General features: G+C 44.5%; 23 pseudogenes; all 23 read right to left on the reverse strand.

Annotated features, from left to right (window-relative positions):
- Positions 1 to 35,796: 35,796 nt before the first annotated feature.
- Positions 35,797 to 38,674, reverse strand: LOC138071598 (mortality factor 4-like protein 1; annotated as a pseudogene).
- LOC138071599 (mortality factor 4-like protein 1) lies at positions 38,674 to 40,681 on the reverse strand (annotated as a pseudogene).
- A 305-nt stretch (positions 40,682 to 40,986) lies between these two features.
- Positions 40,987 to 42,689, reverse strand: LOC138071601 (mortality factor 4-like protein 1; annotated as a pseudogene).
- A 305-nt stretch (positions 42,690 to 42,994) lies between these two features.
- LOC138071602 (mortality factor 4-like protein 1) lies at positions 42,995 to 44,697 on the reverse strand (annotated as a pseudogene).
- Positions 44,698 to 45,002: 305 nt separating this feature from the next.
- On the reverse strand, positions 45,003 to 46,703 carry LOC138071603 (mortality factor 4-like protein 1; annotated as a pseudogene).
- Positions 46,704 to 47,008: 305 nt separating this feature from the next.
- Positions 47,009 to 48,711, reverse strand: LOC138071604 (mortality factor 4-like protein 1; annotated as a pseudogene).
- A 305-nt stretch (positions 48,712 to 49,016) lies between these two features.
- LOC138071605 (mortality factor 4-like protein 1) lies at positions 49,017 to 50,717 on the reverse strand (annotated as a pseudogene).
- A 305-nt stretch (positions 50,718 to 51,022) lies between these two features.
- LOC138071606 (mortality factor 4-like protein 1) lies at positions 51,023 to 52,723 on the reverse strand (annotated as a pseudogene).
- Positions 52,724 to 53,028: 305 nt separating this feature from the next.
- Positions 53,029 to 54,729, reverse strand: LOC138071607 (mortality factor 4-like protein 1; annotated as a pseudogene).
- Positions 54,730 to 55,034: 305 nt separating this feature from the next.
- Positions 55,035 to 56,737, reverse strand: LOC138071608 (mortality factor 4-like protein 1; annotated as a pseudogene).
- A 305-nt stretch (positions 56,738 to 57,042) lies between these two features.
- On the reverse strand, positions 57,043 to 58,745 carry LOC138071609 (mortality factor 4-like protein 1; annotated as a pseudogene).
- Positions 58,746 to 59,050: 305 nt separating this feature from the next.
- Positions 59,051 to 60,753, reverse strand: LOC138071610 (mortality factor 4-like protein 1; annotated as a pseudogene).
- Positions 60,754 to 61,058: 305 nt separating this feature from the next.
- On the reverse strand, positions 61,059 to 62,761 carry LOC138071612 (mortality factor 4-like protein 1; annotated as a pseudogene).
- A 305-nt stretch (positions 62,762 to 63,066) lies between these two features.
- Positions 63,067 to 64,769, reverse strand: LOC138071613 (mortality factor 4-like protein 1; annotated as a pseudogene).
- Positions 64,770 to 65,074: 305 nt separating this feature from the next.
- LOC138071614 (mortality factor 4-like protein 1) lies at positions 65,075 to 66,777 on the reverse strand (annotated as a pseudogene).
- Positions 66,778 to 67,082: 305 nt separating this feature from the next.
- LOC138071615 (mortality factor 4-like protein 1) lies at positions 67,083 to 68,785 on the reverse strand (annotated as a pseudogene).
- Positions 68,786 to 69,090: 305 nt separating this feature from the next.
- On the reverse strand, positions 69,091 to 70,793 carry LOC138071616 (mortality factor 4-like protein 1; annotated as a pseudogene).
- A 305-nt stretch (positions 70,794 to 71,098) lies between these two features.
- LOC138071617 (mortality factor 4-like protein 1) lies at positions 71,099 to 72,801 on the reverse strand (annotated as a pseudogene).
- A 305-nt stretch (positions 72,802 to 73,106) lies between these two features.
- LOC138071618 (mortality factor 4-like protein 1) lies at positions 73,107 to 74,809 on the reverse strand (annotated as a pseudogene).
- A 305-nt stretch (positions 74,810 to 75,114) lies between these two features.
- Positions 75,115 to 76,817, reverse strand: LOC138071619 (mortality factor 4-like protein 1; annotated as a pseudogene).
- Positions 76,818 to 77,122: 305 nt separating this feature from the next.
- Positions 77,123 to 78,825, reverse strand: LOC138071620 (mortality factor 4-like protein 1; annotated as a pseudogene).
- A 305-nt stretch (positions 78,826 to 79,130) lies between these two features.
- On the reverse strand, positions 79,131 to 81,550 carry LOC138071621 (mortality factor 4-like protein 1; annotated as a pseudogene).
- Positions 81,551 to 86,795: 5,245 nt separating this feature from the next.
- On the reverse strand, positions 86,796 to 89,582 carry LOC138071623 (mortality factor 4-like protein 1; annotated as a pseudogene).
- Between the last annotated feature and the right edge of the window lie 54,597 nt (positions 89,583 to 144,179).

Here is a 144,179-nt window from a genome sequence, read left to right on the forward strand (position 1 = left end):
TATTAAAGCCTCCCACTCTTATTGTGTTACTGTTAATTTCCCCTTTCATACTTGTTAGCATTTGCTTTACATATTGTGGTGCTCCTATGTTGGGTGCATATATATTTATAATTATTATATCTTCTTGGATTGATCCTTTGATCATTATGCAGTGTCCTTCTTTGTCTCTTTTCACAGCCTTTATTTTAAAGTCTGTTTTATCTGATATGAGAATTGCTACTCCTGCCTTCTTTTGGTCTCCTTTTGTGTGGAATATCTTTTTCCAGCCCTTCACTTTCAGTCTGTATGTGTCCCTTGTTTTGAGGTGGGTCTCTTGTAGACAACATTTATAGGGGTCTTGTTTTTGCATCCATTCAGCCAGTCTTTGTCTTTTGGTTGGGGCATTCAACCCATTTACATTTAAGGTAATTATTGATAAGTATGATCCCATTGCCATTTACTTTGTTTTGGGTTTGAGTTTATAAACCTTTTCTGTGTTTCCTGTCTAGAAAAGATCCTTTAGCATTTGTTGGAGAGCTGGTTTGGTGGTGCTGAATTCTCTCAGCTTTAGCTTGTCTGAAAAGCTTTTGATTTCTCCTTCATATTTGAATGAGATCCTTGCTGAGAACAGTAATCTGGATTGTAGGTTTTTCTCTTTCATCACTTTAAGTATGTCTTGCCATTTCCTTCTGGCCTGAAGAGTTTCTATTGAAAGATAAGCTGTTATCCTTGTGGGGATTCCCTTGTGTGTTATTTGTCGCTTTTCCCTTGCTGCTTTTAATATTTGCTCTTCGTGTTTGATCTTTGTTATTTTGATTAATATATATCTTGGGGTGTTTCACCTTGCATTTATCCTGTTTGGGACTCTCTGGATTTCTTGGATTTGGGTGGCTATTCCCTTCCGCATTTTAGGGAAGTTTTCAACTATTATCTCCTCAAGTATTTTCTTACGGTCTTTTTGTGTTCTTCTGGGACTCCTATGGTTTGAATGTTGGGGCATTTAAGATTGTCCCTGAAGTCTCTGAGGTTGTCCTCATTTCTTTTGATTCTTTTTTCCTCTCTGCTTCATTTATATTCACCATTCTATCTTCCATCTCATTTATCCTATCTTCTGCCTCATTTATTCTACTGTTGGTTCAATCCAGAGTGCTTTTGATCTCAGTTATTGCATTATTCATTATTGATTTACTTTTTTATTTCTTCCAGGTCGTTGTTAAACATTTCTTGCATCTTCTCAGTCTTTTGTCTTTAGTCTATTTATCTGTAACTCCATTTTGTTTTCAAGATTTCGTATCATCTTTACTATCATTATTCTGAATTCTTTTTCAGGTAAACTTCCTATCTTATCCTCTTTTGTTTGGTTTGGTGGGCATTTATCATGTTCCTTTACCTGCTGAATATTTCTCTGCCTTTTCATTTTGTTTAGATTGCTGTTTGAGGTTCCCTTTCTGCAGGCTGGAAGTTTGTGATTCCTCTTTATTGTGGAGGTTGCTTCCTGTGGGTGGGGTTGGACTAGTGGCTTGTCAAGGTTTCCTGGTTAGGGAAGCTTGCGTCTGTGTTCTGGTGGTTGAAGCTGGATCTCTTCTCTCTGGAGTGCAGTGAAGTGTCCACTAGTGTGTTTTGGGGTGTCTGTGGGTTTGGCATGACTTTGGACCACCAGTATTTTAATGCTCAGGGCTGTGATCCTGCGTTGCAGGAGAATTAACGTGATATGTGTTGCTCTGGAACTTGTTGGCTCTTGGGTGGAGCTTGGTTTCAGTGTAGGTATGGAGGCTTTTGGATGAGCTCTTATTGATTAATGTTCCCTGGAATCAGGTGTTTTCTGGTGTTCTCAAGTTTTGGATTTAGGCCTCCTGCCTCTGGGTTTCAGTCTTATTCTTACACTAGCCTCAAGATTGCTCCATCCATACAGCATAGATGAGAAAACATCTAGGTTAATGGTGAAAAGATTCTCCACAGTGAGCAACACCCAGAGAGGTTCACAGAGATACATGGAGAAGAGAAGAGGGAGGAGGTAGATAGAGGAGACCAGCGGAGAAGTGGGGGTCAAAATGGAGAGCCGAATCTATCCAGTAATCAGTTCACTAAGTGTTCTCCACAGCTGGGAACACCCAGGGAGATTCACAGAGTTTAGTAGAGAAGAAAAGGGGGAGGGAGGAGATAGAAGTGACCTGGGGGAGAAAAGGGAGAGTCAAAAGAGAGAGCAGTCAAGCCAGTAATAACACCCCTAAGTGAAAATGGATACTGAAGATTAGATTCTTATAAGTACAAAATTGGTAACAAATACAACGAAGCAAAGATTAAAAATCTAGGGTAGAGGTTAGACTCTCAAAAAATAAATTAGATTAAAATAGAGAATATTATATAAATATAAATATTAAAAATATAGATCAAAATCAATAACAAAAATTATAAAAAATATATGTATGAAATTTGAATTAAAAATGCAGTCTTTTTTTGCAAGGTAATAGTATGTTATAAAAAAGAAATTAAAGGAGTAATAAAGAACTTAGAGTTAAAAAATAGACAATGATAATAGTAAAAATATATCTAGGAATTTGTCTGGAGCTGTTGTGGGCAATGTGGGGGTCAGTTCAGTTTCAGATAGTTCCTTGTTCCAGCTTGTACTTTTTCTCAATTTCTATAGGCCCCTTCCAATGCTTCAGTTCAGTTCAGTTCAGTCACAGTCATATCCGACTCTTTGCAACCCCATGGACTGCAGCACACCAAGCCTTCCTGTCCATCACCAACTCCTGGAGTTATTAAAATTCATGTCCATTGAGTCAGTGACACCATCTAACCATCTCATCCTCTATCATCCCCTTCTCTTCCCACTTTCAATCTTTCCCAGCATCAGAGTCTATTCAAATGAGTCAGTTTCTGGCATCAGGTGGCCAGAGTGTTGGAGTTTCAGCTTCAGCATCAGTCCTTCCAATTAATGTTCAGGACTGATTTCCTTTAGGATGGAATGGTTGGATTTCCTTGCAGTCCAAGGGGCTCTGAGGAGTCCTCTCTAACACCACTGTGCAAAAGCATCAATTCTTCAGCCTTCAGCTTTCTTTATAGTCCAACTCTGAAATCCATACAGAACTACTGGAAAAACCATAGCTTTGACTAGACAGACCTTTGTTGGCAAAGTAATGTCTCTGCTTTTTAATATGCTGCCTAGGTTGGCAATAGCTTTTCTTCCAAGGAGCAAGCGTCTTTTAAGTTCCTGGCTGCAGTCCCCATCTGTAGTGATTTTGGAGCTCAAAAATTAAGTCTGTCAGTTTTTCCACCGTTTCCCCATCTATTTGCCATGACGTGATGGGACCAGATGCCATGATGTTAGTTTTCTGAATGTTGAGTTTTAAGCCAACTTTTTCATTCTCCTCTTTCATTAAGAGGCTCTCGAGTTCTTTGCTTTCTGCCATAAGGGTCATGTCATCTACATATCTGAGGTTATTAATATTTCTCCCGGCAATCTTGATTTCAGCTTGTGCTTCTTCCAGCCCAACGTTTCTCATGATATACTCTGCATATAAGTTAAATAAGCAGGGTGACAATATACAGCCTTGACGTACTCCTTTTCTTATTTGGAACCAGTCTGTTCCAGTGCTTAGTCAGTAGTAACTACAGGGTTTTAATCCGTTGCACCTGTCACTTCTAGCGAGGTTCCCTCTTCTTTGTTTATTTTGGCTTCCTCTGTTTGCAAGTCTTTTCAGTGTCTGATTTCTGCCCTGATTCAAGGGGGTGAAGGTGGTCACTTATTTAGGTTCACTTGTTCAGTTGTGTTGTGGGGAGGGAGGAAAACTGCTAACAAATATTGGTGGCATGTGTGAAGAGTGCTTGCAGTGTATGGGCCACATTGGGTTTGCTCCAGCTCATGGCGGCTTGTGCTTTCCCAGTTTACACTGCTCAGGCTCCAGGTTGCTTTGCAGGGGTACTGTCAAAAGTGGGCCCTGCATTTTATGCACTTCCCAGGTCTGAGCTTCTCAGGTTCAGGTTCTCAGGCATTCCACAAAGGCACAGACTCGGTTGGGTGTCCGTTTTGTCCCCTTCCCAGGTTCGAGCAGCTCAGGTGATCAGTTGTTTGGCAAGCACACTGTCCCAGGTGTGCCGTGTGTCTTAATCACTTCCCCAGTCCCCACCACTCGGTTTCCCTGGTGTGCCATGAGAGCACCGTCTCAGGTGTGCTGTGTGTCTCCTCTGGGGAGGGGATCTCAGGCTTTGACCCTCCTGGCAGTTGTCAATCGTTCAGAATCCCAGGAAGACCTAGCAACTGGGAGCCTGTCACAGTTTGGTGGAGGATGCCAGTCTCTGGGGCTGAGATTTCCCCTTGCCTTCTGGTTCTGTCTCTCGTGTGTCTTCCTGCCTCTCTGCCTCTGGTGGCTGGTGGGGTGGGAGGGGGTGGCTGTATGCAGCAGGCTAGCTCTCCTTTGGTATTTGCTCAATCCTTTGTTCTGTGAGCAGGCCAGGCTGCGGGAAAGTTCTCTCTCTCTCTCTTTTTTTTTTTTTTTTCCTCTCTGGTTATCCCACAGTTTGGGTTGCTATCTCACATTAGTACCCTCAGATTGTTCTTGGGGCATTCAGGCCTGGTCGTTACCCTGAGCATGCAGCCCGCACCTCCTGGTCCAGCCTCCGATTGCTGGTGTCGGATGCAAGTGTTTGGGCTACTTCTCCGCTGGGAGTTGTGATTAGGTGGCTATTCTGTTTGTTTTTTTTTTTCCCTCCTGGTTATGTTACCCTCTGAGATTCCAAAACTCCCCACAGACCGGCCTGTGAGAGGATTTCCTGCTGTTTGGCAACTTCTCATCCTTCACGACTCCCTCCCCAGGATGGGTCTCAGTCCCTAATTATTTTGTCTCTTTTATATTTTGTCCTACACCCTTTCAAAAGAATGGGCTGCCTTTCTGGGTGCCTGGTGTCCTCGGCCAGTGTTCAGAAATTGTTTTGTGGAAGTTGCTCAGCATTCAAGTTATCTTTTGATGAATTTGCGGGGGAGAAAGTGGTCTTCCCGTCCTATTCCTCAGGCATCTTGGGCCCGCCCCCCTACGTTTACTTTTAAGTATTATTTTAATTGAAACATAGTTGATTTGAAATATTAGTTTCAGATGTAAAAATAGTGATTCAGTTTTTTATACATTATACTCCATTTAAAGTTGTTATAAAATAATGGCTGTATTCCCCTGAGCTGTACAAATATGTTCTTGTTCCTTACTTTTTATACACAGTAGTTTGTGTCTCTTAATCCAATACACCTGCTTTGTGCCTCTCACTTCCCTCACACTACACTTAACCATTAGTTTCTATATCTGTGAGTCTGTTTCTGTTTTAGTACATACATTGTGTGTACAACTGTGGTAGTGTGTGTGTTTCTAGGAATTTGTATATTTCATTTATTTTTTAAATTGTTGGCTTACATATGTCGCTATCATTCTCTTACAGTCCTTTTTTTTTGTAAGTTCAATAGTAGTGACCTCGTACATTTCTTTTTTAAAAACTGAAGTATATTTGATTTATAATGTGTTAATTTCTGCTGTACAGGAAAGTGATTGTTACATATATTCTTAATTTTTTCCCATTATGGTTTATCATAGGAGTTTGAATATAGTTTCTATGCTGTACACTAGCACCTTGCTGTTTATCCATTCTATGTATAATACTTTGCATTTGCTAATCCCAGGCTTCCAATCTGTCATTTCCTACTCAGTCTCCCCCTTGGCAACCACACGTCTGCTCTCCCTGTGATTCTGTTTTGATTTCGTGGATAGATTCATTTCTGTCTTATTTTAGATTCCCCATATAAGTGACATCATATGGTATTTATCATTCTCTTTCTGACTTACTTCATTAGTATGATGATTTTAGTCATTTGAGGCTTCTCTCTTTTTGGAGTCAGTCTCGCTAAATATCTTAAAAATTAATTTATGTTTTAAAAACTCTTGGTTTTATTGATTTTTCTCTATTGTTTTCCTGTTCCCTATTTATTTATCTAACTATAATTTAAATTATTTCCTTCCTTCTGCTAGCTGTGGATTTGTTTGCCCTTCATTTTCTAGTTCCTTAAGGTATAAAGTTAGGTTATTGATTTGAGATTTTTCTTCCTTTTTAATGTAGGCCTTTATAGCTAAAAGTTTTATTATCAGCATTGATTTTGATGCATCCCATAATTTTTAGTGTGTCGTGGTTTTGTTATTTTCTTTACAAAGTGCTTTATAATTTGTCTTGTGTTCACTTCTTTGACCAGTTGGTTATTTGTGGTATATTTGTAGACTTTCCAGCTTTCTTCCTTTAATTCTTTCTAGTGTTATTAAACTGTTCAGTTCAGTCGCTCAGTCGTGTCCAACTCTGCAACCCCATGAACTGCAGTACGCCAGGCCTCCCTGTCCATCACCAACTCCCAGAGTTCACTCAAACTTAGGTCCATCGAGTTGGTGATGCCATCCAGCCATCTCATCCTCGGTCGTCCCCTTCTCCTCCTGTCCCCAATCCCTCCCAGCATCAGAGTCTTTTCCAATGAGTCAACTCTTTGCATGAGGTGGCCAAAGAGCTGGAGTTTCAGCTTTAGCATCATTCCTTCCAAAGAAATCCCAGGGCTGATCTCCTTCAGAATGGACTGGTTGGATCTCCTTGCAGTCCAAGGGACTCTCAAGAGTCTTCTCCAACACCACACTTCAAAAGCAGTAATTCTTTGGCACTCAGCTTTCTTCACAGTCCAACTCTCACATCCATACATGACTACTGGAAAAACCATAGCCTTGAATAGACAGACCTTTGTTGGCAAAGTAATGTCTCTGGCTTTTTTTTTTTTTTTAATTTATTTTTTTTTGTAATATTTTTTTTTTCCTTTATTTTAATTTACAATACTGTATTGGTTTTGCTATACATTGACATGAATCAACCACGGGTGTACATGCGTTCCCAAACATGAACCCCCCTCCCACCTCCCTCCCCATAACGTCTCTCTGGGTCATCACTGTGCACCAGCCCCAAGCATGCTGTATCCTGCGTCAGACATAGACTGGCGATTCGATTCTTACATGATAGTATACATGTTAGAATGCCATTCTCCCAAATCATCCCACCCTCTCCCTCTCCCTCTGAGTCCAAAAGTCCGTTATACACATCTGTGTCTTTTTTGCTGTCTTGCATACAGGGTTGTCATTGCCATCTCTCTAAATTCCATATATATGTGTTAGTATACTGTATTGGTGTTTTTCTTTCTGGCTTACTTCACTCTGTATAATCGGCTCCAGTTTCATCCATCTCATCAGAACTGATTCAAATGTATTTTTTTTAACAGCTGAGTAATACTCCATTGTGTATATGTACCACAGCTTTCTACCTTATGACCCAGCAATCCCACTGCTGGGCATATACACCGAGGAAACCAGAACTGAAAGAGACACATGTACCCCAATGTTCATCGCAGCACTGTTTATAATAGCCAGGACATGGAAAACAACCTAGATGTCCATCAGCAGATGAATGGATAAGAAAGCTGTGGTACATATACACAATGTCTCTGGCTTTTGAATATGCTGTCTAGGTTGGTCATAACTTTCCTTCCAAGGAGTAAGCATCTTTTAATTTCATGGCTGCAATCACCATCTGCAGTGATTTTGGAACCCAAAAAAATAAAGTCTGACACTGTTTCCACTGTTTGCCCATCTATTTCCCATGAAGTGATGGGACCAGATGCCATGATCTTCGTTTTCTGAATGTTGAGCTTTAAGCCAACTTTTTCACTCTCCTCTTTCACTTTCATCAAGAGGCTTTTTAGTTCCTCTTCACTTTCTGCCATAAGGGTGGTGTCATCTGCATATCTGAGGTCAGAGAAATTTTTTTTGCTTCACTATTTTTAATCTTGTTGATACTTGTTTTGAGTTTTAATTTATGGTCTACCCTGAAGAAAGGTCAGTGTACACTATTGAAGAATATATATTCTGCTGTTTGAAGATACAGGGAGTGCATGTATATATATATTTCTGTTAAGTCTAGTTCATATATAAGATTGGTCAAGTCCTCTACTTACCTAGTGATACTCTGTCTAGTTCTTATGTCCATTACTGAAAGTGGGTATTGAATTCTCCAACAAAACTTCTATTTCTCCATTCAGGTGTCAGTTTAACTTCATATATATTGAGGCTTTGTTGTTAAATTTATATAGCTTATGCTTGTTATGTGATTTTGAAGGATAAACTCATCAATATATAATGTCTTATTTTTGTCTCATAAAAATTTTTTATCTCAATGTCTATTTTCAGTTTTGTCTGGTACTAGTAAAGACACAGAGAAGGCAATGGCACCCCACTCCAGTACTCTTGCCTTGAAAATCCCATGAACGGAGGAGCCTGGTGGGCTGCAGTCCATGGGGTCGCTAAGAGTTGGACACGACTGAGCGACTTCACTTTCACTTTTCACTTTCATGCACTGGAGAAGGAAATAGCAACCCACTCCAGTGTTCTTGCCTGGAGAATCCCAGGGACGTGGGAGCCTGGTGGGCTGCCGTCTATGGGGTCACACAGAGTCAGACACGACTGAAGTGACTTAACAGTAACAGTAACAATAAAGACACCACAGCTCTCTTAGTTACTGTTTTTATTAGGTATCTTTTTCAATTCTTTAATTTCAGTCTATTTGTGCCTTTATAGTTAAAGTGAAAGTCTTATAGACTAGGATATTGTTTATTTACCAACCACTGGCTTTCAAAGGATGTTTACAATCCATTCACTTAAAATAACTGCTGATAAGGAAGGACTACTTCTGCCATTTTGCTATTTTCTATTTACCTTGTATATTTTTCTGTTCATTAATTGCTCCATTTTTGCCCTCTTTTGTGTTCTGTTGATATTTCAAGTGTATTGTTTTGACTCTTTTTGCATTTAATCCTGTGTATGTTGTAAGTATATAGTGATTACTCTTGGGATCACATTTAACATTTTTAATTTATAACAATCCAATTTGTATTAATGGCAGTTTAGCCTCAGTAGTATACAAAACCTCTGCTTCTACACAGCTTCTTTTGCTTCATGTTGTCACTGCCATAAATTACATCTTTATACATTGTATTCCTATTAACAAAGATTTATAATATTGTTTGATGGGTTTGCATTTTAAATAATACAGGAAAAGAAAATGGTGTTACAGACCAAAAACATAATAATACTGACTTTTATATTTACCTGTGATTTTACCATTAATAGAGTTCTTATTTCTTTATATGCCTTTGAGTTAAAGTCTGGTCTCCTTTCACATAAGCCTGATGAATTCTCTTTAGGATTTCTTACAGTACAGAGGTACCTCAAAAAACTTCAGCTTTCATTTATATGGAAATGTCATAATTTTCCTTAATTTTTAAAGTATACTTTTTCCATATCTAGAATTCTTGGCTGGCAGGTTTGCTGTTTTTATTTTCAGCACTTTAAAAATGTCATCCTTCTTCTTTCTAGCCCTCATGTTTTTGATGAGAAATTGGCTGTTAATCTTATTCAGGATTCTTATACATAACAAATTTATTCTTTCTTGCTAATTTTGAACTTCTCTCCTTTGTTTTTTTTCTTTCACCAGATTGATTATAATGTGTCTCAGTGTGGATCTCTTTGTGTTTATCCTTTAGAGCTTTTGAGCTTTTTGGATGTATAGATTTGACCATAGATTCATGTGGGAAGCTTTTAGCCATTATTTCTTTAAATAATTCTTCTAACCTTTTCTCTCCCCTTTCTTTTTCTGCAACTCCCATTACGTGCATGTTGGTATGCTCAGAGGTATTCCACAGATATCTTTAGGCTCTGTTTTATTTTCATTATTCTTTTTTGCTCCTCAGACTAAATCTCATTTGATCTTTCTTCAAGTTCACTGATTCTTTCTTCTGCCTGATCAGATGTCTGTTGGCACCCTGTAGTGAACTTCTTTATTTTACTTATTGTACACTTCATCTCCAGAATCTCTGTTTGGCTCTTCTTTATAATTAGTATATCTTTACTGATATTGTCTCTTTGCTGATACATGCTTTTCACAATTCCTTTTAGTTCTTCGAATATATTTGTAATAGCTGATTAAATTATTTATCTATTAAGTGGCTGGACTTCCTCAGGTATAGTTTCTGTTAATTTTTTACACATATGTGAATGAGAAACACTTTCTTTTCTTTGAGTGCCTCATTATTTTTTGCTGAAAATGTACTTGATAACTTTGTAAATCAAATTCTTTCTGCACTCTGAGGTTTGTTATGTTGCTTTTTGTACATTATATGTATATCTATTAACACTTGTTCTAAACTACTTTTGTCAAAACAGTGAGTTCGGTTTCTAAATAACCATATTATATGTACATATTTTATTGTAAATTTTAAAAATTCATATTTTCCTTCTGCCTCAACATCTCCACAGATATACTGCCTACATGACCCAGTATACCAGTGTAAGAAGGCTGGCCCTTGCCACAAATTCCCTTTCTTGTCTTCCCCTGATTGTGATCTAGTGTTACACAGATGTTATTCTGTGAATTACAATTTCTTCTCTCCTTTTCTCAATGATATGTTAGTCCTTTGCTCGAGTTTCCCCTCTCTCAGCCAAAGTCAAATAAATGCCCTGAGGCAGAAAATCAGGATGATAGAAAGGCTCATCTCATTTGTCTTGATTTTCTCATGGTTCAAATGCCTGAAAAATACTTGCTGCTTATATTTTTGTCAGTTTACTAGTATAATTATTTATGTATAAGTTATTGATGATCTCAAGTAGAAGTACCTGATTAAATAATCATGGAAGATTATTTAAAATTACTTTCATTTGAAATAACAGTTTTAAAGCAAATAGAATGTAGATGCCTTCATTTATATCAAGGTAGGTCCGTCTAGTCAAGGCTATCATTTTTCCAGTAGTCATGTATGAATGTGAGAGTTGAACTATAAAAGAAGCTGAGTGGCAAAGAATTGATGCTTCTGAACTGTGGTGTTGGAGAAGACTCTTGAGAGACCCTTGGACTGCAAGGAGATCCAACCATCAATCCTAAAGGAAATCAGTCCTGAATGTTCATTTGAAGGACTGATGTTGAAGCTGAAACTCCAATACTTTGGCCACCTGATGCAAAGAGCTGACTCATTTGAAAAGACCCTGGTGCTGGGAAAGATTGAAGGTGAGAGGAGAAGGGGACGACAGAAGATGAGATGGCTGGATGGCATCCCAGACTAAACGGACATGAGTTTGAGTGAATTCCGGGAGTTGGTGATGGACAGGGAGGCCTGGTGTGCTGCAGTCCGTGGGGTCGCAAAGAGTCGGACATGACTGAGTGGCTGAACTGAACTGATCTGCTATCAGAACATAGTGTTTTTACATATAAATGGCAAGTTATATCAAAGGACATAAAAAGGTCACAGTTTGACAGCAAACAAAGCTATAATAATGTACATATACAGTTACAACCCAAAATTCCAACTTCATCTGCAGAGATTTACCTCCATGGTAGGATACTTACAAGTTTGAACTTTGAGAAAAGCATTAAGTATTATTATATAACATGAAAAATTGGCTTCATTCTCTTGGATTGCCTCTGAAAGTTTTAATTATTCAACAATTTCTTAAAAAAACCAAAAAACTGCCTTTGAAAGTTATGTTTTGCCCTGCAGTTCAAAATAGGTGATTAAAGTAATATCTATTAGTGTTACTGCTTCATAAACCCAAAAGTAAAAATGAAAATCACTCACTTGTGTCTGACTCTCTGCAACCCTATGGACTATGTAGTCCATGGAATTCTCCAGGCGAGAATACTGGAGTGGGTAACCACCCAAATGTTGATGTAATTCATATGATGCTGGTTTATTTAGTTTAAATTATTCTAAATCATAATTATTATAAAGTGCCAGTATGAGTGGCCCAGAAGCAGGCAAATTGGTGTTCATGATGTTTTATTACTCATACTGTAGTTTGTCAGTGCCATTAAAAATATGTTTTAATTATCACAGGTATCAGATAGGTATTCTGAAAATTAATAAAAGGCATATCAGAAGATACTTTAAGATTTTTAAAGTATATCTTAACTTTCACGGACTATCTCCTCTCCTTCATTTTTCAGTCATGCAACATTTATTTAATGAGTGCAAACTATGAGTCAGACATTTTTCTCGGTTTTGAGGATATAACAGTGAAGAACGACTATCCTTTGCATGCATACAGCTTACATTTTAGTGGGAAACAGATGATATACAAATTATACATTATGAAAGTGTTAACTGCTAAGATGGAAATAAAGCAGAGTAATAGAGTAATATGACTATATGTATAGACTATATGTATATTATAGTACAAGTGTGGGTCATGTTGGCAGTTCAGTTTTCAACAAAAAATTCATTTGCTTCAATTGATTTCTTCTTATCTATTTAATACAGTTGTTGTTGCCTGTTAGTAGGACATGTGCTTGGATTTCATAAATATGTGCAGACTGTATGGCTACATTTTTTCAGTCTTCCTTAATATGTCTTATAAAAATACTTCTCTCAGAATCACAAAAATATTTACACAGTGAATAATTTTTGTCTGCCATAGATTGCAAGTTGGAACTTTACTAATAAATTTGCACATAACTTGTTCCCTCTATAAACACATTCAGTCTTCGCTTTAAGGCAGAGTTATCAAATTGCTAAGAAAAACCTTGAAAAATGAGAAGAAGAGAGAGAGACAGGTGGGGGGGAAGTATTGTATTTTTCCCCTTTCCATTCCTAAAAGTTTTATTTTCTTAAGAGAGGGATGGAAGGGAGAAGGAGGGAAGAGAACAGGAATGTGGAGGAGAGTGAAGGAGAAGACCATAGGAGGGTTTGTGTGTATGACAGAGACAGAGATAATTTATAAAGTATTTTTAAACCTAGGAATTCCACATATAAGAAAGAATACAAAGCACTATGAAACAGGAAATTTGACCAAAAGAATGACTACTATGTGAAACTGGTCAGAGATAGGAACCATCATCCTTCAAGTTTCAGACAGGGTATCCAGGAGCATGTAGGTCCCATAAATGTCAGTTTTTGCCCTGAAAGTCAGAGCAGGGGTAGACAAAAGCAAAAGGAGTTAGACAAGGCCGGTTAGAGCAAATCATAAGGAATATCTGAAAAAAAATTACATTATATAATAATATACACACACATACAAATTTATCTTTAAAGGGTGATTAGGATTTGAAAAGATGGAGAGAAGGGGAGATTATTCTATTTATTTATTTGGCTGTGTTGGGTCTTAGTTGTGGCATGCAGGATCTTTCTTGCTTTATGTGGGATCTTTCCTTGCAGTGCAGAGATTCTCTACTTGTGGCACATGGCCCATAGTATCTGCTTCTCATTTATGGAAAAGATATGGACTTGGTATTTTGAAAGGGATTCCACTGATCTAAAGATTATTCTGTTGAGTGGTAGCACTGTGCTAATAATATTAATTCTTCCAAGCAATGAACATAAGGTGGCTTTCTATTTATTTATCTTCTTTAGTTTATTTCAGTAATGTTTTGTTGTTTTGAATATATATGTCTTCAATGTCCTGAGGAGTCTGGCTCCTGCCCAGTAGCCTTTGTGTGAGTTTTGATGACCAACCATAGTAATTACATAGGTTTTACTGGGCAGGTTTTATGGGGGGAATGCTGCCCTCCCCACACCAGACTTCATACACAGCCAGTGAATTAATCTGAGGGAAATTGCAGTCAAAGACTCAAGTCCATCTGGCCTGTGACAGTGGTCTTCACATATTTACATTCCCTGGCAAGTGTCCTCATTCTTAGGTGTATCTTCATCTGATGCCACTAGCTGAGGTTTCTATATGTATCTCTGTCAAGATCTCCTTATCAGGGAAAGAGTAGAAAACCTTAAAGACACTTCTCCTTATTCTAACTCAGTACTCAGAATGTTTTTACTGCTACCCATCCTTCTCTCCCTTCCCATGGCCATTGGTTCCATAAAACTGAAGGACCTTTTTGTGCCATGCTCCCTCAAGAATGGGATCACATCTTTGTCTTTGCTGGGCCACCTGAGCCTTGATGAGTGTGCCATTCCATGGGGAAGAAAGAGTCAGGGGAAATTCACTGTTTTCTTAGACTAGGTTCTTGTTTCATCACAACATGAGATTTCACTGTTACTTTCATTTTGGCTATTGCTTTATATGGCTACTCTGAAAACTGTCAGATCAACTCTTTCCAGCTCAGCTGAGCTCCTAACACCTCCTAGTTTAAAAGTATTCAAGTATTTTATTATTTTCAATGCTATTGTAAATGGATTTGTCTCCTTAACTTTACATTTGAATTATTCACTGCTCTTCTACAGAAATACAACTCATATTTAGAAGTGGATTCTGTGCCATGCAAATTTGCTGAACGAGTTTATTAGCCCTCCTAATTTTTGTATGGGTTTTTAGGATTTTCTATATATAAGATCATTGCATCTGTGAATAGAGGTACATTTAGTCCTTTCTTTTAGCCTATGTATATTTCATTTCTTCCATAGCTTTTATGGTTAGACTTCTAGTATATTGTTAAAGTGGCGAGAACAGGCGTCCATGTCTTATGCTGCTGCTGCTGCTGCTGCTAAGTTGCTTCAGTCGTGTCTGACTCTGTGCGACCCCACAGACGGCAGCCCACCAGACTCCCCCATCCCTGGGATTCTCTAGGCAAGAATACTGGAGTGGGTTACCATTTCCTTCTCCAATGCATGAAAGTGAAAAGTCAAAGTGAAGTCGCTAAGTCGTGTCCAACTCTTAGCGACCCCGTGGACTTCAGTCTACCAGGCTCCTCCGTCCATGGGGTTTTCCAGGCAAGAATATTGGAATGGGGTGCCATTGCCTTCTCCAGTAGTAGCTTTTAGGGTCACTTAGTAAGTTAGAAAAACACTCAAATAAGGATTTTCTCCTCCAAAATCCAAAGAGGTCCATTAGGCATTGCACCTCATTTTTGGTTGTAGGAGAGTCAGATATAACAACTTATCTTTCTTGACATGCTCCACATCACCGGATTCCTAGAAATTTTACTGAGGTATAAAGACTGAATTTTGTGGGATTAAACCTTACCTTCTGACACACAAATGTTTCAACAGTAAGATTAGAATAGTTCTTCTTGGTTGCTCATTGGGTCCCATCAGCATAATGTCATTGATGTAATGGACCAATGTAACATCTTGGGGAAAGGAAAGGCAATCAAGATCCCTGTGAACTAAATTATGACATATGGCTGGATAGTTGATATACCCCTGCATTAGGACAAAGAAGATATATCTCTGGCCTTGCGTGTTGTATGCAAACTACTTGTGCTGATCTTTATTGACAGGGATGGAGAAAAATGCATTTGCCAGATCAGTAGCTGCATACAAGGTACCAGGGGATATGATAAATTGCTCAAACAATGAAACTACATCTGGTACAGAGGCTGCAGTTGGAGTCACCACCCAGTTAAGCTTACAATAATCTGTTGTCATTTTCTAAGATCCACTGTCTTCTGCACAGTATAAATAAGCAAGTATAATGGGAATGTGGTAGGAATCAGCACTTCTTATCTTTCAAGTCCTTGATTGTAGCACAAACTTTTTCAGTCCTTTCAGGAGTGCAGCATTGCTTTTCATTATTATTTTGCTGCATATAGGCAGTTCTAATGGCTTCCATTGGCCCTTTTCCACTATAACATCCCTCACTGCACAGGTCAGGGAACCAGTGTGGGAATTATTCCAGCTACTGAAGTTTTCTATTCCAATTCTGCATTCCAGAACAGGATGAGTTCAGGGATCACTGAGCCCACCAAGAGATGAAATGAGATAAAATTATTTTACCTCTATAAACCCCTACTCTTTGGTGGACCATAGTGACATTTCTGGTCTCCTGAAGTTAGGACTCTCTTTTATGATTTAAGTTAGACTTTTGCTTACTTGATCTAGAACTTTTATGACTATAAGATCAAGTAATAACTTAGTAGCCTTCCTAGCAGGTCTACAAAAGTCATGATCAACTAGCCAGTGTCATAGGTCTGTGAAAATCAGATGATTGTTTGCTGCTTTGACTCAACTGTCCAGTATGGTAAACACACCATCTTGCCTTTAGTGGTTAAATGTCACCACATGACACTGTCACCCTGGGATCTTACTACTCCCATTGTACTTAGGTTTCCCAATTCACTGATTGTGTTTCCCACTGAAAGGTCTGGCCTACAGAGAAGACCACAGGACTTTTCAAGGATACTGGGCTTCCCTCACAAGTTTCTTTCTTAGTCATGGTGAAAGGCATGCCTTTTAGACCCTCCCAGTGTGGATGAGTATTTCTTATATGACAAATCCGTTCTAGCATTTCAATATTCCTATGCTTTTGAATTGCCTCCTCTACATTAAGGTAAGTCATGTCTAGCATTTCAAACTCAAACATGGTGGAGCATCTTTTGATCCATGAATTAGCCAAACAGAGCCCTTTCTAATTCTTGATACTGCACCATTAAATGCAGAATCTCTGCTTTGTGATTCTGCTTACATATATAATTTTAGTCTGTACAACTTCATGTTCCTCCCACCATTATTCTACTTCCGTAGTATCCATTACTACACAAATTTGAAAATTCAAGCAGTTCTGTTGGAGTATAGCACAAATTCTTATGGGTCCTCCTTTGTATTGATACCTTACCTTCAGGAGCCTGCTGGAACTTGAGTCTAGTTACAGATCTAGATGCAGAGAGGAGTGGTGGGGGTGTCTTGGGAAGATTCAGCATTGTTTTATAGAATAACTGACTACGCTAGAGGTGCTCCCATTGGCAAAGAAGATTCATTAGGATTTAGGACTCCATGTCCCCAGCTCCATCAGTGTTCTCCAACTTTTAAGGCCTTAGTCCTTCCCCATCAATTCTCTCACTTTAACCATAGTCATCCTATGAGGCTGGGAGTTTAAATTGTGTTATAATACAGCCAGATGCAGATAAGATTCTGGGGTTGGTTTTCAGCAACTACAGGATGTATCTCCTTCAGAGATACAAGATTTAAGATTCAGAGATACAAACAATAGAATTATATGGCATTTGAACTCAGAATTCAAATCCTTGAGCTCATTCTTTTTTTCCCCAAATTGTTCAGAGACATTAAGAGTAAGCAGCCAGTCTCCCTATATTAATTTGTCAAAACTGTTCAAAATATCATATACACACTCACCTAGTTCCTTGCTTTTAAGTAGTTGATTAGGATCAACCAGTTCTAATGTTCTGCATTGCTAGATCATAGACTGTCAGTGCTCTGTTTACTACCAGAAATAGTCATTAGAATCTATAAAGCTACTGAGGTTAGGAATCCAATTCCAGAAACTCTCAAGTCAAAGAACTCAATTTTCCATTCTTGAACAACTCAGTACCAAAAACAGTACCAGTCAGAGTTGTCCATAAAAACACTGCCTTGAGACAGAGAGAGAGAGAGAGAGAGAGAGAGAGAGAGAGAGAGAGAGAGAGTGTGTGTAGAGAGACAAACAGACAATATACTAAGCAATATGCTAAGATCTACTAACCAATATGCTAAGACTTGGGAAGTACAGACTAAGCCTGGGAAGATGTAAGGAGCTATCCGTTTAACAACTCTTGAGGAATTGAATCCTGCCAAGAACTATGTAAGTGGACTTGTAAGTGGATCTTTGCTCAATCACATCTTCAAATAAAAACGCAGCCCCTGCTGACACCTTGATTGCAGCCTTGTAAGACATTCTGAAATAGAGTACTCACCTACAGGGTACCTGGATTCCTGAACCATGAATACTCTGAGATAAAGAATGCGTGGTTTTTTAAGCCACTAAGTTTTAGGGAGATTTGTTTTGCAGCAAGAGATAATTAATTCAAGGCCATATGCCAGTATGCAGTCTTGAATTAACATTTATTTTGTCTGAGAGAACTTAAATAGAGAATTTATTCTAAAGAAGTCCAAGTTTGATACTGCCCCCATGGAACTGGTAAAAACAGGCAAATTTCATCTAGAGGAACACAGCTTCAACATAGGGCTCAAAAAGACTTACAGATGAAGATATAAGAAACATGAGCTTATAGATAGAGCAGAAAATCTTGAAACAAGCACTAAGAATTAGATTAATTAGAAAAAATCAGAATAACACTTTTACCAGTAGTTCAGAGAAGGTCTTAGATACTGTAATTTTTTACAAGAATAAAAAAAAAATCATAGAACTGACAAATTGTGGAAACAAAACAACAGAAGCTGGTCCAATATTGGGTTAGACATACCTGAAAATATAATCAGCAAAATGAAAAGTAGAATTACTTAAAATGAAAAGCAGAATCAATGAGCTTAAAAATAAGAAGGAATATTTAAAAGATGTAGATAAATGAATTAAAAGGTCAGTATATATTTGAAAAATTAGCTCCTTTTAATTTCCAAACTCCTTACTACAGAAAAATTGAAATAAATGACTGAAGAAAATTTTAGTTTTAAGGTTTTGAGGAAAAAGACCTACTCAACAACAGTTTTGTATGCAATTAAACAATAATTAAGGTCATAAAAACATTTTATAGACAATATAAAATTATGATTCATAAGCTATCATTAAAAGAACTATTAGACATATTTCAGGTGGATAAAAATTGAACCAAATCTATTAGGATGCAAGAAAAAGTGATATACAAATAATAAATATATTGAGTAGATTTGTTATATGCCTTGCCTATAAAAAGTAAGTAATGATAAGACTTAAGTATAAGTAGTTAATGGAAAAAGTAAAATTCAATGCTATAAACTACATTATTTTTGCATACACCTGAACAGTAGATAGTGGTAATTTCTATATGTCATGCTGTAGTAAATCATCAAGGTTTCTCATAAACTGAGGTGATTGGCTTGGGAATTCTTAATGTTTCTGGCTTCCCTGAGTACCTATGGTATTGATCTCTCAACACATTTGTATAGATTTCTTAACCATACCATTTTGCCAAGCACAACATTTGGGAATCTCTGATCTAGACAAGTATAACCAACAAGATGGAGGTAGAACATGCTTGGAGTTAAATCCTATTGTATTTCTATTGTAAAAGGGATGGTAGATATAGTGAAAAGAATTAAAGTATCCTTTTCAAAACATTGAAATAATGATAAAAAATTAAAATATAATGTAGAATACTTAAATAGATAAAGCTGTTTGGCTGAGGTTAACATATAAACACTACTCTGTATAAAATAAATGACCACCAAGGACCTACTGTATACCATAGGGGAACTAGACTCCATATTATGTAATAATCTATAAGGGAAAAGAATATGATAAATATATACAGCTGAAATACTGTGCTGCATATCTGAAGCATACATGACATTATAAATCAACTACACTTCAAAAAAATTTAAAAAAAGAACTTCAGTTAAAAATTAGATAATGGGAGAGGATAAATTATATGGTAACAAATCAGTATCTCAAACTCAACAAATATCAAACTGAGTTTTAAAATCCCTGGAGGAAGAAATGACAACCTGCTCCAGTATTCTTGCTGGGATAATCCCATGGAAAGAGAAACCTGGTGGGCTACAGTCCATGGGGTCACAAAGAGTCAGACACAAGTGAAGTGACTGAGCACACATATTATTTAAAATACATATACTTAAACTATGAGATCATAGAAATGTGAAAGAAACTATATAAAAACACATACCAGATAATTACAAATAACAAGAAATGGGGTCCTGATGTTAATATCAGATAAAGTAAACATGAATGAAAAGCATTATTCAGAATGTGATTATAAATTAGTGCTAACAAGCTATTAAAACTATGAACTTGTTTATATTCAGTGATATATATAGGCTTAAAATATATAAAGATAAAATTGATTGTGAACATGAAGTTATACATCTACAAATATTATATGAAGATTTAATGTGAATTTCAAAATGATTTATTCATTGTGCAGTTTAAAATGGCAAGATTTATGGAAAATACAAATAATACGTAATTTTGTTAATACAGAAACTGCAACTGCCATTTACAGAATTAGAATTTATAGAACACTTCCATTAGTAGCCACAGAGCAAACTCAAACCAGATTTGTTACTATATGGACAAAAACACATTAAATTAGAACCTGATAACAAAGTGTAGCCATATTTTCCAAAATCAAAACATGTAAAACACTTACATAAATGACTCATGGAATGAAAAATAATAAGGAAAATTTGAGTATCCAAAAGAAAGTATAATTAAAACACTGTATATAAAATCTGAACTAGAAGAAAATTACCTATGAAATTACCAAGGGCATTTTTTACAGAACTAGAACAAAGAAAAAAATCTTAAAATCTATATGGAGGCATAGAGACCCCAAATAGCCAAAGTAATACTGAGGGAAAAAAAAAAAATGGAGTTGGAGGAATCAGGCTCCCTGACTTTAGACTAGACTATAAAGCTATAGCCATCAAAATAGTATGTTACCAGCACAAAAACAGAAATATAAATCAGTGCAACAGGATAGAAAGCTCATAAATAAACCCAGGCACCTATGATCGATTAATCAGTGACAAAGGGAGCATGACTACACAGTGATGGAAAGACAATCTTTTTTCAACAAATCATGCTGGGAAAACTACATGTAAAAAAAAATGATCTTCTTTACCATCATACACAAAAAATAAGCTCAAAATTCATTAAAGACAGAAATGTGAGATTCAATACTGTAAAACTCCTAGAGGAAAACATAGGCAGAACACTCTGAAATAAATCATAGCAATATATTTTTTGATCCATCTCCAAGAATAATGGAAGTAAAAACAAAGATAAACAAATGGAACCTACTGAAAAGCTTTTGCAAAGCAAAGGAAACAGTAAACAAAATGAAAAAGCAACCCGCAAATTGTGAGAAAATATTTTCAAGTGATGTGGCTAACAAGAGATTAGTCTCCAAAGGTTACAAACGTGGATTAACATCGTCAAAACAAATAACCCAGTCAAAAAATTGGCAGAAGGGCTTCCCTGGTAGTCCAGTAATTAAAATCAGCCTTGCGATGCAGGGGGCACTGATTTGATCTCTGATCTAGGAAGATCCCATGTGCCACAGAGCAGCAAAGCTCACGTGCCACAACTACTGAAGCCCTTGTGCCTAAAGCCTGTGCTCTGCAATAAGAATCCCACACACCACAACCAGAGAGTAGTCCCCATTTGCCACAACTAGAGAAAAGTCCATGCATAGCAACGAAGACTCAACACAGCCATAAATAAATAAATATTTTTTTTAAAAATGGGAAGAAAACCTAAATAGACACTTCTCGAAGACATTCAAATGATCATAAGCATATGAAAACATCATAAGCACATGTTCAACATCACTAATTTTTATTTTATTTTTTAAATATAAATTTATTTTAATTGGAGGTTAATTACTTTACAATATTGTATTGGTTTTGCCATACATCAACATGAATCCGCCACAGGTATACACGTGTTCCCCATCCTGTACCCCACTGCCTCCTCCCTCTTCCCTCCCCGTACCATCCCTCTGGGTCATCTCAGTGCACCAGAAAATGGAAATAAAAACTACAATGAGGTAATTACCTCACACCAGTCAAAATAGCTATTCTCTAAAAATCCACAAACAATAAATGCTGGAGAGTGTGTGGAGAGAAGGGAATCCTTGTACACTATGGTGAAAATGTAAATTGGTACAGCCACTATGGAGAACAGTTTCAGTTCAGTAGCTCAGTTGTGTTCAACTCTTTGCATTCCCATGGACTGCAGCACGGCAAACCTTCCCTGTCCATTGCCAATTCCTGAAGATTACTGAAAATCATGTCCATCAAGTTGGTGATGCCATCCAACCATCTCATACTCTGTAGTCCCCTTCTCCTCCAGCCTTCAATCTTTCCCAGCATGTGTGTCTTTTCCAATGAATCAGTTCTTTGCATCAGGTGGCCAAAGTATTGGAGTTTCAGCTTCAGCATCAGTTCTTCCAATGAATATTCAGGACTGATTTTCTTTAGGATGGACTGCTTTGTTCTCTTTGCTGTCCACGGGACTCTCAAGAGTCTTCACCAACACCACAGTTAAAATGCATCAATTCTTCAGTACTCAACTTTCTTTATAGTCCAACTCTCACATCCATACATGACTACTGGAAAAACCATAGCTTTGACTAGACCTTTGACTAGACTGAGGATGTTTGTTGGCAAACTAATATCTCTGCTTTTTAATATGCTGTCTAGGTTTAATATGCTGTCTAGGTTTAATATGCTGTCTAGGAGTACAGTATTGTGACTCCTTAAAAAACTGAAAAATGGAGGTACCATATGGTCCTGTAACCCCAGTTCTGGGCACATATCCAGAGAAAAAACATGATCTGAAAGGATATGGAAACCTTTGCGGAAACCAGTGTTCACTGCAGCACTGTTTACAATAGCCAAGACATGAAAGCAAACTAAATGTCCATTGACAACAGAATGAATAAAGAAGATGTGGGACATATATATACAATGGAATATTACTCAGCCCTTAAAAAGACTGAAATAATGCCATTTGCGAACAACATGGATCGACCTAGAATGTGTCATACTGAGTGAAGCCAGAGAAAGAGAAATATGATATGTCCCTTATATGTGGAATCTAAAAAGTAATGATACAAATGAACTTACTTACAAAACAGAAACAGACTTAGAGAACAATGGTTACCAGGGAGGAAAGGTGGGGTTGGGAAGGGGTAGTTAGGGAGCTGGAGGTCGACAAGTATACACTGCTATGTTTAAAATGGATAACCAACAAGGACCTACTGTATTGCACAGGGAACTCTGCTCAATGTTATGTGGCAGCCTGATGGGAGGGGAGTTTGGGGGAGAACTGATACATTTGTATAGCTGAGTTGCTCTGATGTCCACCTGAGACTACCACAGTGTTGTTAATTGGCTATATTGCAATATAAAAAATTTAAAAATAAACTTAAAAATAGAAACTGATGCAGAAAAAAACAAAAATAAATTAAAATACAAAAATTGACAGAAAAAATAACATCTTAATACATTGAAGTTGGATAAATCAGTAGAGTAGCTATAAATTCACAATATTTTTTTATTTATGAAGATTAAAACTATAGACTTTTTTGAAGAAAACAGATGAAATAATATATAAGATAGTATAATATGATATTACTATAGCTATATCTTAGATTTTTAAAACTCAGAACACTGAATAACTGTACATGAATATCTTGAATGATGCATTTATAACTGAATATAACCTAGAAAAATGTAATTTAATAAAACTGAACAAAACCACTTGAATATATGACTTGGTAAGTTTCTACCAGAATTATCTTTCTTTAGTTAACAGCTTTATACTATGAACAAAATAATAGAAGTCTGGACACTGGCGAATAAATAGGCAAGAAGATTCTGAACAAAACTTCATATTTGAATGAAAATAAGGGGGTTGCCATCATGATGTAATAGAGACTGGATTCACCATCTTTCTGGAAATAACAATGGATGAAATTCATGAAATAATTTTAAGACACTAGATATTATGCATTTAAGGGCCTCATCTTCTTAAGGTGAGCTATATATTTGTACCAGCTTATGGGAGAAGATTTCCAGAAAACTGAGGAAAAGAGATGTCAGGGAAGTCCAATGAACCTTCTGCACTGAATATATGAAACAGGCTATGCGATGGGACACAAAAGGCCTAGAGTTTGCAGAACACAATTCAAGAGTGAAGAGAGTAACACAGAAAAGCAAATCCAGATCTCTGCAGAAGGTCTCACTCAATTATTAAACTCAGTCAACTCATGAACATAGGCTTCTGAGGAAGTGACCCAAGACCAGTAGTGAACCATACAAAAGGATTAGAGGAAACAGCATTCAGAACTCATATAGGGACAGGAATAATGCCTGTTTCTTTCAGCCAAACTGGAAATCTTCATGAAGATTCATGGCTCACTGGTAGAGTACAGAGGATGGGTCTTACCTCCATAGGAGAGAAAATACTTACCCAAGACTGACCACTGTCCTGGTTTTACCTAATAAATCTTAGAAAGTCCTGAAAGATTAAATTGTTTTCAGGTAATTTAGCTGTATACCCAGAAGGAAGGTGGAGATTTTTTTGGAATTAAAGAAAAGTTTCTAGAACTCAACAAGGTTAAATCCACAATGGCTGGCTTGAAGTATGGATTTTCTTAGGGATGGTTTCTTCATATTTTGCACAGCATTAAGTGTTATTTTAGATTGGGAATTTGACACTTACATTGTGGTAACCCTGGAATTCATATCCAATTCTCCAGGATTTTCTGTGGTATTTTTTAAATCACTTAAAGTGTGGTATTAACATTTGAGACTTTGCTAGACCATTTTTACAAAGGCTATTTCTTACTGTATGTAATCACTGAAGTCTCTATTTTCATAACTTATATTTAGGGAATATTTTAGTAGAAATTTCCTTTAATGCAACAAGCTATAACAGAACAAACAAACCAAAAAAAAAAAAAAAAAGCAAAAGAAACAGACCTCTCCTAGTCTTTGCAAATTGCCTGTTTTCTGTACTCCAATGTGAAAGCTTGATGTCTACTCAAGTCCTTTTTGAGCGTGTATCTCAGCTTTCCGAGTTTTCCCATATATATAGCTGGTATTGAACATCCTAATTCCACAAAAAGCCTCACTCTAGTTCCTTAGGTGGTCTGTTGTATGTCTCTGCCCATAATATCTTGCTTCAGGTGTCTGTGGATTTATTGTCCTCTTGCAGCTTTTATGAGAAGTGGCTGCTACTTATCCCACCTGTGACCTGAGTTGGGAGAAGCAGAAATGAGTGCTTTGCTTCAGGTATCCCCTAAACATGTTAGAACAGATGTATGCAATAATCTGCAAATAAGATCAGCCAGTTCTCTCTGGTTTAAGAGAAGGAACTGGGAACTAGCGTGCTCCCACTGCAAGACCAAGACTGACTCCATGCCAGAAGAATGTGGGGAAAAGTAAACATACAAATAAAATTTTCTGTCATTTTGGAGGATGTTTTTGATTGAGTGTTCACTTGGTTTCTATAAATCTTTGACTGTTCTGCAAAAATCTGACAAAGATGTTTCAGAGAGCCCTGCTTGTTTTGTGTTTTTCCAGAGGGAGAATAAGGTCTTGGGAATTTGTAATACCCCATTTTTCTGACTACCCATACTTTTAATATATCCCCGATCTGTAGTGAAAATCTACATTCACTCAAGTGTTGGTCTTTCTTTTAAGGATTTGTGAAGTGAAAGTGAAAGTGACTCAGTCATGTCTGACTCTTTGGGATCCCATGGACTATACAGTCCATGGAATTCTCCAGGCCAGAATACTGGAGTGGATAGCCTTTCCCTTCTCCAGGGGATCTCCCCAACCCAAAGATTGAACAGGTCTTCTGCATTGCATGTGGATTCTTTACAATTTATTAAACTTTTCAAAAACATTTTTTTCAATGTAAAACATTTTTGTATTGTTTCCTATTTCTTTTTTTGGCTGTGCTCTACAGACAGCATGTAGGATCTTAGTTCCCTGACCAGAGATGGAACCCATGTCCCCTACATTTAGCACAGTCTTAATCACTGGACTGACAGGGAAGTCCCTTTTTGATTTCTGATTGTAGTTTGTCATCCCCTTCCATCTCCTTACTTTAGATTTCTGAACAACTATTTTTATAGCTTCTTAAGTTGGAGACTTAGATCATTTATTCTAGATATTTATTTTCCTGAATGTTCATTTCTTTTGTAATTACTCATTTAAATAACTTACCTAATTTTGCTGTGATTACTGATTTTATCTATGGGTTGTTTAGAAGTATGTTCCTTAGTTTTTAAAGTTTGTCTATTTTCTGAATTTTTTCCCCTAGTAGGAGATTAAATTCCATTGCAATCAGACTGTATACTCATAATAAATTTCTAACTTATGGCCATTTATGATGTCATATAAATGGAATCATATCACATATAGTCTTTCAGATCTGGCTTCTTTTATCAAAGTACATTTAAAATTTATCTAAGTTGAGTGAATTACTAGTTCCTTATTTTTATTGCTAAGGAACACTCCATTCCATGTATGTAACAAGGTTTATCTATCCATTCACCTTTTGAAAGGCATCTAAGTTCTTTCAGTTTGGGGAAATTCTTGAATAAAACTTCTATATGTATATGTACAAGCTTTTATATGAACATAATTTACATTTCTCTTGGATAAATCCTTAGGATTTGGATTGCTAGACATATGTTACGTGGTTATTTAACTTCATAAGAATCTGCCAAACTGTTTCCTAAAATGATTATAACAGTTTACATTCTTACCAGCAGTGTGTAACATTTCAGTTTTTCTGCATTCTCTCCAAAACTTTGTATTTTAAGTTCTTGTTTATAGTTTTATCCATTTTAATAGGTGTGCAGTGATATCTAATTGCTTTTGGTTCCATTTTTCCCAAATGGTGATCAGCATTGTTCTTCATTAGGGGAAAGCAAATAAAAACAAAATGAGGTATCTTTATAGTCATACCAAAATAGCTAAAATTAAGAAGGCTGACAATTCCAAACTTGGTTAAGATGTAAAAAAACTGGAACTCTCATATGTTGTTTTGGTTGTTGGAGATAGTACAAACACTTTGGGAGGGAAACCTATCTTGGCACTAGATACTGAAGCTAACAATTTTCCTATTTATGCTGCAATACAGCAATCCCACTCCTAGAGAAAGGAGTGCTTATGTGCCTGTACTCTGGAATGCAAGTACAAGAAATTCATAGCAAAGTAGTTTATAATATACCCAAACTGGAAATAACCACATGCTCATCAAGAATAGAATTAAATAAATTCTGGTCTATGAACACATCAATTACAAAGGATAAAATTCCTGCTATACATACTACTATCAGTGAACATCATAGATATTTACTTGACAGAAACCAAACACAAACTTTGTACAAATTAGTATATACTCTGATTTCTTTTTAGATAATATTTAAAAAGAGGCAAAATAAATTTATAGTGACAGAAATAAGAATAGTGGTTGGCTCTATAGTGGGTGAATGATTTAAAAGGAGCATAAGAGGGAATTCCCTGGCAGTCCAGTGGTTAAGACTTCACACTCTCACTGCTGAGGTCCTGGATTTGATCCATAGTGGGGGAACTAAGATCCTGCAAGCTGTGAGGCACAGCCGAAAATAAAACAAACAAACAAGTAAATGGGACATAAGAAAAGTGCATGGAATAATAAATTGAAAAGGGTAATAATTATGAGGTTATAGGCAGATATAAAATTTTAATCTATATAATTAAGATTATACACTGGAATATTCAGTTGAGTTCAGTTCAGTCGCTCAGTCGTGTCTGACTCTTTGCGACCCCATGAATTGCAGCACGCCAGGCCTCCCTGTCCATCACCAACTCCCGGAGTTCACTCAGACTCACGTCCATCGAGTCAGTGATGTCATCCAGCCATCTCATCCTCTGTCATCCCCTTCTCCTCCTGCCCCCAATCCCTCCGAGCATCAGAGTCTTTTCCAATGAGTCAACTCTTCGCATGAGGTGGCCAAAGTACTGGAGTTTCAGCTTTAGCATCATTCCTTCCAAAGAAATCCCAGGGCTGATCTCTTTCAGAATGGACTGGTTGGATCTCCTTGCAGTCCAAGGGACGCCTTAAATAAGTGAAAATATGCAATAATATGAATGGACCTGAAGGGTATTATGCTTAGTGAAATAAGTCAGACAGAGAAAGATAAATACTTTATATTATCATTTAATGTGGAATCTAAAAAATGAAATAAATGAAAAAAATAGAAGCAGAATCACAGATATAGAGAAAAGTCTAGTAGTTAACAGTGGGGCAAGACAGGGATATGAGATTGAAGAATACAAACTACTATGTATAAAACAAATAAGCTACAAAGATATTGTACAGTGCATGGGATTTAGCCAATATTTTATAACAACAGTAAATGGAATATAATCTATAAAAATATTGAATGTTATATATGTGAAACTAATATAAAATCAACTGTACTTATAAAAATCATGAAACCTCAAAAAATAAAAAATATATGACAGATTAATACATCTTACTGAATGCATTTATATGTCTTGTTGTTATTGTTACCTGACTTGTTTGCTTTAATTAGACTTGTTTATTAACCTAAAAACAGCTTTTAAAGTAATGAATCTGAGGGCTTAAATTAATCGGAGGTGTTATATATAAATTTACCTATAAAACAAAATGCAAAATCATTTTCTGGAAAATATATTTTCACTTATTAGATGAATGAAATAGTTATGAAATCAGGGCCTTGAGAAAGAAGAAAGTCTTATTTTCTTACAATATAATTCTCTTCCTTGTAGTAGCTGAGATTTGCAAATTCTGAAAAATATAAGGCTGAGAATTGTTGGTGTCCAAATCACGTTGGAGAGGCCTCAGGTAAATATGAAGAAGTTATGTCTACAGTTAGAACTAGGAATGATAGTGATTGAAAGCAGGTGAGTAAAGTATCAATGTAACTTGGAAGTGTCTCACTTTTGATGTATTTGGTTTAAGCTAGAATTTTAAGATTATTGTTGAAAAAGCTTAAATTTAACTAACATCTTATGGAAAAAACCCAAATGAACTTTTTGTCTAACCCAATATTAATAAAGAATTATTGAGTAATGTCAACATCATGGCATCATGAAATGCTCCCTTTTTCTCTCCTCTTCAGTCTATAACCATTAAAACAGCTATAACTCAACAAAGATGCCTCTGCCCAGGACTCTGGACAGTTCTACACATCTGTACACCTAAAGGTAGGTGGAGTGGACACATAGAAGAGGTAGAGCAAGGGGAGCAGTTGAGATAGTGCCTATGATCCTGGACCCCCAGCTGCAGTGGCTGAGCCTGCAGCCCCAGAGAACCCAGTAGCATCAGGGAAGGCAACACACAGACAACCAGCCTTTCAGCTGCAGTGATGTCCACAGCCACAGGGAACTAACTGAACATAGGGGCAGTAAAACCTGTGACCCTGTTCCATCATCCATAGAGGCACCTATGACTCTGGCCCTGCAATACCACCTACAGTGGTGGCACCCATGAACCCAACAACCCTAGTCAAGGCAGAGACACCTTTGACCTTGGTTCCCCACCCCTCCTCATGATGGGAGAGTATACAACTCAGGATACTGGATCCAGTACAGGTGCCCACCATCCTGGTGCCACAGGCAGCAGTGCCAGTTACACCAGTAGCAGCAAGGCATCTGTGACTCCAGAGGCACAATCAGCAACACTGAAGGGAGATAACTCTAAGAGTCCTTGTAGGGTGGAAAGCTTCAATTCTCAGGTATACCCAGAGATATACTAACCTGTTGAATTCTTAGAATCAAGGAAGAGAGAAGAAAAAAGAGGAGAGGAAGAGAAGGAAGAAAGGTGTTTATTACTACAAATGCACCAGCAGAGGAACAACATCAAGTAAGATGAAAAACCACACTAATATAATATCACAAGAAGAAAATGACAGTTCCCAAGAAGCCATGTAAATGGAATTTTGCCATGTAACTGATACAGAATTCAAAGTAACTGTCATGAAGAAACTAAGTGCTATACAAGAAAACCTAGAAGGAAAACCTAGAAAGGCAGTTCAGTCAGCTCATGAATAAAATTAACAGAAGGAGAAACTGAAACTCTTATTAAACAGTACGTGTGCTCAGTTGTCCATCTAGTCCAGGCTATGGTTTTTCCAGTGGTCATGTTTGGATGTGAGAGTTGGACTGTGAAGAAAGCTGAGCGCTGAAGAATTGATGCTTTTGAACTGTGGTGTTGGAGAAGACTCTTGAGAGTCCCTTGGACTGCAAGGAGATCCAACCAGTCCATCCTAAAAGGGATCAGTCCTGGATGTTCACTGGAAGGACTGATGCTGAAGCTTAAACTCCAATATTTTGGCCACCTCATGAGAAGAGTTGACTCATTGGAAAAGACCCTGATGTTGGGAGGGATTGGGGGCAGGAGAAGGGGACGACAAAATATGAGATGGCTGGATGGCATCACCGACTCGATGGACACGAGTTTGGGTAAACTCTGAGAGTTGATGATGGACAGGGAGGCCTAGCATGCTACAGTTCATGGGGTTGCAAAGAGTCGGACACAACTGAGCAACTGAACTGAACTGTGCTCAGTTGTGTCCAACTCTGCGATCCCATAGACTGCATCCCACAAGTCTTCTCTGTCCATGGGATTTCCCAGGCAAGGATACTGGAGTGGGTTTCTATTCCCTACTCTAGGGGATCTTCCCGACCCAGGGATTGAACCTGCATCTTCTGTGTCTCCTGCATTGGCAGGTGGATTCTTTACCACTGAGCTACCTGTGAATATCTTAAAAAAAAAAAAAAGAAGTACCACCAAATTATTAAGTTGAAGAATCCCCCAAAATGAGATGAATAATGCATAGAAAGCATTGTACATAGAAAAGACCATGTGGAAGATAGAATCAGTGAGTTCAAAGGTAGAACTCTAGTAATGACACATGTAAAAGAAGACACAGAAATAAAATCTAAAAAAAATGAAATTCTATGAGAACTATCCAACTCTATTAAAAAGGGAAAAATTAAGATAATGGGTATCCCAGAAGGAAAAGGGTAGAAGGTAGTATAACAGCATTCATTTAAAGAAAAAATAGATGAGAACTTCCCAAATATGGTGAAGGAACAGGATATAGAATTTCATGAAACCAAGAGAATACCTAATTACCTCAATGCAAAAAGACCTTCCTCAAGATGTATTATATTAAAACTATCAAAAATCAATGACAAAGGCAGAATTTTAAAGTCAGCCAGGGGAAAAAAATGGTAACCTACAAAGAAACTCCCATTAGGCTATCAGCAGATTTCTCTATTGTCAAGGAGAGAGTGGAATGATGTACTCAAAATACTAAAAGATAAAAACTGTCAACCAACAATACACTATTTAGCAAGATGCCATTAAGCTATGAAGGAGAAATAAAAGCCTTTCCCAGAAAACCAGAAGCTGAGGGAGTTTGTCAACCCTAGACCTGCTTTACAAGACATGTTGAAAGCAGCTCTTCTATCTGAAACAAAAAGGCAAAAGCTTTGAGTAAGGTGATAGAATCAGACATTTTCAACTCCATATTAGAATGGGCTGTTAAGCAGTTAATTATAGCATGAAGGTTAAAGAGAAAAGACAGTAAAAAATAATTACACCTACTGCAATTTGATAAAATCAAAACATAAAAAGAGATAGATAATGTGAGATAAGAGCATAAAAGGGGGAAGAGAAAAAGGATGAAAATCAGGCAAATAAAGATAAGATGCTATCAGCAGAAAAAGGGCTATTTTGTCTATGAGACATCTTAAAAATACCTCATGGCAACCACAAAACATACATCTATAACACATACACACAAAAAAAGAGGAAGCTGAGAAAAACATAGAAAATCACTAACATAAAATGGTAGAAAACAAAAATAAACGAGTTATAGAGCAATCAGAAAACAAGAAGTAAGACTTCTACCTCATGCCATACACAAAATAAAGTGGACTAAAGTCTTGAATATGGCATGTGCAACCATAAACTCCTAGCAGAAAGCATAAAGAGTACATTCTTTAACATCAGTTTAGCAGTACCTTTCTGGATGTCTCCTCATGCAAGGGAAGCAAAACCACAAATAAATAAGTGGAACTACAGCAAATTAAATGGTTTCTGCGTAGCTCAGGAAATCAAAACATAATTAAAAGACAACCTACTAAAAGGAACTATTTGCAAATCATAAATTTGGTAAGAGTTAATGGCCAAAATCACTTCATGGGAAATAGATGGGGAAACAGTGGAAACAGTGTCAGACTTTATATTTTGGTGCTCCAATATCACTGCAGATGGTGACTGCAGCCATGAAATTAAAAGACGCTTACTCCTTGGAAGGAAGGTTATGACCAACCTAGATAGCATATTGAAAAGTAGAGACATTACTTCGCCAACAAAGGTCCGTCTAGGCTATGGTTTTCCCAGTGGTCATGTATGGATGTGAGAGTTGGACTGTGAAGAAAGCTGAGCATTGAAGAATTGATGCTTTTGAACTGTGGTGTTGGAGAAGACTCTTGAGAGTCCCTTGGACTGCAAGGAGATCCAACCAGTCCATCCTAAAGGAGATCAGTCCTGAGTGTTCACTGGAAAGACTGATGCTGAAGCTGAAACTCCAATACTTTGGCCACCTCATATGAAGAGTTGACTCATTGAAAAGACCCTCATGCTGGGAGGGATTGGGGGTAGGAAGAGAAGGGGACGACAGAGGATGAGATGGCTGGATGGCATCACCAACTAGATGGACGTGAGTTTGAGTGAACTCTGGGTGTTGGTGATGGACAGGGAGGCCTGGTGTGCTGCAATTCATGGGGTTGCAAGGAGTCGGACATGACTGAGCGACTGAACTGAACTGAATGGCCAAAATATATAAAGAACACATACAAGTCAATAACAACAACAACAACAAAATCCCAATTTTTAAAAATGGACAAAGGAGCTGAATGAACATTTTTCCAAAGACGACATATGATAGTTCAATAGGCAAATGAAAGGATGTTCAACATCCTTAATTCTTAGAGAAATGCAAATCAAAACCACAATGAGCTATTGCCTCACAACTGTTGAAATGCTATTATCAAAAAGGTAGGAAATAACAAGTGCTGGAGAGGATGTGGAGAAAAGAATTCTGTCATTTTGTGCTTACTGCAAGTCAAATGGCTCTGCCAGTTGGGACTACAATTTATCAAGCTGGCAGAGTGACAACTTTCATTGTTGTAGAAAATTTTATCATATATTCAGTTCTGAACAGTTCATATGGAAGAGAGGTGTGAGCAGGCAGAACTTACCAATAAGTTCTTGATAACTTGAACTTAGCAATACTGTAATGACACTGGCCCAGGAGACAGAGATCATTTGTGTCCCTGGAACCTGAAGCATATCTCCCTGAAAGATTTATCTGCCTCAGCTGCCACCAAGGGTCCTTGAGTTTCAGGATCAGATATAATACAACAAAGCTGGATCTCCTTATGAAAAAATAAAAATAATTTTTGTCACAGTTGCTTCAGAATGGACACAAAGCAAAGAAAATAGGATGCTGAAGAATTAATTCTTAAAATTATATATTAATAGCTTTAACATCCTGCTAATTCTGCCTCATAAGCAAGATGTTAAGACAGTGACCAGTTTATGGTAGAATAGTGATATATCCGCAAGTGACTTCTGAACTAAAGTTGTTTAATATGCATGTTTGTTGATGCAGTATTGTCACCCAGAAAATCACTCTTCCAGTAGTAGCTTCCAGTAGATATAGCCTTGGTCCTGAGACACTGGTCGCCAGCTTCAGTGTACCAATATTGGGAAAAGTAGTCAAATATTAGAAATATTTGTGCAAAGAATTAATTGATGAACAAAGCATAATTAGAGGGAAACCCAAAACATCATATGACTAATATTAAAACATAATTTTTAGAAACATTTGTAGTAATAACTTTATATTAACAAATACGTGGTGGTCTGTGAAGAATACATTAGTTTATTAATCATGCAGAGAAGGTCAGATGAGAACAGAATACTGGATGGATTGCGTTACTCTTTATCATCCCTAAACTTTATGTGTGAGTTTAGATGACTAAAATATATATATATGTTTTGAAATTTAAAGAAAAAAATTTATTGAAGATCTGAAAAAAATTTCTAGGGTCTTTTTTTTGGCAAGGTAATAGTAGGTTATAAAATGAAAATTAATGGAGTAATAAGGCACTTAAAATATATATTTTTTAATTTAAAAAATGATAATGGTAAAAATATATTCTAGGACTTTCTCTGGAGCTGTTGTGGACTGTGTGGGGTCAGTTCATTTTCATATAGTTCCTTGGTCTGGCTTGTACTTCTCAAGGTCTATAGGCCCCTTCCTATGTAGTCGGTGCTAACTACAGGGTTTTAATCTATTGCACCTGTCACTTCCAAAGCGGCTCCCTCTGTTTATTTTAGCTTCTGTTTGCTGGTCTCTTGAGTGTCTAATTTCTGCCCTGACACAACGGGGGCAGTGGTGGTCACTTTTTTTAGGCTCACTTGTTCAGTAGTGCTGTGGGGAGGGAGGAAAACTGCAAACAAATATCATTGGCGTGTGATCACAGTGTTTGAGCTGCATTGGGTTTGCACACACTCATGGCGTGTGTGCTTTCCCAGTCTACACTGCTCAGGATCTAGCTTGTTCTGCCAGGAACTGTCTGATGTGGGCCCTGGTTTGCATGCACTTCCCAGGTCTAAGCCGCTCAGGTTCTCGGGTACTCCACAAAGGGGCAGACTTGGTTGGGCCTGCGTTTTGTGCCTGTCCGAGGTCTGAGCAGCTCAGGTGACCAGGTGCTTGGCTAGCACAGTCGCCCTCAGTTGAAGGCTGTGACTTATAGCCTCCCCAGTCCCAGCCCCTTGGTTTTCTGGGTGTACAACAAGCACACCTTCTCAGGTGTGCCATGTGTCTCTTCTGGGGAGCTGATCTCTGGCTGTGACCCTCCTGGCGGGTGTTGACCATCCAGAGTCCCAAGAAGTCTTGGTTAGCAATGAAGTCTGCTTGCAGTTTGGTATAGGATGCCTCTCTGGGGCCACCTTCTGGCTCTGGCTGCCCTCACCTGCCTGTCTCCAGTGTGGGATGGGCTGGTCTGTAGCTGGCTAGCTCTGCTCAGTCCTTTGTTCTGTGAGTGAGCCTGGCGGTGTCTTAGGTTAAGCCTTTTCGTGGGATAGCTATCCCACAGTCTGGGTTGCTATCTCAGGCTAGTTCCCTCAGATTGCCCTCAGGGTATTCAGGCCCAGTCCTTACCTAAAACACTGCAGCCCGTGCCTCCTTGTCCAGCCCTCACTTGATAGTGGGGGAGGTGAGCATCTGGGCTGCTGCTCCACTGGGAGTTGCTGTTAGGCACATAATCTGTGGGTTTTAATTATTTATTTTTCCTCCCAATTATTTGCCCTCTGAGATTCCAAAGCTCGCCACAGACCCACCAGAGAAGAGTGTTTCCTGGTGTTTGGAAACCTCTCTTTTTTAAGTCTCCCTTCCCTGGACGGATCTCCATCCCTACCTCTTTTGCCTCTCTTTTTTTCTTTTATATTTGGTCCTACCTCCTTTCGAAGACAATGGGCTGCCTTTCTGGTTGCCTGATGTCCTCTACCAGCATTCAGAAGTTGTTTTGTGGAGTTTGCTCAGCATTCAAATGTTCTTTCAATAAATTTGTGGGGGATAAAGTGGTCTCCCCATCCTATTCCTCTGCCATCTTAGGACCACCTGAGAAAACAATTTCTAAAAGATTAACTTTTCCAGAAAACTGTAGCTGCACAATGTACTGAGTCTATCACGTTAAAACATCCATTAGGCACAAATACATAAACTATGAAACAAGCCACCATTCTTCAACAATCTGAGCAAAGATAAAATGCCTAACAAACAACATGGATGGATGACTCACAAAGGATGGGCTCTTTTTACTTTAAGCACCATAAAAAATGGGAGCAGAAATAGATGAGTGTGTTCAGTTATATACACTGAATTGAACGATTGGCACTAGTAGATTATTAAGTCATACAGCATTAGCACATATTATAAAAGTGCATAGTGTCAAAGGAATAGAAACTATCAGCGTTCAAAAGCAGCTTTCTCAACTAAGCAATAAAACACTTGACAGTTTGCCTCTTTGTTGTTTACCACTGAATACACTGGTGGAAACTTTGAAATGAGAAAAGGAGCTGTAACTCCTTTTATTTTCTCTATTTAAAATCAAACAGAAAAAAAAACATCAATTTTGTTGTACATGAATATTTACAAAGTACATTGTTTGTACAGGGGAAGGACTAAGAATAAAAATGTGTTTACAGAGATAATAAGTGAGTGGGTGCAAACACCTCACACAGCTTTCCAATGGTACTCAGAGTGCAACTTCATAATTGCTGGCAATAAACAAAGTTGTAGAGTTCTTTGCTTGGTATTTTAGGAAATCATGAAGATAATTCATTCAGTAATGAAGCAAGGCTCTTCTCATCCAGAGGTGTATAGGCCAACATTGCTCCAATTCTTACAAACAATCTCAGGAGATGTGAGGCCCCATATACCTGGGACATAGATGCATCAGGGTGGTCAACAAGGATCTCAGCGTATGTGGCCTCTCAAATTTGTAGAGCACTTGAGTGCCCAGCATCACAATGAAGTACCCCTTTATCCTGGCCAAACCTCATTGATTGCATATTCCTTATTATCTATGCTTCTTCAAGATTTCTTGTACTTTCTATAATGCTCTAAAATGGAAGGCTTCGCTGGTGGCTTAGCAGTAAAGAATCTGCCTTTGAGCAGGGGCTGCAGGAGACACAGGTTCAATCCACGGGTCAGAAAGATCTCCTGGAGAAGAGTATGGTAATCTACTCTAGAGTTCTTATGGGAAGAATCCCACGAACAGAGGAGCATGGTGACTTATGTTCCAAGTGGTGGCAAAGAGTTGAAACTACTGAAGCAACATACAATGTGTGAACTAAAATGTAATTAACATTCTTCTCGGCAGGAAGATGAAAAGCTTGTCTTGGCTGGGAACTTTACCCCAGTCACCATCAAGCCACCGTTTGAATTTTTCAGGAATAGTAACTTGGACTTCAGCTCTGCTCATGATATTTCCTCGCTTTCAAGCATAGGATCTACTCGAGGGCTTCTCTGGCATGGAGGCTGTGGTGTCTGACTGGGGCTGCTGCCATCTCCAATCTTGTGTCAGTTTTTCTTCGTTTTCACTTCAGCATTTATCTGCTGCATCCCACCAGGCTTCTTGTCATGGGCAGCAACTCCCCTGATTCTTCCCCTCTGCATACCACTCCTGACTGGTTCTTTGAAGTTTTTCTTGCTTCTGCAGGGTGACAGACATGGGCTTGTGATGGTAAATAATCTTTCTCAGAGCAGGAGTGACTGGAGACACACGTTCAATCCCTGTGTCAGGAAGGTTCCCTGGAGAAGGCCATGGTAAGCCCCTCCTTATTCTTGCCTGGAGAATCCCATGGAGATGGTCCTGGTGGGCTACGGTCCTGGTGGGCTTTGGTCCACGGGGATGCAACGAGTCAGACAAGACTCAAGTGGCAAACCACAATCACACTAGAATAGAATCCACGTCCTAATTGGCAGATAGATGAAAGAGCTTGCATTGTCCGGATACTTACCTCCCAGTCATGAACAAGATTTGAGTTTTCTAGGAATACTGACTTTGACTTCAGCTCTGCTCATGAATGTTTCCTGGCTTTAAAGCATAGGATCAACTTGAGCCTTTTTCTGGTGAGGAGGCTGCGATAAATCAGTGGGGCTGACGAAATCTCCAGTCTTCTGACAGTTCTTTGTGGTTTTCACCTCAGTGTTTATCTGCTGCATCGCACCAGGCTTCTTGCTGGAGGCAGCCACTCGCCTGCACCTTCCTGTCTGCATACCACTCCTGACTGGCTCTTTGAAGTTTGCCTTGCTTCTGCAGATTGAGAGCCATGGGCTTGAGGACCCCACTTTCTGGAAACTATTCAAACACTGTACCATGTGCAGTATGTCGCTTCAATGTCTTTTTTGGCAACCTGTAGCAACTTCATTTAAGAAAGAAGAGGCCCAAGCAAACACTGCCATCTGTCACCCTCCTGGGAGTTAAGGGTCCAGGTCCTGAATCTGCAATGTTGATAAGAAATTCAATCCTCCTCCAACCAGCCTTGACTATTGACCGTTTTACACTCCCCATCCAATCTGAGGGTCAGACGCCCCCTCAGGCATCACAGGCTCTACATTTGGTGCCTGATTTGATGGTGCCTTAGAACACCTGGTACCGGACCTGTGATATTTGTTGAGGATCTCAATATTTCGTCAGAAGGAGGAAGATGACCAAGACCATAAACATGGTCTAGCAAGACTCAGACTGTTTAAAATGATTCTCAGTGCAGGAGCGACAGGAGACACAGGATCGATCCCTGGGTCAGGAAGTTCCCCTGAAGAAGGCTATGATATCCCCTACTATAATTCTCGCCTGGAGAATTGCATGGACATAGGGTCCAGGTGGGCTACCGTCCACAGACATGCAACGAGTCAGACGTGATTTAAGCTCTGAACCACACTCACACTAGAATGGAATCCACATTCTTCTTGGCAGAATGATGAATAAGCTTGTTTTGGCAGGGTATTTATGCCGCAGTCATCAACAAGCCACAGGATGATGTTTCAGGAATTGTGACTTTGACGTCAGCTCTGCTGAGGAATGATTTCACACCTTCAATCTTAGGATCTACTCGAGCCATAATCTGGCATGGAGGCTGCGGTGTATCCGAGAGCTGCCACCATTGACAGTCTCCTGTCGGTTCTCCATCGTTTTTACCTCAACGTTTATCTGCTGCATGGCACCAGGATTCTCGCTGGAGGCAGGCACTCATCTGTACCTTTCCCTCTGCATACAACTGCTGACTGGCTCTTTGAAGATTTCCCTGCGTCTGCAGGTTGCTAGTCATGGGCTTGTGGACTCTGCTTTCTGGAACCCATCGCAGCCACCGCAATGTGTGAATCATGTCACTTTGTTCTCTTTAATGGCTGCTTGAACCTACTTCCTTTCATATGGAAGACAGCCACGCAAAACAAAGCACTCTCTCACCTTACTGGGAGTTTCGGCTCTGCGTCCTACTTCTGCACTTTGATAAAAGATTAACTGCTGCTCACTCCTCCCACCAGCACTGATCACTGCCCTCAAATCTCCCCCACCGAGCTGTCGGTGAGATGCGCCATCAGGCATCACGGATCTACATCTTGGGCCTGATTTGCCAGCGTCCACATTCCACCAAACACCCGGACCTGTTGAGGACCGCAATATTTCATCAGAAGGAGGATAATGACTGAGCCAATAAACTTGGTCTTCCAAGACTGAGACGGTAAATAATCTTTCTTAGAGCAGGTGCAACTGGAGTCACAGGTTGGATCCCTCTGTCAGGAAGTTCACTTGGAAAAGGCCATGGTAAGTCCCTCCATTATTCTTCTTGTAGAATCCCATGGAGAGGGTCCTGTTGGGCTGTGGTCCACAGGGAGGTAACGAGAGAGACGGGACTCAAGTGACGAACCACACTCGCGCTAGAATGGAATCCACGTCCTTCTTGCCAGATAGATGAAAGAGCATGCATTGGCCAGAGACTTAGGCCCCAGTCATGAACAAGCAAACATTTGAGTTTTCCAGGAATCCTGACTTTGACTTCAGCTCTGCTCATGAATGTTTCCTGGCTTTAAAGCCTAGTATCTACTTGAGCCCTTTTCTGGAGAGGAGGCTACGATATGTCAGTAGGGTTGCTGAAATTTCCAGTCTTCTGACAGTTCTTTCTCGTTTTGACTTCAACGTTTATCTGGTGCATTGCACCAGGCTGCTTCCTAGGGGTAGACCCTCGCCTCCACCTTCCCCTCTGCGTACCACTCGTGAGTGGCTCTTTGAAGTTTTCCCTGCTTCTGCAGATTGAGAGCCATGGGCTTGAGGACCCCACTTTCTGGAACCTATTCCAACCACTGTACCGTGCGCAGTAGGCCACTCGGTTGTCTTTTTGGCAACTTTTAGCGACTTCATTTAAGAAAGAAAGGCCCACACAAGCACTGCCATCTGTCACCCTCCTGCAAATTTAGGCTCCGGGTCCTGCTACCACCATGTTGAAAAGAGATTTGCTCCTCTTCGAGCCAGCCTTGACCTCAGCCCCTTCAACTCTCCCCCTGTAATCTGAGCTCAGAGGCCCCGTCCGGCATCGCAAGCTCTATATGTTGTGCCCGATTTGAGGGTGCCCTAAAAGCCGTAGTACTGGACCTCCGATATTTTGTTGAGGCTCTCAACATTTTGTCAGAAGGAGGAAGATGACCGAGACCGCAAGCATAGTCTAGCAAGACTCAGACTGTTTAAAATCATTCTCAGCACAGGAGCGACGGGAGACACAGGTTTGATCCCTGAGTCAGGAAGGTCCCCTGGAGAAGGCCATGGTATCCCCCTCTATGATTCTTGCCTGGAGAATCCCATGGACATTGGGTCCTGGTGGGCTTCCGGCCACGGGGATGCAACGAGTCAGATGCATTTTGAGCTCTGAACCACACTCGCGCTGGAATGGAATCCACATTCTTCTTGGCAGAATGATGAATAAGCTTGTTTTGGCCAGGTATTTACGCCCTAGTCATCAACAAGCCACCGGTTGAGTGTTCCAGGACTTGTGACTTTGACGTCCATTCTGCCCAGGAATGACTTCAGGCCTTCAGTCGTAGGATCTACTCGAGCCCTTCTCTGGCATGGAGGCTGCGGTGTCTCCGAGGAGCTGCCACCATCTGCAGTCTTCTGTGGGTTCTTCGTCGTTTTCACCCCAACGTTTTTCTGCTGCATGGCGCGGGACTTCTCGCTGGAGGCAGCCACTCGCCTGTACCTTCCCCTCTGCATACCACTCCTGACTGGCTCTTTGAAGTTCTCCTTGCTTCTGCAGGTTGCTAGTCATGGGCTTGTGGACTCTGCTTTCTGGAACCCATCGCAGCCACTGCAATGTGTGGATCATGTCACTTTGTTCTCTTTTATGGCTGCTTGAACCCACTTCCTTTCATATGGAAGACGGCCATGCCATCAAAGCACTCTCTCACATTCCTGGAGATTCGGCTCCCGGTCCTGCTGCTGTCCCGTTGATAAGAGATTAACTGCCGCTCACTCCTCCCACCAGCCCTGATCGCTGCCCTCAACTCTCTGCCCAGCCCAGCTGTTGGTGAGACGAGCCGTCAACCATCGCCAGTTCTCCATCTTGGGCCTGATTTGCCTGCGTTCGCAGCCCACCGAACACCCGGACCTGCAATATTTTGTTGTGGACTTCAGTATTTCGTCAGAAGGAGGATAATGACTGAGCCAATAAACTTGGTCTTTGAAGACTGAGACGGTAAATAATCTTCTTCAGAGCAGGTGCGACAGGAGACACAGGTTCGATCCCTGTGTCACGAAGTTCCCCTGGAGAAGGCCATGGTGAGTCCACCCATTATTCTTCCTGTAGAATCCCATGGAGAGTGTCTTGGTGGGCTATGTTATCGGGGAGGCAACGAGTGAGACAGGACTCAAGTGACGAACCACACTCGCGCTAGAATGGAATCCACGTCCTTCTTGCCAGATAGATGAAAGAGCGTGCATTGGCCAGAGACTTAGGCCCCAGTCATGAACAAGCAAACATTTGAGTTTTCCAGGAATCCTGAGTTTGACCTCAGCTCTGCTCATGAATGTTTCCTGGCTTTAAAAAAGCCTAGATTCTACTTGACCCCCCTTCTCTGGAGAGGAGGCTGTGATATGTCAGTAGGGTTGCTGAAATTTCCAGTCTTCTGACAGTTCTTTCTCGTTTTGACTTCAACGTTTATCTGGTGCATTGCACCAGGCTGCTTCCTAGGGGTAGACCCTCGCCTCCACCTTCCCCTCTGCATACCACTCGTGAGTGGCTCTTTGAAGTTTTCCCTGCTTCTGCAGATTGAGAGCCATGGGCTTGAGGACCCCACTTTCTGGAACCTATTCCAACCACTGTACCGTGCGCAGTAGGCCACTCGGTTGTCTTTTTGGCAACTTTTAGCGACTTCATTTAAGAAAGAAAGGCCCACGCAAGCACTGCCATCTGTCACCCTCCTGCAAATTTAGGCTCCGGGTCCTGCTACCACCATGTTGAAAAGAGATTTGCTCCTCTTCGAGCCAGCCTTGACCTCAGCCCCTTCAACTCTCCCCCTGTAATCTGAGCTCAGAGGCCCCGTCCGGCATCGCAAGCTCTATATGTTGTGCCCGATTTGAGGGTGCCCTAAAAGCCGTAGTACTGGACCTCCGATATTTTGTTGAGGCTCTCAACATTTTGTCAGAAGGAGGAAGATGACCGAGACCGCAAGCATAGTCTAGCAAGACTCAGACTGTTTAAAATCATTCTCAGCACAGGAGCGACGGGAGACACAGGTTTGATCCCTGAGTCAGGAAGGGCCCCTGGAGAAGGCCATGGTATCCCCCTCTATGATTCTTGCCTGGAGAATCCCATGGACATTGGGTCCTGGTGGGCTTCCGGCCACGGGGATGCAACGAGTCAGATGCATTTTGAGCTCTGAACCACACTCGCGCTGGAATGGAATCCACGTTCTTCTTGGCAGAATGATGAATAAGCTTGTTTTGGCCAGGTATTTACGCCCTAGTCATCAACAAGCCACCGGTTGAGTGTTCCAGGACTTGTGACTTTGACGTCCATTCTGCCCAGGAATGACTTCAGGCCTTCAGTCGTAGGATCTACTCGAGCCCTTCTCTGGCATGGAGGCTGCGGTGTCTCCGAGGAGCTGCCACCATCTGCAGTCTTCTGTGGGTTCTTCGTCGTTTTCACCCCAACGTTTTTCTGCTGCATGGCGCGGGACTTCTCGCTGGAGGCAGCCACTCGCCTGTACCTTCCCCTCTGCATACCACTCCTGACTGGCTCTTTGAAGTTCTCCTTGCTTCTGCAGGTTGCTAGTCATGGGCTTGTGGACTCTGCTTTCTGGAACCCATCGCAGCCACTGCAATGTGTGGATCATGTCACTTTGTTCTCTTTTATGGCTGCTTGAACCCACTTCCTTTCATATGGAAGACGGCCATGCCATCAAAGCACTCTCTCACATTCCTGGAGATTCGGCTCCCGGTCCTGCTGCTGCCCCGTTGATAAGAGATTAACTGCCGCTCACTCCTCCCACCAGCCCTGATCGCTGCCCTCAACTCTCTGCCCAGCCCAGCTGTTGGTGAGACGAGCCGTCAACCATCGCCAGTTCTCCATCTTGGGCCTGATTTGCCTGCGTTCGCAGCCCACCGAACACCCGGACCTGCAATATTTTGTGGTGGACTTCAGTATTTCGTCAGAAGGAGGATAATGACTGAGCCAATAAACTTGGTCTTTGAAGACTGAGACGGTAAATAATCTTCTTCAGAGCAGGTGCGACAGGAGACACAGGTTCGATCCCTGTGTCACGAAGTTCCCCTGGAGAAGGCCATGGTGAGTCCACCCATTATTCTTCCTGTAGAATCCCATGGAGAGTGTCTTGGTGGGCTATGTTATCGGGGAGGCAACGAGTGAGACAGGACTCAAGTGACGAACCACACTCGCGCTAGAATGGAATCCACGTCCTTCTTGCCAGATAGATGAAAGAGCGTGCATTGGCCAGAGACTTAGGCCCCAGTCATGAACAAGCAAACATTTGAGTTTTCCAGGAATCCTGAGTTTGACCTCAGCTCTGCTCATGAATGTTTCCTGGCTTTAAAAAAGCCTAGATTCTACTTGACCCCCCTTCTCTGGAGAGGAGGCTGCGATATGTCAGTAGGGTTACTGAAATTTCCAGTCTTCTGACAGTTCTTTCTCGTTTTGACTTCAACGTTTATCTGGTGCATTGCACCAGGCTGCTTCCTAGGGGTAGACCCTCGCCTCCACCTTCCCCTCTGCATACCACTCGTGAGTGGCTCTTTGAAGTTTTCCCTGCTTCTGCAGATTGAGAGCCATGGGCTTGAGGACCCCACTTTCTGGAACCTATTCCAACCACTGTACCGTGCGCAGTAGGCCACTCGGTTGTCTTTTTGGCAACTTTTAGCGACTTCATTTAAGAAAGAAAGGCCCACGCAAGCACTGCCATCTGTCACCCTCCTGCAAATTTAGGCTCCGGGTCCTGCTACCACCATGTTGAAAAGAGATTTGCTCCTCTTCGAGCCAGCCTTGACCTCAGCCCCTTCAACTCTCCCCCTGTAATCTGAGCTCAGAGGCCCCGTCCGGCATCGCAAGCTCTATATGTTGTGCCCGATTTGAGGGTGCCCTAAAAGCCGTAGTACTGGACCTCCGATATTTTGTTGAGGCTCTCAACATTTTGTCAGAAGGAGGAAGATGACCGAGACCGCAAGCATAGTCTAGCAAGACTCAGACTGTTTAAAATCATTCTCAGCACAGGAGCGACGGGAGACACAGGTTTGATCCCTGAGTCAGGAAGGTCCCCTGGAGAAGGCCATGGTATCCCCCTCTAAGATTCTTGCCTGGAGAATCCCATGGACATTGGGTCCTGGTGGGCTTCCGGCCACGGGGATGCAACGAGTCAGATGCATTTTGAGCTCTGAACCACCCTCGCGCTGGAATGGAATCCACGTTCTTCTTGGCAGAATGATGAATAAGCTTGTTTTGGCCAGGTATTTACGCCCTAGTCATCAACAAGCCACCGGTTGAGTGTTCCAGGACTTGTGACTTTGACGTCCATTCTGCCCAGGAATGACTTCAGGCCTTCAGTCGTAGGATCTACTCGAGCCCTTCTCTGGCATGGAGGCTGCGGTGTCTCCGAGGAGCTGCCACCATCTGCAGTCTTCTGTGGGTTCTTCGTCGTTTTCACCCCAACGTTTTTCTGCTGCATGGCGCGGGACTTCTCGCTGGAGGCAGCCACTCGCCTGTACCTTCCCCTCTGCATACCACTCCTGACTGGCTCTTTGAAGTTCTCCTTGCTTCTGCAGGTTGCTAGTCATGGGCTTGTGGACTCTGCTTTCTGGAACCCATCGCAGCCACTGCAATGTGTGGATCATGTCACTTTGTTCTCTTTTATGGCTGCTTGAACCCACTTCCTTTCATATGGAAGACGGCCATGCCATCAAAGCACTCTCTCACATTCCTGGAGATTCGGCTCCCGGTCCTGCTGCTGCCCCGTTGATAAGAGATTAACTGCCGCTCACTCCTCCCACCAGCCCTGATCGCTGCCCTCAACTCTCTGCCCAGCCCAGCTGTTGGTGAGACGAGCCGTCAACCATCGCCAGTTCTCCATCTTGGGCCTGATTTGCCTGCGTTCGCAGCCCACCGAACACCCGGACCTGCAATATTTTGTGGTGGACTTCAGTATTTCGTCAGAAGGAGGATAATGACTGAGCCAATAAACTTGGTCTTTGAAGACTGAGACGGTAAATAATCTTCTTCAGAGCAGGTGCGACAGGAGACACAGGTTCGATCCCTGTGTCACGAAGTTCCCCTGGAGAAGGCCATGGTGAGTCCACCCATTATTCTTCCTGTAGAATCCCATGGAGAGTGTCTTGGTGGGCTATGTTATCGGGGAGGCAACGAGTGAGACAGGACTCAAGTGACGAACCACACTCGCGCTAGAATGGAATCCACGTCCTTCTTGCCAGATAGATGAAAGAGCGTGCATTGGCCAGAGACTTAGGCCCCAGTCATGAACAAGCAAACATTTGAGTTTTCCAGGAATCCTGACTTTGACTTCAGCTCTGCTCATGAATGTTTCCTGGCTTTAAAGCCTCGATTCTACTTGACCCCCCCTTCTCTGGAGAGGAGGCTGCGATATGTCAGTAGGGTTGCTGAAATTTCCAGTCTTCTGACAGTTCTTTCTCGTTTTGACTTCAACGTTTATCTGGTGCATTGCACCAGGCTGCTTCCTAGGGGTAGACCCTCGCCTCCACCTTCCCCTCTGCATACCACTCGTGAGTGGCTCTTTGAAGTTTTCCCTGCTTCTGCAGATTGAGAGCCATGGGCTTGAGGACCCCACTTTCTGGAACCTATTCCAACCACTGTACCGTGCGCAGTAGGCCACTCGGTTGTCTTTTTGGCAACTTTTAGCGACTTCATTTAAGAAAGAAAGGCCCACACAAGCACTGCCATCTGTCACCCTCCTGCAAATTTAGGCTCCGGGTCCTGCTACCACCATGTTGAAAAGAGATTTGCTCCTCTTCGAGCCAGCCTTGACCTCAGCCCCTTCAACTCTCCCCCTGTAATCTGAGCTCAGAGGCCCCGTCCGGCATCGCAAGCTCTATATGTTGTGCCCGATTTGAGGGTGCCCTAAAAGCCGTAGTACTGGACCTCCGATATTTTGTTGAGGCTCTCAACATTTTGTCAGAAGGAGGAAGATGACCGAGACCGCAAGCATAGTCTAGCAAGACTCAGACTGTTTAAAATCATTCTCAGCACAGGAGCGACGGGAGACACAGGTTTGATCCCTGAGTCAGGAAGGTCCCCTGGAGAAGGCCATGGTATCCCCCTCTATGATTCTTGCCTGGAGAATCCCATGGACATTGGGTCCTGGTGGGCTTCCGGCCACGGGGATGCAACGAGTCAGATGCATTTTGAGCTCTGAACCACACTCGCGCTGGAATGGAATCCACATTCTTCTTGGCAGAATGATGAATAAGCTTGTTTTGGCCAGGTATTTACACCCTAGTCATCAACAAGCCACCGGTTGAGTGTTCCAGGACTTGTGACTTTGACGTCCATTCTGCCCAGGAATGACTTCAGGCCTTCAGTCGTAGGATCTACTCGAGCCCTTCTCTGGCATGGAGGCTGCGGTGTCTCCGAGGAGCTGCCACCATCTGCAGTCTTCTGTGGGTTCTTCGTCGTTTTCACCCCAACGTTTTTCTGCTGCATGGCACGGGACTTCTCGCTGGAGGCAGCCACTCGCCTGTACCTTCCCCTCTGCATACCACTCCTGACTGGCTCTTTGAAGTTCTCCTTGCTTCTGCAGGTTGCTAGTCATGGGCTTGTGGACTCTGCTTTCTGGAACCCATCGCAGCCACTGCAATGTGTGGATCATGTCACTTTGTTCTCTTTTATGGCTGCTTGAACCCACTTCCTTTCATATGGAAGACGGCCATGCCATCAAAGCACTCTCTCACATTCCTGGAGATTCGGCTCCCGGTCCTGCTGCTGCCCCGTTGATAAGAGATTAACTGCCGCTCACTCCTCCCACCAGCCCTGATCGCTGCCCTCAACTCTCTGCCCAGCCCAGCTGTTGGTGAGACGAGCCGTCAACCATCGCCAGTTCTCCATCTTGGGCCTGATTTGCCTGCGTTCGCAGCCCACCGAACACCCGGACCTGCAATATTTTGTGGTGGACTTCAGTATTTCGTCAGAAGGAGGATAATGACTGAGCCAATAAACTTGGTCTTTGAAGACTGAGACGGTAAATAATCTTCTTCAGAGCAGGTGCGACAGGAGACACAGGTTCGATCCCTGTGTCACGAAGTTCCCCTGGAGAAGGCCATGGTGAGTCCACCCATTATTCTTCCTGTAGAATCCCATGGAGAGTGTCTTGGTGGGCTATGTTATCGGGGAGGCAACGAGTGAGACAGGACTCAAGTGACGAACCACACTCGCGCTAGAATGGAATCCACGTCCTTCTTGCCAGATAGATGAAAGAGCGTGCATTGGCCAGAGACTTAGGCCCCAGTCATGAACAAGCAAACATTTGAGTTTTCCAGGAATCCTGAGTTTGACCTCAGCTCTGCTCATGAATGTTTCCTGGCTTTAAAAAAGCCTAGATTCTACTTGACCCCCCTTCTCTGGAGAGGAGGCTGCGATATGTCAGTAGGGTTACTGAAATTTCCAGTCTTCTGACAGTTCTTTCTCGTTTTGACTTCAACGTTTATCTGGTGCATTGCACCAGGCTGCTTCCTAGGGGTAGACCCTCGCCTCCACCTTCCCCTCTGCATACCACTCGTGAGTGGCTCTTTGAAGTTTTCCCTGCTTCTGCAGATTGAGAGCCATGGGCTTGAGGACCCCACTTTCTGGAACCTATTCCAACCACTGTACCGTGCGCAGTAGGCCACTCGGTTGTCTTTTTGGCAACTTTTAGCGACTTCATTTAAGAAAGAAAGGCCCACGCAAGCACTGCCATCTGTCACCCTCCTGCAAATTTAGGCTCCGGGTCCTGCTACCACCATGTTGAAAAGAGATTTGCTCCTCTTCGAGCCAGCCTTGACCTCAGCCCCTTCAACTCTCCCCCTGTAATCTGAGCTCAGAGGCCCCGTCCGGCATCGCAAGCTCTATATGTTGTGCCCGATTTGAGGGTGCCCTAAAAGCCGTAGTACTGGACCTCCGATATTTTGTTGAGGCTCTCAACATTTTGTCAGAAGGAGGAAGATGACCGAGACCGCAAGCATAGTCTAGCAAGACTCAGACTGTTTAAAATCATTCTCAGCACAGGAGCGACGGGAGACACAGGTTTGATCCCTGAGTCAGGAAGGTCCCCTGGAGAAGGCCATGGTATCCCCCTCTAAGATTCTTGCCTGGAGAATCCCATGGACATTGGGTCCTGGTGGGCTTCCGGCCACGGGGATGCAACGAGTCAGATGCATTTTGAGCTCTGAACCACACTCGCGCTGGAATGGAATCCACGTTCTTCTTGGCAGAATGATGAATAAGCTTGTTTTGGCCAGGTATTTACGCCCTAGTCATCAACAAGCCACCGGTTGAGTGTTCCAGGACTTGTGACTTTGACGTCCATTCTGCCCAGGAATGACTTCAGGCCTTCAGTCGTAGGATCTACTCGAGCCCTTCTCTGGCATGGAGGCTGCGGTGTCTCCGAGGAGCTGCCACCATCTGCAGTCTTCTGTGGGTTCTTCGTCGTTTTCACCCCAACGTTTTTCTGCTGCATGGCGCGGGACTTCTCGCTGGAGGCAGCCACTCGCCTGTACCTTCCCCTCTGCATACCACTCCTGACTGGCTCTTTGAAGTTCTCCTTGCTTCTGCAGGTTGCTAGTCATGGGCTTGTGGACTCTGCTTTCTGGAACCCATCGCAGCCACTGCAATGTGTGGATCATGTCACTTTGTTCTCTTTTATGGCTGCTTGAACCCACTTCCTTTCATATGGAAGACGGCCATGCCATCAAAGCACTCTCTCACATTCCTGGAGATTCGGCTCCCGGTCCTGCTGCTGCCCCGTTGATAAGAGATTAACTGCCGCTCACTCCTCCCACCAGCCCTGATCGCTGCCCTCAACTCTCTGCCCAGCCCAGCTGTTGGTGAGACGAGCCGTCAACCATCGCCAGTTCTCCATCTTGGGCCTGATTTGCCTGCGTTCGCAGCCCACCGAACACCCGGACCTGCAATATTTTGTGGTGGACTTCAGTATTTCGTCAGAAGGAGGATAATGACTGAGCCAATAAACTTGGTCTTTGAAGACTGAGACGGTAAATAATCTTCTTCAGAGCAGGTGCGACAGGAGACACAGGTTCGATCCCTGTGTCACGAAGTTCCCCTGGAGAAGGCCATGGTGAGTCCACCCATTATTCTTCCTGTAGAATCCCATGGAGAGTGTCTTGGTGGGCTATGTTATCGGGGAGGCAACGAGTGAGACAGGACTCAAGTGACGAACCACACTCGCGCTAGAATGGAATCCACGTCCTTCTTGCCAGATAGATGAAAGAGCGTGCATTGGCCAGAGACTTAGGCCCCAGTCATGAACAAGCAAACATTTGAGTTTTCCAGGAATCCTGACTTTGACTTCAGCTCTGCTCATGAATGTTTCCTGGCTTTAAAGCCTCGATTCTACTTGACCCCCCCTTCTCTGGAGAGGAGGCTGCGATATGTCAGTAGGGTTGCTGAAATTTCCAGTCTTCTGACAGTTCTTTCTCGTTTTGACTTCAACGTTTATCTGGTGCATTGCACCAGGCTGCTTCCTAGGGGTAGACCCTCGCCTCCACCTTCCCCTCTGCATACCACTCGTGAGTGGCTCTTTGAAGTTTTCCCTGCTTCTGCAGATTGAGAGCCATGGGCTTGAGGACCCCACTTTCTGGAACCTATTCCAACCACTGTACCGTGCGCAGTAGGCCACTCGGTTGTCTTTTTGGCAACTTTTAGCGACTTCATTTAAGAAAGAAAGGCCCACACAAGCACTGCCATCTGTCACCCTCCTGCAAATTTAGGCTCCGGGTCCTGCTACCACCATGTTGAAAAGAGATTTGCTCCTCTTCGAGCCAGCCTTGACCTCAGCCCCTTCAACTCTCCCCCTGTAATCTGAGCTCAGAGGCCCCGTCCGGCATCGCAAGCTCTATATGTTGTGCCCGATTTGAGGGTGCCCTAAAAGCCGTAGTACTGGACCTCCGATATTTTGTTGAGGCTCTCAACATTTTGTCAGAAGGAGGAAGATGACCGAGACCGCAAGCATAGTCTAGCAAGACTCAGACTGTTTAAAATCATTCTCAGCACAGGAGCGACGGGAGACACAGGTTTGATCCCTGAGTCAGGAAGGTCCCCTGGAGAAGGCCATGGTATCCCCCTCTATGATTCTTGCCTGGAGAATCCCATGGACATTGGGTCCTGGTGGGCTTCCGGCCACGGGGATGCAACGAGTCAGATGCATTTTGAGCTCTGAACCACACTCGCGCTGGAATGGAATCCACATTCTTCTTGGCAGAATGATGAATAAGCTTGTTTTGGCCAGGTATTTACACCCTAGTCATCAACAAGCCACCGGTTGAGTGTTCCAGGACTTGTGACTTTGACGTCCATTCTGCCCAGGAATGACTTCAGGCCTTCAGTCGTAGGATCTACTCGAGCCCTTCTCTGGCATGGAGGCTGCGGTGTCTCCGAGGAGCTGCCACCATCTGCAGTCTTCTGTGGGTTCTTCGTCGTTTTCACCCCAACGTTTTTCTGCTGCATGGCACGGGACTTCTCGCTGGAGGCAGCCACTCGCCTGTACCTTCCCCTCTGCATACCACTCCTGACTGGCTCTTTGAAGTTCTCCTTGCTTCTGCAGGTTGCTAGTCATGGGCTTGTGGACTCTGCTTTCTGGAACCCATCGCAGCCACTGCAATGTGTGGATCATGTCACTTTGTTCTCTTTTATGGCTGCTTGAACCCACTTCCTTTCATATGGAAGACGGCCATGCCATCAAAGCACTCTCTCACATTCCTGGAGATTCGGCTCCCGGTCCTGCTGCTGCCCCGTTGATAAGAGATTAACTGCCGCTCACTCCTCCCACCAGCCCTGATCGCTGCCCTCAACTCTCTGCCCAGCCCAGCTGTTGGTGAGACGAGCCGTCAACCATCGCCAGTTCTCCATCTTGGGCCTGATTTGCCTGCGTTCGCAGCCCACCGAACACCCGGACCTGCAATATTTTGTGGTGGACTTCAGTATTTCGTCAGAAGGAGGATAATGACTGAGCCAATAAACTTGGTCTTTGAAGACTGAGACGGTAAATAATCTTCTTCAGAGCAGGTGCGACAGGAGACACAGGTTCGATCCCTGTGTCACGAAGTTCCCCTGGAGAAGGCCATGGTGAGTCCACCCATTATTCTTCCTGTAGAATCCCATGGAGAGTGTCTTGGTGGGCTATGTTATCGGGGAGGCAACGAGTGAGACAGGACTCAAGTGACGAACCACACTCGCGCTAGAATGGAATCCACGTCCTTCTTGCCAGATAGATGAAAGAGCGTGCATTGGCCAGAGACTTAGGCCCCAGTCATGAACAAGCAAACATTTGAGTTTTCCAGGAATCCTGACTTTGACTTCAGCTCTGCTCATGAATGTTTCCTGGCTTTAAAGCCTCGATTCTACTTGACCCCCCCTTCTCTGGAGAGGAGGCTGCGATATGTCAGTAGGGTTGCTGAAATTTCCAGTCTTCTGACAGTTCTTTCTCGTTTTGACTTCAACGTTTATCTGGTGCATTGCACCAGGCTGCTTCCTAGGGGTAGACCCTCGCCTCCACCTTCCCCTCTGCATACCACTCGTGAGTGGCTCTTTGAAGTTTTCCCTGCTTCTGCAGATTGAGAGCCATGGGCTTGAGGACCCCACTTTCTGGAACCTATTCCAACCACTGTACCGTGCGCAGTAGGCCACTCGGTTGTCTTTTTGGCAACTTTTAGCGACTTCATTTAAGAAAGAAAGGCCCACACAAGCACTGCCATCTGTCACCCTCCTGCAAATTTAGGCTCCGGGTCCTGCTACCACCATGTTGAAAAGAGATTTGCTCCTCTTCGAGCCAGCCTTGACCTCAGCCCCTTCAACTCTCCCCCTGTAATCTGAGCTCAGAGGCCCCGTCCGGCATCGCAAGCTCTATATGTTGTGCCCGATTTGAGGGTGCCCTAAAAGCCGTAGTACTGGACCTCCGATATTTTGTTGAGGCTCTCAACATTTTGTCAGAAGGAGGAAGATGACCGAGACCGCAAGCATAGTCTAGCAAGACTCAGACTGTTTAAAATCATTCTCAGCACAGGAGCGACGGGAGACACAGGTTTGATCCCTGAGTCAGGAAGGGCCCCTGGAGAAGGCCATGGTATCCCCCTCTATGATTCTTGCCTGGAGAATCCCATGGACATTGGGTCCTGGTGGGCTTCCGGCCACGGGGATGCAACGAGTCAGATGCATTTTGAGCTCTGAACCACACTCGCGCTGGAATGGAATCCACGTTCTTCTTGGCAGAATGATGAATAAGCTTGTTTTGGCCAGGTATTTACGCCCTAGTCATCAACAAGCCACCGGTTGAGTGTTCCAGGACTTGTGACTTTGACGTCCATTCTGCCCAGGAATGACTTCAGGCCTTCAGTCGTAGGATCTACTCGAGCCCTTCTCTGGCATGGAGGCTGCGGTGTCTCCGAGGAGCTGCCACCATCTGCAGTCTTCTGTGGGTTCTTCGTCGTTTTCACCCCAACGTTTTTCTGCTGCATGGCGCGGGACTTCTCGCTGGAGGCAGCCACTCGCCTGTACCTTCCCCTCTGCATACCACTCCTGACTGGCTCTTTGAAGTTCTCCTTGCTTCTGCAGGTTGCTAGTCATGGGCTTGTGGACTCTGCTTTCTGGAACCCATCGCAGCCACTGCAATGTGTGGATCATGTCACTTTGTTCTCTTTTATGGCTGCTTGAACCCACTTCCTTTCATATGGAAGACGGCCATGCCATCAAAGCACTCTCTCACATTCCTGGAGATTCGGCTCCCGGTCCTGCTGCTGCCCCGTTGATAAGAGATTAACTGCCGCTCACTCCTCCCACCAGCCCTGATCGCTGCCCTCAACTCTCTGCCCAGCCCAGCTGTTGGTGAGACGAGCCGTCAACCATCGCCAGTTCTCCATCTTGGGCCTGATTTGCCTGCGTTCGCAGCCCACCGAACACCCGGACCTGCAATATTTTGTGGTGGACTTCAGTATTTCGTCAGAAGGAGGATAATGACTGAGCCAATAAACTTGGTCTTTGAAGACTGAGACGGTAAATAATCTTCTTCAGAGCAGGTGCGACAGGAGACACAGGTTCGATCCCTGTGTCACGAAGTTCCCCTGGAGAAGGCCATGGTGAGTCCACCCATTATTCTTCCTGTAGAATCCCATGGAGAGTGTCTTGGTGGGCTATGTTATCGGGGAGGCAACGAGTGAGACAGGACTCAAGTGACGAACCACACTCGCGCTAGAATGGAATCCACGTCCTTCTTGCCAGATAGATGAAAGAGCGTGCATTGGCCAGAGACTTAGGCCCCAGTCATGAACAAGCAAACATTTGAGTTTTCCAGGAATCCTGAGTTTGACCTCAGCTCTGCTCATGAATGTTTCCTGGCTTTAAAGCCTCGATTCTACTTGACCCCCCCTTCTCTGGAGAGGAGGCTGCGATATGTCAGTAGGGTTGCTGAAATTTCCAGTCTTCTGACAGTTCTTTCTCGTTTTGACTTCAACGTTTATCTGGTGCATTGCACCAGGCTGCTTCCTAGGGGTAGACCCTCGCCTCCACCTTCCCCTCTGCATACCACTCGTGAGTGGCTCTTTGAAGTTTTCCCTGCTTCTGCAGATTGAGAGCCATGGGCTTGAGGACCCCACTTTCTGGAACCTATTCCAACCACTGTACCGTGCGCAGTAGGCCACTCGGTTGTCTTTTTGGCAACTTTTAGCGACTTCATTTAAGAAAGAAAGGCCCACACAAGCACTGCCATCTGTCACCCTCCTGCAAATTTAGGCTCCGGGTCCTGCTACCACCATGTTGAAAAGAGATTTGCTCCTCTTCGAGCCAGCCTTGACCTCAGCCCCTTCAACTCTCCCCCTGTAATCTGAGCTCAGAGGCCCCGTCCGGCATCGCAAGCTCTATATGTTGTGCCCGATTTGAGGGTGCCCTAAAAGCCGTAGTACTGGACCTCCGATATTTTGTTGAGGCTCTCAACATTTTGTCAGAAGGAGGAAGATGACCGAGACCGCAAGCATAGTCTAGCAAGACTCAGACTGTTTAAAATCATTCTCAGCACAGGAGCGACGGGAGACACAGGTTTGATCCCTGAGTCAGGAAGGTCCCCTGGAGAAGGCCATGGTATCCCCCTCTATGATTCTTGCCTGGAGAATCCCATGGACATTGGGTCCTGGTGGGCTTCCGGCCACGGGGATGCAACGAGTCAGATGCATTTTGAGCTCTGAACCACACTCGCGCTGGAATGGAATCCACGTTCTTCTTGGCAGAATGATGAATAAGCTTGTTTTGGCCAGGTATTTACGCCCTAGTCATCAACAAGCCACCGGTTGAGTGTTCCAGGACTTGTGACTTTGACGTCCATTCTGCCCAGGAATGACTTCAGGCCTTCAGTCGTAGGATCTACTCGAGCCCTTCTCTGGCATGGAGGCTGCGGTGTCTCCGAGGAGCTGCCACCATCTGCAGTCTTCTGTGGGTTCTTCGTCGTTTTCACCCCAACGTTTTTCTGCTGCATGGCACGGGACTTCTCGCTGGAGGCAGCCACTCGCCTGTACCTTCCCCTCTGCATACCACTCCTGACTGGCTCTTTGAAGTTCTCCTTGCTTCTGCAGGTTGCTAGTCATGGGCTTGTGGACTCTGCTTTCTGGAACCCATCGCAGCCACTGCAATGTGTGGATCATGTCACTTTGTTCTCTTTTATGGCTGCTTGAACCCACTTCCTTTCATATGGAAGACGGCCATGCCATCAAAGCACTCTCTCACATTCCTGGAGATTCGGCTCCCGGTCCTGCTGCTGCCCCGTTGATAAGAGATTAACTGCCGCTCACTCCTCCCACCAGCCCTGATCGCTGCCCTCAACTCTCTGCCCAGCCCAGCTGTTGGTGAGACGAGCCGTCAACCATCGCCAGTTCTCCATCTTGGGCCTGATTTGCCTGCGTTCGCAGCCCACCGAACACCCGGACCTGCAATATTTTGTTGTGGACTTCAGTATTTCGTCAGAAGGAGGATAATGACTGAGCCAATAAACTTGGTCTTTGAAGACTGAGACGGTAAATAATCTTCTTCAGAGCAGGTGCGACAGGAGACACAGGTTCGATCCCTGTGTCACGAAGTTCCCCTGGAGAAGGCCATGGTGAGTCCACCCATTATTCTTCCTGTAGAATCCCATGGAGAGTGTCTTGGTGGGCTATGTTATCGGGGAGGCAACGAGTGAGACAGGACTCAAGTGACGAACCACACTCGCGCTAGAATGGAATCCACGTCCTTCTTGCCAGATAGATGAAAGAGCGTGCATTGGCCAGAGACTTAGGCCCCAGTCATGAACAAGCAAACATTTGAGTTTTCCAGGAATCCTGACTTTGACTTCAGCTCTGCTCATGAATGTTTCCTGGCTTTAAAGCCTCGATTCTACTTGACCCCCCCCCTTCTCTGGAGAGGAGGCTGGGATATGTCAGTAGGGTTGCTGAAATTTCCAGTCTTCTGACAGTTCTTTCTCGTTTTGACTTCAACGTTTATCTGGTGCATTGCACCAGGCTGCTTCCTAGGGGTAGACCCTCGCCTCCACCTTCTCCTCTGCATACCACTCGTGAGTGGCTCTTTGAAGTTTTCCCTGCTTCTGCAGATTGAGAGCCATGGGCTTGAGGACCCCACTTTCTGGAACCTATTCCAACCACTGTACCGTGCGCAGTAGGCCACTCGGTTGTCTTTTTGGCAACTTTTAGCGACTTCATTTAAGAAAGAAAGGCCCACGCAAGCACTGCCATCTGTCACCCTCCTGCAAATTTAGGCTCCGGGTCCTGCTACCACCATGTTGAAAAGAGATTTGCTCCTCTTCGAGCCAGCCTTGACCTCAGCCCCTTCAACTCTCCCCCTGTAATCTGAGCTCAGAGGCCCCGTCCGGCATCGCAAGCTCTATATGTTGTGCCCGATTTGAGGGTGCCCTAAAAGCCGTAGTACTGGACCTCCGATATTTTGTTGAGGCTCTCAACATTTTGTCAGAAGGAGGAAGATGACCGAGACCGCAAGCGTAGTCTAGCAAGACTCAGACTGTTTAAAATCATTCTCAGCACAGGAGCGACGGGAGACACAGGTTTGATCCCTGAGTCAGGAAGGTCCCCTGGAGAAGGCCATGGTATCCCCCTCTATGATTCTTGCCTGGAGAATCCCATGGACATTGGGTCCTGGTGGGCTTCCGGCCACGGGGATGCAACGAGTCAGATGCATTTTGAGCTCTGAACCACCCTCGCGCTGGAATGGAATCCACGTTCTTCTTGGCAGAATGATGAATAAGCTTGTTTTGGCCAGGTATTTACGCCCTAGTCATCAACAAGCCACCGGTTGAGTGTTCCAGGACTTGTGACTTTGACGTCCATTCTGCCCAGGAATGACTTCAGGCCTTCAGTCGTAGGATCTACTCGAGCCCTTCTCTGGCATGGAGGCTGCGGTGTCTCCGAGGAGCTGCCACCATCTCCAGTCTTCTGTGGGTTCTTCGTCGTTTTCACCCCAACGTTTTTCTGCTGCATGGCGCGGGACTTCTCGCTGGAGGCAGCCACTCGCCTGTACCTTCCCCTCTGCATACCACTCCTGACTGGCTCTTTGAAGTTCTCCTTGCTTCTGCAGGTTGCTAGTCATGGGCTTGTGGACTCTGCTTTCTGGAACCCATCGCAGCCACTGCAATGTGTGGATCATGTCACTTTGTTCTCTTTTATGGCTGCTTGAACCCACTTCCTTTCATATGGAAGACGGCCATGCCATCAAAGCACTCTCTCACATTCCTGGAGATTCGGCTCCCGGTCCTGCTGCTGCCCCGTTGATAAGAGATTAACTGCCGCTCACTCCTCCCACCAGCCCTGATCGCTGCCCTCAACTCTCTGCCCAGCCCAGCTGTTGGTGAGACGAGCCGTCAACCATCGCCAGTTCTCCATCTTGGGCCTGATTTGCCTGCGTTCGCAGCCCACCGAACACCCGGACCTGCAATATTTTGTGGTGGACTTCAGTATTTCGTCAGAAGGAGGATAATGACTGAGCCAATAAACTTGGTCTTTGAAGACTGAGACGGTAAATAATCTTCTTCAGAGCAGGTGCGACAGGAGACACAGGTTCGATCCCTGTGTCACGAAGTTCCCCTGGAGAAGGCCATGGTGAGTCCACCCATTATTCTTCCTGTAGAATCCCATGGAGAGTGTCTTGGTGGGCTATGTTATCGGGGAGGCAACGAGTGAGACAGGACTCAAGTGACGAACCACACTCGCGCTAGAATGGAATCCACGTCCTTCTTGCCAGATAGATGAAAGAGCGTGCATTGGCCAGAGACTTAGGCCCCAGTCATGAACAAGCAAACATTTGAGTTTTCCAGGAATCCTGAGTTTGACCTCAGCTCTGCTCATGAATGTTTCCTGGCTTTAAAAAAGCCTAGATTCTACTTGACCCCCCTTCTCTGGAGAGGAGGCTGCGATATGTCAGTAGGGTTGCTGAAATTTCCAGTCTTCTGACAGTTCTTTCTCGTTTTGACTTCAACGTTTATCTGGTGCATTGCACCAGGCTGCTTCCTAGGGGTAGACCCTCGCCTCCACCTTCTCCTCTGCGTACCACTCGTGAGTGGCTCTTTGAAGTTTTCCCTGCTTCTGCAGATTGAGAGCCATGGGCTTGAGGACCCCACTTTCTGGAACCTATTCCAACCACTGTACCGTGCGCAGTAGGCCACTCGGTTGTCTTTTTGGCAACTTTTAGCGACTTCATTTAAGAAAGAAAGGCCCACGCAAGCACTGCCATCTGTCACCCTCCTGCAAATTTAGGCTCCGGGTCCTGCTACCACCATGTTGAAAAGAGATTTGCTCCTCTTCGAGCCAGCCTTGACCTCAGCCCCTTCAACTCTCCCCCTGTAATCTGAGCTCAGAGGCCCCGTCCGGCATCGCAAGCTCTATATGTTGTGCCCGATTTGAGGGTGCCCTAAAAGCCGTAGTACTGGACCTCCGATATTTTGTTGAGGCTCTCAACATTTTGTCAGAAGGAGGAAGATGACCGAGACCGCAAGCGTAGTCTAGCAAGACTCAGACTGTTTAAAATCATTCTCAGCACAGGAGCGACGGGAGACACAGGTTTGATCCCTGAGTCAGGAAGGTCCCCTGGAGAAGGCCATGGTATCCCCCTCTATGATTCTTGCCTGGAGAATCCCATGGACATTGGGTCCTGGTGGGCTTCTGGCCACGGGGATGCAACGAGTCAGATGCATTTTGAGCTCTGAACCACACTCGCGCTGGAATGGAATCCACGTTCTTCTTGGCAGAATGATGAATAAGCTTGTTTTGGCCAGGTATTTACGCCCTAGTCATCAACAAGCCACCGGTTGAGTGTTCCAGGACTTGTGACTTTGACGTCCATTCTGCCCAGGAATGACTTCAGGCCTTCAGTCGTAGGATCTACTCGAGCCCTTCTCTGGCATGGAGGCTGCGGTGTCTCCGAGGAGCTGCCACCATCTGCAGTCTTCTGTGGGTTCTTCGTCGTTTTCACCCCAACGTTTTTCTGCTGCATGGCGCGGGACTTCTCGCTGGAGGCAGCCACTCGCCTGTACCTTCCCCTCTGCATACCACTCCTGACTGGCTCTTTGAAGTTCTCCTTGCTTCTGCAGGTTGCTAGTCATGGGCTTGTGGACTCTGCTTTCTGGAACCCATCGCAGCCACTGCAATGTGTGGATCATGTCACTTTGTTCTCTTTTATGGCTGCTTGAACCCACTTCCTTTCATATGGAAGACGGCCATGCCATCAAAGCACTCTCTCACATTCCTGGAGATTCGGCTCCCGGTCCTGCTGCTGCCCCGTTGATAAGAGATTAACTGCCGCTCACTCCTCCCACCAGCCCTGATCGCTGCCCTCAACTCTCTGCCCAGCCCAGCTGTTGGTGAGACGAGCCGTCAACCATCGCCAGTTCTCCATCTTGGGCCTGATTTGCCTGCGTTCGCAGCCCACCGAACACCCGGACCTGCAATATTTTGTGGTGGACTTCAGTATTTCGTCAGAAGGAGGATAATGACTGAGCCAATAAACTTGGTCTTTGAAGACTGAGACGGTAAATAATCTTCTTCAGAGCAGGTGCGACAGGAGACACAGGTTCGATCCCTGTGTCACGAAGTTCCCCTGGAGAAGGCCATGGTGAGTCCACCCATTATTCTTCCTGTAGAATCCCATGGAGAGTGTCTTGGTGGGCTATGTTATCGGGGAGGCAACGAGTGAGACAGGACTCAAGTGACGAACCACACTCGCGCTAGAATGGAATCCACGTCCTTCTTGCCAGATAGATGAAAGAGCGTGCATTGGCCAGAGACTTAGGCCCCAGTCATGAACAAGCAAACATTTGAGTTTTCCAGGAATCCTGAGTTTGACCTCAGCTCTGCTCATGAATGTTTCCTGGCTTTAAAAAAGCCTAGATTCTACTTGACCCCCCTTCTCTGGAGAGGAGGCTGCGATATGTCAGTAGGGTTGCTGAAATTTCCAGTCTTCTGACAGTTCTTTCTCGTTTTGACTTCAACGTTTATCTGGTGCATTGCACCAGGCTGCTTCCTAGGGGTAGACCCTCGCCTCCACCTTCTCCTCTGCATACCACTCGTGAGTGGCTCTTTGAAGTTTTCCCTGCTTCTGCAGATTGAGAGCCATGGGCTTGAGGACCCCACTTTCTGGAACCTATTCCAACCACTGTACCGTGCGCAGTAGGCCACTCGGTTGTCTTTTTGGCAACTTTTAGCGACTTCATTTAAGAAAGAAAGGCCCACGCAAGCACTGCCATCTGTCACCCTCCTGCAAATTTAGGCTCCGGGTCCTGCTACCACCATGTTGAAAAGAGATTTGCTCCTCTTCGAGCCAGCCTTGACCTCAGCCCCTTCAACTCTCCCCCTGTAATCTGAGCTCAGAGGCCCCGTCCGGCATCGCAAGCTCTATATGTTGTGCCCGATTTGAGGGTGCCCTAAAAGCCGTAGTACTGGACCTCCGATATTTTGTTGAGGCTCTCAACATTTTGTCAGAAGGAGGAAGATGACCGAGACCGCAAGCGTAGTCTAGCAAGACTCAGACTGTTTAAAATCATTCTCAGCACAGGAGCGACGGGAGACACAGGTTTGATCCCTGAGTCAGGAAGGTCCCCTGGAGAAGGCCATGGTATCCCCCTCTATGATTCTTGCCTGGAGAATCCCATGGACATTGGGTCCTGGTGGGCTTCCGGCCACGGGGATGCAACGAGTCAGATGCATTTTGAGCTCTGAACCACACTCGCGCTGGAATGGAATCCACGTTCTTCTTGGCAGAATGATGAATAAGCTTGTTTTGGCCAGGTATTTACGCCCTAGTCATCAACAAGCCACCGGTTGAGTGTTCCAGGACTTGTGACTTTGACGTCCATTCTGCCCAGGAATGACTTCAGGCCTTCAGTCGTAGGATCTACTCGAGCCCTTCTCTGGCATGGAGGCTGCGGTGTCTCCGAGGAGCTGCCACCATCTCCAGTCTTCTGTGGGTTCTTCGTCGTTTTCACCCCAACGTTTTTTTGCTGCATGGCGCGGGACTTCTCGCTGGAGGCAGCCACTCGCCTGTACCTTCCCCTCTGCATACCACTCCTGACTGGCTCTTTGAAGTTCTCCTTGCTTCTGCAGGTTGCTAGTCATGGGCTTGTGGACTCTGCTTTCTGGAACCCATCGCAGCCACTGCAATGTGTGGATCATGTCACTTTGTTCTCTTTTATGGCTGCTTGAACCCACTTCCTTTCATATGGAAGACGGCCATGCCATCAAAGCACTCTCTCACATTCCTGGAGATTCGGCTCCCGGTCCTGCTGCTGCCCCGTTGATAAGAGATTAACTGCCGCTCACTCCTCCCACCAGCCCTGATCGCTGCCCTCAACTCTCTGCCCAGCCCAGCTGTTGGTGAGACGAGCCGTCAACCATCGCCAGTTCTCCATCTTGGGCCTGATTTGCCTGCGTTCGCAGCCCACCGAACACCCGGACCTGCAATATTTTGTGGTGGACTTCAGTATTTCGTCAGAAGGAGGATAATGACTGAGCCAATAAACTTGGTCTTTGAAGACTGAGACGGTAAATAATCTTCTTCAGAGCAGGTGCGACAGGAGACACAGGTTCGATCCCTGTGTCACGAAGTTCCCCTGGAGAAGGCCATGGTGAGTCCACCCATTATTCTTCCTGTAGAATCCCATGGAGAGTGTCTTGGTGGGCTATGTTATCGGGGAGGCAACGAGTGAGACAGGACTCAAGTGACGAACCACACTCGCGCTAGAATGGAATCCACGTCCTTCTTGCCAGATAGATGAAAGAGCGTGCATTGGCCAGAGACTTAGGCCCCAGTCATGAACAAGCAAACATTTGAGTTTTCCAGGAATCCTGAGTTTGACCTCAGCTCTGCTCATGAATGTTTCCTGGCTTTAAAAAAGCCTAGATTCTACTTGACCCCCCTTCTCTGGAGAGGAGGCTGCGATATGTCAGTAGGGTTGCTGAAATTTCCAGTCTTCTGACAGTTCTTTCTCGTTTTGACTTCAACGTTTATCTGGTGCATTGCACCAGGCTGCTTCCTAGGGGTAGACCCTCGCCTCCACCTTCTCCTCTGCGTACCACTCGTGAGTGGCTCTTTGAAGTTTTCCCTGCTTCTGCAGATTGAGAGCCATGGGCTTGAGGACCCCACTTTCTGGAACCTATTCCAACCACTGTACCGTGCGCAGTAGGCCACTCGGTTGTCTTTTTGGCAACTTTTAGCGACTTCATTTAAGAAAGAAAGGCCCACGCAAGCACTGCCATCTGTCACCCTCCTGCAAATTTAGGCTCCGGGTCCTGCTACCACCATGTTGAAAAGAGATTTGCTCCTCTTCGAGCCAGCCTTGACCTCAGCCCCTTCAACTCTCCCCCTGTAATCTGAGCTCAGAGGCCCCGTCCGGCATCGCAAGCTCTATATGTTGTGCCCGATTTGAGGGTGCCCTAAAAGCCGTAGTACTGGACCTCCGATATTTTGTTGAGGCTCTCAACATTTTGTCAGAAGGAGGAAGATGACCGAGACCGCAAGCGTAGTCTAGCAAGACTCAGACTGTTTAAAATCATTCTCAGCACAGGAGCGACGGGAGACACAGGTTTGATCCCTGAGTCAGGAAGGTCCCCTGGAGAAGGCCATGGTATCCCCCTCTATGATTCTTGCCTGGAGAATCCCATGGACATTGGGTCCTGGTGGGCTTCCGGCCACGGGGATGCAACGAGTCAGATGCATTTTGAGCTCTGAACCACCCTCGCGCTGGAATGGAATCCACGTTCTTCTTGGCAGAATGATGAATAAGCTTGTTTTGGCCAGGTATTTACGCCCTAGTCATCAACAAGCCACCGGTTGAGTGTTCCAGGACTTGTGACTTTGACGTCCATTCTGCCCAGGAATGACTTCAGGCCTTCAGTCGTAGGATCTACTCGAGCCCTTCTCTGGCATGGAGGCTGCGGTGTCTCCGAGGAGCTGCCACCATCTGCAGTCTTCTGTGGGTTCTTCGTCGTTTTCACCCCAACGTTTTTCTGCTGCATGGCGCGGGACTTCTCGCTGGAGGCAGCCACTCGCCTGTACCTTCCCCTCTGCATACCACTCCTGACTGGCTCTTTGAAGTTCTCCTTGCTTCTGCAGGTTGCTAGTCATGGGCTTGTGGACTCTGCTTTCTGGAACCCATCGCAGCCACTGCAATGTGTGGATCATGTCACTTTGTTCTCTTTTATGGCTGCTTGAACCCACTTCCTTTCATATGGAAGACGGCCATGCCATCAAAGCACTCTCTCACATTCCTGGAGATTCGGCTCCCGGTCCTGCTGCTGCCCCGTTGATAAGAGATTAACTGCCGCTCACTCCTCCCACCAGCCCTGATCGCTGCCCTCAACTCTCTGCCCAGCCCAGCTGTTGGTGAGACGAGCCGTCAACCATCGCCAGTTCTCCATCTTGGGCCTGATTTGCCTGCGTTCGCAGCCCACCGAACACCCGGACCTGCAATATTTTGTGGTGGACTTCAGTATTTCGTCAGAAGGAGGATAATGACTGAGCCAATAAACTTGGTCTTTGAAGACTGAGACGGTAAATAATCTTCTTCAGAGCAGGTGCGACAGGAGACACAGGTTCGATCCCTGTGTCACGAAGTTCCCCTGGAGAAGGCCATGGTGAGTCCACCCATTATTCTTCCTGTAGAATCCCATGGAGAGTGTCTTGGTGGGCTATGTTATCGGGGAGGCAACGAGTGAGACAGGACTCAAGTGACGAACCACACTCGCGCTAGAATGGAATCCACGTCCTTCTTGCCAGATAGATGAAAGAGCGTGCATTGGCCAGAGACTTAGGCCCCAGTCATGAACAAGCAAACATTTGAGTTTTCCAGGAATCCTGAGTTTGACCTCAGCTCTGCTCATGAATGTTTCCTGGCTTTAAAAAAGCCTAGATTCTACTTGACCCCCCTTCTCTGGAGAGGAGGCTGCGATATGTCAGTAGGGTTGCTGAAATTTCCAGTCTTCTGACAGTTCTTTCTCGTTTTGACTTCAACGTTTATCTGGTGCATTGCACCAGGCTGCTTCCTAGGGGTAGACCCTCGCCTCCACCTTCTCCTCTGCGTACCACTCGTGAGTGGCTCTTTGAAGTTTTCCCTGCTTCTGCAGATTGAGAGCCATGGGCTTGAGGACCCCACTTTCTGGAACCTATTCCAACCACTGTACCGTGCGCAGTAGGCCACTCGGTTGTCTTTTTGGCAACTTTTAGCGACTTCATTTAAGAAAGAAAGGCCCACGCAAGCACTGCCATCTGTCACCCTCCTGCAAATTTAGGCTCCGGGTCCTGCTACCACCATGTTGAAAAGAGATTTGCTCCTCTTCGAGCCAGCCTTGACCTCAGCCCCTTCAACTCTCCCCCTGTAATCTGAGCTCAGAGGCCCCGTCCGGCATCGCAAGCTCTATATGTTGTGCCCGATTTGAGGGTGCCCTAAAAGCCGTAGTACTGGACCTCCGATATTTTGTTGAGGCTCTCAACATTTTGTCAGAAGGAGGAAGATGACCGAGACCGCAAGCGTAGTCTAGCAAGACTCAGACTGTTTAAAATCATTCTCAGCACAGGAGCGACGGGAGACACAGGTTTGATCCCTGAGTCAGGAAGGTCCCCTGGAGAAGGCCATGGTATCCCCCTCTATGATTCTTGCCTGGAGAATCCCATGGACATTGGGTCCTGGTGGGCTTCCGGCCACGGGGATGCAACGAGTCAGATGCATTTTGAGCTCTGAACCACACTCGCGCTGGAATGGAATCCACGTTCTTCTTGGCAGAATGATGAATAAGCTTGTTTTGGCCAGGTATTTACGCCCTAGTCATCAACAAGCCACCGGTTGAGTGTTCCAGGACTTGTGACTTTGACGTCCATTCTGCCCAGGAATGACTTCAGGCCTTCAGTCGTAGGATCTACTCGAGCCCTTCTCTGGCATGGAGGCTGCGGTGTCTCCGAGGAGCTGCCACCATCTGCAGTCTTCTGTGGGTTCTTCGTCGTTTTCACCCCAACGTTTTTCTGCTGCATGGCGCGGGACTTCTCGCTGGAGGCAGCCACTCGCCTGTACCTTCCCCTCTGCATACCACTCCTGACTGGCTCTTTGAAGTTCTCCTTGCTTCTGCAGGTTGCTAGTCATGGGCTTGTGGACTCTGCTTTCTGGAACCCATCGCAGCCACTGCAATGTGTGGATCATGTCACTTTGTTCTCTTTTATGGCTGCTTGAACCCACTTCCTTTCATATGGAAGACGGCCATGCCATCAAAGCACTCTCTCACATTCCTGGAGATTCGGCTCCCGGTCCTGCTGCTGCCCCGTTGATAAGAGATTAACTGCCGCTCACTCCTCCCACCAGCCCTGATCGCTGCCCTCAACTCTCTGCCCAGCCCAGCTGTTGGTGAGACGAGCCGTCAACCATCGCCAGTTCTCCATCTTGGGCCTGATTTGCCTGCGTTCGCAGCCCACCGAACACCCGGACCTGCAATATTTTGTGGTGGACTTCAGTATTTCGTCAGAAGGAGGATAATGACTGAGCCAATAAACTTGGTCTTTGAAGACTGAGACGGTAAATAATCTTCTTCAGAGCAGGTGCGACAGGAGACACAGGTTCGATCCCTGTGTCACGAAGTTCCCCTGGAGAAGGCCATGGTGAGTCCACCCATTATTCTTCCTGTAGAATCCCATGGAGAGTGTCTTGGTGGGCTATGTTATCGGGGAGGCAACGAGTGAGACAGGACTCAAGTGACGAACCACACTCGCGCTAGAATGGAATCCACGTCCTTCTTGCCAGATAGATGAAAGAGCGTGCATTGGCCAGAGACTTAGGCCCCAGTCATGAACAAGCAAACATTTGAGTTTTCCAGGAATCCTGAGTTTGACCTCAGCTCTGCTCATGAATGTTTCCTGGCTTTAAAAAAGCCTAGATTCTACTTGACCCCCCTTCTCTGGAGAGGAGGCTGCGATATGTCAGTAGGGTTGCTGAAATTTCCAGTCTTCTGACAGTTCTTTCTCGTTTTGACTTCAACGTTTATCTGGTGCATTGCACCAGGCTGCTTCCTAGGGGTAGACCCTCGCCTCCACCTTCTCCTCTGCGTACCACTCGTGAGTGGCTCTTTGAAGTTTTCCCTGCTTCTGCAGATTGAGAGCCATGGGCTTGAGGACCCCACTTTCTGGAACCTATTCCAACCACTGTACCGTGCGCAGTAGGCCACTCGGTTGTCTTTTTGGCAACTTTTAGCGACTTCATTTAAGAAAGAAAGGCCCACGCAAGCACTGCCATCTGTCACCCTCCTGCAAATTTAGGCTCCGGGTCCTGCTACCACCATGTTGAAAAGAGATTTGCTCCTCTTCGAGCCAGCCTTGACCTCAGCCCCTTCAACTCTCCCCCTGTAATCTGAGCTCAGAGGCCCCGTCCGGCATCGCAAGCTCTATATGTTGTGCCCGATTTGAGGGTGCCCTAAAAGCCGTAGTACTGGACCTCCGATATTTTGTTGAGGCTCTCAACATTTTGTCAGAAGGAGGAAGATGACCGAGACCGCAAGCGTAGTCTAGCAAGACTCAGACTGTTTAAAATCATTCTCAGCACAGGAGCGACGGGAGACACAGGTTTGATCCCTGAGTCAGGAAGGTCCCCTGGAGAAGGCCATGGTATCCCCCTCTATGATTCTTGCCTGGAGAATCCCATGGACATTGGGTCCTGGTGGGCTTCCGGCCACGGGGATGCAACGAGTCAGATGCATTTTGAGCTCTGAACCACCCTCGCGCTGGAATGGAATCCACGTTCTTCTTGGCAGAATGATGAATAAGCTTGTTTTGGCCAGGTATTTACGCCCTAGTCATCAACAAGCCACCGGTTGAGTGTTCCAGGACTTGTGACTTTGACGTCCATTCTGCCCAGGAATGACTTCAGGCCTTCAGTCGTAGGATCTACTCGAGCCCTTCTCTGGCATGGAGGCTGCGGTGTCTCCGAGGAGCTGCCACCATCTGCAGTCTTCTGTGGGTTCTTCGTCGTTTTCACCCCAACGTTTTTCTGCTGCATGGCGCGGGACTTCTCGCTGGAGGCAGCCACTCGCCTGTACCTTCCCCTCTGCATACCACTCCTGACTGGCTCTTTGAAGTTCTCCTTGCTTCTGCAGGTTGCTAGTCATGGGCTTGTGGACTCTGCTTTCTGGAACCCATCGCAGCCACTGCAATGTGTGGATCATGTCACTTTGTTCTCTTTTATGGCTGCTTGAACCCACTTCCTTTCATATGGAAGACGGCCATGCCATCAAAGCACTCTCTCACATTCCTGGAGATTCGGCTCCCGGTCCTGCTGCTGCCCCGTTGATAAGAGATTAACTGCCGCTCACTCCTCCCACCAGCCCTGATCGCTGCCCTCAACTCTCTGCCCAGCCCAGCTGTTGGTGAGACGAGCCGTCAACCATCGCCAGTTCTCCATCTTGGGCCTGATTTGCCTGCGTTCGCAGCCCACCGAACACCCGGACCTGCAATATTTTGTGGTGGACTTCAGTATTTCGTCAGAAGGAGGATAATGACTGAGCCAATAAACTTGGTCTTTGAAGACTGAGACGGTAAATAATCTTCTTCAGAGCAGGTGCGACAGGAGACACAGGTTCGATCCCTGTGTCACGAAGTTCCCCTGGAGAAGGCCATGGTGAGTCCACCCATTATTCTTCCTGTAGAATCCCATGGAGAGTGTCTTGGTGGGCTATGTTATCGGGGAGGCAACGAGTGAGACAGGACTCAAGTGACGAACCACACTCGCGCTAGAATGGAATCCACGTCCTTCTTGCCAGATAGATGAAAGAGCGTGCATTGGCCAGAGACTTAGGCCCCAGTCATGAACAAGCAAACATTTGAGTTTTCCAGGAATCCTGAGTTTGACCTCAGCTCTGCTCATGAATGTTTCCTGGCTTTAAAAAAGCCTAGATTCTACTTGACCCCCCTTCTCTGGAGAGGAGGCTGCGATATGTCAGTAGGGTTGCTGAAATTTCCAGTCTTCTGACAGTTCTTTCTCGTTTTGACTTCAACGTTTATCTGGTGCATTGCACCAGGCTGCTTCCTAGGGGTAGACCCTCGCCTCCACCTTCTCCTCTGCGTACCACTCGTGAGTGGCTCTTTGAAGTTTTCCCTGCTTCTGCAGATTGAGAGCCATGGGCTTGAGGACCCCACTTTCTGGAACCTATTCCAACCACTGTACCGTGCGCAGTAGGCCACTCGGTTGTCTTTTTGGCAACTTTTAGCGACTTCATTTAAGAAAGAAAGGCCCACGCAAGCACTGCCATCTGTCACCCTCCTGCAAATTTAGGCTCCGGGTCCTGCTACCACCATGTTGAAAAGAGATTTGCTCCTCTTCGAGCCAGCCTTGACCTCAGCCCCTTCAACTCTCCCCCTGTAATCTGAGCTCAGAGGCCCCGTCCGGCATCGCAAGCTCTATATGTTGTGCCCGATTTGAGGGTGCCCTAAAAGCCGTAGTACTGGACCTCCGATATTTTGTTGAGGCTCTCAACATTTTGTCAGAAGGAGGAAGATGACCGAGACCGCAAGCGTAGTCTAGCAAGACTCAGACTGTTTAAAATCATTCTCAGCACAGGAGCGACGGGAGACACAGGTTTGATCCCTGAGTCAGGAAGGTCCCCTGGAGAAGGCCATGGTATCCCCCTCTATGATTCTTGCCTGGAGAATCCCATGGACATTGGGTCCTGGTGGGCTTCCGGCCACGGGGATGCAACGAGTCAGATGCATTTTGAGCTCTGAACCACCCTCGCGCTGGAATGGAATCCACGTTCTTCTTGGCAGAATGATGAATAAGCTTGTTTTGGCCAGGTATTTACGCCCTAGTCATCAACAAGCCACCGGTTGAGTGTTCCAGGACTTGTGACTTTGACGTCCATTCTGCCCAGGAATGACTTCAGGCCTTCAGTCGTAGGATCTACTCGAGCCCTTCTCTGGCATGGAGGCTGCGGTGTCTCCGAGGAGCTGCCACCATCTGCAGTCTTCTGTGGGTTCTTCGTCGTTTTCACCCCAACGTTTTTCTGCTGCATGGCGCGGGACTTCTCGCTGGAGGCAGCCACTCGCCTGTACCTTCCCCTCTGCATACCACTCCTGACTGGCTCTTTGAAGTTCTCCTTGCTTCTGCAGGTTGCTAGTCATGGGCTTGTGGACTCTGCTTTCTGGAACCCATCGCAGCCACTGCAATGTGTGGATCATGTCACTTTGTTCTCTTTTATGGCTGCTTGAACCCACTTCCTTTCATATGGAAGACGGCCATGCCATCAAAGCACTCTCTCACATTCCTGGAGATTCGGCTCCCGGTCCTGCTGCTGCCCCGTTGATAAGAGATTAACTGCCGCTCACTCCTCCCACCAGCCCTGATCGCTGCCCTCAACTCTCTGCCCAGCCCAGCTGTTGGTGAGACGAGCCGTCAACCATCGCCAGTTCTCCATCTTGGGCCTGATTTGCCTGCGTTCGCAGCCCACCGAACACCCGGACCTGCAATATTTTGTGGTGGACTTCAGTATTTCGTCAGAAGGAGGATAATGACTGAGCCAATAAACTTGGTCTTTGAAGACTGAGACGGTAAATAATCTTCTTCAGAGCAGGTGCGACAGGAGACACAGGTTCGATCCCTGTGTCACGAAGTTCCCCTGGAGAAGGCCATGGTGAGTCCACCCATTATTCTTCCTGTAGAATCCCATGGAGAGTGTCTTGGTGGGCTATGTTATCGGGGAGGCAACGAGTGAGACAGGACTCAAGTGACGAACCACACTCGCGCTAGAATGGAATCCACGTCCTTCTTGCCAGATAGATGAAAGAGCGTGCATTGGCCAGAGACTTAGGCCCCAGTCATGAACAAGCAAACATTTGAGTTTTCCAGGAATCCTGAGTTTGACCTCAGCTCTGCTCATGAATGTTTCCTGGCTTTAAAAAAGCCTAGATTCTACTTGACCCCCCTTCTCTGGAGAGGAGGCTGCGATATGTCAGTAGGGTTGCTGAAATTTCCAGTCTTCTGACAGTTCTTTCTCGTTTTGACTTCAACGTTTATCTGGTGCATTGCACCAGGCTGCTTCCTAGGGGTAGACCCTCGCCTCCACCTTCTCCTCTGCGTACCACTCGTGAGTGGCTCTTTGAAGTTTTCCCTGCTTCTGCAGATTGAGAGCCATGGGCTTGAGGACCCCACTTTCTGGAACCTATTCCAACCACTGTACCGTGCGCAGTAGGCCACTCGGTTGTCTTTTTGGCAACTTTTAGCGACTTCATTTAAGAAAGAAAGGCCCACGCAAGCACTGCCATCTGTCACCCTCCTGCAAATTTAGGCTCCGGGTCCTGCTACCACCATGTTGAAAAGAGATTTGCTCCTCTTCGAGCCAGCCTTGACCTCAGCCCCTTCAACTCTCCCCCTGTAATCTGAGCTCAGAGGCCCCGTCCGGCATCGCAAGCTCTATATGTTGTGCCCGATTTGAGGGTGCCCTAAAAGCCGTAGTACTGGACCTCCGATATTTTGTTGAGGCTCTCAACATTTTGTCAGAAGGAGGAAGATGACCGAGACCGCAAGCGTAGTCTAGCAAGACTCAGACTGTTTAAAATCATTCTCAGCACAGGAGCGACGGGAGACACAGGTTTGATCCCTGAGTCAGGAAGGTCCCCTGGAGAAGGCCATGGTATCCCCCTCTATGATTCTTGCCTGGAGAATCCCATGGACATTGGGTCCTGGTGGGCTTCCGGCCACGGGGATGCAACGAGTCAGATGCATTTTGAGCTCTGAACCACCCTCGCGCTGGAATGGAATCCACGTTCTTCTTGGCAGAATGATGAATAAGCTTGTTTTGGCCAGGTATTTACGCCCTAGTCATCAACAAGCCACCGGTTGAGTGTTCCAGGACTTGTGACTTTGACGTCCATTCTGCCCAGGAATGACTTCAGGCCTTCAGTCGTAGGATCTACTCGAGCCCTTCTCTGGCATGGAGGCTGCGGTGTCTCCGAGGAGCTGCCACCATCTGCAGTCTTCTGTGGGTTCTTCGTCGTTTTCACCCCAACGTTTTTCTGCTGCATGGCGCGGGACTTCTCGCTGGAGGCAGCCACTCGCCTGTACCTTCCCCTCTGCATACCACTCCTGACTGGCTCTTTGAAGTTCTCCTTGCTTCTGCAGGTTGCTAGTCATGGGCTTGTGGACTCTGCTTTCTGGAACCCATCGCAGCCACTGCAATGTGTGGATCATGTCACTTTGTTCTCTTTTATGGCTGCTTGAACCCACTTCCTTTCATATGGAAGACGGCCATGCCATCAAAGCACTCTCTCACATTCCTGGAGATTCGGCTCCCGGTCCTGCTGCTGCCCCGTTGATAAGAGATTAACTGCCGCTCACTCCTCCCACCAGCCCTGATCGCTGCCCTCAACTCTCTGCCCAGCCCAGCTGTTGGTGAGACGAGCCGTCAACCATCGCCAGTTCTCCATCTTGGGCCTGATTTGCCTGCGTTCGCAGCCCACCGAACACCCGGACCTGCAATATTTTGTGGTGGACTTCAGTATTTCGTCAGAAGGAGGATAATGACTGAGCCAATAAACTTGGTCTTTGAAGACTGAGACGGTAAATAATCTTCTTCAGAGCAGGTGCGACAGGAGACACAGGTTCGATCCCTGTGTCACGAAGTTCCCCTGGAGAAGGCCATGGTGAGTCCACCCATTATTCTTCCTGTAGAATCCCATGGAGAGTGTCTTGGTGGGCTATGTTATCGGGGAGGCAACGAGTGAGACAGGACTCAAGTGACGAACCACACTCGCGCTAGAATGGAATCCACGTCCTTCTTGCCAGATAGATGAAAGAGCGTGCATTGGCCAGAGACTTAGGCCCCAGTCATGAACAAGCAAACATTTGAGTTTTCCAGGAATCCTGAGTTTGACCTCAGCTCTGCTCATGAATGTTTCCTGGCTTTAAAAAAGCCTAGATTCTACTTGACCCCCCTTCTCTGGAGAGGAGGCTGCGATATGTCAGTAGGGTTGCTGAAATTTCCAGTCTTCTGACAGTTCTTTCTCGTTTTGACTTCAACGTTTATCTGGTGCATTGCACCAGGCTGCTTCCTAGGGGTAGACCCTCGCCTCCACCTTCTCCTCTGCGTACCACTCGTGAGTGGCTCTTTGAAGTTTTCCCTGCTTCTGCAGATTGAGAGCCATGGGCTTGAGGACCCCACTTTCTGGAACCTATTCCAACCACTGTACCGTGCGCAGTAGGCCACTCGGTTGTCTTTTTGGCAACTTTTAGCGACTTCATTTAAGAAAGAAAGGCCCACGCAAGCACTGCCATCTGTCACCCTCCTGCAAATTTAGGCTCCGGGTCCTGCTACCACCATGTTGAAAAGAGATTTGCTCCTCTTCGAGCCAGCCTTGACCTCAGCCCCTTCAACTCTCCCCCTGTAATCTGAGCTCAGAGGCCCCGTCCGGCATCGCAAGCTCTATATGTTGTGCCCGATTTGAGGGTGCCCTAAAAGCCGTAGTACTGGACCTCCGATATTTTGTTGAGGCTCTCAACATTTTGTCAGAAGGAGGAAGATGACCGAGACCGCAAGCGTAGTCTAGCAAGACTCAGACTGTTTAAAATCATTCTCAGCACAGGAGCGACGGGAGACACAGGTTTGATCCCTGAGTCAGGAAGGTCCCCTGGAGAAGGCCATGGTATCCCCCTCTATGATTCTTGCCTGGAGAATCCCATGGACATTGGGTCCTGGTGGGCTTCCGGCCACGGGGATGCAACGAGTCAGATGCATTTTGAGCTCTGAACCACACTCGCGCTGGAATGGAATCCACGTTCTTCTTGGCAGAATGATGAATAAGCTTGTTTTGGCCAGGTATTTACGCCCTAGTCATCAACAAGCCACCGGTTGAGTGTTCCAGGACTTGTGACTTTGACGTCCATTCTGCCCAGGAATGACTTCAGGCCTTCAGTCGTAGGATCTACTCGAGCCCTTCTCTGGCATGGAGGCTGCGGTGTCTCCGAGGAGCTGCCACCATCTGCAGTCTTCTGTGGGTTCTTCGTCGTTTTCACCCCAACGTTTTTCTGCTGCATGGCGCGGGACTTCTCGCTGGAGGCAGCCACTCGCCTGTACCTTCCCCTCTGCATACCACTCCTGACTGGCTCTTTGAAGTTCTCCTTGCTTCTGCAGGTTGCTAGTCATGGGCTTGTGGACTCTGCTTTCTGGAACCCATCGCAGCCACTGCAATGTGTGGATCATGTCACTTTGTTCTCTTTTATGGCTGCTTGAACCCACTTCCTTTCATATGGAAGACGGCCATGCCATCAAAGCACTCTCTCACATTCCTGGAGATTCGGCTCCCGGTCCTGCTGCTGCCCCGTTGATAAGAGATTAACTGCCGCTCACTCCTCCCACCAGCCCTGATCGCTGCCCTCAACTCTCTGCCCAGCCCAGCTGTTGGTGAGACGAGCCGTCAACCATCGCCAGTTCTCCATCTTGGGCCTGATTTGCCTGCGTTCGCAGCCCACCGAACACCCGGACCTGCAATATTTTGTGGTGGACTTCAGTATTTCGTCAGAAGGAGGATAATGACTGAGCCAATAAACTTGGTCTTTGAAGACTGAGACGGTAAATAATCTTCTTCAGAGCAGGTGCGACAGGAGACACAGGTTCGATCCCTGTGTCACGAAGTTCCCCTGGAGAAGGCCATGGTGAGTCCACCCATTATTCTTCCTGTAGAATCCCATGGAGAGTGTCTTGGTGGGCTATGTTATCGGGGAGGCAACGAGTGAGACAGGACTCAAGTGACGAACCACACTCGCGCTAGAATGGAATCCACGTCCTTCTTGCCAGATAGATGAAAGAGCGTGCATTGGCCAGAGACTTAGGCCCCAGTCATGAACAAGCAAACATTTGAGTTTTCCAGGAATCCTGAGTTTGACCTCAGCTCTGCTCATGAATGTTTCCTGGCTTTAAAAAAGCCTAGATTCTACTTGACCCCCCTTCTCTGGAGAGGAGGCTGCGATATGTCAGTAGGGTTGCTGAAATTTCCAGTCTTCTGACAGTTCTTTCTCGTTTTGACTTCAACGTTTATCTGGTGCATTGCACCAGGCTGCTTCCTAGGGGTAGACCCTCGCCTCCACCTTCTCCTCTGCGTACCACTCGTGAGTGGCTCTTTGAAGTTTTCCCTGCTTCTGCAGATTGAGAGCCATGGGCTTGAGGACCCCACTTTCTGGAACCTATTCCAACCACTGTACCGTGCGCAGTAGGCCACTCGGTTGTCTTTTTGGCAACTTTTAGCGACTTCATTTAAGAAAGAAAGGCCCACGCAAGCACTGCCATCTGTCACCCTCCTGCAAATTTAGGCTCCGGGTCCTGCTACCACCATGTTGAAAAGAGATTTGCTCCTCTTCGAGCCAGCCTTGACCTCAGCCCCTTCAACTCTCCCCCTGTAATCTGAGCTCAGAGGCCCCGTCCGGCATCGCAAGCTCTATATGTTGTGCCCGATTTGAGGGTGCCCTAAAAGCCGTAGTACTGGACCTCCGATATTTTGTTGAGGCTCTCAACATTTTGTCAGAAGGAGGAAGATGACCGAGACCGCAAGCGTAGTCTAGCAAGACTCAGACTGTTTAAAATCATTCTCAGCACAGGAGCGACGGGAGACACAGGTTTGATCCCTGAGTCAGGAAGGTCCCCTGGAGAAGGCCATGGTATCCCCCTCTATGATTCTTGCCTGGAGAATCCCATGGACATTGGGTCCTGGTGGGCTTCCGGCCACGGGGATGCAACGAGTCAGATGCATTTTGAGCTCTGAACCACCCTCGCGCTGGAATGGAATCCACGTTCTTCTTGGCAGAATGATGAATAAGCTTGTTTTGGCCAGGTATTTACGCCCTAGTCATCAACAAGCCACCGGTTGAGTGTTCCAGGACTTGTGACTTTGACGTCCATTCTGCCCAGGAATGACTTCAGGCCTTCAGTCGTAGGATCTACTCGAGCCCTTCTCTGGCATGGAGGCTGCGGTGTCTCCGAGGAGCTGCCACCATCTGCAGTCTTCTGTGGGTTCTTCGTCGTTTTCACCCCAACGTTTTTCTGCTGCATGGCGCGGGACTTCTCGCTGGAGGCAGCCACTCGCCTGTACCTTCCCCTCTGCATACCACTCCTGACTGGCTCTTTGAAGTTCTCCTTGCTTCTGCAGGTTGCTAGTCATGGGCTTGTGGACTCTGCTTTCTGGAACCCATCGCAGCCACTGCAATGTGTGGATCATGTCACTTTGTTCTCTTTTATGGCTGCTTGAACCCACTTCCTTTCATATGGAAGACGGCCATGCCATCAAAGCACTCTCTCACATTCCTGGAGATTCGGCTCCCGGTCCTGCTGCTGCCCCGTTGATAAGAGATTAACTGCCGCTCACTCCTCCCACCAGCCCTGATCGCTGCCCTCAACTCTCTGCCCAGCCCAGCTGTTGGTGAGACGAGCCGTCAACCATCGCCAGTTCTCCATCTTGGGCCTGATTTGCCTGCGTTCGCAGCCCACCGAACACCCGGACCTGCAATATTTTGTGGTGGACTTCAGTATTTCGTCAGAAGGAGGATAATGACTGAGCCAATAAACTTGGTCTTTGAAGACTGAGACGGTAAATAATCTTCTTCAGAGCAGGTGCGACAGGAGACACAGGTTCGATCCCTGTGTCACGAAGTTCCCCTGGAGAAGGCCATGGTGAGTCCACCCATTATTCTTCCTGTAGAATCCCATGGAGAGTGTCTTGGTGGGCTATGTTATCGGGGAGGCAACGAGTGAGACAGGACTCAAGTGACGAACCACACTCGCGCTAGAATGGAATCCACGTCCTTCTTGCCAGATAGATGAAAGAGCGTGCATTGGCCAGAGACTTAGGCCCCAGTCATGAACAAGCAAACATTTGAGTTTTCCAGGAATCCTGAGTTTGACCTCAGCTCTGCTCATGAATGTTTCCTGGCTTTAAAAAAGCCTAGATTCTACTTGACCCCCCTTCTCTGGAGAGGAGGCTGCGATATGTCAGTAGGGTTGCTGAAATTTCCAGTCTTCTGACAGTTCTTTCTCGTTTTGACTTCAACGTTTATCTGGTGCATTGCACCAGGCTGCTTCCTAGGGGTAGACCCTCGCCTCCACCTTCTCCTCTGCGTACCACTCGTGAGTGGCTCTTTGAAGTTTTCCCTGCTTCTGCAGATTGAGAGCCATGGGCTTGAGGACCCCACTTTCTGGAACCTATTCCAACCACTGTACCGTGCGCAGTAGGCCACTCGGTTGTCTTTTTGGCAACTTTTAGCGACTTCATTTAAGAAAGAAAGGCCCACGCAAGCACTGCCATCTGTCACCCTCCTGCAAATTTAGGCTCCGGGTCCTGCTACCACCATGTTGAAAAGAGATTTGCTCCTCTTCGAGCCAGCCTTGACCTCAGCCCCTTCAACTCTCCCCCTGTAATCTGAGCTCAGAGGCCCCGTCCGGCATCGCAAGCTCTATATGTTGTGCCCGATTTGAGGGTGCCCTAAAAGCCGTAGTACTGGACCTCCGATATTTTGTTGAGGCTCTCAACATTTTGTCAGAAGGAGGAAGATGACCGAGACCGCAAGCGTAGTCTAGCAAGACTCAGACTGTTTAAAATCATTCTCAGCACAGGAGCGACGGGAGACACAGGTTTGATCCCTGAGTCAGGAAGGTCCCCTGGAGAAGGCCATGGTATCCCCCTCTATGATTCTTGCCTGGAGAATCCCATGGACATTGGGTCCTGGTGGGCTTCCGGCCACGGGGATGCAACGAGTCAGATGCATTTTGAGCTCTGAACCACCCTCGCGCTGGAATGGAATCCACGTTCTTCTTGGCAGAATGATGAATAAGCTTGTTTTGGCCAGGTATTTACGCCCTAGTCATCAACAAGCCACCGGTTGAGTGTTCCAGGACTTGTGACTTTGACGTCCATTCTGCCCAGGAATGACTTCAGGCCTTCAGTCGTAGGATCTACTCGAGCCCTTCTCTGGCATGGAGGCTGCGGTGTCTCCGAGGAGCTGCCACCATCTCCAGTCTTCTGTGGGTTCTTCGTCGTTTTCACCCCAACGTTTTTCTGCTGCATGGCGCGGGACTTCTCGCTGGAGGCAGCCACTCGCCTGTACCTTCCCCTCTGCATACCACTCCTGACTGGCTCTTTGAAGTTCTCCTTGCTTCTGCAGGTTGCTAGTCATGGGCTTGTGGACTCTGCTTTCTGGAACCCATCGCAGCCACTGCAATGTGTGGATCATGTCACTTTGTTCTCTTTTATGGCTGCTTGAACCCACTTCCTTTCATATGGAAGACGGCCATGCCATCAAAGCACTCTCTCACATTCCTGGAGATTCGGCTCCCGGTCCTGCTGCTGCCCCGTTGATAAGAGATTAACTGCCGCTCACTCCTCCCACCAGCCCTGATCGCTGCCCTCAACTCTCTGCCCAGCCCAGCTGTTGGTGAGACGAGCCGTCAACCATCGCCAGTTCTCCATCTTGGGCCTGATTTGCCTGCGTTCGCAGCCCACCGAACACCCGGACCTGCAATATTTTGTGGTGGACTTCAGTATTTCGTCAGAAGGAGGATAATGACTGAGCCAATAAACTTGGTCTTTGAAGACTGAGACGGTAAATAATCTTCTTCAGAGCAGGTGCGACAGGAGACACAGGTTCGATCCCTGTGTCACGAAGTTCCCCTGGAGAAGGCCATGGTGAGTCCACCCATTATTCTTCCTGTAGAATCCCATGGAGAGTGTCTTGGTGGGCTATGTTATCGGGGAGGCAACGAGTGAGACAGGACTCAAGTGACGAACCACACTCGCGCTAGAATGGAATCCACGTCCTTCTTGCCAGATAGATGAAAGAGCGTGCATTGGCCAGAGACTTAGGCCCCAGTCATGAACAAGCAAACATTTGAGTTTTCCAGGAATCCTGAGTTTGACCTCAGCTCTGCTCATGAATGTTTCCTGGCTTTAAAAAAGCCTAGATTCTACTTGACCCCCCTTCTCTGGAGAGGAGGCTGCGATATGTCAGTAGGGTTGCTGAAATTTCCAGTCTTCTGACAGTTCTTTCTCGTTTTGACTTCAACGTTTATCTGGTGCATTGCACCAGGCTGCTTCCTAGGGGTAGACCCTCGCCTCCACCTTCTCCTCTGCGTACCACTCGTGAGTGGCTCTTTGAAGTTTTCCCTGCTTCTGCAGATTGAGAGCCATGGGCTTGAGGACCCCACTTTCTGGAACCTATTCCAACCACTGTACCGTGCGCAGTAGGCCACTCGGTTGTCTTTTTGGCAACTTTTAGCGACTTCATTTAAGAAAGAAAGGCCCACGCAAGCACTGCCATCTGTCACCCTCCTGCAAATTTAGGCTCCGGGTCCTGCTACCACCATGTTGAAAAGAGATTTGCTCCTCTTCGAGCCAGCCTTGACCTCAGCCCCTTCAACTCTCCCCCTGTAATCTGAGCTCAGAGGCCCCGTCCGGCATCGCAAGCTCTATATGTTGTGCCCGATTTGAGGGTGCCCTAAAAGCCGTAGTACTGGACCTCCGATATTTTGTTGAGGCTCTCAACATTTTGTCAGAAGGAGGAAGATGACCGAGACCGCAAGCGTAGTCTAGCAAGACTCAGACTGTTTAAAATCATTCTCAGCACAGGAGCGACGGGAGACACAGGTTTGATCCCTGAGTCAGGAAGGTCCCCTGGAGAAGGCCATGGTATCCCCCTCTATGATTCTTGCCTGGAGAATCCCATGGACATTGGGTCCTGGTGGGCTTCCGGCCACGGGGATGCAACGAGTCAGATGCATTTTGAGCTCTGAACCACCCTCGCGCTGGAATGGAATCCACGTTCTTCTTGGCAGAATGATGAATAAGCTTGTTTTGGCCAGGTATTTACGCCCTAGTCATCAACAAGCCACCGGTTGAGTGTTCCAGGACTTGTGACTTTGACGTCCATTCTGCCCAGGAATGACTTCAGGCCTTCAGTCGTAGGATCTACTCGAGCCCTTCTCTGGCATGGAGGCTGCGGTGTCTCCGAGGAGCTGCCACCATCTGCAGTCTTCTGTGGGTTCTTCGTCGTTTTCACCCCAACGTTTTTCTGCTGCATGGCGCGGGACTTCTCGCTGGAGGCAGCCACTCGCCTGTACCTTCCCCTCTGCATACCACTCCTGACTGGCTCTTTGAAGTTCTCCTTGCTTCTGCAGGTTGCTAGTCATGGGCTTGTGGACTCTGCTTTCTGGAACCCATCGCAGCCACTGCAATGTGTGGATCATGTCACTTTGTTCTCTTTTATGGCTGCTTGAACCCACTTCCTTTCATATGGAAGACGGCCATGCCATCAAAGCACTCTCTCACATTCCTGGAGATTCGGCTCCCGGTCCTGCTGCTGCCCCGTTGATAAGAGATTAACTGCCGCTCACTCCTCCCACCAGCCCTGATCGCTGCCCTCAACTCTCTGCCCAGCCCAGCTGTTGGTGAGACGAGCCGTCAACCATCGCCAGTTCTCCATCTTGGGCCTGATTTGCCTGCGTTCGCAGCCCACCGAACACCCGGACCTGCAATATTTTGTGGTGGACTTCAGTATTTCGTCAGAAGGAGGATAATGACTGAGCCAATAAACTTGGTCTTTGAAGACTGAGACGGTAAATAATCTTCTTCAGAGCAGGTGCGACAGGAGACACAGGTTCGATCCCTGTGTCACGAAGTTCCCCTGGAGAAGGCCATGGTGAGTCCACCCATTATTCTTCCTGTAGAATCCCATGGAGAGTGTCTTGGTGGGCTATGTTATCGGGGAGGCAACGAGTGAGACAGGACTCAAGTGACGAACCACACTCGCGCTAGAATGGAATCCACGTCCTTCTTGCCAGATAGATGAAAGAGCGTGCATTGGCCAGAGACTTAGGCCCCAGTCATGAACAAGCAAACATTTGAGTTTTCCAGGAATCCTGAGTTTGACCTCAGCTCTGCTCATGAATGTTTCCTGGCTTTAAAAAAGCCTAGATTCTACTTGACCCCCCTTCTCTGGAGAGGAGGCTGCGATATGTCAGTAGGGTTGCTGAAATTTCCAGTCTTCTGACAGTTCTTTCTCGTTTTGACTTCAACGTTTATCTGGTGCATTGCACCAGGCTGCTTCCTAGGGGTAGACCCTCGCCTCCACCTTCTCCTCTGCGTACCACTCGTGAGTGGCTCTTTGAAGTTTTCCCTGCTTCTGCAGATTGAGAGCCATGGGCTTGAGGACCCCACTTTCTGGAACCTATTCCAACCACTGTACCGTGCGCAGTAGGCCACTCGGTTGTCTTTTTGGCAACTTTTAGCGACTTCATTTAAGAAAGAAAGGCCCACGCAAGCACTGCCATCTGTCACCCTCCTGCAAATTTAGGCTCCGGGTCCTGCTACCACCATGTTGAAAAGAGATTTGCTCCTCTTCGAGCCAGCCTTGACCTCAGCCCCTTCAACTCTCCCCCTGTAATCTGAGCTCAGAGGCCCCGTCCGGCATCGCAAGCTCTATATGTTGTGCCCGATTTGAGGGTGCCCTAAAAGCCGTAGTACTGGACCTCCGATATTTTGTTGAGGCTCTCAACATTTTGTCAGAAGGAGGAAGATGACCGAGACCGCAAGCGTAGTCTAGCAAGACTCAGACTGTTTAAAATCATTCTCAGCACAGGAGCGACGGGAGACACAGGTTTGATCCCTGAGTCAGGAAGGTCCCCTGGAGAAGGCCATGGTATCCCCCTCTATGATTCTTGCCTGGAGAATCCCATGGACATTGGGTCCTGGTGGGCTTCCGGCCACGGGGATGCAACGAGTCAGATGCATTTTGAGCTCTGAACCACCCTCGCGCTGGAATGGAATCCACGTTCTTCTTGGCAGAATGATGAATAAGCTTGTTTTGGCCAGGTATTTACGCCCTAGTCATCAACAAGCCACCGGTTGAGTGTTCCAGGACTTGTGACTTTGACGTCCATTCTGCCCAGGAATGACTTCAGGCCTTCAGTCGTAGGATCTACTCGAGCCCTTCTCTGGCATGGAGGCTGCGGTGTCTCCGAGGAGCTGCCACCATCTGCAGTCTTCTGTGGGTTCTTCGTCGTTTTCACCCCAACGTTTTTCTGCTGCATGGCGCGGGACTTCTCGCTGGAGGCAGCCACTCGCCTGTACCTTCCCCTCTGCATACCACTCCTGACTGGCTCTTTGAAGTTCTCCTTGCTTCTGCAGGTTGCTAGTCATGGGCTTGTGGACTCTGCTTTCTGGAACCCATCGCAGCCACTGCAATGTGTGGATCATGTCACTTTGTTCTCTTTTATGGCTGCTTGAACCCACTTCCTTTCATATGGAAGACGGCCATGCCATCAAAGCACTCTCTCACATTCCTGGAGATTCGGCTCCCGGTCCTGCTGCTGCCCCGTTGATAAGAGATTAACTGCCGCTCACTCCTCCCACCAGCCCTGATCGCTGCCCTCAACTCTCTGCCCAGCCCAGCTGTTGGTGAGACGAGCCGTCAACCATCGCCAGTTCTCCATCTTGGGCCTGATTTGCCTGCGTTCGCAGCCCACCGAACACCCGGACCTGCAATATTTTGTGGTGGACTTCAGTATTTCGTCAGAAGGAGGATAATGACTGAGCCAATAAACTTGGTCTTTGAAGACTGAGACGGTAAATAATCTTCTTCAGAGCAGGTGCGACAGGAGACACAGGTTCGATCCCTGTGTCACGAAGTTCCCCTGGAGAAGGCCATGGTGAGTCCACCCATTATTCTTCCTGTAGAATCCCATGGAGAGTGTCTTGGTGGGCTATGTTATCGGGGAGGCAACGAGTGAGACAGGACTCAAGTGACGAACCACACTCGCGCTAGAATGGAATCCACGTCCTTCTTGCCAGATAGATGAAAGAGCGTGCATTGGCCAGAGACTTAGGCCCCAGTCATGAACAAGCAAACATTTGAGTTTTCCAGGAATCCTGAGTTTGACCTCAGCTCTGCTCATGAATGTTTCCTGGCTTTAAAAAAGCCTAGATTCTACTTGACCCCCCTTCTCTGGAGAGGAGGCTGCGATATGTCAGTAGGGTTGCTGAAATTTCCAGTCTTCTGACAGTTCTTTCTCGTTTTGACTTCAACGTTTATCTGGTGCATTGCACCAGGCTGCTTCCTAGGGGTAGACCCTCGCCTCCACCTTCTCCTCTGCGTACCACTCGTGAGTGGCTCTTTGAAGTTTTCCCTGCTTCTGCAGATTGAGAGCCATGGGCTTGAGGACCCCACTTTCTGGAACCTATTCCAACCACTGTACCGTGCGCAGTAGGCCACTCGGTTGTCTTTTTGGCAACTTTTAGCGACTTCATTTAAGAAAGAAAGGCCCACGCAAGCACTGCCATCTGTCACCCTCCTGCAAATTTAGGCTCCGGGTCCTGCTACCACCATGTTGAAAAGAGATTTGCTCCTCTTCGAGCCAGCCTTGACCTCAGCCCCTTCAACTCTCCCCCTGTAATCTGAGCTCAGAGGCCCCGTCCGGCATCGCAAGCTCTATATGTTGTGCCCGATTTGAGGGTGCCCTAAAAGCCGTAGTACTGGACCTCCGATATTTTGTTGAGGCTCTCAACATTTTGTCAGAAGGAGGAAGATGACCGAGACCGCAAGCGTAGTCTAGCAAGACTCAGACTGTTTAAAATCATTCTCAGCACAGGAGCGACGGGAGACACAGGTTTGATCCCTGAGTCAGGAAGGTCCCCTGGAGAAGGCCATGGTATCCCCCTCTATGATTCTTGCCTGGAGAATCCCATGGACATTGGGTCCTGGTGGGCTTCCGGCCACGGGGATGCAACGAGTCAGATGCATTTTGAGCTCTGAACCACCCTCGCGCTGGAATGGAATCCACGTTCTTCTTGGCAGAATGATGAATAAGCTTGTTTTGGCCAGGTATTTACGCCCTAGTCATCAACAAGCCACCGGTTGAGTGTTCCAGGACTTGTGACTTTGACGTCCATTCTGCCCAGGAATGACTTCAGGCCTTCAGTCGTAGGATCTACTCGAGCCCTTCTCTGGCATGGAGGCTGCGGTGTCTCCGAGGAGCTGCCACCATCTGCAGTCTTCTGTGGGTTCTTCGTCGTTTTCACCCCAACGTTTTTCTGCTGCATGGCGCGGGACTTCTCGCTGGAGGCAGCCACTCGCCTGTACCTTCCCCTCTGCATACCACTCCTGACTGGCTCTTTGAAGTTCTCCTTGCTTCTGCAGGTTGCTAGTCATGGGCTTGTGGACTCTGCTTTCTGGAACCCATCGCAGCCACTGCAATGTGTGGATCATGTCACTTTGTTCTCTTTTATGGCTGCTTGAACCCACTTCCTTTCATATGGAAGACGGCCATGCCATCAAAGCACTCTCTCACATTCCTGGAGATTCGGCTCCCGGTCCTGCTGCTGCCCCGTTGATAAGAGATTAACTGCCGCTCACTCCTCCCACCAGCCCTGATCGCTGCCCTCAACTCTCTGCCCAGCCCAGCTGTTGGTGAGACGAGCCGTCAACCATCGCCAGTTCTCCATCTTGGGCCTGATTTGCCTGCGTTCGCAGCCCACCGAACACCCGGACCTGCAATATTTTGTGGTGGACTTCAGTATTTCGTCAGAAGGAGGATAATGACTGAGCCAATAAACTTGGTCTTTGAAGACTGAGACGGTAAATAATCTTCTTCAGAGCAGGTGCGACAGGAGACACAGGTTCGATCCCTGTGTCACGAAGTTCCCCTGGAGAAGGCCATGGTGAGTCCACCCATTATTCTTCCTGTAGAATCCCATGGAGAGTGTCTTGGTGGGCTATGTTATCGGGGAGGCAACGAGTGAGACAGGACTCAAGTGACGAACCACACTCGCGCTAGAATGGAATCCACGTCCTTCTTGCCAGATAGATGAAAGAGCGTGCATTGGCCAGAGACTTAGGCCCCAGTCATGAACAAGCAAACATTTGAGTTTTCCAGGAATCCTGAGTTTGACCTCAGCTCTGCTCATGAATGTTTCCTGGCTTTAAAAAAGCCTAGATTCTACTTGACCCCCCTTCTCTGGAGAGGAGGCTGCGATATGTCAGTAGGGTTGCTGAAATTTCCAGTCTTCTGACAGTTCTTTCTCGTTTTGACTTCAACGTTTATCTGGTGCATTGCACCAGGCTGCTTCCTAGGGGTAGACCCTCGCCTCCACCTTCTCCTCTGCGTACCACTCGTGAGTGGCTCTTTGAAGTTTTCCCTGCTTCTGCAGATTGAGAGCCATGGGCTTGAGGACCCCACTTTCTGGAACCTATTCCAACCACTGTACCGTGCGCAGTAGGCCACTCGGTTGTCTTTTTGGCAACTTTTAGCGACTTCATTTAAGAAAGAAAGGCCCACGCAAGCACTGCCATCTGTCACCCTCCTGCAAATTTAGGCTCCGGGTCCTGCTACCACCATGTTGAAAAGAGATTTGCTCCTCTTCGAGCCAGCCTTGACCTCAGCCCCTTCAACTCTCCCCCTGTAATCTGAGCTCAGAGGCCCCGTCCGGCATCGCAAGCTCTATATGTTGTGCCCGATTTGAGGGTGCCCTAAAAGCCGTAGTACTGGACCTCCGATATTTTGTTGAGGCTCTCAACATTTTGTCAGAAGGAGGAAGATGACCGAGACCGCAAGCGTAGTCTAGCAAGACTCAGACTGTTTAAAATCATTCTCAGCACAGGAGCGACGGGAGACACAGGTTTGATCCCTGAGTCAGGAAGGGCCCCTGGAGAAGGCCATGGTATCCCCCTCTATGATTCTTGCCTGGAGAATCCCATGGACATTGGGTCCTGGTGGGCTTCCGGCCACGGGGATGCAACGAGTCAGATGCATTTTGAGCTCTGAACCACCCTCGCGCTGGAATGGAATCCACGTTCTTCTTGGCAGAATGATGAATAAGCTTGTTTTGGCCAGGTATTTACGCCCTAGTCATCAACAAGCCACCGGTTGAGTGTTCCAGGACTTGTGACTTTGACGTCCATTCTGCCCAGGAATGACTTCAGGCCTTCAGTCGTAGGATCTACTCGAGCCCTTCTCTGGCATGGAGGCTGCGGTGTCTCCGAGGAGCTGCCACCATCTGCAGTCTTCTGTGGGTTCTTCGTCGTTTTCACCCCAACGTTTTTCTGCTGCATGGCGCGGGACTTCTCGCTGGAGGCAGCCACTCGCCTGTACCTTCCCCTCTGCATACCACTCCTGACTGGCTCTTTGAAGTTCTCCTTGCTTCTGCAGGTTGCTAGTCATGGGCTTGTGGACTCTGCTTTCTGGAACCCATCGCAGCCACTGCAATGTGTGGATCATGTCACTTTGTTCTCTTTTATGGCTGCTTGAACCCACTTCCTTTCATATGGAAGACGGCCATGCCATCAAAGCACTCTCTCACATTCCTGGAGATTCGGCTCCCGGTCCTGCTGCTGCCCCGTTGATAAGAGATTAACTGCCGCTCACTCCTCCCACCAGCCCTGATCGCTGCCCTCAACTCTCTGCCCAGCCCAGCTGTTGGTGAGACGAGCCGTCAACCATCGCCAGTTCTCCATCTTGGGCCTGATTTGCCTGCGTTCGCAGCCCACCGAACACCCGGACCTGCAATATTTTGTGGTGGACTTCAGTATTTCGTCAGAAGGAGGATAATGACTGAGCCAATAAACTTGGTCTTTGAAGACTGAGACGGTAAATAATCTTCTTCAGAGCAGGTGCGACAGGAGACACAGGTTCGATCCCTGTGTCACGAAGTTCCCCTGGAGAAGGCCATGGTGAGTCCACCCATTATTCTTCCTGTAGAATCCCATGGAGAGTGTCTTGGTGGGCTATGTTATCGGGGAGGCAACGAGTGAGACAGGACTCAAGTGACGAACCACACTCGCGCTAGAATGGAATCCACGTCCTTCTTGCCAGATAGATGAAAGAGCGTGCATTGGCCAGAGACTTAGGCCCCAGTCATGAACAAGCAAACATTTGAGTTTTCCAGGAATCCTGAGTTTGACCTCAGCTCTGCTCATGAATGTTTCCTGGCTTTAAAAAAGCCTAGATTCTACTTGACCCCCCTTCTCTGGAGAGGAGGCTGCGATATGTCAGTAGGGTTGCTGAAATTTCCAGTCTTCTGACAGTTCTTTCTCGTTTTGACTTCAACGTTTATCTGGTGCATTGCACCAGGCTGCTTCCTAGGGGTAGACCCTCGCCTCCACCTTCTCCTCTGCGTACCACTCGTGAGTGGCTCTTTGAAGTTTTCCCTGCTTCTGCAGATTGAGAGCCATGGGCTTGAGGACCCCACTTTCTGGAACCTATTCCAACCACTGTACCGTGCGCAGTAGGCCACTCGGTTGTCTTTTTGGCAACTTTTAGCGACTTCATTTAAGAAAGAAAGGCCCACGCAAGCACTGCCATCTGTCACCCTCCTGCAAATTTAGGCTCCGGGTCCTGCTACCACCATGTTGAAAAGAGATTTGCTCCTCTTCGAGCCAGCCTTGACCTCAGCCCCTTCAACTCTCCCCCTGTAATCTGAGCTCAGAGGCCCCGTCCGGCATCGCAAGCTCTATATGTTGTGCCCGATTTGAGGGTGCCCTAAAAGCCGTAGTACTGGACCTCCGATATTTTGTTGAGGCTCTCAACATTTTGTCAGAAGGAGGAAGATGACCGAGACCGCAAGCGTAGTCTAGCAAGACTCAGACTGTTTAAAATCATTCTCAGCACAGGAGCGACGGGAGACACAGGTTTGATCCCTGAGTCAGGAAGGGCCCCTGGAGAAGGCCATGGTATCCCCCTCTATGATTCTTGCCTGGAGAATCCCATGGACATTGGGTCCTGGTGGGCTTCCGGCCACGGGGATGCAACGAGTCAGATGCATTTTGAGCTCTGAACCACCCTCGCGCTGGAATGGAATCCACGTTCTTCTTGGCAGAATGATGAATAAGCTTGTTTTGGCCAGGTATTTACGCCCTAGTCATCAACAAGCCACCGGTTGAGTGTTCCAGGACTTGTGACTTTGACGTCCATTCTGCCCAGGAATGACTTCAGGCCTTCAGTCGTAGGATCTACTCGAGCCCTTCTCTGGCATGGAGGCTGCGGTGTCTCCGAGGAGCTGCCACCATCTGCAGTCTTCTGTGGGTTCTTCGTCGTTTTCACCCCAACGTTTTTCTGCTGCATGGCGCGGGACTTCTCGCTGGAGGCAGCCACTCGCCTGTACCTTCCCCTCTGCATACCACTCCTGACTGGCTCTTTGAAGTTCTCCTTGCTTCTGCAGGTTGCTAGTCATGGGCTTGTGGACTCTGCTTTCTGGAACCCATCGCAGCCACTGCAATGTGTGGATCATGTCACTTTGTTCTCTTTTATGGCTGCTTGAACCCACTTCCTTTCATATGGAAGACGGCCATGCCATCAAAGCACTCTCTCACATTCCTGGAGATTCGGCTCCCGGTCCTGCTGCTGCCCCGTTGATAAGAGATTAACTGCCGCTCACTCCTCCCACCAGCCCTGATCGCTGCCCTCAACTCTCTGCCCAGCCCAGCTGTTGGTGAGACGAGCCGTCAACCATCGCCAGTTCTCCATCTTGGGCCTGATTTGCCTGCGTTCGCAGCCCACCGAACACCCGGACCTGCAATATTTTGTGGTGGACTTCAGTATTTCGTCAGAAGGAGGATAATGACTGAGCCAATAAACTTGGTCTTTGAAGACTGAGACGGTAAATAATCTTCTTCAGAGCAGGTGCGACAGGAGACACAGGTTCGATCCCTGTGTCACGAAGTTCCCCTGGAGAAGGCCATGGTGAGTCCACCCATTATTCTTCCTGTAGAATCCCATGGAGAGTGTCTTGGTGGGCTATGTTATCGGGGAGGCAACGAGTGAGACAGGACTCAAGTGACGAACCACACTCGCGCTAGAATGGAATCCACGTCCTTCTTGCCAGATAGATGAAAGAGCGTGCATTGGCCAGAGACTTAGGCCCCAGTCATGAACAAGCAAACATTTGAGTTTTCCAGGAATCCTGAGTTTGACCTCAGCTCTGCTCATGAATGTTTCCTGGCTTTAAAAAAGCCTAGATTCTACTTGACCCCCCTTCTCTGGAGAGGAGGCTGCGATATGTCAGTAGGGTTGCTGAAATTTCCAGTCTTCTGACAGTTCTTTCTCGTTTTGACTTCAACGTTTATCTGGTGCATTGCACCAGGCTGCTTCCTAGGGGTAGACCCTCGCCTCCACCTTCTCCTCTGCGTACCACTCGTGAGTGGCTCTTTGAAGTTTTCCCTGCTTCTGCAGATTGAGAGCCATGGGCTTGAGGACCCCACTTTCTGGAACCTATTCCAACCACTGTACCGTGCGCAGTAGGCCACTCGGTTGTCTTTTTGGCAACTTTTAGCGACTTCATTTAAGAAAGAAAGGCCCACACAAGCACTGCCATCTGTCACCCTCCTGCAAATTTAGGCTCCGGGTCCTGCTACCACCATGTTGAAAAGAGATTTGCTCCTCTTCGAGCCAGCCTTGACCTCAGCCCCTTCAACTCTCCCCCTGTAATCTGAGCTCAGAGGCCCCGTCCGGCATCGCAAGCTCTATATGTTGTGCCCGATTTGAGGGTGCCCTAAAAGCCGTAGTACTGGACCTCCGATATTTTGTTGAGGCTCTCAACATTTTGTCAGAAGGAGGAAGATGACCGAGACCGCAAGCGTAGTCTAGCAAGACTCAGACTGTTTAAAATCATTCTCAGCACAGGAGCGACGGGAGACACAGGTTTGATCCCTGAGTCAGGAAGGTCCCCTGGAGAAGGCCATGGTATCCCCCTCTATGATTCTTGCCTGGAGAATCCCATGGACATTGGGTCCTGGTGGGCTTCCGGCCACGGGGATGCAACGAGTCAGATGCATTTTGAGCTCTGAACCACCCTCGCGCTGGAATGGAATCCACGTTCTTCTTGGCAGAATGATGAATAAGCTTGTTTTGGCCAGGTATTTACGCCCTAGTCATCAACAAGCCACCGGTTGAGTGTTCCAGGACTTGTGACTTTGACGTCCATTCTGCCCAGGAATGACTTCAGGCCTTCAGTCGTAGGATCTACTCGAGCCCTTCTCTGGCATGGAGGCTGCGGTGTCTCCGAGGAGCTGCCACCATCTCCAGTCTTCTGTGGGTTCTTCGTCGTTTTCACCCCAACGTTTTTCTGCTGCATGGCGCGGGACTTCTCGCTGGAGGCAGCCACTCGCCTGTACCTTCCCCTCTGCATACCACTCCTGACTGGCTCTTTGAAGTTCTCCTTGCTTCTGCAGGTTGCTAGTCATGGGCTTGTGGACTCTGCTTTCTGGAACCCATCGCAGCCACTGCAATGTGTGGATCATGTCACTTTGTTCTCTTTTATGGCTGCTTGAACCCACTTCCTTTCATATGGAAGACGGCCATGCCATCAAAGCACTCTCTCACATTCCTGGAGATTCGGCTCCCGGTCCTGCTGCTGCCCCGTTGATAAGAGATTAACTGCCGCTCACTCCTCCCACCAGCCCTGATCGCTGCCCTCAACTCTCTGCCCAGCCCAGCTGTTGGTGAGACGAGCCGTCAACCATCGCCAGTTCTCCATCTTGGGCCTGATTTGCCTGCGTTCGCAGCCCACCGAACACCCGGACCTGCAATATTTTGTGGTGGACTTCAGTATTTCGTCAGAAGGAGGATAATGACTGAGCCAATAAACTTGGTCTTTGAAGACTGAGACGGTAAATAATCTTCTTCAGAGCAGGTGCGACAGGAGACACAGGTTCGATCCCTGTGTCACGAAGTTCCCCTGGAGAAGGCCATGGTGAGTCCACCCATTATTCTTCCTGTAGAATCCCATGGAGAGTGTCTTGGTGGGCTATGTTATCGGGGAGGCAACGAGTGAGACAGGACTCAAGTGACGAACCACACTCGCGCTAGAATGGAATCCACGTCCTTCTTGCCAGATAGATGAAAGAGCGTGCATTGGCCAGAGACTTAGGCCCCAGTCATGAACAAGCAAACATTTGAGTTTTCCAGGAATCCTGAGTTTGACCTCAGCTCTGCTCATGAATGTTTCCTGGCTTTAAAAAAGCCTAGATTCTACTTGACCCCCCTTCTCTGGAGAGGAGGCTGCGATATGTCAGTAGGGTTGCTGAAATTTCCAGTCTTCTGACAGTTCTTTCTCGTTTTGACTTCAACGTTTATCTGGTGCATTGCACCAGGCTGCTTCCTAGGGGTAGACCCTCGCCTCCACCTTCTCCTCTGCGTACCACTCGTGAGTGGCTCTTTGAAGTTTTCCCTGCTTCTGCAGATTGAGAGCCATGGGCTTGAGGACCCCACTTTCTGGAACCTATTCCAACCACTGTACCGTGCGCAGTAGGCCACTCGGTTGTCTTTTTGGCAACTTTTAGCGACTTCATTTAAGAAAGAAAGGCCCACGCAAGCACTGCCATCTGTCACCCTCCTGCAAATTTAGGCTCCGGGTCCTGCTACCACCATGTTGAAAAGAGATTTGCTCCTCTTCGAGCCAGCCTTGACCTCAGCCCCTTCAACTCTCCCCCTGTAATCTGAGCTCAGAGGCCCCGTCCGGCATCGCAAGCTCTATATGTTGTGCCCGATTTGAGGGTGCCCTAAAAGCCGTAGTACTGGACCTCCGATATTTTGTTGAGGCTCTCAACATTTTGTCAGAAGGAGGAAGATGACCGAGACCGCAAGCGTAGTCTAGCAAGACTCAGACTGTTTAAAATCATTCTCAGCACAGGAGCGACGGGAGACACAGGTTTGATCCCTGAGTCAGGAAGGGCCCCTGGAGAAGGCCATGGTATCCCCCTCTATGATTCTTGCCTGGAGAATCCCATGGACATTGGGTCCTGGTGGGCTTCCGGCCACGGGGATGCAACGAGTCAGATGCATTTTGAGCTCTGAACCACCCTCGCGCTGGAATGGAATCCACGTTCTTCTTGGCAGAATGATGAATAAGCTTGTTTTGGCCAGGTATTTACGCCCTAGTCATCAACAAGCCACCGGTTGAGTGTTCCAGGACTTGTGACTTTGACGTCCATTCTGCCCAGGAATGACTTCAGGCCTTCAGTCGTAGGATCTACTCGAGCCCTTCTCTGGCATGGAGGCTGCGGTGTCTCCGAGGAGCTGCCACCATCTGCAGTCTTCTGTGGGTTCTTCGTCGTTTTCACCCCAACGTTTTTCTGCTGCATGGCGCGGGACTTCTCGCTGGAGGCAGCCACTCGCCTGTACCTTCCCCTCTGCATACCACTCCTGACTGGCTCTTTGAAGTTCTCCTTGCTTCTGCAGGTTGCTAGTCATGGGCTTGTGGACTCTGCTTTCTGGAACCCATCGCAGCCACTGCAATGTGTGGATCATGTCACTTTGTTCTCTTTTATGGCTGCTTGAACCCACTTCCTTTCATATGGAAGACGGCCATGCCATCAAAGCACTCTCTCACATTCCTGGAGATTCGGCTCCCGGTCCTGCTGCTGCCCCGTTGATAAGAGATTAACTGCCGCTCACTCCTCCCACCAGCCCTGATCGCTGCCCTCAACTCTCTGCCCAGCCCAGCTGTTGGTGAGACGAGCCGTCAACCATCGCCAGTTCTCCATCTTGGGCCTGATTTGCCTGCGTTCGCAGCCCACCGAACACCCGGACCTGCAATATTTTGTGGTGGACTTCAGTATTTCGTCAGAAGGAGGATAATGACTGAGCCAATAAACTTGGTCTTTGAAGACTGAGACGGTAAATAATCTTCTTCAGAGCAGGTGCGACAGGAGACACAGGTTCGATCCCTGTGTCACGAAGTTCCCCTGGAGAAGGCCATGGTGAGTCCACCCATTATTCTTCCTGTAGAATCCCATGGAGAGTGTCTTGGTGGGCTATGTTATCGGGGAGGCAACGAGTGAGACAGGACTCAAGTGACGAACCACACTCGCGCTAGAATGGAATCCACGTCCTTCTTGCCAGATAGATGAAAGAGCGTGCATTGGCCAGAGACTTAGGCCCCAGTCATGAACAAGCAAACATTTGAGTTTTCCAGGAATCCTGAGTTTGACCTCAGCTCTGCTCATGAATGTTTCCTGGCTTTAAAAAAGCCTAGATTCTACTTGACCCCCCTTCTCTGGAGAGGAGGCTGCGATATGTCAGTAGGGTTGCTGAAATTTCCAGTCTTCTGACAGTTCTTTCTCGTTTTGACTTCAACGTTTATCTGGTGCATTGCACCAGGCTGCTTCCTAGGGGTAGACCCTCGCCTCCACCTTCTCCTCTGCGTACCACTCGTGAGTGGCTCTTTGAAGTTTTCCCTGCTTCTGCAGATTGAGAGCCATGGGCTTGAGGACCCCACTTTCTGGAACCTATTCCAACCACTGTACCGTGCGCAGTAGGCCACTCGGTTGTCTTTTTGGCAACTTTTAGCGACTTCATTTAAGAAAGAAAGGCCCACGCAAGCACTGCCATCTGTCACCCTCCTGCAAATTTAGGCTCCGGGTCCTGCTACCACCATGTTGAAAAGAGATTTGCTCCTCTTCGAGCCAGCCTTGACCTCAGCCCCTTCAACTCTCCCCCTGTAATCTGAGCTCAGAGGCCCCGTCCGGCATCGCAAGCTCTATATGTTGTGCCCGATTTGAGGGTGCCCTAAAAGCCGTAGTACTGGACCTCCGATATTTTGTTGAGGCTCTCAACATTTTGTCAGAAGGAGGAAGATGACCGAGACCGCAAGCGTAGTCTAGCAAGACTCAGACTGTTTAAAATCATTCTCAGCACAGGAGCGACGGGAGACACAGGTTTGATCCCTGAGTCAGGAAGGGCCCCTGGAGAAGGCCATGGTATCCCCCTCTATGATTCTTGCCTGGAGAATCCCATGGACATTGGGTCCTGGTGGGCTTCCGGCCACGGGGATGCAACGAGTCAGATGCATTTTGAGCTCTGAACCACCCTCGCGCTGGAATGGAATCCACGTTCTTCTTGGCAGAATGATGAATAAGCTTGTTTTGGCCAGGTATTTACGCCCTAGTCATCAACAAGCCACCGGTTGAGTGTTCCAGGACTTGTGACTTTGACGTCCATTCTGCCCAGGAATGACTTCAGGCCTTCAGTCGTAGGATCTACTCGAGCCCTTCTCTGGCATGGAGGCTGCGGTGTCTCCGAGGAGCTGCCACCATCTGCAGTCTTCTGTGGGTTCTTCGTCGTTTTCACCCCAACGTTTTTCTGCTGCATGGCGCGGGACTTCTCGCTGGAGGCAGCCACTCGCCTGTACCTTCCCCTCTGCATACCACTCCTGACTGGCTCTTTGAAGTTCTCCTTGCTTCTGCAGGTTGCTAGTCATGGGCTTGTGGACTCTGCTTTCTGGAACCCATCGCAGCCACTGCAATGTGTGGATCATGTCACTTTGTTCTCTTTTATGGCTGCTTGAACCCACTTCCTTTCATATGGAAGACGGCCATGCCATCAAAGCACTCTCTCACATTCCTGGAGATTCGGCTCCCGGTCCTGCTGCTGCCCCGTTGATAAGAGATTAACTGCCGCTCACTCCTCCCACCAGCCCTGATCGCTGCCCTCAACTCTCTGCCCAGCCCAGCTGTTGGTGAGACGAGCCGTCAACCATCGCCAGTTCTCCATCTTGGGCCTGATTTGCCTGCGTTCGCAGCCCACCGAACACCCGGACCTGCAATATTTTGTGGTGGACTTCAGTATTTCGTCAGAAGGAGGATAATGACTGAGCCAATAAACTTGGTCTTTGAAGACTGAGACGGTAAATAATCTTCTTCAGAGCAGGTGCGACAGGAGACACAGGTTCGATCCCTGTGTCACGAAGTTCCCCTGGAGAAGGCCATGGTGAGTCCACCCATTATTCTTCCTGTAGAATCCCATGGAGAGTGTCTTGGTGGGCTATGTTATCGGGGAGGCAACGAGTGAGACAGGACTCAAGTGACGAACCACACTCGCGCTAGAATGGAATCCACGTCCTTCTTGCCAGATAGATGAAAGAGCGTGCATTGGCCAGAGACTTAGGCCCCAGTCATGAACAAGCAAACATTTGAGTTTTCCAGGAATCCTGAGTTTGACCTCAGCTCTGCTCATGAATGTTTCCTGGCTTTAAAAAAGCCTAGATTCTACTTGACCCCCCTTCTCTGGAGAGGAGGCTGCGATATGTCAGTAGGGTTGCTGAAATTTCCAGTCTTCTGACAGTTCTTTCTCGTTTTGACTTCAACGTTTATCTGGTGCATTGCACCAGGCTGCTTCCTAGGGGTAGACCCTCGCCTCCACCTTCTCCTCTGCGTACCACTCGTGAGTGGCTCTTTGAAGTTTTCCCTGCTTCTGCAGATTGAGAGCCATGGGCTTGAGGACCCCACTTTCTGGAACCTATTCCAACCACTGTACCGTGCGCAGTAGGCCACTCGGTTGTCTTTTTGGCAACTTTTAGCGACTTCATTTAAGAAAGAAAGGCCCACGCAAGCACTGCCATCTGTCACCCTCCTGCAAATTTAGGCTCCGGGTCCTGCTACCACCATGTTGAAAAGAGATTTGCTCCTCTTCGAGCCAGCCTTGACCTCAGCCCCTTCAACTCTCCCCCTGTAATCTGAGCTCAGAGGCCCCGTCCGGCATCGCAAGCTCTATATGTTGTGCCCGATTTGAGGGTGCCCTAAAAGCCGTAGTACTGGACCTCCGATATTTTGTTGAGGCTCTCAACATTTTGTCAGAAGGAGGAAGATGACCGAGACCGCAAGCGTAGTCTAGCAAGACTCAGACTGTTTAAAATCATTCTCAGCACAGGAGCGACGGGAGACACAGGTTTGATCCCTGAGTCAGGAAGGGCCCCTGGAGAAGGCCATGGTATCCCCCTCTATGATTCTTGCCTGGAGAATCCCATGGACATTGGGTCCTGGTGGGCTTCCGGCCACGGGGATGCAACGAGTCAGATGCATTTTGAGCTCTGAACCACCCTCGCGCTGGAATGGAATCCACGTTCTTCTTGGCAGAATGATGAATAAGCTTGTTTTGGCCAGGTATTTACGCCCTAGTCATCAACAAGCCACCGGTTGAGTGTTCCAGGACTTGTGACTTTGACGTCCATTCTGCCCAGGAATGACTTCAGGCCTTCAGTCGTAGGATCTACTCGAGCCCTTCTCTGGCATGGAGGCTGCGGTGTCTCCGAGGAGCTGCCACCATCTGCAGTCTTCTGTGGGTTCTTCGTCGTTTTCACCCCAACGTTTTTCTGCTGCATGGCGCGGGACTTCTCGCTGGAGGCAGCCACTCGCCTGTACCTTCCCCTCTGCATACCACTCCTGACTGGCTCTTTGAAGTTCTCCTTGCTTCTGCAGGTTGCTAGTCATGGGCTTGTGGACTCTGCTTTCTGGAACCCATCGCAGCCACTGCAATGTGTGGATCATGTCACTTTGTTCTCTTTTATGGCTGCTTGAACCCACTTCCTTTCATATGGAAGACGGCCATGCCATCAAAGCACTCTCTCACATTCCTGGAGATTCGGCTCCCGGTCCTGCTGCTGCCCCGTTGATAAGAGATTAACTGCCGCTCACTCCTCCCACCAGCCCTGATCGCTGCCCTCAACTCTCTGCCCAGCCCAGCTGTTGGTGAGACGAGCCGTCAACCATCGCCAGTTCTCCATCTTGGGCCTGATTTGCCTGCGTTCGCAGCCCACCGAACACCCGGACCTGCAATATTTTGTGGTGGACTTCAGTATTTCGTCAGAAGGAGGATAATGACTGAGCCAATAAACTTGGTCTTTGAAGACTGAGACGGTAAATAATCTTCTTCAGAGCAGGTGCGACAGGAGACACAGGTTCGATCCCTGTGTCACGAAGTTCCCCTGGAGAAGGCCATGGTGAGTCCACCCATTATTCTTCCTGTAGAATCCCATGGAGAGTGTCTTGGTGGGCTATGTTATCGGGGAGGCAACGAGTGAGACAGGACTCAAGTGACGAACCACACTCGCGCTAGAATGGAATCCACGTCCTTCTTGCCAGATAGATGAAAGAGCGTGCATTGGCCAGAGACTTAGGCCCCAGTCATGAACAAGCAAACATTTGAGTTTTCCAGGAATCCTGAGTTTGACCTCAGCTCTGCTCATGAATGTTTCCTGGCTTTAAAAAAGCCTAGATTCTACTTGACCCCCCTTCTCTGGAGAGGAGGCTGCGATATGTCAGTAGGGTTGCTGAAATTTCCAGTCTTCTGACAGTTCTTTCTCGTTTTGACTTCAACGTTTATCTGGTGCATTGCACCAGGCTGCTTCCTAGGGGTAGACCCTCGCCTCCACCTTCTCCTCTGCGTACCACTCGTGAGTGGCTCTTTGAAGTTTTCCCTGCTTCTGCAGATTGAGAGCCATGGGCTTGAGGACCCCACTTTCTGGAACCTATTCCAACCACTGTACCGTGCGCAGTAGGCCACTCGGTTGTCTTTTTGGCAACTTTTAGCGACTTCATTTAAGAAAGAAAGGCCCACGCAAGCACTGCCATCTGTCACCCTCCTGCAAATTTAGGCTCCGGGTCCTGCTACCACCATGTTGAAAAGAGATTTGCTCCTCTTCGAGCCAGCCTTGACCTCAGCCCCTTCAACTCTCCCCCTGTAATCTGAGCTCAGAGGCCCCGTCCGGCATCGCAAGCTCTATATGTTGTGCCCGATTTGAGGGTGCCCTAAAAGCCGTAGTACTGGACCTCCGATATTTTGTTGAGGCTCTCAACATTTTGTCAGAAGGAGGAAGATGACCGAGACCGCAAGCGTAGTCTAGCAAGACTCAGACTGTTTAAAATCATTCTCAGCACAGGAGCGACGGGAGACACAGGTTTGATCCCTGAGTCAGGAAGGGCCCCTGGAGAAGGCCATGGTATCCCCCTCTATGATTCTTGCCTGGAGAATCCCATGGACATTGGGTCCTGGTGGGCTTCCGGCCACGGGGATGCAACGAGTCAGATGCATTTTGAGCTCTGAACCACCCTCGCGCTGGAATGGAATCCACGTTCTTCTTGGCAGAATGATGAATAAGCTTGTTTTGGCCAGGTATTTACGCCCTAGTCATCAACAAGCCACCGGTTGAGTGTTCCAGGACTTGTGACTTTGACGTCCATTCTGCCCAGGAATGACTTCAGGCCTTCAGTCGTAGGATCTACTCGAGCCCTTCTCTGGCATGGAGGCTGCGGTGTCTCCGAGGAGCTGCCACCATCTGCAGTCTTCTGTGGGTTCTTCGTCGTTTTCACCCCAACGTTTTTCTGCTGCATGGCGCGGGACTTCTCGCTGGAGGCAGCCACTCGCCTGTACCTTCCCCTCTGCATACCACTCCTGACTGGCTCTTTGAAGTTCTCCTTGCTTCTGCAGGTTGCTAGTCATGGGCTTGTGGACTCTGCTTTCTGGAACCCATCGCAGCCACTGCAATGTGTGGATCATGTCACTTTGTTCTCTTTTATGGCTGCTTGAACCCACTTCCTTTCATATGGAAGACGGCCATGCCATCAAAGCACTCTCTCACATTCCTGGAGATTCGGCTCCCGGTCCTGCTGCTGCCCCGTTGATAAGAGATTAACTGCCGCTCACTCCTCCCACCAGCCCTGATCGCTGCCCTCAACTCTCTGCCCAGCCCAGCTGTTGGTGAGACGAGCCGTCAACCATCGCCAGTTCTCCATCTTGGGCCTGATTTGCCTGCGTTCGCAGCCCACCGAACACCCGGACCTGCAATATTTTGTGGTGGACTTCAGTATTTCGTCAGAAGGAGGATAATGACTGAGCCAATAAACTTGGTCTTTGAAGACTGAGACGGTAAATAATCTTCTTCAGAGCAGGTGCGACAGGAGACACAGGTTCGATCCCTGTGTCACGAAGTTCCCCTGGAGAAGGCCATGGTGAGTCCACCCATTATTCTTCCTGTAGAATCCCATGGAGAGTGTCTTGGTGGGCTATGTTATCGGGGAGGCAACGAGTGAGACAGGACTCAAGTGACGAACCACACTCGCGCTAGAATGGAATCCACGTCCTTCTTGCCAGATAGATGAAAGAGCGTGCATTGGCCAGAGACTTAGGCCCCAGTCATGAACAAGCAAACATTTGAGTTTTCCAGGAATCCTGAGTTTGACCTCAGCTCTGCTCATGAATGTTTCCTGGCTTTAAAAAAGCCTAGATTCTACTTGACCCCCCTTCTCTGGAGAGGAGGCTGCGATATGTCAGTAGGGTTGCTGAAATTTCCAGTCTTCTGACAGTTCTTTCTCGTTTTGACTTCAACGTTTATCTGGTGCATTGCACCAGGCTGCTTCCTAGGGGTAGACCCTCGCCTCCACCTTCTCCTCTGCGTACCACTCGTGAGTGGCTCTTTGAAGTTTTCCCTGCTTCTGCAGATTGAGAGCCATGGGCTTGAGGACCCCACTTTCTGGAACCTATTCCAACCACTGTACCGTGCGCAGTAGGCCACTCGGTTGTCTTTTTGGCAACTTTTAGCGACTTCATTTAAGAAAGAAAGGCCCACGCAAGCACTGCCATCTGTCACCCTCCTGCAAATTTAGGCTCCGGGTCCTGCTACCACCATGTTGAAAAGAGATTTGCTCCTCTTCGAGCCAGCCTTGACCTCAGCCCCTTCAACTCTCCCCCTGTAATCTGAGCTCAGAGGCCCCGTCCGGCATCGCAAGCTCTATATGTTGTGCCCGATTTGAGGGTGCCCTAAAAGCCGTAGTACTGGACCTCCGATATTTTGTTGAGGCTCTCAACATTTTGTCAGAAGGAGGAAGATGACCGAGACCGCAAGCGTAGTCTAGCAAGACTCAGACTGTTTAAAATCATTCTCAGCACAGGAGCGACGGGAGACACAGGTTTGATCCCTGAGTCAGGAAGGGCCCCTGGAGAAGGCCATGGTATCCCCCTCTATGATTCTTGCCTGGAGAATCCCATGGACATTGGGTCCTGGTGGGCTTCCGGCCACGGGGATGCAACGAGTCAGATGCATTTTGAGCTCTGAACCACCCTCGCGCTGGAATGGAATCCACGTTCTTCTTGGCAGAATGATGAATAAGCTTGTTTTGGCCAGGTATTTACGCCCTAGTCATCAACAAGCCACCGGTTGAGTGTTCCAGGACTTGTGACTTTGACGTCCATTCTGCCCAGGAATGACTTCAGGCCTTCAGTCGTAGGATCTACTCGAGCCCTTCTCTGGCATGGAGGCTGCGGTGTCTCCGAGGAGCTGCCACCATCTGCAGTCTTCTGTGGGTTCTTCGTCGTTTTCACCCCAACGTTTTTCTGCTGCATGGCGCGGGACTTCTCGCTGGAGGCAGCCACTCGCCTGTACCTTCCCCTCTGCATACCACTCCTGACTGGCTCTTTGAAGTTCTCCTTGCTTCTGCAGGTTGCTAGTCATGGGCTTGTGGACTCTGCTTTCTGGAACCCATCGCAGCCACTGCAATGTGTGGATCATGTCACTTTGTTCTCTTTTATGGCTGCTTGAACCCACTTCCTTTCATATGGAAGACGGCCATGCCATCAAAGCACTCTCTCACATTCCTGGAGATTCGGCTCCCGGTCCTGCTGCTGCCCCGTTGATAAGAGATTAACTGCCGCTCACTCCTCCCACCAGCCCTGATCGCTGCCCTCAACTCTCTGCCCAGCCCAGCTGTTGGTGAGACGAGCCGTCAACCATCGCCAGTTCTCCATCTTGGGCCTGATTTGCCTGCGTTCGCAGCCCACCGAACACCCGGACCTGCAATATTTTGTGGTGGACTTCAGTATTTCGTCAGAAGGAGGATAATGACTGAGCCAATAAACTTGGTCTTTGAAGACTGAGACGGTAAATAATCTTCTTCAGAGCAGGTGCGACAGGAGACACAGGTTCGATCCCTGTGTCACGAAGTTCCCCTGGAGAAGGCCATGGTGAGTCCACCCATTATTCTTCCTGTAGAATCCCATGGAGAGTGTCTTGGTGGGCTATGTTATCGGGGAGGCAACGAGTGAGACAGGACTCAAGTGACGAACCACACTCGCGCTAGAATGGAATCCACGTCCTTCTTGCCAGATAGATGAAAGAGCGTGCATTGGCCAGAGACTTAGGCCCCAGTCATGAACAAGCAAACATTTGAGTTTTCCAGGAATCCTGAGTTTGACCTCAGCTCTGCTCATGAATGTTTCCTGGCTTTAAAAAAGCCTAGATTCTACTTGACCCCCCTTCTCTGGAGAGGAGGCTGCGATATGTCAGTAGGGTTGCTGAAATTTCCAGTCTTCTGACAGTTCTTTCTCGTTTTGACTTCAACGTTTATCTGGTGCATTGCACCAGGCTGCTTCCTAGGGGTAGACCCTCGCCTCCACCTTCTCCTCTGCGTACCACTCGTGAGTGGCTCTTTGAAGTTTTCCCTGCTTCTGCAGATTGAGAGCCATGGGCTTGAGGACCCCACTTTCTGGAACCTATTCCAACCACTGTACCGTGCGCAGTAGGCCACTCGGTTGTCTTTTTGGCAACTTTTAGCGACTTCATTTAAGAAAGAAAGGCCCACGCAAGCACTGCCATCTGTCACCCTCCTGCAAATTTAGGCTCCGGGTCCTGCTACCACCATGTTGAAAAGAGATTTGCTCCTCTTCGAGCCAGCCTTGACCTCAGCCCCTTCAACTCTCCCCCTGTAATCTGAGCTCAGAGGCCCCGTCCGGCATCGCAAGCTCTATATGTTGTGCCCGATTTGAGGGTGCCCTAAAAGCCGTAGTACTGGACCTCCGATATTTTGTTGAGGCTCTCAACATTTTGTCAGAAGGAGGAAGATGACCGAGACCGCAAGCGTAGTCTAGCAAGACTCAGACTGTTTAAAATCATTCTCAGCACAGGAGCGACGGGAGACACAGGTTTGATCCCTGAGTCAGGAAGGGCCCCTGGAGAAGGCCATGGTATCCCCCTCTATGATTCTTGCCTGGAGAATCCCATGGACATTGGGTCCTGGTGGGCTTCCGGCCACGGGGATGCAACGAGTCAGATGCACTTTGAGCTCTGAACCACCCTCGCGCTGGAATGGAATCCACGTTCTTCTTGGCAGAATGATGAATAAGCTTGTTTTGGCCAGGTATTTACGCCCTAGTCATCAACAAGCCACCGGTTGAGTGTTCCAGGACTTGTGACTTTGACGTCCATTCTGCCCAGGAATGACTTCAGGCCTTCAGTCGTAGGATCTACTCGAGCCCTTCTCTGGCATGGAGGCTGCGGTGTCTCCGAGGAGCTGCCACCATCTGCAGTCTTCTGTGGGTTCTTCGTCGTTTTCACCCCAACGTTTTTCTGCTGCATGGCGCGGGACTTCTCGCTGGAGGCAGCCACTCGCCTGTACCTTCCCCTCTGCATACCACTCCTGACTGGCTCTTTGAAGTTCTCCTTGCTTCTGCAGGTTGCTAGTCATGGGCTTGTGGACTCTGCTTTCTGGAACCCATCGCAGCCACTGCAATGTGTGGATCATGTCACTTTGTTCTCTTTTATGGCTGCTTGAACCCACTTCCTTTCATATGGAAGACGGCCATGCCATCAAAGCACTCTCTCACATTCCTGGAGATTCGGCTCCCGGTCCTGCTGCTGCCCCGTTGATAAGAGATTAACTGCCGCTCACTCCTCCCACCAGCCCTGATCGCTGCCCTCAACTCTCTGCCCAGCCCAGCTGTTGGTGAGACGAGCCGTCAACCATCGCCAGTTCTCCATCTTGGGCCTGATTTGCCTGCGTTCGCAGCCCACCGAACACCCGGACCTGCAATATTTTGTGGTGGACTTCAGTATTTCGTCAGAAGGAGGATAATGACTGAGCCAATAAACTTGGTCTTTGAAGACTGAGACGGTAAATAATCTTCTTCAGAGCAGGTGCGACAGGAGACACAGGTTCGATCCCTGTGTCACGAAGTTCCCCTGGAGAAGGCCATGGTGAGTCCACCCATTATTCTTCCTGTAGAATCCCATGGAGAGTGTCTTGGTGGGCTATGTTATCGGGGAGGCAACGAGTGAGACAGGACTCAAGTGACGAACCACACTCGCGCTAGAATGGAATCCACGTCCTTCTTGCCAGATAGATGAAAGAGCGTGCATTGGCCAGAGACTTAGGCCCCAGTCATGAACAAGCAAACATTTGAGTTTTCCAGGAATCCTGAGTTTGACCTCAGCTCTGCTCATGAATGTTTCCTGGCTTTAAAAAAGCCTAGATTCTACTTGACCCCCCTTCTCTGGAGAGGAGGCTGCGATATGTCAGTAGGGTTGCTGAAATTTCCAGTCTTCTGACAGTTCTTTCTCGTTTTGACTTCAACGTTTATCTGGTGCATTGCACCAGGCTGCTTCCTAGGGGTAGACCCTCGCCTCCACCTTCTCCTCTGCGTACCACTCGTGAGTGGCTCTTTGAAGTTTTCCCTGCTTCTGCAGATTGAGAGCCATGGGCTTGAGGACCCCACTTTCTGGAACCTATTCCAACCACTGTACCGTGCGCAGTAGGCCACTCGGTTGTCTTTTTGGCAACTTTTAGCGACTTCATTTAAGAAAGAAAGGCCCACGCAAGCACTGCCATCTGTCACCCTCCTGCAAATTTAGGCTCCGGGTCCTGCTACCACCATGTTGAAAAGAGATTTGCTCCTCTTCGAGCCAGCCTTGACCTCAGCCCCTTCAACTCTCCCCCTGTAATCTGAGCTCAGAGGCCCCGTCCGGCATCGCAAGCTCTATATGTTGTGCCCGATTTGAGGGTGCCCTAAAAGCCGTAGTACTGGACCTCCGATATTTTGTTGAGGCTCTCAACATTTTGTCAGAAGGAGGAAGATGACCGAGACCGCAAGCGTAGTCTAGCAAGACTCAGACTGTTTAAAATCATTCTCAGCACAGGAGCGACGGGAGACACAGGTTTGATCCCTGAGTCAGGAAGGTCCCCTGGAGAAGGCCATGGTATCCCCCTCTATGATTCTTGCCTGGAGAATCCCATGGACATTGGGTCCTGGTGGGCTTCCGGCCACGGGGATGCAACGAGTCAGATGCACTTTGAGCTCTGAACCACCCTCGCGCTGGAATGGAATCCACGTTCTTCTTGGCAGAATGATGAATAAGCTTGTTTTGGCCAGGTATTTACGCCCTAGTCATCAACAAGCCACCGGTTGAGTGTTCCAGGACTTGTGACTTTGACGTCCATTCTGCCCAGGAATGACTTCAGGCCTTCAGTCGTAGGATCTACTCGAGCCCTTCTCTGGCATGGAGGCTGCGGTGTCTCCGAGGAGCTGCCACCATCTGCAGTCTTCTGTGGGTTCTTCGTCGTTTTCACCCCAACGTTTTTCTGCTGCATGGCGCGGGACTTCTCGCTGGAGGCAGCCACTCGCCTGTACCTTCCCCTCTGCATACCACTCCTGACTGGCTCTTTGAAGTTCTCCTTGCTTCTGCAGGTTGCTAGTCATGGGCTTGTGGACTCTGCTTTCTGGAACCCATCGCAGCCACTGCAATGTGTGGATCATGTCACTTTGTTCTCTTTTATGGCTGCTTGAACCCACTTCCTTTCATATGGAAGACGGCCATGCCATCAAAGCACTCTCTCACATTCCTGGAGATTCGGCTCCCGGTCCTGCTGCTGCCCCGTTGATAAGAGATTAACTGCCGCTCACTCCTCCCACCAGCCCTGATCGCTGCCCTCAACTCTCTGCCCAGCCCAGCTGTTGGTGAGACGAGCCGTCAACCATCGCCAGTTCTCCATCTTGGGCCTGATTTGCCTGCGTTCGCAGCCCACCGAACACCCGGACCTGCAATATTTTGTGGTGGACTTCAGTATTTCGTCAGAAGGAGGATAATGACTGAGCCAATAAACTTGGTCTTTGAAGACTGAGACGGTAAATAATCTTCTTCAGAGCAGGTGCGACAGGAGACACAGGTTCGATCCCTGTGTCACGAAGTTCCCCTGGAGAAGGCCATGGTGAGTCCACCCATTATTCTTCCTGTAGAATCCCATGGAGAGTGTCTTGGTGGGCTATGTTATCGGGGAGGCAACGAGTGAGACAGGACTCAAGTGACGAACCACACTCGCGCTAGAATGGAATCCACGTCCTTCTTGCCAGATAGATGAAAGAGCGTGCATTGGCCAGAGACTTAGGCCCCAGTCATGAACAAGCAAACATTTGAGTTTTCCAGGAATCCTGAGTTTGACCTCAGCTCTGCTCATGAATGTTTCCTGGCTTTAAAAAAGCCTAGATTCTACTTGACCCCCCTTCTCTGGAGAGGAGGCTGCGATATGTCAGTAGGGTTGCTGAAATTTCCAGTCTTCTGACAGTTCTTTCTCGTTTTGACTTCAACGTTTATCTGGTGCATTGCACCAGGCTGCTTCCTAGGGGTAGACCCTCGCCTCCACCTTCTCCTCTGCGTACCACTCGTGAGTGGCTCTTTGAAGTTTTCCCTGCTTCTGCAGATTGAGAGCCATGGGCTTGAGGACCCCACTTTCTGGAACCTATTCCAACCACTGTACCGTGCGCAGTAGGCCACTCGGTTGTCTTTTTGGCAACTTTTAGCGACTTCATTTAAGAAAGAAAGGCCCACGCAAGCACTGCCATCTGTCACCCTCCTGCAAATTTAGGCTCCGGGTCCTGCTACCACCATGTTGAAAAGAGATTTGCTCCTCTTCGAGCCAGCCTTGACCTCAGCCCCTTCAACTCTCCCCCTGTAATCTGAGCTCAGAGGCCCCGTCCGGCATCGCAAGCTCTATATGTTGTGCCCGATTTGAGGGTGCCCTAAAAGCCGTAGTACTGGACCTCCGATATTTTGTTGAGGCTCTCAACATTTTGTCAGAAGGAGGAAGATGACCGAGACCGCAAGCGTAGTCTAGCAAGACTCAGACTGTTTAAAATCATTCTCAGCACAGGAGCGACGGGAGACACAGGTTTGATCCCTGAGTCAGGAAGGTCCCCTGGAGAAGGCCATGGTATCCCCCTCTATGATTCTTGCCTGGAGAATCCCATGGACATTGGGTCCTGGTGGGCTTCCGGCCACGGGGATGCAACGAGTCAGATGCATTTTGAGCTCTGAACCACCCTCGCGCTGGAATGGAATCCACGTTCTTCTTGGCAGAATGATGAATAAGCTTGTTTTGGCCAGGTATTTACGCCCTAGTCATCAACAAGCCACCGGTTGAGTGTTCCAGGACTTGTGACTTTGACGTCCATTCTGCCCAGGAATGACTTCAGGCCTTCAGTCGTAGGATCTACTCGAGCCCTTCTCTGGCATGGAGGCTGCGGTGTCTCCGAGGAGCTGCCACCATCTGCAGTCTTCTGTGGGTTCTTCGTCGTTTTCACCCCAACGTTTTTCTGCTGCATGGCGCGGGACTTCTCGCTGGAGGCAGCCACTCGCCTGTACCTTCCCCTCTGCATACCACTCCTGACTGGCTCTTTGAAGTTCTCCTTGCTTCTGCAGGTTGCTAGTCATGGGCTTGTGGACTCTGCTTTCTGGAACCCATCGCAGCCACTGCAATGTGTGGATCATGTCACTTTGTTCTCTTTTATGGCTGCTTGAACCCACTTCCTTTCATATGGAAGACGGCCATGCCATCAAAGCACTCTCTCACATTCCTGGAGATTCGGCTCCCGGTCCTGCTGCTGCCCCGTTGATAAGAGATTAACTGCCGCTCACTCCTCCCACCAGCCCTGATCGCTGCCCTCAACTCTCTGCCCAGCCCAGCTGTTGGTGAGACGAGCCGTCAACCATCGCCAGTTCTCCATCTTGGGCCTGATTTGCCTGCGTTCGCAGCCCACCGAACACCCGGACCTGCAATATTTTGTGGTGGACTTCAGTATTTCGTCAGAAGGAGGATAATGACTGAGCCAATAAACTTGGTCTTTGAAGACTGAGACGGTAAATAATCTTCTTCAGAGCAGGTGCGACAGGAGACACAGGTTCGATCCCTGTGTCACGAAGTTCCCCTGGAGAAGGCCATGGTGAGTCCACCCATTATTCTTCCTGTAGAATCCCATGGAGAGTGTCTTGGTGGGCTATGTTATCGGGGAGGCAACGAGTGAGACAGGACTCAAGTGACGAACCACACTCGCGCTAGAATGGAATCCACGTCCTTCTTGCCAGATAGATGAAAGAGCGTGCATTGGCCAGAGACTTAGGCCCCAGTCATGAACAAGCAAACATTTGAGTTTTCCAGGAATCCTGAGTTTGACCTCAGCTCTGCTCATGAATGTTTCCTGGCTTTAAAAAAGCCTAGATTCTACTTGACCCCCCTTCTCTGGAGAGGAGGCTGCGATATGTCAGTAGGGTTGCTGAAATTTCCAGTCTTCTGACAGTTCTTTCTCGTTTTGACTTCAACGTTTATCTGGTGCATTGCACCAGGCTGCTTCCTAGGGGTAGACCCTCGCCTCCACCTTCTCCTCTGCGTACCACTCGTGAGTGGCTCTTTGAAGTTTTCCCTGCTTCTGCAGATTGAGAGCCATGGGCTTGAGGACCCCACTTTCTGGAACCTATTCCAACCACTGTACCGTGCGCAGTAGGCCACTCGGTTGTCTTTTTGGCAACTTTTAGCGACTTCATTTAAGAAAGAAAGGCCCACGCAAGCACTGCCATCTGTCACCCTCCTGCAAATTTAGGCTCCGGGTCCTGCTACCACCATGTTGAAAAGAGATTTGCTCCTCTTCGAGCCAGCCTTGACCTCAGCCCCTTCAACTCTCCCCCTGTAATCTGAGCTCAGAGGCCCCGTCCGGCATCGCAAGCTCTATATGTTGTGCCCGATTTGAGGGTGCCCTAAAAGCCGTAGTACTGGACCTCCGATATTTTGTTGAGGCTCTCAACATTTTGTCAGAAGGAGGAAGATGACCGAGACCGCAAGCGTAGTCTAGCAAGACTCAGACTGTTTAAAATCATTCTCAGCACAGGAGCGACGGGAGACACAGGTTTGATCCCTGAGTCAGGAAGGGCCCCTGGAGAAGGCCATGGTATCCCCCTCTATGATTCTTGCCTGGAGAATCCCATGGACATTGGGTCCTGGTGGGCTTCCGGCCACGGGGATGCAACGAGTCAGATGCATTTTGAGCTCTGAACCACCCTCGCGCTGGAATGGAATCCACGTTCTTCTTGGCAGAATGATGAATAAGCTTGTTTTGGCCAGGTATTTACGCCCTAGTCATCAACAAGCCACCGGTTGAGTGTTCCAGGACTTGTGACTTTGACGTCCATTCTGCCCAGGAATGACTTCAGGCCTTCAGTCGTAGGATCTACTCGAGCCCTTCTCTGGCATGGAGGCTGCGGTGTCTCCGAGGAGCTGCCACCATCTGCAGTCTTCTGTGGGTTCTTCGTCGTTTTCACCCCAACGTTTTTCTGCTGCATGGCGCGGGACTTCTCGCTGGAGGCAGCCACTCGCCTGTACCTTCCCCTCTGCATACCACTCCTGACTGGCTCTTTGAAGTTCTCCTTGCTTCTGCAGGTTGCTAGTCATGGGCTTGTGGACTCTGCTTTCTGGAACCCATCGCAGCCACTGCAATGTGTGGATCATGTCACTTTGTTCTCTTTTATGGCTGCTTGAACCCACTTCCTTTCATATGGAAGACGGCCATGCCATCAAAGCACTCTCTCACATTCCTGGAGATTCGGCTCCCGGTCCTGCTGCTGCCCCGTTGATAAGAGATTAACTGCCGCTCACTCCTCCCACCAGCCCTGATCGCTGCCCTCAACTCTCTGCCCAGCCCAGCTGTTGGTGAGACGAGCCGTCAACCATCGCCAGTTCTCCATCTTGGGCCTGATTTGCCTGCGTTCGCAGCCCACCGAACACCCGGACCTGCAATATTTTGTGGTGGACTTCAGTATTTCGTCAGAAGGAGGATAATGACTGAGCCAATAAACTTGGTCTTTGAAGACTGAGACGGTAAATAATCTTCTTCAGAGCAGGTGCGACAGGAGACACAGGTTCGATCCCTGTGTCACGAAGTTCCCCTGGAGAAGGCCATGGTGAGTCCACCCATTATTCTTCCTGTAGAATCCCATGGAGAGTGTCTTGGTGGGCTATGTTATCGGGGAGGCAACGAGTGAGACAGGACTCAAGTGACGAACCACACTCGCGCTAGAATGGAATCCACGTCCTTCTTGCCAGATAGATGAAAGAGCGTGCATTGGCCAGAGACTTAGGCCCCAGTCATGAACAAGCAAACATTTGAGTTTTCCAGGAATCCTGAGTTTGACCTCAGCTCTGCTCATGAATGTTTCCTGGCTTTAAAAAAGCCTAGATTCTACTTGACCCCCCTTCTCTGGAGAGGAGGCTGCGATATGTCAGTAGGGTTGCTGAAATTTCCAGTCTTCTGACAGTTCTTTCTCGTTTTGACTTCAACGTTTATCTGGTGCATTGCACCAGGCTGCTTCCTAGGGGTAGACCCTCGCCTCCACCTTCTCCTCTGCGTACCACTCGTGAGTGGCTCTTTGAAGTTTTCCCTGCTTCTGCAGATTGAGAGCCATGGGCTTGAGGACCCCACTTTCTGGAACCTATTCCAACCACTGTACCGTGCGCAGTAGGCCACTCGGTTGTCTTTTTGGCAACTTTTAGCGACTTCATTTAAGAAAGAAAGGCCCACGCAAGCACTGCCATCTGTCACCCTCCTGCAAATTTAGGCTCCGGGTCCTGCTACCACCATGTTGAAAAGAGATTTGCTCCTCTTCGAGCCAGCCTTGACCTCAGCCCCTTCAACTCTCCCCCTGTAATCTGAGCTCAGAGGCCCCGTCCGGCATCGCAAGCTCTATATGTTGTGCCCGATTTGAGGGTGCCCTAAAAGCCGTAGTACTGGACCTCCGATATTTTGTTGAGGCTCTCAACATTTTGTCAGAAGGAGGAAGATGACCGAGACCGCAAGCGTAGTCTAGCAAGACTCAGACTGTTTAAAATCATTCTCAGCACAGGAGCGACGGGAGACACAGGTTTGATCCCTGAGTCAGGAAGGTCCCCTGGAGAAGGCCATGGTATCCCCCTCTATGATTCTTGCCTGGAGAATCCCATGGACATTGGGTCCTGGTGGGCTTCCGGCCACGGGGATGCAACGAGTCAGATGCATTTTGAGCTCTGAACCACACTCGCGCTGGAATGGAATCCACGTTCTTCTTGGCAGAATGATGAATAAGCTTGTTTTGGCCAGGTATTTACGCCCTAGTCATCAACAAGCCACCGGTTGAGTGTTCCAGGACTTGTGACTTTGACGTCCATTCTGCCCAGGAATGACTTCAGGCCTTCAGTCGTAGGATCTACTCGAGCCCTTCTCTGGCATGGAGGCTGCGGTGTCTCCGAGGAGCTGCCACCATCTGCAGTCTTCTGTGGGTTCTTCGTCGTTTTCACCCCAACGTTTTTCTGCTGCATGGCGCGGGACTTCTCGCTGGAGGCAGCCACTCGCCTGTACCTTCCCCTCTGCATACCACTCCTGACTGGCTCTTTGAAGTTCTCCTTGCTTCTGCAGGTTGCTAGTCATGGGCTTGTGGACTCTGCTTTCTGGAACCCATCGCAGCCACTGCAATGTGTGGATCATGTCACTTTGTTCTCTTTTATGGCTGCTTGAACCCACTTCCTTTCATATGGAAGACGGCCATGCCATCAAAGCACTCTCTCACATTCCTGGAGATTCGGCTCCCGGTCCTGCTGCTGCCCCGTTGATAAGAGATTAACTGCCGCTCACTCCTCCCACCAGCCCTGATCGCTGCCCTCAACTCTCTGCCCAGCCCAGCTGTTGGTGAGACGAGCCGTCAACCATCGCCAGTTCTCCATCTTGGGCCTGATTTGCCTGCGTTCGCAGCCCACCGAACACCCGGACCTGCAATATTTTGTGGTGGACTTCAGTATTTCGTCAGAAGGAGGATAATGACTGAGCCAATAAACTTGGTCTTTGAAGACTGAGACGGTAAATAATCTTCTTCAGAGCAGGTGCGACAGGAGACACAGGTTCGATCCCTGTGTCACGAAGTTCCCCTGAAGAAGGACATGGTAAGTCCCTCCATTATTCTACTTGAAACATCCCGTTGAGAAGGTCCTTTTGGGGTACGGTCCACGGGGAGTAACAAGTTAACAGAACTGAAGTGGTGAACCACACTCGCTCTAGAATGGAATCCACCTCCTTGGCAGTTAGATGAAAGAGCATGCATTGGCCATATACATACGCCCTAGTCATGAGCAAGTGACAATTTGAGTTTCCAGTAATCCTGACTGATTTCAGGTCTGCTCATGAATGTTTCCTGGCTTTAAAGCCTAAGATTTACTTGAGCCCTTCTGTGGCTAGGAGGTTGCGATATGTCAGTAGGGCTGCCATAATTTCCAGTCTTCTGACAGTTCTTTCTCGTTTTCACTTCAACATTTATCTGGTGCTTTGCATCATGCTTCTTCCCAGGGGTAGACCCTCACCTGCACCTTCCCCTCTGCATACCTCTCCCTACTGCCTCTTTGAAGTTTTCCTTGCTTCTGCAGATTGAGAACCATTGACTCAGGACCCCACTTTTTGGAACCTCTTCCAACCACAGTATCGTGTGCAGTATGCCGCTTGGTTGTCTTTTTTTGCAACTTTTAGCGACTTCATTTAAGAAAGAAAGGCCCATGCAAGCATTGCCATCTGTCACCCTCTTTGGAATTTAGGCCCCTGGTCCTGCTTCCACCATGCTGATAAGAGATTAGCTCCTCTTTGAACCAGCCTTGACTACAACCCCTTCAACTCTCCCCCTCCAATCTCAGGTCAGATGCCCCATCAGGCATCGCCAGCTCTATATCTTGTGCCCGATTTGACGGTGCCCTAAAAACCGTAGTATTGGACCTACAATATTTTGTTGAGGATCTCAATATTTCATCAGAAGGAGGAAGGTGACCGAGACCATAAACATGGTCTAGCAAGATTCTGACTGTTTAAAATCATTCTCAGTGCAGGAGCGACAGGAGAAACAGGTTCGATCCCTGAGTCAGGAAGGTCTCCTGGAGAAGGCCATGGTATCCCCCTCTATTATTCTTGCCTGGAGAATCTCATGGACATAGGGTCCTGATGCGTGGTGGTCCACAGGGATTCACCGAGTCAGATGGGACTCAAGTGGTGAACCACACTCACACTAGAATGGTATCCATGTTCTTCTTGGTATATAGATGAAAGAGCATGCATTGGGCAGATACTTAACGCCTTAGTCATGAACAAGCGACCATTTGAGTTTTACAGGATCCTGACTTTGACTTCAGCTCTGCTCATGAATGTTTCTTGGCTTTAAAGTGTGGAATCTTCTTGAGCACTTCTCCGGCGAGGAGGCTGCAATATCTCAGTGGGGCTGCCAAAATATCAAGTCTTCTCACAGTTCTTTCTCGTTTTCATGTCAACGTTTTTCTGCTGCATTGCACCAGGCTTCTAGCCAGGGGCAGCCCTTTTCTTGCACCTTCCCCTCTGCATACCACTCCTGACTTGCTCTTTGAAGTTTTCCTTGCTTCTGTAGATTGAGAGCCATTGGCTTGAGGACCTAGCATTCTAGAACTTATTCCAACCACTGTAACTTGTTCAGTTTGTTGCTTCATTGTCTTTTTGGCAACTTATAGCTACTTCATTTAAGAAAGAAAGGCCCACACAAGCACTGCCATCTGTCACCCTCCTGAGAATTTAGGCTCCGGGTCCTGCTTCCACCATGTTGATAAGAGAATCGCTCCTCTTCGAACCAGCCTTGACTACAGTCCCTTCAACTCTCCCCCTCCAATCTGAGGTCAGATGCCCCATCAGGCATCACCAGCTCTACATCTTGTGCCCGGTTTGATGGTGCCCTAGAAACCCCAGTACTGGACCTATGACATTTCGTTGAGGATCTCAATATTTCGTCAGAAGGAGGAAGATGTCCATTTTTTAAAACTATTGAGTAGTATTATAAGGTAACCATTTTTAACAGTTACCATTTTTATTAGTTTCTCATACTTAATTTGAAATAACATATTGCTCATTGACTTCTTTATTGAATACATTATCAATTAAGTTTCCTTATTGAAAACCAAGATTTTATGTCGCTCTCATACCCTTCCACTTAATCTCTCTATTGGTAATCTTTTTTTAAAAAATTTCCTAAGTTCTTGATTACTATGGTATCTTTAAATTATATACTTAGAACTTTTTCTTATTTCAGTAGCTTTCTTTAGTCTATTGACTTGCTTTCTCTCTCTTTTGGGATATTTAACTTTATCATCTAAACTTCTACAAATTTCTAGTTTTGGAAATGATAGTTTATGATTTTTTCCAGTTTTTTGTACTGTGATGTTTCCTTTTCTTTTTAGTTTTTAATGAATGAAATTGCTTCACAGGTCCCTCAGAAAATGCATATTAGATGGCTCTAATGTTTGTGTTTGTCAGTTTGATTTCTTGTTTCTTAAAATAAGTCTTTAAAAACATTTCCCCCCCGTGGTTAATACTTGCATTTGTTTTCTGTTGTTTGCCTTTCATGCTATTGATTTTCTTCATACCTCTGGGTTTTTGTTTACATATGAGAACAGGCAGTTTGTCTATTTCTTCTAGGTAGTTCTGTTTCTATATAGATGAATTTCCTGTAAGGATTCCCTGTGTTTATGAAGCCTGACTCGGAAATCTATGTATGTGGGCAAGGCTTATCTATTGACATGTTTCATTTTAAAGTAAGTATGGTGCCAGCCTTGAGGCTAGGATTCTCTGAAAATGCCATAATGGGAAGAATTTTGCTAAGAGCACACACATTCACCTTAAGAGTAAATTTTCCTCAAGTTGTCAACTTACATATTTTTAAAGGGAGGCATTGTTTTACTTTTGTCTAAAAGGCTAATATGCTCAGCTGCCTGGGTCCTGAGGAATTTATGGGCTTCCCAGGTGGCTTAGTGACAAAGAACCCTCCTACCAAGCAGGAGACGCAGGTTCAGTCCCTGGGTTGAAAAGATCCCCTGGAGAAGGAAATGGCTACCCACTCTAGTATTCTTGCCTCGAAGGTCCCATGGACAGGAGAGCCTGGCAGGCAACAGACAGTCCATGGGGTCACAAAGAATCAGACATGACTGAGCAACTAAGAAGCAATAGCTCATTTAAGTGCTAAATAATATTCCATTGTCTGGATATTGAGAACATACGACATATGTCCTACAGACAGTACTGTCAAACCGATGCTCTACTTAAAGCTGTTCGTTTTCAAGTAGCTAATTCAATGAGATAACCCTAGCTAAAGGAGCCAATGGTATGATTATTTTATTACTATATGCCTTCCTCTTGCTTTGTTAGGCCCCATATAATTTCAGGGGTCTAAAGGAATAAGTCAAATGATATTCAAACACATACATTGCTCTCTGGGCAAGGCGGGGCAACTCTACTGCAAAGTGTATACTATAGTTTGCCTAAATTACTCCTTGTATGTGTATACAAATATTTTATTCAGCATCTATCTTGCACAAATTTTAGTCTCATTTTAAGAACCAGTTTAATCTGTAACATTGATACCTTCACTTAAGATCCACATTGGTATATTGATAAGCAAAATACATATCTTGTGTCCTAGAAAACATGGGAGGTGTTGCTCCTTATCATGTTGGCAAATCACAGTGACCTAAACTTTATATTTGTCTATCTACATATTTGTCTACCTACTGAGAATATTGATTACACAAGGGCAACTGTAGATGGACTAGCTATATTTTTTTTCAAGTTTTCAGAGGCTTTTTTGTTAAACTGTTGATATATATTTATATAAGATGTGTTTATATATGATTTTAAAGAGAAATATTATATAACTATATTAATATATATTTCATATATTTTTAGTTGCTAATATCCACAACAGAAGTAACTTTGTTTTAAAGTAAAAATAAACAAAAAAGATAATCTCCAAATACAATTCCAAATTGTAAAATTTATTTCTTTCTTCTTCTCTTCATCTTTTCTTTCCTCTGTCTCTTCCTTCTGTCTTACTTTCTTCCCCACTGTGGCTGTTTTAAATAGATAACAGAGTAATCTTCAGTGGAGAGAGAGTGGAAAAAAAGCTATTAATTTAAACCCTAAAGTAATGGTAACAAATAGCGTAACTGATTTTTCCAGCTGAATCAATAAATTGCTGTGTGAACACCTTATTTTGTATTCTATTTTCCATTTTTTTCCTGCCTTTCATAATGGTTGGAGAATTACAAAATAAGGTAACACATACTTTTATTATTCTCTAGCTGTGCTAATAATTTTAAGTCAATTAAAAATAGTTTTAGTGAGCACCTACAATGCACTCTGAAAATAACTGAAAAAGATGAAAATATAAGCTGTCTTCTCACTATAGGAATTCTGAACCTAAGTGTAATTAAGAAAACACATACATTGCTACAGCACAAAGTCAACTGTAGTGAGGGTCATAGGATACTTATCAACAGCTACTTGAGATTTATTTTTGGCCTGTTTCCTCTATGGGGCTTTATTTATTTAATAAAAATTATTTCTTTGTGAGTGACACCAACATTCCTTTTAATTTTTTAATGAATTGTTTCCCTCCACCTGGTATTTGAACTCTCGAGTTCTGTCTTGGACTTTCTGTTTCACCCTACCAAAATTGTGTGTGATCTCATCCACTCCTATTGTGTCAAAATTTTGTTGCTACCTTAGTTCTCTGAATTAAGTGTGGGGTAAAGTATTCAAAGGATTTGTGAACATTTCTATTTAAACATCTTACAGATATCTCGATATCTGCATATTTCAAAATTCAGCTGATAAAATTCTAAAAAATAAAATTCATCTTCCCGTTTTCCTATTCTATTGATAATTGAGGCTTCTCCTCAGATACCTCTAATCTATTGTTTTCCCGAACCATAATGATTTTATTCCATGTGACCCAAACACTCATCTTGGGTATTATTTCAAATATGGGTATTTCTTTATTTTTTATTTTTATTTTTAATATAAATTTATTTATCAATTTTGACTGTTTTTCTCCATTCACACTGCCATGATCCTTCTATAAGACAACATCTTTCCTTTGCACCGTTGTGTTAACACTGTGACAAATATTCTGATTTCTGTCTTGGCTCCACTACAGTTCATTCTCTGAACTACAGCCAGGGTGATATCTTTAAATGTAAATCTGATTGAGTCACTCATAAGTTTCCATTACTCTAAGGAAATTATTTTTTAAATAATTATCAGTAAGGATTACATGTACTGGCTTCTGTTTTTCAGTTTTATATCACTCTCCCTAGGTTTCTGAATCAAGATAGTGGTCTCCTTTCAATTTCTTGAAAATACCAAATTCCTTCCAACTTCAGGGTCTTTGCAATGCTGCTCCAACAAGCTGAATACTCTTCCCCCATTCTGTTCCCCTAATTCCAATTACATCTTTAAATTTCTCCTTAAATGCATTTTCCCTTAAATTTTCACCCCTTCTCTGATCCAAATTAAGTCCTTCATTAAGTTCTCTGATAATCTCAAACACCAGCATCCTTAAAGCCTTTAAGTGTGGCTTCTAATTTGTTCCCCCTTTCATTTGATACTTCAACTCTGAAGTGAACTTTGTTTTTTATCTCAAAACTGTTTCAATACGAAGACTTATTCCACATCTTTGATTTTGATATTAACTACTTCTCTTTAGCATTTTATCCTAGGGTTCAGAGAACTTCCCTACTATTCTAATTAACAATCTTATGTGATCTGAACCTGAAACTTGGCAGATCATTTCCATGTTATTTCACAAGAACTCCCCCAGAAGCAATATACATCCGTTACAATGATGGAGTTGGCATCTTTCTGCTAGCTTGGTCCATTTTACCATCATCTCTCACCAAGATTATTGTACTTCCTAACTGCTTTTTCTACCTTCAGTCTTGCTTTTCTCCAAGAATTGTTTATACTGCAGTCAATGTAACCTACTTGAAAAGCAAAACTAATGCAGCATTCATTTATCTGAATTAAACCTTTCAGTGTTCTATCATTGAACTTACATATTTCAAAGTCTTCAAAATAAGGGCCTTACAAGGGCCTTAATAATCTGGTGTCTACTTCTTTTCATCACATATCTGCCTAACACATAACACCACCTCCTGCTAACATATGTAGTCTTCCACTGCTTCCCTTTTTATTTGCTCTTTTTCTGAATGATTTCATCTAATTTGATGGTTTTAACTACCACCTCTATATTGACAACTCCAGAATATTGCTTTGGAAGAGATGTGGATTGATTTAAGAGAGAACAGTTTTGAGGACTGGAAGAATGGGTTCAGGTCTGTTGTAGCACCACCATCCTTCCAGTCATCCAAGTCACCTAAGATAAGCACATAAAAATCTGTATGCCGTTTTATGCTTCTTGTTTCCCCAAATCTTATAGTCAAAAAATCACTTAGGTAACAGATGATTGGGGATTTAACCAGAGTGATATTCATAGAAATGGGTAATTGGTCACATTAAAGGTAAATAATTATATGGTAAATCAGTAAGATTTGTTGATTGAGAGGGAGAAACATTCAAGGATCATTTCCAGATTTCTAGTTGGGGTGTCTGAATGACTGATGGTACCATTTAATAGGGAAGGCAGGGTAAGCATAGTTTTAGTTGTTAAGCTGTGTTTGATTATTTGTGTTGTAGAGTCTAAGATAACATTGGCCTTCCCAGGAGGAGCTTTTTAGCAGGAAGTTAGCTATATAATTCTGAAACTTGGTGTAGAGATCTGTTTTGTAACTATAGATACTGTGAGTTAGACATGATGGTTGATATAATAATAATGGGCTAGATTACTCATGGAAAGTATGCAGATTGAAAAGAGTAACTCTCTAGAGATAAACATCAATATTTATGAGGCTCATGGAATAAGAACAGCCCAGGAAGAAATCAAAGAAGAAAAAAATCAGAGGAAGAAATACAAAGAGTATATTATAATGGACATAAAATGTAGTGGCAAGTTTCAAGAAGTAGGTTCTGAACAAGAGTGTCAAATGTAGCTTAAAATAGAATAAGGTGGTTGAAATGTGCCCATTTTGTCTAGTATTTAGGAGGTCATTGAAATGTCACAAACATTTCCCAAGAGAATAGTTAGGTGAGAATCCTAAATGTCATGGTTTAGGTCATGAATACAAATTGAGAAGAAATGAATAATGAGAAGAGATTGATTAACAAGAGGTGGGATACTGGGCTAAGGGATAGTTCATTTATTCATTCAACTACACTTTACTGATTTCCTATGGTGTGGCAGGTATTTTTCTAGGCCTCTGATATACATCAGTGAATAATTTAAAAAAGAAAAATATCCTGGCCCTTGTAAAACTTAGATATTATCATGAGAGATGGACAACAGACATACTAAATAATGTATATAGTATATTATAAAGTTAAATATTATGTGAAAAAACTGAACAGAGAGGAATAACCAGGTTTGCTGCAATGGTCATTTTTTTAAGTATAAAATGCTCAATGGTACTGCAAAAATAAAAAAAAAAAAACTCAGTTTATACCTACTATAATGATATACTTGTCTTTGGAGTCATAAAATTTTAGATCTGAAAATTATGAACATAAAGGCAGGGGTTGAAGCTCAGGAAATTATTTTTTGAACTAGCAATTATAATATATTAGACCTTTCATTTTTGTTGTTCATAATTTATGCTTGCATACTTTTGACAGTATTTGAAATTGTATGTTATATCATAACACATTTATAATAACATTTTTAAGCTTAAAAAATAAAATAATTAAAAGAACAATACACTAGATTTGAACCCTGGAATACACGGGCATACCTCAGAGATATTGCAGATTTAGTTCCAGACCACTGCAATAAAGTGAGTCACACATTTCTTTTTTAGTTTTCCAGTGCATATAAAGTTATGTTTGTACTATATTGTATTCTATGTGCATACCTTAATTTAAATAACCTTTATTGCTAAGAATGCTAGTAATAATCTGTGCCTTCAGCAAGTCATCAGCTTATTAGCTGGTGGAGGGTTTGAAATATTGTGAGAATTACCATAATGTGATATAGAAACATGAAGTGAGTAACTGTTGGAAAAGTGGTATCAACAGACTTGTACAATGTTGCCACTAACCATCAATTTATTTAAAAAAAAAGTATCTGCAAATAAAAAATGAGTCATGTATCTATATACAAACAAAATGAAAAAAACCTCTATACAATAGCAACAAAAGGAGTAAAATACTTAGGAATAAACTTAACTGAAGAGATGGAAGACCTGTATACTGATGAAAGAAGACACAGATAAATGGAAAGACATCCCATGTTTAAAGACTGAGAGACTCCATATTGTTAAAATGTCCATACTACCCAAAGTGATCTAAAGATTCACTGTAATTTCCTATGAATATTATAATGACATTCTTTACAGAAATAGAGAGTCTTAAAATTCAGCTGAAACCACAAAAGCCCCCAAAAGCCAAAAGAATATTGAGCTGGAGTTATTGCATTGCCTGGTTTCAAAGCCACAGTAACCAAAACAGTATGGTACTGGCAAAAAGTCAGACATACAGGCCAATGGAAAATAATAGAGAGCCCAGAAATAAATGCACATATTTATGGTCAACTGATCTTTGACAAGGGTGCCAGAGAGAGAGAGAGACAAATACCACATTATCTCACTTATATGTAGAATCTAAAATAGTCAAAGTCATAATGGCAGAGGATAGACTTGTGGTTTTCAGGGACTGGAGGAAGAAGAAAATGAGCAGATATCAAATAAGGAATACAAAGTTTTAGTTATGAAATATGAAAAATTTATGGCTATCTAATATAAAACAATGTGACTATTTTTAACAATATTGTGTTATATACTTGAAATTCGCTAAAGAGGTTATATCATATGTGTTCTACACACACAGAAAGAAAATGGTAACTATATGAGGTGATGAATATGTCAGTTAGCTTGTATTTGGTCAATATTTCTCAAAGTTTTTATATATAAACATATAAATGAATCAAATTGTATACTTAAAATATATACAGTTTTGTCAATTATATATCAGTAAAAATTTGAGTAACATAAGAGAATAATGGGGAATAAAAGTAGTAATTGCTTTTACCTAAAAGCCTGGGGAAGGCTTCACAAAAAAAGTCATAAAAGAGGTTGGCAAAATAAAAAAGGGGGACAGAAGTATGTTTCCAGTAGAAAGACAGCATAGGAAAAAATAAGAAAGCATGAAAAATATATAAAAATGCCAAGTAATCTAGTGTGGATAGAGGACATGATATATTGGGACAATTATGAATGATGAAGCTGCAAAGAAAAGTTGAGATGCCAAAAATAAGAGATTCGTTAGTCAAACATAACACCATATTACATTCTTGAGTCATTGGGTGGAGGACAGATTATGTCATTGACAGACAGACAGAGAGACAGAGGAGAGAGATCTGGAAGAAGAGTGTACTTACAAGTAAAAAGTAAACTATGCGGTAGAAAGTTAAGCAGTTATTGCAAAATCAAGTATACCAAAGAACTACTCTGGTGACAAATATTTTTGATTAAGAAAAAGGAATAGATTCTCAGTAGAATAGACATTATTGCATGTTTCTTGATAGCTCAGTAGTTGAGGACACTGTGCTGAGATGACTTATAAATTTAGTCTCCATGAAGTGGATACAAGATATTAACAGCTTCTGTCCATTGTCACAGATTGTGGTTTTAACTTCAGACAGAATGTGTCATCTATTAAAAGGGGAGTCAAGAGACCTGACCCCATTAGCTCAAAAAGCAATATTAAAGACAGTGAAATGTTTATGAATCCATATATCTAGCATGGATAGAGTTATTTATTGTGTTTAGTGTGTGTGTGTGTGTGTGTGTGTGTGTGTGTGTGTGTGTGTGTGTGCGCATGTGTGCTGCGGTGTATATGCTATCTGTAGGGTCGTTTCCAACATTTCTTTGTGATATACATCTAGATTATCCTCTACTAGGAAAAAATCTTAACCAAAGATATATATCTTGTATCATAAAGTTGATCCTAGATGCCTGAAGACAGACAAATTTGGGAGTCAGAATGGTATTAGTGATACGAGTATAAGCAATTCATATTTTGCTCAATATACTTTGTTTCTGGACTATTGTTTTGAAAACTCCACATCTCTTAGGATGCGTCTACAAGTTCACACTTGAATTATCTGTTATCTCCCTGAATATTCACTATCTACAGAGTTTAGTTCAGGCATGGGTTGAAACATAGAAAAAAAAGTTTTAATTATTCCTGTCATTGAATGATCCTTGGTTTTCTTAAGTCTTCAGTCCCTTGCTATTCTTAAATTTATGGCAGGTTTAGGTATTGAATAGAAAATAATATTACTTATAAACATAACAAAATATCTTACAGAAGTTTAGAAATATAATAGGCTTAGCAAAGAAATTATGATCATAGAGAGTAATTTTTACTGTGATTAGGGCTAAGGCATGGATAGTTTTATTTATTGTGTTTATTGTGTGTGTGTGCGTGCATTTGTGCTGCAGTGTATATGCTATCTGTAGAGTCGTTTTCAACATTTCTTTGTGATATACATCTAGAATATCCTCTACTAGGAAAAAATTTCAATGCTATTACTAATATTCTGGTGAACATGAAGTTATAATTAATACCAGTTATTTATCTGTTCACTTATTTAGTAAACATGTATTGAATAACTACTCTCTAATGGTGCTGTGTTGAATACACAGTCTCTCTTCTCAATAAGTTTAGTCTATTTCAGGAAGTTAGTACAAAGCACAATTAATACTTAAGAAAAATATAAGTGATATAGAGATTCAAAAAATTATATTGGGGATATAATATATGATATAAATATAATAATAAACTTAATGAAAATATAAAATTATTTGGAGGAAAAGACACTACAAAGCATGTCAAAAGTGTCAAAGCATGAATAAGATTTATATGGAGGGTGAAGCAACAGTAAAGAAATGAATGAAACATGTTGAGACTGATCAGCAACAGTAAGATCCTGAAATGAGAAAGCATAAATTGCTTTCTTATTGTGGTGAATGCATGACAATACACTATTAAATTCAAACAAACAAACAAGCAGTCTGCTTAGGGTCCTGTCTTTCCTTTACCTATCATGTGTAACTTATTACTAAGCATTACACCTCAGCTTTCCAGGTGTCTCAGTGTTAAAAATCTACCTGCCTATGCAAGACATACAGGAGATGTGGGTTCAATCCCTGGGTCAGGAAGATCCCCTAAAGAAGGAAATTGCAACCCACTTCAGTATTTTTGCCTGGAAAATTCCATGGACAGAGGAACCTGGTGAGCTACCATCCATGGGGTCACAAAGAGTCAGACATGACTGAGCACATATACAAGCATTATGTACTGAAATATCCTTTGAGTCCATATTCTCTATAAGTCCACTATCATCACCTTAACCAGGTCATTTCTATTACATCACTCCACTAACCTAATAGGTCTTCTGGGCTCAAGTCCTGACTTTCTCTAATTATCCTATACACTCACATTGCTGTGCTGGAGAGGACCCGTGGGTCGACTTCTCAGTGACAAGCATTCTGGTCCAGTAAAACGTCTTTGTTCCTGCAGGCAGCACAAGTAGACTCCAGTAGGAATTCTGGAGCATGAGATAAAAAGCTGAACCAAAATAACTCAATATCTTTGAAAATTAAATCGCTAATGAAACCGTACCCTACACAAATAAACCAGATTTCTCACAAAAACAGACAAAAATATCATAAAATTCATATGGAACCACAAAAGACACCAAACAGACATGATAATCTTCACACAAAACAAAATTGGAAGCATCAGAATTCTGATTTCATAATATATTACAAAGCTACCACAATGAAAACAGTTTGAATCTAGAATAAAACAGACACAGTAAACAAATGGGACAGAATAGAGAGCCCAGAAATAAACCTTCACATATATGGTCAAGTACCATTTGATGAAGGTGCCAAGAATACTCAGTGGGGACAGGATAAATGGTGTAGAAAAGCAATATTCACATGAAAAAGAGTGAAATTTGACTCACATTCCCCCATCTTACACACATGACTTACAAAAATCAACTTGAACATAATTAAAGACTTAAATGCTGAAACCATAAAATTCCTAAACAATAAGTAAAAGCTGCTTTGCATAGATTTTGGCAAGGACTTTTTTTTTTTAATTATGACACCAATGGCACAAACAACAAATGTTAGAATCAACAAGTGGGACTATATCACACTAAGAATTTTCTGTTCAGCAAGAGAAACAGTTGACGAAAAGGCAACTCACAGAACGGTAGAAAATATTTTCAAACTGCATATCTGATAAGACATCACTATCCAAAATATATAAGGAATTTTATGCTCAACAGCAAAAATACACTCAATTTAAACTAGTCATAGGGCTTGAATAGACCTCACACCTATTTGGATGGGTACCATGAAAAAAAAAATGACATGCTGGTAAAGATGTGGAGAAAAGGAAACCCTGTACCCTGCTATTGGTAATATAAATTGATATATCCACTATGGAAAAAAGTATTAGCTTCTCAAAAAATTAAAAATAGAACTGCCATATGATCTAGCAACCCATAAATCTGATTTTTTTTGTTTGTTTTTCATTTCATTTTGTTTTCATTTACTCTTTTATTGCTTTACTTTAGTTTTCCTTCCTCTCTCCCTCCATTCCTTCCATTATGTTATCCAAGAAAAGGGATTTTTGCATATTTAATTAGGTTTATTATTCTGTTGACCTTAAGAGAAAGAGATTATCCAGGTGTGCCTGAGCTATCACATGAGCCCTGAAAGCAGAGAGTTTTATCTATTCAGTAGCAGAATTGAAAGTGTGAGAGAATTTGACATTAGGAAGTCCTCCATTTGTATAGATGGAGGGGGTCATAGCAAAAGGACCTGAAAATGGTCTCTATAAGATTAGAGCAGATAGCAAGAAAATGGGCACTTCAATCCTACAATGGCAAGGGGCCTGAATTCTGCTGACAATCTAAATGAGCTTGGATTTTGGATTCTTCCATAAGGCCTCCAAGTAAGAGACTATCCAGCTAACGATTTCAGCTTTGTGAGACCTTGAGTGGAGAAGCCAGGTGAACCTACCTGAACTGACCCACAGCAAATAAATGAATATTTGGTTGAAGTTGCTAACTTTGTGGTAATTTGTAACACACCAATATAAAACAAATATGCTCTAGAATCCTTTTGAGATTTACACAAGGCTTTATTATCAGTTGGGATTAAGACTCTTGCCTTGTGCCAAAAAATGTGATATAAATCCTAGATCTATAGACTAAGCTATGTTTGAAAACATAGATTTATATTTCTGAATATCCTCATAGGAGCTCTGCTCCAGTATTGCAAAAACAGCTTACTTTGCCTCTCTATCCCTTAGAAGCCTTTGTGCATGAGTGAGACAGCAAAGATAATTTCTTAATTTATGGGTGATAAAAAGGGACATAGGCAGTTAACCAGTTGTTTAGTAAATTTAGCATATGTATACTGTACTTGAGTCTAGCCTATCTTTGAAAACAGTGTAAACTCCTGACAATAGATGTTTTAATCTCTTGAAAGTGAATTGTATGTGAGATATTAAACTCCCTATCTACAACACCAAAGAGAAATATATTGTTGGTTATATTAGTGATGGTCGCATTTTAAGAAGATGAAAAAATATCTTTCAGGATTAAAATAGAAAATACATTTTTTCCCTCTATGAAAGCAGAAAATAGAAAATATATTTCCCCTCTATAAAATATAAAATTACAAAGCTACTAAGCAAACTATAATAGCTGATTTCCTAAATGGTTGGTCACAGGTCTTCTTCATAATTTCTGCTGATTTTCTAATAGATGGCACTGTGCCTCACAATATTAATCTCTATTGTGGGATTTCCAAGAGAGCAACACATGCCCTCTGCTGCAATATGTCAAGGCTGTATATTGTCACTCTGCTTATTTAAATTACATGCAGAGTACGTAATGCAAACTGCTGGGCCATATGAAGCACAAGCCAGAATCCAGATTCCCAGGAGAAATATCAATAACCTCAGATATGCAGATGACACCACTCTTATGGCAGAAAGTGAAGAGGAACTAAAGAGCCTCTTAATAAAAGTGAAAGAGGAGAGTGAAAAAGCTGGCTTAAAATTCAACATTCAAAAAACAAAGATCATGGCATCCGGTCCCATCAATTCATGACAAATAGTTGGGGAAACAGTGGAAACAGTGACAGACTTTATTTTCTTGGGCTCCAGAATCACTGCAGATGGTTACTAGAGAAATGAAATTAAAAGACACTTGCTCTTTGAAAGAAAAGCTATAATCAACCTAGATAGCATATTAAAAAGCAAAGACATTACTTTGCCAACAAAGGTCCATCTAGTCAAAGCTATGGTTTTTCCAGTAGTCATGTATGGATGTGAAAGTTAGACCATAAAGGCTGAGCATTGAAGAACTGATGAACTGTGGTGTTGGAGAAGACTCTTGAGAGTCCCTTGGACAGCAAGGAGATCGAACCAGTCAATCCTGAAGGAAATCAGTCCTGAATATTCATTGGAAGGACTGATGCTGAAGCTCCAATACTTTCAACACCTGATGTGAACTGACTCATTAGAAAAGACCCTGGTGCTGAGAAAGATTGAAGGCAGGAGGAGAAGGGGATGACAGAGGATGAGATGGTTGGATGGTATCATCGGCTTAATGGACTTGAGTTTGAGCAAGCTCTGCGAGTTGGTAATGGACAGGGAAGCCTGGTGTGCTGCAGTCTATGGGGTCAGAAAGAACTGGACATAACTGAGTGACTGAATTGAACTGCAACACCACCAAAAGCCCAAATGACTAGATATTACCACTCTCTGTCTTCTCTAATTTTATTTTTGTTACATTTATGAATGGCAATTAAAAAAAATAACACAAAAGGACATAGTCAATATAAACATGTAGCATATAAAAGGGAAAATGTGTAAAAAAAGTTGTTCTATCATAGAGGAAATCTCTTCATTTATTTAACCACATATATAAAAGATTTTAGAAGACAGAGAGATGGGAAAGGGAGTCAGAGACTATCTTTTATAAAGTAAGGTAAAAAAGGGAAAAGAAAAGTCATGGTGTATTAGTTTCCTTGAGCTGCCATAACAAAATATCATAGGCTGCATATCTTAAACAACAGAAATTAATTTTCTCACCGTTCTGGAGATCATAGATCAAGATCTGACAGGGTTTGGTTTCAGGTGAGGTCTCGTTTCATGGACTGAAAAAAACAATCATCTCACTGTTTCCTCACATGAGTTTTTTTGTGTGCAGACAAAGAGAAAGAGAGAGAGAAATAGACACACTATCTCTTCCCCTTATCATATGGACACTAAGCCTATTGGATTATAGCTCCACTGTTATTATCTCATTTAATCTTAATTACCTCTTGAAAGGTCCTATCTCCAAATACAGTTATACTGGTGATTAAGTCTTTATGAATTTGGGGTGGGGGTGGGCACAATTCAGCCCATAATATTATGCTGTAGCTTTCTTGAATCCTAGATTTCTGTCTTGTGACTTTCTTGCTTGCCAGAGACTCCAGACAACATTATCTAAACCAGATATTGTCTCATGGAATCTGCCATGTCTTATGGGGATTGAAAAGAATGCATTAACCTAATCGAGAATCACGTTCAAAGATTGACAGCTGTGTGGACCTGTTCTACCAAAGAGATCAAGCCCTGAGCCTTTGGAGTGGGAGCACTGATTCCAAGACCCTAGGCTACCCAAGAACTAACCCTAGGGGGTATCGACTAGTGAGAACCCACACAAAAGAAACCACTGGAATATAAGACTCAGCATCACCCAACCACCAGTAGCACCCTGTGCAGGACACCTCATCTAAACAACAAACAAAACAAAAATATAAACCAAATCATCAGCAGACAGGAGTACCACCTCACACAGCCTTGCCCATTAGAGGTAAAACAAAGAAAAAAACAAAAACTCAACACACATGTCACCCTATATGAAGTTTACACAAACCACTGGACCAAACTTAGAAGGGCAGAAACCAAAAGGAAGAAAGAATTCAACGGTGAAGCCTGGGAAAAGGAGACCTCAAACACAGTAAGTTAAAAAATAATAATGAAAAGGCAGAGAAATACTACACAAATGAAGGAACAAACTAGAAACACAGAAGTCCAAATAAATGAAGAGGAAATAGGTAAACTACCTGAAAAAGAATTCAGAATAATGATAGTAAAGATGATCAAAAACCTTGAAAACAAAATGGAGAAAATGCAAGAATCATTAACAAAGACATAGAAGAATTAAAGAGTAAATATACAGAGACAAAAAACAATTACTAAAATTAAAAATAGTCTAGAAGCAATCAATAGCAGAATATCTGAAGCTGAAGAACAAATCAGTGAGCTGGAAGATAAAATGGTGGAAATAACTTCTGAAGAGCAGAATAAAGTAAAAAGAATGTAAAGAACTGAAGATAGTCTCAGATACCTCTGGGACAATACCAAACTCACCAACATTCGAATTATAGGGGTCCCAGAAGAAGAAGAGAAAAAGAAAGGGTATGAGAAAATAATAGAGATTATAGTTGAAAATTTCCCCAACATAAAGAGGGAAATAGTCAATCAAGAGGCACAAAGAGTCCTATATAGGATAAACCCAAGGAGAAACACACCAAGACACATACTAATCAAACTAACAAAGACTAAATACAAAGAAAGAATATTAAAAGCAGCAAGGGAGAAGCAACAAGTAACATACAAGGGAAACCCCATATGCTTTACAGCTGATCTTTCAGCAGAAACTCTGCAGGCCAGAAGGGAATGGCAGGATATATTTAAAGTACTGAGAGGGATAAATCTACAACCAAGATGACTGTACCCAGAAAGGATTTCATTCAAAAGTGATGGAGAAATAAAAAGCTTTTCAGACAAGCAAAAGTTAAGAAAATTCAGTACCACTAAACCAACTTTTCAACAAATGTTAAAGGGACTTATATAGTCAAGAAATAGAAGAAAAAAGATCTACAAAATCAACCCCAAACAATTAAGAAAATGGCAATAGGAAAATATATATCAATAATTACTTTAAATGTAAATGGATTAAATGCTCCAACCAAAACACAACTGGCTGAATGGATACAAAAACAAGACCCATATATATGCTGTCTACAATATTATGCTGTCAAGTCTCCCAAGCATTTTGTCCTTACTGCATGAAAAATATATTAAGCACTAAAGTCTTACTTCATTCCATTATCAACTTTAAAGCCTAAACTCCAAAGTCTCATGTAAATTATCATCTAAATAAAGTATGAGTGAGATTTGAGGTATAGGTCATTCTGAGGCCAAATTCCTTTCCAAGTGTGAAACCAGACAAGTTATGTGCTTCTAAAATAAAATGGTGGGACAAGAAAAGGATAGACATTCTCATTCCGAAAGGGAGAAATAAGAAAGAAGAAAGAGGTGACAGGTCACAAGTGAGTCTAAAAACTGCCAAGGCAAATTCCATTAGATAATTTCCTAAAATTTTACTATTGAGGTATAGTTGATTTAAAATATTGTGTAAGTTTCAGGTATACAGCATAGTAATTCAGCTATTATATCTACTACTGACCATTATATCTACTACTGAGGACAGGAATCCCTTAGAAGAAATGGAATAGCCATCATGGTCAACAAAAAAGTTTGAAATGCAGTACTTGGATGTAATGTCAAAAAGGACAGAATGATCTCTGTTCATTTCCAAGGCAAACCATTCAATATAACAGTAATCCGAGTCTATGCCCCAGCCAGTAACGCTGAAGAAGCTGAAGTTGAACAGTTCTATGAAGACCTCCAAGACTTTTTAGAACTAACACTGAAAAAAGATGTCCTTTTCATTATAGGGGACTGGAATGCAAAAGTAGAAAGTCAAGAAACACCTGGAATAACAGGCAAATTTGGCCTTGGAATACGGAATGAGGCAGGGCAAAGACATACGAGTTTTGCCAAGAAAATGCACTGGTCATAGCAAACACCCTCTTCCAACAACACAAGAGAAGACTCTACACATGGACATCACCAGATGGTCAACACCAAAATAAGATTGATTATATTCTCTGCAGCCAAAGATGGAGAAGCTCTATACAGTCAACAAAAACAAGACCAGGAGCTGACTGTGGCTCAGATCATGAACTCCTTATTGCCAAATTCAGACTTAAATTGAAGAAAGTAGGGAAAACCACTAGGCCATTCAGGTAGGACCTAAATCATATCCCTTACGATTATACAGTGGAAGTGAGAAATAGATTTAAGGGCCTAGATCTGATAGATAGAGTGCCTGATGAACTATGGAATGAGGTTCATGACATTGTACAGGAGACAGGGATTAAGACCATCCCCATGGAAAAGAAATGCAAAAAAGCAAAACGGCTGTCTGGGGAGGCCTTAGAAATAGTTGTGAAAAGAAGAGAAGTGAAAAGCAAAGGAGAAAAGGAAAGATATAAGCATCTGAATGCAGAGTTCCAAAGAATAGCAAGAAGAGATAATAAAGCCTTCCTCAGTGATCAATGCAAAGAAATAGAGGAAAACAACAGAATGTGAAAGACTAGAGATCTCTTCAAGAAAAGTAGAGATACCAAGGGAACATTTCATGCAAAGATGGGCTCGATAAAGGACAGAAATGGTATGGACCTCACAGAAGCAGAAGATATTAAGAAGAGGTGGCAAGAATACACAGAAGAACTGTACAAAAAAGATCTTAACGACCAAGATAATCACGATGGTGTGATCACTCACCTAGAGCCAGACATCCTGGAATGTGAAGTCATGTGGGCCTTAGAAAACATCACTACGAACAAAGCCAGTGGAGGTGATGGAATTCAAGTTGAGCTATTTTAAATCCTGAAGGATGAGGCTGTGAAAGTGCTGCACTGAATATACCAGCAAATTTGGACAACTGAGCAGTGGCCACAGGACTGGAAAAGGTCAATTTTCATTCCAATCCCAAAGAAAGGCAATGCCAAAGAATGCTCAAACTACTGCACAGTTGCACTCATCTCACATGCTAGTAAAGTAATGCTCAAAATTCTCCAAGCCAGGCTTCAGCAGTATATGAACTGTGAGCTTCTTTATTGACTATGCCAAAGTGTTTGACTATGTGGATCACAATAAACTGGAAAATTCTTCAACAGATGGGAATACAAGAGCACCTGACCTGCCTCTTGAGAAATCTGTATGCAGGTCAGGAAGCAACAGTTAGAACTGGACATGGAACAACAGACTGGTTTCAAATAGGAAAAAGAGTCGGTCAAGGCTGGATGGCATCACGGACTCGATGGACGTGAATCTGAGTGAACTCTGGGAGATGGTGATGGACAGGGAGGCCTGGCGTGCTGTGATTCATGGGGTCGCGAAGAGTCGGACACTACTGAGCGACTGAACTAAACTATTTTACAGAGAAAACTAGGAAGTGGATAATTATTGTTTTTTCAAATATTAGCATTGCTCAGCAGACTATAAATGCTCATGAATATACCATCTCACAATTTTTATAGAATCCTTATAGCACAGTTTCTCAGTGTAGCAAAAAGAGTATATTTTTACCAGACTGAAATATATTTTGCCTCTATACAATGTAAGATAAGAAGATAACAGTATATAAACTTATACTCAGGAATAAGTATTTCAGTATTTTATGTTAGTATCCATTACTTAATTTGCATAAGTCTAAATTTGCATGTTACCAAAAAGACTTTAGAAACTTTTTTTAAGCAGACATATTATAAAACAAAAATTATTATTTGCTAATTTTTGGTATGAATAATGACTCAATTTGATTACAATCCAACATTATTTTTATAATCCTAAACACCTAGCTCCTTGGAAGAAAAGCTATGACAAACCTAGACAGCATATTAAAAAAGTAAAGACATTACTTTGCCAAAAAAAGGTCTGTATAGTCAAAGGTATGGTTTTACCAGTACTCATGTATGGATGTAAGAGTTGGACCACAAAGAAGGCTGAGTGCTGAAGAATTGATGCTTTTGAACTGTGGTGTTGGAGAAGACTCGAGAGTCCCTTGGACTGCAAGGAGATCAAACCAGTCCATTCTGAAGGAGATCTATCCTGAATATTCTTTGGAGGGACTGGTGCTGAGGCTGAAGCTCCAAACCTTTGGCCACCTGATGCGAAGAGTCGATTCATTGGAAAAGACCCTACATCTGGGAAAGACTGAGGCAGGAGAAGGGGATGACAGAGGACAAGATGGTTGGATGGCATCATTGACTCAATGGACATGAGTTTGAGCAAACTCCAGGAGATGGTGAAGGACAGGAAAGCCTAGTGCTGTAGTTCATGGAGTTGCAAAGAGTCAGACATGACAACAACAAACACCTAGCAAATATGTTTTTTGACTAGCAAACTCAATTAGAATAAAATATATTTATGCATTGATTTAATGCTAATAACTCAGAACACATAGCTGTTTTTATCATATCTACAACATTAAAGTAGGTTTATTTGCTAAAGATTTACTTAATTTATGAGAAAATTTACTTATTTTTTATGGGAATAGTTACTTTTCCATATTGGAATTATCAGAATCTCAGGGCTTTTATTATTATCATCACTGGGAGTTTCAGGAATATTTAATTTTTAGAAATGATTATTTATCTGGAAAAGACCCTGATGCTGGGGAAGATTGAGGGTGGGAGGAGAAGGGGACAACAGAGGATGAGATTGTTGGATGGCGTCACTGACTCTATGGACATGAGTTGGAGTAAGCTTCAGGTGTTGGTGATGGAGAGGGAGGCCTGTGCTGCAGTTCATGGGGTTGCAAAGAGTCGGACACAACTGAGTGACTGAACTGAACTGATCTGTAAGCCAATTAGAGTAGAACTCTGTATTAGATTTTATAAATTAACTGTTAATTTGTTAATTGTTAATGCCATCTGGGGGCAGGTAAAATATCACATATACATATATTTATATGTACATATAAATAACATGTATATATATATATATATATTTGTACATATGGAGAGACATACATGGATGGATGCAAGCATCTTAGCTATGAGTCAGACATAAACACAGTAATACAAAACTCACTGGTCTATATAAAAGTTGGCTCTAATTTTTTTTCCCAGTTTTTATTTTTTATCTGAATTGCATTTCTGGCAAATTAGACTTGTTGCAGTTACCTGCTCAGTATGAGAGCTAAATCTTTCCAATAATATTAATACCAGTAAGGGACTTATAAGTTTTTCTTTCTTTATGGAGGCTGTGGACAAAGTTTTAGGTGAGGGATTTGGTAGACGCTAATCACTTGTCTGGGTGTTTCCAATATCCTTTGAAGTGAACAAAATATTCAGAGTTTTTCCAATTTTCTTTTTCTCTTTTTCAAACTCAGATAATTGCTTTTCCATTTCTTGAATCTGAAAGTGTTCATATGTTAGTAGGGAGTTGAGGGAATAGAATGGTAAAGGTTTGGCAGGGTTGGAAAAAAAGGACAGAGAGGGCAGTGGTATTAAAGTGGGACAGATCAAAGATTTAAAGGAGCTAAAGCGAAGATTGAAGTTCATAAAATATGGGAGGAGTAGAGGTCCTCCCTAAGAAGGTCCTCTCCTAAGAAAGAAGTCTTAGGTGATCCAGTTTGAGAAGATCAGGTTTCCCAAGAGACCACTGAAGTTACAAATTATCCATGAAATATTTCTGCATATGAGATCTTTGTACATAAAAAAAAAAAATCCAAATAAGGAACAGTACTCTAAATACATGATAATTATAATAATAAAGTTCAAGAAAATGAGACATCAGTGAGAATCTTCCAGGTTCTAAACCAATGGTACCTTTCCAAAAACAGAAGTCTGGGGCTGTAACCCAGCCTCAAGACTATACTCTGCATCCTAAGAATCAAAATCTGCTCTTTTAGTGTTTCAACAGACTATCATTCAGAACACTGTATCAGGAGTTGAACTCACCAATGGATCCTCGATCAGTCAGTTAGGAATGAAGATAAATACTTTAAAGTAATCCATGTAGGGTTCTAGGTGTGAGATACAAGGTCTAATGGTGAATCTAGCCCTCTCCAAATCACAGAACCATCGCTGCCAAAAATATTTACATCAGTTAGATTTATACAGGCAAAAAAACTTTATTCAAGGCTATTGCAATATGAAAGTGAGATTGAACTTTATTCTGAATAAAACAAGGGCATTTGGGGAATTTTAGTCAACAGGCAGGATGAGGGAGTCAGCAGATGAAAAATTACTCAGAAAAACTTGATTAGGTATCAAGGGTAAAAAGACACTAAACTGACTTGGCAGAACTATTGCTAAACCGGCCTTAGCAAGCCAAGGAACTTGACCAAGTATATGACTTAGTTGAGGAGAGGGATCAGGGAACTCTGACTACAGCTTAGCCAGAAAGAGAATCCTGGTTAAAAGCCAGTATTCAAACCCAAGCTGACTCAAAAGCTTTTGTTTCTAAACATTACCCAAAGTTACCCATTATTCTGTGCTGCTGTGGTTTATGCTTTTTTATATTTTTATTTTTTTTAATGTTCCTACATAACTTCTTTGGGTAAACACTTGTTTTTTTGGCATTTTTTTCAGGTTCCCAGGATTTACATACTGCTATTTGGCTAGTCCTTATTTTGACTTTTCTGAATAGCACTCAATACACTGGATTCTCATATTCACAAATTTGCTTGCCTTATCTCCTTAAGATTTTGAATCATGGGCTACTTGAGTATAAAACAAACAGCTACAACAAGTTACTGAGGTATTAGTTTTCTAGCCAAGGTGTTATATCTAAAGCCAATAAAAATGTGCAAATTATCAGAACATGACAAATATATCTGATTTCTGGAATTTTAAGATGTTTTGCAAGCAAGTGCTATTGAGCATTTGGACCTAGAGCCTTTTTGTTCTTATCATGTCAGACCAACCAAAGAAAGATCAACTCATTTCCTTTTTACGAAAAAAAGAAAGGGCAACCCACAATAGCAGTAGTTCTCACTGCATGTGTTAATGACAGTATTGGAATATGGCCTCTTTTCCACTCTGGATCATAGATGATGTGCTAATGCATCAACCTACTTGTAGCGTTAAACATTATTAATAGGTAAAACAAATATGCTAGTGGCTCAACATTTTATATCTCTTCTCTAGCCAAATGCAATGGCAACCCACTCAGTATTCTTGCCTGGAAAATCCCATGGGCAGAAGGGCCTGATGGGCTATATAGTCCATGAGGCTGCAAAAGAGTTGGACATGACTTCAGTTCAGTTCAGTTCAGTCGCTCAGTCATGTCCGACTCTTTGCAACCCCATGAATCGCAGCATGCCAGGCCTCCCTGTCCATTACCATCTCCTGGAGTTCACTCAGACTCACGTCCATCGAGTCAGTGATGCTATCCAGCCATCTCATCCTGGGTCGTCCCCTTCTCCTGCCCCCAATCTCTCCCAGCATCAGAGTCTTTTCCAATGAGTCAGTTCTTCACATGAGGTGTCCAAAGTACTGGAGCTTCAGCTTTAACATCATTCCTTCCAAAGAAATCCAAGGGTTGATCTTCAGAATGGACTGGTTGGATCTCCTTTCAGTCCAAGGGACCCTCAAGAGTCTTCTCCAACACCACAGTTCAAACGCATCAATTCTTCAGCACTCAGCCTTCTTCACAGTCCAACTCTCACATCCATACATGACCACAGGAAAAACCATAGCCTTGACTAGATGGACCTTAGTTGGTAAAGTAATGTCTGCTTTTGAATAACAACAGCAAGCCAAATGCAATGTCATCAATGAAGCTGAGAGCCGAAGTCTGTTTAATGCAGTCTTAAAAATATTTTATGATATTTTGTCTACAATAATACTATCAGTGTTGGCAATTTTTCATCTTATATTTTACATTCTTCCTAGCTTTGATGGCCCCTTTGACTTCCTACAAGTTTGACAGTTTATAACAACTTTTAGCTGTCATTTCATTCTCTGTCCCTAGATTTATTATTATTATTTCAGTCATCCAATGAGAATATTACTTTTGTAGTGTTCAGTTTGGTTGCTCAGTCATGTCCGACTCTTTCTGACCTCATGGACTGCAGCACGCCAGGCTTCCCTGTCCATCACCAACTCTGAATAAATATAGCTACTTCCATGCATACTGGGAGAATTTAGAGCTTTCAATGTGTATATTAGAAATAAATGAAAAAATTCTTATATGAGTATATTTTAACTTTAATTTATAAGCACATAAGGACTTTATAGTATATTTGGAACACTTGTACCCTTTTAGTTTAATCCATGGATTATATTTAAAATTATTTTATATCTAGGATATACATATAATCTGTATTACATTGGACATTATCCATTTATGATTATTTTCTTTATGTAAATATCAGTCCTGCAAAATTTACTCTCAAATAGTATTAATGATAATTCAAATCTGGCAAATTTTAAATGTCCTGTGTGTGCCTACCAGAAATCTGCATCCCAAAGCTATAGGGTTCAGTGCATTTAATTCATTTTAATCATGTTATTCAAACCTTCTGTATACTTAGTGGTATTTTAATATTTTACTGTTTTCTTTCTTCCAGTTACCAGGAGTGTTCTTTAATTCTCCTATTGTGGAAGGTGAGAAGAAAAATATGGACTAGGAAAAGATGAGGGGGGAAAAAGCCCTGTGTTATTTAATCTGAATTAAAGATAAACTACTATGTATAAAATAGATAAGCAACAAGGATATGTTGTATAGCATGGGGACTTCAGTCATTATCTTGTAATAACTTTTAGTGGAGTATAATCTGTAAAAATACTGAATCACTATGCTGTACACCTGAAATTAATATGATATTGTAAATCAATTATATTTCAATTAAAATGTAAGTAACTGATTAACTGAATGGACTAGAAGTGCTCATACTCTGGTAGCAGAGAACATACCTAGCAGTTAGATCTTGGTTTCTAAATACTATTCTCCATCAAAAGAACCTGGAATGCCTAGGAGAAATGTCCTATTCCAGTTTCTAAGAAGGGAAAATATGTGAATCTGAAACATATTGTGGATAAAAAGACACACAAGGAAATACTCAAAAATAAATTGGGTTGTGAAAAAAGGAGATAGGATTCTCTTAGAAAAGATCCCATACGTCAAGTTTGGGGTAAGTTAACATTAAATAGGAAAATGACAGTATGGCATTAACGGACTATGAAAATGAGTGAAAAACTAATTAGCCCAGAAGAATACTCACTCAAGAAGAAACAAAGGAATGAAGGGAAGGAGGGAGGGAGAGGGGAAGAAGGCAGAAACAAAGAAAAAGAAAAAGGAGAGGAAAGGAGGGGGAAGAAGGAAAGAGATAAAGAATGAAAGAAAGTGGTAATACATACAAAAGGCAGTAACTATAGAATGATAGAATTATGATGTCTGTAAGGAGATCCAACCAGTCCATCCTAAAGGAGGTCAGTCCTGGGTGTTCATTGGAAGGACTGATGCTGAAGCTGAAACTCCAATACTTTGGCCACCTCATGGAAAGAGTTGACTCATTGGAAAGGACCCTGATGCTGGAAGGGATTGGGAGCAGGAGGAGAAGGGGACGACAGAGGATGAGATGGCTGGATGGCATCCCCAACTCGATGGATATGAGTTTGAGTGAACTCTGGGAGTTGATGATGGACAGGGAGGCCTGGCGTGCTGTGATTCATGGGGTCGCAAAGAGTTGGACACGACTGAGCGACTGAACTGGACTGACTGACTGACAACACCAATGCAATGGTTTTGGAAGAATTCATCAACAAATGGAGAAAACAAAAACAAAAATCTATGAGTAAAATGTTTCTGGAAAACAGGTATTTTCATACTCCCAAAGAATCCTTTCAAAGATGATTAATTACAACAAAAAATGTATAGTTTTATTATTAATAGATCTAGCTTTTAGAAGTTTTAGTAAGTAATCAAACTTGGTATCACCAATAATTTGAACTATCTCACCTTATGTGTCCCTGATGCAATGACATGAGATACACAGCATAACCTATGTAAATAGATTTTCCAAAATTATTTACTTGAGTACAATCATGAGGAAGCAGTCTGACACATATTATACAAGAGTATTCCAAAAGGCCAACATTGTGACAACCGACCAACAACAAAAACAACTGTTCTAGACTTAAAGATATTAAGGAGACATGACCAAATGCAACATACAAATAGGGGTTGTACCTTAGATTGAAAAAAAAATAGACATCTTTGAAACAAATAGGAAAAATTGTTTGTACTGTATGTTCAATAATGTATTTGAATTAATCATTTCCATGGTGTGAAGAGTTTGGGGATAATAAATAGCTTACTTTCAAGTAGTTCAAACAAAATTATAGATAACAACATACATATTCCACACTATCACACAGAGAAAGAGCTAGAAATTGAGATAAAGACTGGGGGGCGGGGGTGGGTGGGTATGGGACTTGACAATTGGTGAATCTGTGATCTATGTATGGTTGTTGTACTCTTCTTTTAAAGTTTCTTTTTGTTCAATATTTTTCTGAAATAATGTCTGTTTTCAAGTCTTTGTTAGATGATTCCAGCATCATTTCCATTTCAGCATTTGTACTCCCATTGTCTTTTCCCATTTAAATTCTCTCTTTGTATGCTGGCTAATATTGTATTATTTCCTAGACATTTTGAATATTATGTCACTGTGGGTCTTGTTGAAGTCTGTTGAGATTTTTGTTTTATCAAGCAGTATCCTCATTAATTTCAGAGAGAGATTTCCAATCTGCCTTCTGTTTTCTTGATTCTAATGTCAGTTCAGTTTTCAAGGCCTTTACAGTTCTATTTAGACCTATCATGTGTGTGTGTGTTCCACCCAAAGCTCATTTTGGGACCTGGATGGTGATCTGTTTGTCAGTTCAGGTCTCAATGTCTTTGGCATACTGAATAGTGTTAAGATTCATCTCTGAATACTATAGAATGAACCCAGGGATTAATTAACAATTAGGGCACTTCCTAGTTGCTTAGGATTACCTTTTAAGTCCCCTGGCTAGAATGCCGTAGCTTTAATTACACAACTGTGTCATGCTCACAATGCACTCTCTTTGGGTGTTTGAAGTTTCCTGTCTTGAACCAGAACTAGACAGCGTCTCCTGAATCTTTCTGATTGTTCTCTGCTGTCCACTTCACTTTTCCCTACACAACTAAATAGACTATCAAAGAAAAAAATGTAAATCTATTACCAGTTCAAGTGGAACTTTTAATTTCCATCTCGTCCCCATTCTGCCTGTTATTACTTTTTGGTGTCCTCAAACATCTAATTTAATTCTGTTTAGGATTTACAATTATATTTAGTGGGAGAGCAGAGTGGTATGTACTTACTCTGTTTTATTCAAAACAAGAAAGTGCATTGGTGTGTGTGTGTGTGATGTTTTTTAATAGATGTTTATTCCACTAGATTGCGATTTCATGATGGCAAGATCCTTTTGTTTGCTCTTAATTTTATACTCAATGCCTTACAAAATCTTATATGTGCTGTGCTTAGTCGCTCAGTCATGTCCAACTCTTTGTGACCCCATGGACTGCAGCCTGCCAGGCTCCTTTATCCAAGGTGATTCTCCAGGAAAGGATACTGGAGTGGGTTGCCATGTCCTTCTCCAGCAAAATCTTATATGGCTCTATCTCATTTCAGGCTGTTATAACAAAGTATCTCAGGCTGAGTAGCTTAGGAAAAACAAATACTTATTTCTCACAGTTCTAAAAGCTAGACATCAAATATCAGGGTGCTAACATAGCCATATTCTAGTGAGGATTCTCGTCTGGGTTGCAGAAGGCTGTTTTCTGCTATGTCCTAACATGGTGGAAAGGAGCAAGATAGCTCTCTGGCCTCTTTTTATAAGGGCAATAATCCCATTTTTGAGGGTTCTGCCCTTAGACCTAATTACTTCCCAAAGTCTTCATCTCCAAATACCTTCACATTGGGGAATTAGATTTCAACATAGGAATTTCTGGGGGGACACAAACATTTAGTCTGTAATAAGCTCTTCACTTATTTCTCTTTTATATTCCCAATAAAGTTTCATTGTTGTTCTTGTCTTATAGATTTTACACATTTCTTTTTAAATTTATTCCTGGCAAACTTATATTGTTGTCCACAAAGGCCCTCTTATCTGTAGGTAATTGTTAAGATCAGTGTTCTTTGGGAGGAAGACAGCAGAAAAACTCATATTCCCCTATTTTGTTGATATCATTCTTGTTGCTATTGTGAATTGGATTTGTACTTTCTCAGTAGTTATTGTGTATTTGTAAAAGAATTCATATTTTACCTATATTGATTTTCTTTCTGGACACTTTACTGGTGTTTTTATTCCTAATCAATTTTCAGCATATTCTCTTAGGTTTTATAGGCATACAATCATAATGCCAGCCACCAGTATATTATTTTACCATTTTTTCTAATAGTAAGGTGAATTGTAGCTGTGTGTCTTATTACTGTTTTCTAATAGCCTGTCTGGAATGCTGGTTTCCAACTAACAGGCCATATCAAAAAACACCTGAATGGTTTTGATAACTGATATCTTTTTTTCAACATGACTTTAATAAAATATTCAACCTTAGGATACATTCTACCATGTCCCTCATTTATGTCCCAGTTTACCAGCTCCTTCTCCATATTGCTTTCTTCATAACCTAGCCTTACCCAAACTGAAACATCTCAGCTGCATTGTTCATCCATTTTGCCTTATTTATCATCCCTCAACACAGAACACATAGTAATACTTTTAAAAATAGCTTATTTAAATATTTTCACACAAGGCTTTGTAATAGGGATCATTGTCTTTTCTTTGGAAAAATACATGAATAAGCTGTTAACAAGCTGTATGTAGGTAGGGTGATGTCCAAATTACATCAAGTGTACAGAAATGTCTAAGTTGTATTGCATAAAAACTGAATGGACGTGACTGAGATGTTAATGGTAGTATATAATGCTAATTTTGAGAAACAAAAGCAAGGGAAAGGAGAAAGGAAGTATCATGGTTAATTTTAGGTGTCAACATGTCCAGACTAAGGAATATCCAGATAGCTGGTAAAACATTATTTCTGGATGTGTCTGCTAGAGTGCTTCTGGTAGACTGAATAAGAAAGATTGCCTTTACCAGTATGTGTAAGCATCCTTCAATCCATTGAGGGTCTACCTAGAACAAAAAGCTGGGGGAAAGGCAACTTGACTCTTCGCTTGAGCAGGGACATTCTTCTTCTCCTGCTCTTAGGCATCACTGCTCTTGGTTCTTGGGCTTTTGGTTTTGTCCTTATACCACTGGTCCCTCAATTCTTGGGACTTTATATTTGAACTAGAATTCATACTATTGGCTCCCTGGTTCTTAAGGCCTTCAGAGTTGGACTGAATTACACCACTGGCTTTCTTAGTTCCCCAGTTGGCAGATGGAAATTTTCATTCTCCATAACCATGTGATCAAATTCCTATAATGAATTTCCTTACATATGTATATATATAGATTGATGAATCTATCAACCTATATTTATTTCTGTAAGTAATGTATCTATCATCTATATATATAATTATGTATATATATTTGTGTGTATATATATATATATTTGTACATATCTTGTATGGTTCCTTTTCTTTGCAGAACTTTGACTAGTACAAGAGGTTCTAGTAACAAGGCATATTGGCTAAAATCTGTAAAGTGACCAGTGAAGTATCTGATTGTAAGGTGGAGTGATGCTTTTAAGAACAGGCATATTATCACAAAATTGTACTCGGAGACATGCCTTGTGTGAGAGATTTGAAGGAGATCAATTGAAAAAAAAAACCTTTTGTGTGATGGGTAAAATAACACAAAATGTAAGATCCTAAGAATAGCCATAGATATTAAAAGTCAGAAAGTACAGAGATAGAAGGAGAGGCAAGTAAAAGAAAATAAGTCCTTGGGATTTCTAAGTGCTGTGTCAAAAGGCACTTGACTTCCCATAAGATGTGGCCAAGCCTGTAGCCACTACTTCATCTTCCCCCAAATGTAGTTTTGAATTACTTTAACACCTTACACTTATTTTCTGCATCTTTCAGCCAAATGTCTTGCACAGAGTGCATGCAGATTGTGCATTATTTCAATACTTTATGGAATCTACTTAGGGGATTAGCAGGGAAACGCCCATAATAACAAGTAGAAAATTCAAGGTTACACAATAAACTATATAAAGTACTAGAGATATTTAAAGAAGAGAAATATTTCATCTTCTTTGGAAGCACAGTAAAGGCTTCACAAAATATTTTGCACTTATTAGTGGTTTGAAATAAGGTTGCATGGATTTTTGTTATTTAAATTACAGAACAGTAAGTTTCTGGTAAAGGAAAGCAGGAAGGAAGGCACAGTATTAAGGAGGTGAGGAGTAAAGGCTTAGGTGTTCAAGAAACCATCAGTAATTCTACTTAGTGGAAATATAAGTTATATTTAATATATCTATTCAGAGGCCAGGCAAATATGAGAAGTCTGGCAAAGTGAAAGATACTAAGACCTGGTTCGATCTACCCTGAAACAAAGTAATGGGCATACCACACTGGAAAGCATTCAAATTCACAAAGTTTTGAAACATCACATAAGCCAGACAAATCACATCTTCCCGCTGGACTTAATCCATAGATTTAAAAAAAATATTAGAAGACATGAACACAACTGAACATATGGCTTGTCCATAATGACTGCAGATGAAGGCATGTAGTGCTTACTTATTAGGTAACAAAGGGCCATGGAGAGTTACTGAGCAAGAGAATAATAAATTAATCAGCACTATTTCAAGAAACTCCATAGAACAAAATGGAATAGGCAGAGATTGACTGGATTAGGAGGCTAGAAGACTAACATGTGGTCCAGACAAGAAATAGTGAAAGGCTGAACTAGAGCGGGCGGTAGCAGCAGAATACAAAGGAGAGTATGGAAGTGAAAGGCATTGTAAAGATAGCATTTTTAAGCTGTAGACGACCAAATGTTTATCATTTGTGGAATTGATTAAATACTCAAGCATATGTTCATAAGCAGGATATTATATAGCCAGTAAAATATATTCCCCCTTTTATGCATTGATATGCAAAGGTTTCCATAGCACATTGCTGAGGAAAATTCCAAGCTAAAAAATAGATAATATGCTCTAATTCATATAAAATATTGTTGAAATCTGTAGACAATTTTAGATAGATTCCTGGAAAAATGTCAACCCAAATTGCTTCTCTTTTAAAGTCCTTGAATTTCTCTGCAGTAGCATATATCATCTTTGTAATCAGGAAACACCAAGTCGTTTTCATTCTTGGAGAAAGAATACTTTAATTATAACACAATGTGAAAAGTATTACATGGATATAAGCACATATTCAGGCTTCCCTGGTGGTTCAGTTCAGTCGCGCAGTCGTGACCAACTCTTGGCAACCCCATGGACTGCAGCACGCCAGACCTCCCTGTCTATCACCAACTCCTAGAGTTTACCCAAACTCATGTCCATTGAGTCAGTGATGCCATCCAACCATCTCATCCTCTGTTTTCCCCTTCTCCTCCTTCAATCTTTCCCAGCATCAGGGTCTTATCAAATGAGTCAGCTCTTTGCATAAGGTGGCCAAAGTATTGGAGTTTTAGCTTCAGCATCAGTCCTTCCAATGAACACTCAGGAGTGATCTCCTTTAGATTGGACTGGTTGGATCTCCTTGCAGCCCAAGAGACTCTCAAGAGTCTTCTCCAACACCACAATTCAAAAGCATCAATTCCTCGGCACTCAGCTTTCTTTATAGTCCAACTCTCACATCCATACATGACTACTGGAAAAACCATAGCCTTGAGTAGGTGGACCTTTGAATGCAAAAATAATGTCTCTGCTTTTTAATATGCTGTCTAGGTTCGTCATAACTTTCCTTCCAAGGAGTAAGCGTCTTTTTATTTTATGGCTGTAATCACCATCTGCAGTGACTTTGGAGCCCCCCAAAATAAAGTCTGCCACTGTTTCTACTGTTTCCCCATCTATTTGCCATGAAGTGATGGGACCAGATACCATGATCTTAGTTTCCTGAATGTTGAGCTTTAAGCCAACGTTTTCACTCTCCTTTCACTTTCATCAAGAGGCTCTTTAGTTCTTCTTCACTTTCTTCCTTAAGAGTGGTGTCATCTGCATATCTGAGGTTACTATTATTTCAGCTTGTGCTTCATCCAGCCCAGAGTTTCTCAAGATGTACTCTGCATATAAGTTAAACAAACACGGTGACCATATACAGCCTTGATGCACTCTTTTTCCTATTTGGAACCAGTCTGTTGTTCCATGTCCAGTTCAGCAGTAAATAATCTGCCTGCAATGGAAGAGACAGGGATTCAATCCCTGGGTAGGGAAGATCTCCTGGAGGAGGGCATGGCAACACACTCCAGTATCCTTGCCTGGAGAGTCCCATGGACAGAGGAGCCCCAAGGGCTTCAGCCCACAGGATCACAAAGAGTTGAACATGACTGAAGTGACTTAGCACACAGGCATGCAAGCATGTATTCATGGGGTACTGATAGGTTGAGAAGAAGTAAGTCAGGATAGAAAACTTCCAGCTGAGTTGATCTTAGAAGAATGAATAAGAGACCATGAGATAGAATTTGAAAACAAAAGTGCTTCAGATAGAAGTTTTACAAAAACAAGGCTATCCATATGTCTTCTTTGGAGAAATGTCTATTTAGTTCTTTGGCCCATTTTTTGATTGGGTCGTTTATTTTTCTGGAATTGAGCTGCATAAGTTGCTTGTATATTTTTGAGATTAGTTGTCAGTTGCTTCATTTGCTATTATTTTCTCCCATTCAGAAGGCTGTCTTTTGATCTTGCTTATATTTTCCTTTGTTGTGCAGCAGCTTTCAATTTTAATTAGATCCCATTTGTTTATTTTTGCTTTTATTTCCAGAATTCTGGGAGGTGGGTCATAGAGGATCCTGCTGTGATTTATGTCAGAGAGTGTTTTGCCTATGTTCTCCTCTAGGAGTTTTATAGCTTCTGGTCTTACATTTAGATCTTTAATCCATTTTGAGTTTATTTGTTTGTGCGGTGTTAGAAAGTGATCTAGTTTCATTCTTTTACAAGTGGTTAACCAGTTTTCCCAGCACCACTTGTTAAAGAGATTGTCTTTACTCCATTGTATATTCTTGCCTCCTTTGTCAAAGATAAGGTGTCCATATGTGTGTGGATTTATCTCTGGGCTTTCTATTTTGTTCCATTGATCTATATGTCTGTCTTTGTGCCAGTACCATACTGTTTTGATGACTGTGGCTTTGTAGTAGAGCCTGAAATCAGGCAAGTTGATTCCTCCAGTTCCATTCTTATTTCTCAAGATTGCTTTGGCAATTCGAGGTTTTTTGTATTTCCATACAAATCTTGAAATTATTTGTTCTAGTTCTGTGAAAAATATGGCTGGTAGCTTGATAGGGATTGCATTGAAATCGTAAATTGCTTTGGGTAGTGTACTCATTTTCACTATATTGATTCTTCCGATCCATGAACATGGTATATTTCTCTATCTATTAGTGTCCTCTTTGATTTCTTTCATCAGTGTTTTATAGTTTTCTATATATAGGTCTTTAGTTTCTTTAGGTAGATATATTCCTCAGTATTTTATTCTTTTCGTTGCAATGGTGAATGGAATTGTTTCCTTAATTTCCTTTTCTACTTTCTCATTATTAGTGTATAGGAATGCAAGGGATTTCTGTGTGTTGATTTTATATCCTGCAACTTTACTATATTCATTGATTACCTCTAGTAATTAAGAAATGCAAATCAAAACCACAATGAGGTACCACTTCACACCAATCAGAATGGCTGCGATCCAAAAATCTGCAAGCAATAAATGCTGGAGAGGGTGTGGAGAAAAGGGAACCCTCCTACACTGTTGGTGGGAATGCAAACTAGTACAGCCACTATGGAGAACAGTGTGGAGATTCCTTAAAAAATTGCAAATAGAACTATCTTATGACCCAGCAATCCCACTGCTGGGCATACACACTGAGGAAACCAGAATTGAAAGAGACACATGTACCCCAATGTTCATCGCAGCACTGTTTATAATAGCCAGGACATGGAAACAACCTAGATGTCCATCAGCAGATGAATGGATAAGAAAGCTGTGGTACATATACACAATGGAGTATTTTTCAGCCGTTAAAAAGAATTCATTTGAATCAGTTCTGATGAGATGGATGAAACTGGAGCCGATTATACAGAGTGAAGCAAGCCAGAAAGAAAAACACCAATACAGTATACTAACACATATATATATATATGGAATTTAGAAAGATGGGAATGACGACCCTGTATGCAAGACAGCAAAAAAGACACAGATGTGTATAACGGACTTTTGGACTCAGAGGGAGAGGGAGAGGGTGGGATGATTTGGGAGAATGGCATTCTAACATGTATACTATCATGTAAGAATCGAAACACCAGTCTATGTCTGACGCAGGATACAGCATGCTTGGGGCTGGTGCATGGGAATGACCCAGAGAGATGTTATGGGAAGGGAGGTGGGAGGGGGGTTCATGTTTGGGAATGCATGTAAGAATTAAAGATTTTAAAATTAAAAAATAAATAAAAAATAAATTTAATAAAAAAAAAAGGCTAAATGGAACAGAAGTCTCTGAGATCTTGAAGCAGAATCCTAACTCTAGAGAATTATTAAATACAATCCTTTAAAGAACACCTCAATCTTTTAGAACATCTGAAACAATATATTCTATAAAATTTTTACTAGAACAAAATTGTAATACAAATCAAGGTCCTTTTGTGATGGGATCAAGTTTCAAGGAATTTGAATGGTAAGAAAACAAAACCCAATTCCATTTTTCAAAAATGTCATTTTCTCCATGTCAAGAAACATGTCTACTAACACTAGATTAAAAAAAAAGTCACATCATATAAGAGCTACCATATGATCCAGCAATCCCAGTCCTAGGTATATATTCACACAAAACTATAATTCAAAAAGATACATACACCCCCATGTTCATAGCAACACTATTTACAATAGCCTAGACATGGAAACAACCTAAATGTCCACTGACAGATGAATGAATTAACAAGATAT

Source organism: Capricornis sumatraensis, chromosome X, assembly GCF_032405125.1.
Source record: "Capricornis sumatraensis isolate serow.1 chromosome X, serow.2, whole genome shotgun sequence".
NCBI classification, from domain to species: Eukaryota; Metazoa; Chordata; class Mammalia; order Artiodactyla; family Bovidae; genus Capricornis; species Capricornis sumatraensis.